Consider the following 144,179-nt stretch of genomic DNA (forward strand, 5'->3'; position numbering starts at 1 on the left):
TGCTTTCTCCCAATTAGTATTCCAAATTCATTTATTTTTGTCATAAATTAATTTTTTTTGCATACCTTGGCACGAGTTTTTCATTCAATACTTGTGAGTAATGTGACAGACTTAACGTTGTGTTGCTTAGCAGTAATAATAATAAAAAAAAAAGTAACTTTGTTAATGAATTGAGATGAATCAAAAATGCCTTATTAATTATTGCTTGCCTAGTAGGCTAAGCTTTGGCTCTTCACCTCACTGGCCCAGAGAACATTTCTTGCCTTTGGCCATGTCGGAGGGGCTCATTAAAACATCTCTTGGGAGCAGATAGAAATTGTTAGTGAAAAGCAATGGTCAGTGCCTCAGCTAGAACCCAGAAGGGAAGGGAATCCCTCATCACTGAGAGCTAACAAGGCTGTATGTATTACACCTGTAATCAAACTGCTCCGAAAATGCCAGGAGACCACTGAGCTCTCTTTGTGATTGGTGAAGTTATCTGAAAATGCTGAATCCAATCCATAATTGATGTGCACACATACAATTACAAGCCTCCAGATATCAGTTAAAATGTTGCAGTTGCAAGCCTTAAGGAGCCTTAAACCTTAACATGCATGGCATAAAATAAGGTGTTTGACATAATAGAAGTGAACCTGCTTTGCTTCCATGCACTGCCAGTTAAATTTTAATTGAATTTGCTACATTTGTTAACAGATGTAATTATAGAAAACCATACTGAAAAACAATGATTTATGGATGGGCTTGGGTATCTTGTAGGTATTTTGTGAATCAGGGCTGGGGTATCTTTGCATGTGCACATTTTGTGAATTAATTTGTGTGTTTAAATAAAGAACTACTTTACTGCTTTGCCTAAGGTAAGTAAAATTTGCTGTGACATGCAATGCGACCTTGGGATATTGAAGTTTGAGAATTTTGCATGTCCTAAGGTGAAAAACTGGTGTCTCTTGAAAACTTGCATTTTTATCTGGCCTCCCTATGATCTCCTAGAATAGTCAGAATTGCAAATTGTTTTTAAAACCTTTACTTGGTTTCCTAGTAAAGTCACCCTCTAGTAGATGAGACACTGAAATGTGAGATGAAAGATGGCTTAAAATGAGCTCCACAGAAGATTTACAAGTCAGTGGCATAATATCCTCCAAAATACTATAAATGCTTACCACAGCTCATTCAGTCAGCCTCAGAATTAGTGCTTTCCTTTATTTGTTTACTTCTTGGTTATTATATGAGCAAGAAACTGTGTTCTCATGTGATGTATAAGCAGATAAGCTTCTAGAGAGGCTGGAGATTGTAATCACTCTGGGGAGAGGGTGGCGGGATAGTGGGGAGGCTGTGTAATGGTAAAACAGGAAAAAAAAGTGGAGAAGAGATGATGTAGAATCATCCAACTATCCACCATAAATATTTTTGGAGTGCACCCATGAGTTTAAGATGGGACAATAATCATTACTGCTCAAGAGGGCTTCCCTATTTTGCAAAGTACTTTGATGTAAAAAAAGATAGATAGATAGGTAGATAGATAGATAGATAGATAGACAGAAAGACAGACCCCTCAATCAATAGCATTGAAAATTAACTACAACACGAAGAACGTGATCTACTGCGCTCTGTCTGGTGATACTATTCATGCTATATCTGACTCTAGGGTGTTCTTAAAAACAGTTACAAAAATAAACTAAAATATATTGGCCATTAATGAACAGGGATCACAGAATGCCTCTTTCCAGTGCATCTGCCAGAGTTTGGAAAACTCTTAGCTATGATGGGGAGGCTTTCCACCGCCCAGCCTTAGGGCACATGCTTCAAGATGTGCCCTAAGTAGGGTGGACAGGCTACCTCTATAGGCTCTGGAAAGAGGCAGCCGTGCAAATTGTCCCACCTATCTCTGAGGGGCAAATTTGTCCTTCAGAGGCAGAGGGAGACCAGTTGGGACTGGAGAAGGCAAAGGCTTAGGAAAGATTAATTCTGTCTAAAGTGACTTCCTTTTTTGTTGTTTTTAAGGTTTTTTTTCTTTTTTTTGTTATTTTTAAGATTTCAGTTGTAATCTTACTAAAGCCCTCATCATTAAAATGTTTTTCTGTCTGGATTTTTGTTTCAACAAGGCTTCATTTCACATTATCTTTAAATTGTACCTTTTTAAGTACTGTAGTGAACTTAACTATAACTAAAAGACTATAGATACCAGACCAAATTCATCCTCCAGAAGGCCCTGGCTATGTTCAGATCACATGAGATGTGAATTTGACCCGTGGACTGTGGTGATGTAAATGGCAAATGGTGAGGAAATGCAGAAAAGCAGATTTTTGCCACCTTTGCCCTGTCTGTATTTCAGGGCTGACAGTGGCTCATCTGTATATTTCAGAACACCTCAAGGCTGCTGTAAGCCCCACTGGCTTGTAGCATCCTCCAAGGTGGTTTTGTGCCACTGAAAGTGTTTCCAGCACATATGGGCTCTGGCCATAGGCCGTGCAGTGGGGTGGAGTAGAAAGAGATCTTTGGCTCTGCTGGACTTGAGGATCCCCTGGCTCCAAGCTAATCCCCCAACCTCCATTAGGGCAGTTTTCCAGGATCTTTGCATCACTGGACTCAGAGCTGTGTTCTGCTTGTAAAGTCTCACCTTTGCCACTGCATGTTAAAAAGATGAAGGGATGTTAATTTGTCACACAATTTGTATTGCCAGCTCATTAAAAGATTTTTGCCATGCCTGCTTTTCACCTTGGCATTTGCAAGGTACTTCTGTCCACTCTCTTTTGATCAAATTTTGCCCAAAGATGACCTTAGCTTTTGAAGTATTGCCAAATATATATATATATATATATATATATATATGTAATACTTGGAGTCATTTAGAAAAGCCTACATCTACTAAGTCTTTTAATCAAATAAGGGATCAGCAATATCAGTAATCAGTGACTACTAGTATGGCAGAGGACAAATAATCAACAAAGTAGCAATCAGTGACACGTGGTAGGAAGGAAACTGACAGATGTCAGTTACTACACTGAACTCAGTGACTGTGGATATCTGTACATGTAATGCATGTGCATGTAACAGGGTACATGCAGCTCTTGTATGTCCAGGTGTAACAATCCTTCTTACATACATAATGATGCGCATACACGGTACAGTTTCCGATCAGAACAAATAGATCCCCAAAGTGACCATTTAAACCGCAAGCAAATGATGCTTCCAGCCTGTGGTCCCTGCTCTGAATACAAGCAGGTGAGGAATGGTGCTAAATGCTTTTGATGTTGCCAGCTCCCATTTGCCACCCAACTTTTTTCTCCTCCAAAACCTCTTAACAAACTTCAAAGGCCTCCTTGCTTCTTGCCTTAATCCAGTGCACTGAGACCTCTAGTTCAAAGAACTTTCCTTAAACCCTCTTCTTAAACTGCAACCAAAACTTTTTCTTTCCTTTCCACAAAGTAGCAATTACAGCTCTGTTGCGTGGCAATTGGGCTTGGGCCGATCAGCTCCTGCTATTAATTAATCTCACAAAGGGGGCTCATTTCCTGGCATTCAAATTGACAAGAGAGCAGAGAACAGAAAGCCCTTTCAAAGCAGTTCCAGTTAACTGAGGGAAGAGGTACCAGAAGAAAGAGCCCCACAGTATTTGAGGTAGAGGGCACATTTGATACTACCTATGCTTGCTACTGATTGAGTGATTTTGTTAAGGAGAGCTCTTTACTAATCTTTTACCTGCAAAAAGCTCAAGAGCAAGTAAATGCAGCACAATTAATGCTAAATTGTGGCAAAGCGGCTTCACAGGCCAGGCTTTCGGTTTCACTCTCCCAGTTCATCTTCTGCAGCATTACACTTACTTAAAACAGAAAGTGTACACTTTACTAACACAGAAAAGCTCTTGGAAGAAGGGGGAGGGGGGCAGAGGAGGTGGGGGGAGATGAAGAGGCAAGAAAGAAGAATAGCAGACAAGAGATTAAAGCTTTTTATTCAGTATCTCTTTCGTATTCAAATTGTGCTAAGGGCTCTGTGAAAGTTAGAAGCAAGCTTGTTCAGGAGGGCTTCTAAAGTGTGTACATGGATTTCATGGGAATAGAAAAGAAGCCACGGACTGGGTAATGAAAGAAAGATAAGATGTCCTATATAAAACAACTCAAGAGTGGTTCAATTACTTCAGCAAACCATCAAGCAAGCTTTGAAGATTTGAGGAAACACTGTTAAAATGTAACAAAAAACTCATGTTGCAGGTTTTGTACCATTACACGTTTGTATACTGTGTGAATTACTTAAACTATATTCCCTCTGTGAACGTTGTTTACCTCTTTGGGGTTTTTATTATTATTTTTCTGGAAGAGCTATGTTTGTCTGGAAGAGTTATGGAAAATGAAACATTCATGTTTGATCTTTATATCTCTGTGAAAGGGAGTGTGCCGTGAAAAAATGGCATCATTGTTTACAAAAATAAGCCTGGGAATTAAAGGTCTGTGGCTGACAGTTTCACATATTTCTCTTTGCAGTTAAAATAGCCCTCCTGACATAGGCTAAATTGTATAAGAAATAACCAACTCCTTTCACCCTGGGAAAGGTCTGAACTGAGGAATATACCCTCTATAAAAATAAAAGTCTGCAGTTTAGAAAAAACCTATTTTAATTGCAGCTCTCTCTTTCTCCCTCTGTCTCCTTCCCCTCCCCAGTTTTCTGTGTCTGAGACTTGACAAGTAACATCAAACATGGCCCAAGAACAAAGCTAACCAACCATGGCCTGCAGCATCCTTCAACCAGAAGTCATCTTTAGTCAAGCTTTGCTATCTAATTTGTAGTGTTTCTGCTTGTACTCTTCAAGCAGAAGTCCTAAAACTCTTGTGGTATAAAGCTCTCCTGGTTTCTGTCTGGTAAGATACAACAAAAGTGTTGGAATGCTTTAATTCTTGTAGCTATCGTCAGCCACCACTGCTCTGGTGCTCTGGCTTCAGAAACCTAGAGCTGAGACCACTACTTTATTCCGCCTGAGTTTATGTTATGTTTTTAATTGTGTTTTGAATAGTGTATCTGTAAAACTCCAGATTTAAAGTGCAACTCAATCCCCTTCTGTGCCAAGCCTGAAACTGTGCTAAATTTCCTTCATAAGTTAATGGGGTATTTTTATTTAGTTGGGTCAAATAGATGGCAATGCTATATCACATCAAGAGGAAGACAAAGGTGTTTCTTGAATCAAAGCAAACAAAAACAGTTTACAGGTCCTTTTCTCACAAGAGAAAAAAGGAATATCACCAGCAAAATTCATCAACTCATGGAGAAAAAACAAGGGAAAAATGAGACCTAGAAAACAAAGAAAATCTGCATTTTCCAGCCCATGACCAAAGAAAGTCTTATAAACTAATTCAAAACCAATATTTTTTTTCAGTGTACTGTCAAAGATCTCATGGATCTCTAAAAACTCAGGGAATTAACTGAGACCTCAGATGGTCATTAAAATATAACACTGCTCTCTTTACTCAGTATTTGACAGTTCTGTTGCCTTCACAGACACTCAGAGAAAGGTTATATACATTGTGTTTTGCCCTTTAGTGATTTAAACTCGTAATGAAGCATGATCAAACCACCTGCAGTAAGCAATTTCATTCATGCACCAACTCTCTGAATGTTTGCTAGCACTGGGATGCAGTGATGTTCGTGCCCCACTGGTTGGATCCTGAGCTTTTCCTCAAAAGACTGGCTGCTGAAGGGACTGTGAAGAGAACTAAGAGAACTGACACATTTGGTAACCCAATAAATAAACGTGAAAACCAGTTTGATACCCAAAGGTAAGCACTAGTCATACCTGGAACATCATTTAAAAGCAGCTTTATTTAAAGAAAAGTTAACACAGAAATCAAAATCATATCCAAGTATTTTCCAAATTTTTTGAATGAACCAAATGATTTTAAGAAAAAAAAGGTTTTATTTGGTTTTTTTTTTAAAAGCACCAAAACCCCCTAAAAACCTATAAGAAAGAAGCATTTCAGTTTAGACATGCCAGAAAAAGATCATATTTTAAATGAACCATAGATCATAAGTTAGGAGTCATGAATTTAACACCATCTACTCTTCTCCATCCCTAAAGGAAGTCCTGTCAGCCACAGGGAGAGAACAGTGAAGAAATTAAGGGAAAGGACAATTTCTATGTTGTAATGAACTTTCTTTTTTCCTTAATTTTTATAATGGTAATTACAATATGCTCATAAATACAGATGCAATTAGGACTGTTCTGTACTTTCTTTGTTCAATTTCTCCTATTCCCAATGAAATTTTCTTTCTTTCCTTCTCTTATGTACAAATATGTTTACGTCTATACTTTATTCTTCAGTAACTTAGGTCCTAGTGGAATTATATCAGTTCATCCTTAATAGAATATCTGTTTTATTGTTCAATTAGTGACAATATCTATCAAACCTATCAGTTTCTTAGATTTCATATACATGGTTTTATATACATTGACAGACATGAATCTTTTCATGGTGTTTTTGGAGTTCTGCTCCATATATTACATTATTCAATCGAGCAACATCTTGAGGGCACTTTCAACGTTGCAGCAAACAAGAAACTGCAGCAAACAAGAAACTACAGCAAACTTTAGGCAAACTAAGACTTCACTTACAGGTGTGTGCCACTTGTTTTGAATATCTTAGTAGCTAATATCTGTCAGTACCTCTATCAGCTCCACTGAAAAAGTGAGAGATAATCTTTAGTTACACTTACAAGAGAATTGAGTGCTCCCCTGGCTTCTATTGTCCTTGTGTACTCTTCTTCATGTCCTACTCCTTCTCTCTCTGCTCTTTACCTGACTAATTTAGATTGTATGCTTGTTGAAGCATCACTTCTGTCATTTTATGGGTTCTGCTTAGCATACATAGATAAGTTCCAACCAACTTGGATTCCTATGTATATACATACAGGTGGCATGTAACTCCAGAATATACCTGCCTGCTTCCAAAGAATTGAAGCATGCAAGTGTTCAGACATCAAAGTTCTTTGGAAACCCAGAAATGTGGCTTTCTTGAGTTCCAGTAAAGTTAATAACAAGTTTTCCCATGACATTTATGTGAGTTAAACTAGGTATCAAAGATAACGGATTTTTAAAAATAAAATACAAAAGCTTATATGGAAAGGACTCCTTGAGTCCTCATGTTTTAGACATGCCAGAAAGCAAAGTAACTCTCAGATTGTCTGAAATTCTTTCTGATTTCTGAAAAAAAACCCATTTTCACAGGAAATAAATAAAAAGCTTCTGATTAACTGACCAACAAAGCAAAGGTCCTTCTCTCTTCCTAAAATGAGCAGTTCTTTATCAGCTTAATAAAATTGTCTGGGGCAATTTTACTGGTTCTGAACTTGATATAAAGACAAATACCATTCTTGAGAGACTATAAAGCATACCTTTAGATCAATAGAGCATAGGAAATCCTCCAGAGATACAGTCTTGTTTATGGTCAGAGAAGCCTTTTTGGGGGTGGAAAGGGAGAGTTTCACAGTGTTCAGGCTCATTAGAGTAAGTATCAGCCTAGAGGAGCCCTAATTTCTTTGAGACTGCAAAAGAGATTCAATTGAAACCTAAGCCCTTTTTCAATTGTGGTGCTGGAATAATAGATTCTATGGCAAGTATCTTGGAGACGATGGAAATGGCTGCTCCTTTTTTTATGCATAGTTCACTGATTAACATCTGCCTGATTGAACCCTTATAAACTTGGAATGGACAGAAATTTTATTGAGTAGGCTTGTTGAAAGGTCTCTGAAATACATGTATGTGATGCCTGTGGGCATATAGATGGGCAAATAAGTGGGATTTCATCAGGCATCCTGCTATCTGAGGACTATACACAGAACTGAGAGTAAAAGCTAGTTAGAGTCATGCTATCAGGTGGAAGGTGTCCCTCCGTTCATTTGTTGTCCCTTGGACTTGGACAGCAAAACTGAGTTCAGAGACTACAGGAGCAATAAACCTGTGACAGTAATGATTGAAGCTTTTCTGAGCTTTTGCAGAGGGCAAATAAAATTTTAAACTTAGAAAGCCTGTATAAGTCCTTTTTGAGACAAGAAGGAGGGAAGAAATGGATACATGAGTGAAAGTTCTTAGAACAATACATTAAAAAAATGTTCTAGTAATTCAACTATAGTTAAAGCTGAGTTATTCTATTTAGTGGTGTAACTACTTGCCATGTTCTGCTTTCCAGCCCCTTGAAAGCAAGCTCACTAGTAGCATAGTATGGGATTCCAGTGTCTTTATTTAAACTGACTGGTGTCTTACAGAATTCCAGAGGATGGTCATACATGAAGGGAGCAACAACTTTTAGTGTAAAAAGAGTTGAACTCTGCTCCCCTCTCCTGTTGAGGCCCCCATGGCTCATGATGTGAACCACTCAGAAAAGCCAAAAGCAGGAAGTACCAGGACTTCACTCAGCAGGATACAGAGTTCTCACTGGGATGCTCAGCAGGGTAAGTGTGTGTGTTTTTGTACTTGCCTGGTCCAAATTCTTCAGTCTGACTAAATAAAAATCTTCAGTTTGGATCAAATTAACCAAACCATGATGTATTAATGAAGATAAAATATACCCATAGAGGTCATCTGGCTCAGGATAGATATCTGAAGAGTGGGAGAGAGAACAGAGATGATGCATACAGAAAAACACACAATGTAGCTAGCTGAATGGGAGGGAAAAGGTGAAGTAACTAAGAGGATCTGACAAATGAGGTTCTGACCTGGCTTGTTTTCTTATTGTCACCCATTGTAAAAATACTGCATCATCACCACAACTGGACTAGAAATTTGGATGGTGATCACTTAATATTGGGAATGTTATCAGTGTGTGGTAACTAGAGAAGCACCTATGTGGGATATAAATGTGATGACATACGAAAGTTCAATAGCCCTTAAAATTTCTCTAATTTCCTTGGTGATGGAGAGGTCTATGCTATTGGTGTATAGTGGAGTATATATACAGCACAAGCAGTGCTGCATATACATGTGCTTCTGTTTACTCCAGTAGTAAGATTCAACACTTTGTTTAACATCACACAATGACTTTTGTCTCTTTTCTACTATTTGAATAGCTTGTATATCTCATTTTTTAAAATCATAACAGCACATGAATATATGTTGAGCATGTGGGAAGGTGGTAGTGACTTTCTTTCAAGGTATAGCTAACATATCCCTCTGAGAAATATTTGTACTGTGACTGTAGAACTAAAGTACTTGTTGGACAGTATATATAACTGATCTTAAAAAAGGGAAGTTCATTACTTAAATCTGAAACAATACGTACACCTGATATCTGGGGGGGATTCTTCACAGATCTGGACTATAAATACTGATTTTCTAGGGAAAAAAAAGATAAAACAGCTAGAGAAGAGGTACTTGTGTTGCAATTATTTACAAAGCCATGGAGAAAAATGCACTGAAAACCACACAACTTTGAAGTTCCCTAGGCAAAAATGTTTTATTGTACATGGTGTAGGCAACTGATGCTGACAACTAAGACTGCTGAGAGTAGAAGTGTTCAATGTTTATAAAGGCACATTTATTGACCCACTAGTAGAAGGGTAGTAAATAAATCAAAGCAGGAACCTACAAGACCCTTAAAATAGGGAAAGCAAATGGTATGAGCCAGAGATTAAAGAGTTTACTCTACCTAATTGCTGTTGTGATGTTTTGCTTCGTTACTGTGCCTATATATTTCTAGGATTTACTGCTAGGATTTTCTCTGGCTGTAAGGTATCAACCTTAGACTGTGCTGTTGGGTGTTTGCCTTACACACCTTGGCTTTACTCATCCCTCTGACCTGAAAGAAGGCAATAAGCTGAGTAGAAGTGATAATACCACTTATCTACATAACTCCATTTAGGAAGAAACATAAGGAATATGGGAGAAGCTGGTGAGGTCTGTGACAATTCAGTGGCAATGTTGTTTAAACATGTACAGTATTAAGAGTTCACTCTAGAAAAGCAAATTGCCTACATAGCTGTTTAGATCTAGGTTACTCTGGTCCGGAGAATCTTTCTAGGTTCAATGATACTCATTGTGTCTGATGACACATATGACACATAAAATTTGATGACACACAATGACACATGCAAGTGGTAGAGTAAATTTACTTGGTTTAGTCCAGTGAGGATGGCAAAGTTGCAGCACACAACAAATGCTCAGGTTGTAGGTGCCTGTACTTACCTTAGTTGGGAAAAATTTGTTCTGGAAAAACATGTATAAACTTCATGATTAGATTTTTCAGTCTCACAGGTATTGTTTGTACACAATGTTCAAGACATTGAAGAGGAAAAAAGTTTGGAGCCAACTGAGTGTGTTTCTAGAACTGCTGAGGAGCCCTCAGCAATTTTTTGTATTTAAAGAATTATAAGTTATCACTAAAAGTAATGCACAAAAAACACCCAAGAACAAAGACAGTCTATGTGAAAACAAGTGTTCCAATGGTTTGCTGTGGAAGACTGCACGATGGACACCAGCATAAAATAATGAAAGGAGTACATGTCATTTAAAACTAACTAGATACAATACTGGAAATAATAAAAAAGTATTCCTAGTTCAGCAATCTATACGTGGTCTCTGAGGTCTCATGCTGGACCACACCAGACACAATCAATTAGTGTGCACTATATTAAACAGACATTGAGAGGAAAATATCTTAGAGAGATATCTTAGAGAGAAAATATCATAGAGAGGTGTATTTTTCTTTGTATTATGCAGTAGAAAATTTTGATAGACTGTCAACAATCTGAAAATTTTTGAAATAAGTGGTGGTTCATAAATTAAAAGCGAACAACTAGTCTGTTAAAAGGTAAATACATCTATCACTTGGTATGGCATTCTATTTAAATTCTAGTTCTCCATAGAGTTCTACATAACCATTCAACTGTTTATTATGTTTAGAATGGTGAAAGGAAATACAGTAGTCTGCAATATACACATTTCTAAGGTACAGCAAGACAACTTCCTCAGAAAGGGGTTACAGCATAACATAAATCAACTTCAAACTCATAAAAGCACTAACTTACAAGTATTTTATTTCCATAGGCACATTTATTAGTATTAAAATTTTACAATACCATAATAACCCTACTGGCTCATCTTAAAGTATTAAAGTGATAGGAACACTATTAATAAATACAGATCTTGCAGCAAGTATTTTCTAAAAAAGTGTGACTTTGAACCCCAGATATTGTACATGAAGAATTTTTAGCTGCAGTTCAGTACTCAATCCCAAGTCACAGACAAAACTACAGCAAACAGGTATTGCTTACACACATAACTTCAGTTTTGCTCACTTCAGTGTTGATGACTAACTATTGTTACCATTTTACCATTTTTCTTCCAGAAAGACATCTTTCAGCAAACCAGAAAATTTGTATGACATTAGTTCTATCCTTGCAAATGTTTATTCTGAAACATACCCTTTCATGTTCTGAAAAAAAATTTTGGTCCTATATTCTTTTCAGCATGTTATTTTAAGCACATGTTTGAGTTAAAAATTTTTATCAGTATTTCAGGCATTGGGTCTTCAATATTGCTAATCATAAAGTCTGTTGTCACAGAAATATCAGATATTATTGGAACTTTAACAAAAATAGCTACATTTTCAGGGTTTCTCAACTACAGAATTAATAGCCTGGAATTTGGCAGCTTTCTTTTACTTTCCCTCTTTACTTTTTTCCATCTTTTTTATTTTGCTGTTAGCAATTCTAGCTGGTTGAATTACATTCAGCTCTATCAAACCTCCATCAAATCCTCTGTAGAACACTCCAGATGTTCTTCACCTTTATGTAACATTCACTTTTCCAGCTGTTCATTATTGGTCTTCCTGACTTCATTTTGACAATAACACATAAAATAAAGGGCACTTCAGGGGGGTTGTTTGATATTAAATTATAGCAGTCATCAACTTAATGTGTTTTGGGATATTTCGATACCATTTGTTTATCTAATACATCACCGTGGGTGGGATTCATCTCACCTAACTTCTAGTCATCTACTCATGCCATGGTCTTCTGGAGACTAATAAACACATTTAGATCATCAATCACTTAACAAAATTCTACTTTGGGAGGAGATGAACCATGCCCAAAAAATTCCTATCCTACTCACTCACTGATTATAAAGGCTAAGGTGATTAACTCACATGCGGATGTCGGATTTGAAAACATCTACATTTCATCTCCGTGTCTTGTGGAGATATAAGAAATTCTAAAGCTCCTGTGTAGATATTTTGGGATTAGCATGTCTGGAGTGTGAAGCAGTGCTGACATAAGGAAGAAAAACAGCAGAACAATCTGAACAGTGGCACGACTCAAAATTTTTGGGGGCATTTATTTGGCTAAAGTAATTTCAAGTGTTTTCTGAAATGCTGACATTTGTTCTTATGGATGTGAAGACCGTCTGTTACATTTGCATGTGGTAGTGCAAATGCACTGCTGCTTGACTGGGGTTTGCCATTTTGAGCGCAAGATGAGAGTAAGCAAGCAAGGATACAGGAGCCTATCTCTTCCTGGCAAGGCCAAGCTCCTCGAGGTAAGAGGCCACCCTTTGTAAAAGTTGGCACAGAAGAGTCCATTCTTCACCGGTCTCCCGAACAACCATCCTTAAGTCACAGAATATCAGCCTTCAGGTCCTTCTTGAAAACCTGTCTGCTCTGCAAATATCTTTCCAGAGGATCTGCTGTAATGATAGCATTCGACGCCTCTGGCCACATCTTAACACTGCTAAAGTCCTCTTGCCACCATCTCCCTCCTTGCTGTAGAAAAGACCTCTCTATTGGAATGGAAATTATGGTGAGGCAACTTCTGAGTGAAAATAAAATGCAAATATATGATACTGTGAGCATTATCTAGTGAGTATACAAATAAGCATCACCATCTGTGATAGTTTTTTCAAATGTGATTTTTAGGATCTGTTTCATTTTTTTGTTTTCAGTGAAGCACAAAAACTGAAAGTTGGAGGGAAATCTGGCCTGAAATATTTGCCATCGGTATATACATTTCTTCTTTATAAACAACATTCACTTATATTTCATTTGAGCACTTTCCTCTTCCCATTCCCTTCGTCAAAGAAAATCAGTTGATTGGAGGGAAAGGATGCCTACCGTGAGAACAAATTGGCATGGCATTTTGCAGATCAATATTTATTTTTCTTATTCAATGCATATTTTATTGTTAATTGGATGTTGGGCTGTTCCTGTTTGGAAATATGCAAATATTTCTGAACTTTTTACAGAGAAATAATAATAAAACCTAATTTAAAAAAATGCATTTCAATATATGTAGAAAAAGAAATCTAGTTTATACTTTGGACAGATGGTCCGATTTGGTGCAGCTGAAAAATAGCACAATTAAAACCTAAATATTGTATGTTTCCACACTGCATGAGTCAGAGGTCAAATGTAGGCATTTATTTTTAATTTTGCCAGAAGATCTTGTCTAGTGCACCATATAGAGCAAAACTAAGGAAGATTAATGCATATTCCTGACTAAGTATGATTGGAACTTTCTGCTGGCATTTATACATAGGTTTAAATTCATTAAAATATAACTATCTAATATTTGTTTTATATGACTGAATTAATTGCATTTGTAAATGTTAACACTCAATGACAGGTCTACACAAATCACCTCATTAAAATACAAGTACACTATGTGCCTGAACTCTTGATTTTAACTCGTTTTCAGATAACATCAACATAACTGCTGATGTTAAAAACATTAACCTATTCAGAAATTTACTTATTATTTCCTGTATATCCTTTGTTACCAATAAAGGAATTACTGAAGAAACAAAGAAATGGCAACAAAAAACTGGCTGGACTTTGAATGACAGCTATCAGCAGTAGAAGAATGTGAAGATATGGTTCAGTAAATGATTCCTCTTGTCCTAATTGAGAAAAGAATGAATACAGCATGCAGAAATATAAAGGTTTACAAGACTGCAAAAGTTATCAGGGAAAAATATGAACATCTTTCTGTTCACTCTTTTATGATCTTTAGACCAAAGAAAGATAATATAAAGCAGGATTTAGTTACTACGACATTTTGGTGGCAGCACTTTTTATGAGATACCATCTTTTCATGCTTGCAGGTGATTCCCGGTTTTCCACTTTACTGTCTTCCTAAGCTGTGTTTCTGTTGCACAGTCTGGCGTGTATAAACTACTCCAAATTTGTTTGTTTCATTGGTTTTCCTCTCCTTTTCCCATCAAAAGCATCAAAAAAATACCAAAATCCCACCTCTCCTTAAATCTCACTGATGTTTCCAACTTTATCACTTTCTGATTATCCTAGAAGTTTTTCAGATGAGAAACTGTGTTTTCTCCAAGTGTGTTAGTCTTTTGTGTAGAAGAAAATAGAGTTGATTCCAAGAGTACGTTCTGTGTTTCCTGAGGCAGGTTTGGTAAAAGTATCAATAAGCCCTCTTTCTCCATGTGAGTGATATTTACCAGTTAGGCAGATGATCACATGCTCTGAATAAACACATATGCCACAGAAGAAAAGCTGGGTATTTAGGTTAGCAAAGGGAGAACAGTAAGACTCAGATTCAAAATTATAAGACAAGCCCTCTTTCTTAAAGAAAATGCCTAGGGAATTATAATGCCCAAGAGGTACATGCAAACAGATTTCCAAATGTTAATTCCTGCTCCAAAGACAACCATTTTTTTATGGTTTTTTATGTCTGCTTGACACTCAAAATACCTAGCTTGAATCTCTAAAAATGCTGAGCTGCTTTGGGGCTTCAGACTTTAAGGTATTGTTATTTCTAACCCTATAGTTGGATTTTACAAGCCAGATACTTTGCATCGTGTCCACTGATAATACTAAACAAATACATTTTAAATTATATGTGTGAAGTGCGATGTAGAGAAAGCAGTTATAGTTCATTATTACTCTCTCACAGCTCTGCTTTAAAGCTAAATAGGTCAGTGTAGACAATGTGCTAATTTAGATTCTACCTACATATCTACCAAACTGCTTAAAATTTGCAGTATGCTTGTTTGTTTTATTTATAAAATTTTCCTGTCTAAGGAAATCTCTTTGATCAGCCGGAAAAATGGAATAAAAGATTCAAAAAAATGATTTGTGGACAAAAAATTTTCAAAGAATCACTGTGTCATTAATTTACATAAAATTTCAAATTCATTTAGAAAAAAATGACAAATCAATGCTGAAAGTATGTGTGGTTAAACTATTCAAAACCCTACTGCAATAGATGCAAAGATCAAAACTGGTGTGCTGCAATTAAAAAAATTCCAGACATATTCTTAATAGGGCAAAGATGCAAAGTTGTCTTCATATACCATTTATGTGAAACTGTAATACCTGGCATTATTATTTATATAATTCTTACACACTCCGACAAGTCTTTTAGATACACTTTTCTTTTGTTTCCGAAGCCAAAAATATGAACTGGCATTTTGCAACGGTCCATGGGGAGCAGACAAAGAGTTTGACGCATGTGATTCTGCAAAACTTCAAACTATATGTCATGCATGATTTCCGTGAAAGATTATGAGTGATAAGTTTTGAAAGCTGAGTGTTCCACACAAATATTGGGAACTCTAGAAATATTTAATAGGTTCCTATTATTTAGAATCACCTCTGAATGTTTTCAAGTGTTGTATATAGAATCCTCAATGTTAAGTCTGTTCAGAAATGTTTGGAGAGGCAACATTAAAAAAAGCCCAACAAACCAAACAAAACATGTAACAAGCCCAAAGGCAGAGCTTGTCAAATGTATATCTGCAGGGGGAAAAAGACCCACATCCATTGCATATTGTAATGTTGGCAGCATATCCCTACTTCCTAACAATTTAATGACCTCAAAAGAAAAATAATTCATTTAGCTTTCCTTTATTGCCATGTGTTAGTTAATGTACAGTATGGCTTTCAGAACAGACTCTTTATAGTAGCTTATTGGTTTTTCCAGATTACAGCCAAAGGGATATATATGAGAGAAATAACCTTTCATGAAGCATTGTGGCATTTTCAGTTAATATTAAGTTAAGAAGGTTAAAAAAGACATACAAAATTTAAAGATATTTTTCTATTTATGCAGAATTATTTTGATCCATTTTGAAGCTGAAACACTTTTTAGTTTATCTCAGTCAGTTAATTCATGCCTATTATGATAATTTTCCCTTCTGAGTACTTATTTACATTTGGACCACTAGGGCACATAAACCAGATTTGTGATTGTTTTCCTTTAAGAGATAGTTTATTACAGCTTTACTGCACATGTTTTCATACTGAATTGACTGTAAGAAATCAAAGAAATCTGAAGAGTTTGGTTTGTTCATAAGAAGTGAAGAGTTGTTGACTGATATCCTAAAAAATAATCTGCATTTTTGGGGCATGTTTTATAATCAACTCTATGGAATAGAGCGATGGCTTCAAGTGGTGACATGTAAGACAAGTCTCATTAGGATCATGAGATTACCTAATATCAAGGATAACTCTTTTTTCTTTTTAAAGCACTGTAGATATGTTAAAGAATCAGTTAATTTCCCCAGAACCTTGTGAGACTACTCTGTATTTCATACCCCATTTTCCTGAAACAAAAGCTGCATCACCAACATTGAAAAGATTGATTTTCAATGTGACAGAGCTATCAAAGAAGGGTTCACTCATTCTCAGCCACTTCTAAAAAAAAATGTGAAAACCTCACACCGTTATCTGGTAACAATATAAGAAGGTGATCCCTGTGTGAGACGAGCATGTAGACAGCTGAGTCCAAGACAAGTTTTTTACTTGCTAGGCCTGTTCTTTAACTGTGCTACCTGTGTGCTGGCCATAACATAGCTGGCCTTCTGGGCATACTTTCTGACTGACAGACCTAACACGTCTCATGACTGTCAATATGGATGTAATGTGTGAAATACAAGATCAGAGAAAGCATGTATTGTGTCTTCCCAAGAATGTTCCAACTTCCAAAAATTTGCAGCTAAAACAACTCCCAGGGCCACAATTGGGTCTATTCAATTGCTAATAATGTCATATCTTTAAATTATCTTTTGTCTTTCACCTGAAAGGATCCTGCTGTACCATGCTAAATTAAAAATCCTGCCACTGGCCGAAGCTGAGGCTGTCAGCAGCACTGGTAGCACCTTTGTGGTAACAAATATACAAAAGATTGAAAACTGCTGCACAGCAGCTGTGAGAGAGGGCTGACACTGTGAGAGAAACAACCCCACAGACACCAAGGTCAGTGAAGAAGGAGAGGGAGGACTCCTTCATGAACTAGAGCTGAGGTTCACTTGCAGCCATAGAGCAGATATCCTGCAGGCTCTGGAGGGCCCCATGCCAGAGCAGACAGATGTGACCTGAGGGAAGATGCAGTCTGTGGAGAGGAGCCCATGCAGGAGCAGTTTTTCTGACAGAACCTGTGACCCGAAGAGAAACCCACATTGCAGCAGTCTGTTCCTGAAGGATTGCACCCTGTGGAGAGGACTCACACTGTAGCAGTTCCTCAGGAAATGCAGCCCACAGGAATGACCCATGTTGGAGAGGTCTGCAAAGGAGTGTCTGCCATGGGAGGGATCCCATGCTGGAGCAGAAGAGCATGAGGAGAAAAGAGCAGCAGACACGAAACATGAACTGATCACGACCCTTCTTCTCCACTCTTCTGCACCACTCAGGGGAATGAGGAGGTAGAAGAGTTGGGAGTGAAGCTGAGCCTGGAAAGAAGGGAGTAAACAAACTCACTGTCCTTATCTTGACCTAGGTGTTTGTGTAGCATTTCCTCTCCTTGTCCTGTCGAGGAGGGGAGTGATTGGCTTGATGAGCACCTGGTTTCTAGTCAAGGTCAATCATGCCATCCCTTTCTTCATTGTCTCCACGTTAAATAACAGATGTTTTCTAGATGGTTCTATAGAAGCGGGGAAAATGAAGAAACTCAGAATAAACTCAATGTTTACAAAACCTTCTGGATACAATATCCAAGTCGCTTATGTGAGACTTAGACTTCATGGAGTTTTACAGAAATAGCAATGTAGTGGAGTGAGGAGGAAATGTTATCTGCGAACTCTTTGAGCTTGAAGATCCTTGGCTCTGGAGCAGGATGACAGAAACTACTACTTATAACTCAAGTAATCATGTATGAAAAATGAAATGTCAGCAGACATTGTTTCTTTCATGCTCACTTGAAAAACAAATGGCAGGATGGGGTTTCTGCCTGGAGTTTAACTCCTGACTTGTGTCTGTCTAGAATGATATGTAGAGCTCTTATGTGATTATTGACCTCCTGCCTCTAGCAAATCACAGATCAAACATTGGATTCATGTTTTAAATGAGTTAGAGATGAAAAGCATGGCATGAAACTTGTGGTGGGATGTAGGAGAAGACTAAACTTTGTGCAGACCCATCGCTCGCTCCCTGGGAGAGAGCCCAACTAACCAAGACACACAAGAGTAATAATCAATGTGTTTCTCCATTGCCCTAAATGTAAAGTATCACAGGGCCAGAGAATGAGAGAATAAGATGAAACTTCTATTCTAGCCTAATAGTGAGTATCCACAGCTGGGAGACTTTTCTTTGAGGGCCTGGTCTTTGTCATAGAAGTGTTAATATATTCTATGGACTAATACAGACAGTAATTGGATGAAAGTAGAAGCAGTCCAATAACCATAAATATCTCTCTTTGAGCTTAAGGACAACCAAAAGAGACTCCTTTTCACTTGTGCTCCAGCTGATGCCAGCAGTCTGTGCTTCAGGGTTTGCCACATTTGCCTTGGGTACCTGAACATATTTCCTGTATCTGGCCCTGATTTGCACACTGTCATATGTGAGAGCTCACTAAGTGAGTGAATCCAGCTAAGTCCTATAAGTATCACAGCAGGCTTTATGCAAGAGGTGCATGGATGAGATAAACCCTACACAAGCTATTTAAAGATGCTTTACAAAGCATTATCATACTGTAGAATTGATCCAGCACTGACAGTAGAAATTATTAAATTTCACAATTGTTCTACTCCTTTGTTGCCAGTTCTTTTTGGGGAGATATTAAGAAGATATTCTCACCTAGAAGAGGTACAGCCTGAAATCTTACTGCAACCATAAATTTATTTTCTACATGGCTGCAATCTTTACTGAGGAAAGCAGCTTAAATCAGTATGTCTTCCTGTAAGTCATGATCAAGCCATACCCTTACTCTGTGAAGAGGCAATCTGTCAGAAAAAAAAAAAAGTGAATAACATATATGAACTTTATTTTCCAAACATTCCTCATATTCTTTAAATGTTCAAACCTAAAATAAACACTGTGGCACCACCTTTCAGTTTGCTACTTCAAGGAACAGCCCTAATTGCAGTGACAAAATACCACATCAGAAAGTATAAGATTTGTTAAGGAAAAAACATAAATTCCCATTTTATTGTCTCTTCTGATAGCAAATCTAATAGAAGTCCTGGAGAAATTCTTAAAGCACCTAAATTTTATGTGTGCTCCAATAGCTTTTCTCTTCCCCCAGGGAGAAAAAACTACCTCAGTAAGAGATAGTTGTGGGTCTTGAGACTTATTGTTAGCCCAAATATAAATCACCTTTTTTTATATGAGACGAGAAATCAAGTTCTAGTCATTTTTATACGTGAAGTTTTGAATTTGATAAGTGCACAAACCAGAGTCCGAGGGTATTTTATAAACTCTTACTTTAATAAGTTGAATAAATTGCTTTATACTTTTAAAACAGTAGAGAATTTTGATGTATCGAATATGTACTCTATCCTTCTTTTTCACTTCATCATTGCTTTCTTTCTTGAGTATTATGGTTTCTGTTGTCTTCAGTACACCAGTATTTGCTGGTGTACTCAAATTAGCAGTATTTTGGTTAAATGTATATTTTCCAATAAGCAAGCTTAATCACCTCACATGTTTATTTTTACATGCAGATCACAAAATACCTGTGATGGGTTTATCTGTACATGGTTTTGCTGGAAAGCTGAACATGAGTCAACAGTGCCCTGGCAGCCAGGAGGGCCAAGCGTGTCCTGGGGGGCATCAGGCACAGCATCGCCAGCCGGGCAAGGGAGGGGATTGTCCTGCTCTGCTCTGCACTGGGGCAGCCTCACCTCGAGTGCTGGGGGCAGCTTTGGGTGCCACAATATAAAAAAGATATAAAGCTGTTAGAGAGTGTCCAAAGGAGGGACACGAAAATGGTGAAGAGGCTGGAAGGGAAGCTTTATGATGAGTGTTTGAGGTCACTTGGCCTGTTCAGCCTGGAGGAGACTGAGGGGAAACCCCGTTGCTGTCTACAACTTCCTCATGAGGGGAAGAGGAGGTGCAGACACTGATTTCTTCTCTCTGGTGACCAGTGACAGGACTCAAGGGAATGGCAGGAAGACTGTGTCAGGGGAGGTTTAGGTTGGATATTAGGAAAAAGTTCTTCACTGGAGGGTGTTTAGGCACTGGAACAGGTTCCCCAGGAAACTGGTCACAGCACCAAGCCTGACAGAGTTCAAGAAGTGTTTGTACAGTGCTCTCAGGCACATGGTGTGACTCTTGGGGATGGTCCTGTGCAGGACCAGGAGTTGGATGCAATTATCCTTGTGGTTCCTTTCCCACTCAGAGTATTCTATGATTCTATGATTATACTCACTTAAATTTTAGGGAACCTGTTGTCATTTAGTAATACAGATTATGCTAAAATAAAGAGGAATCCTTGTCTTCCGTTTGGTTTTGGTTGTTTGAGTTTTCTTTATATTTCCACCTCATTTCCGGAACAGAGGGAGGTATTCTGCACTTTCCTGGGTCCTGAATCTGGATATATTTTGTTTCGATCAAGGTACAGGATATTATCATGGTTATATAATGGTCCCATGGCCATTTCAGATAGTAGCAGAATCAGGCTGCTGTCACTGTGGAGGGAAGTCTGGATCTGACCAGCAGAAGCAGTAGAAGCAACAGACCCAAACTTTCATGGCTCACCAGTCCTTCTCTTCCCCTTCTATGCATATCACTCTTTTTCCTCTTCCTTGCTCCTTCTCATGGCAGAGGCAACTTCACTCCAGCTCCAGACCACCTCTTTATCCTTGTGTTATCACAATTTACCAACACTACCAAAAAAGCTCAGAAGCAACTCTGTCAAACACAGCAATATATTCTATTTATCATGAAATGGACAATGAGCGGAGATGAAGAAGGTACCTTCTCAATGCTGTAGACACAGTGCTGCACCTCCAAAGTAATGCACCCACTCAGCACAGCTCTGTGCTCAGTTTGGGTCCTACAAGGTCTGACAACAGTCAGATGTAGTTGCATCTCTCAAGGTAATTAATCTTTCTGTCAGACAGCACTATTTTGACTCAGCTATACAGGTCTGAGTAACAAACCTTTGTGGCTTACAGTTCTCTGCTGCCATTACATGGTGCAAGGGCAAGTGGCTGACAAGCACCCTTGCATGGTGCATGTCAGAGTGCTTGTAGATGGCACTACAAGGACAAGGTAGGGACAGGGATAATGAGACCCTTGGACTCCCACAAAATTACCTAACCCACAACCATGATCCTCTCCCTTCACAGTGTGCATGGCTTTTAGCTGATGCTACCCGTAACATGAGCCCCTCAAAGGAGGCTGATGAAGGAAAGGCAACCAGACAGAAGAATGACCAAAGAGAAAAAACTGTGGGAAGTTCTCCTTGTCAGGATCCTTTGTGTTTTATTTCTGGAAGAGGTTTGATGGACTTGACAGTCAGCCACAGCCATGGCTGACACTTGAGTACAGCCCTCTGTGTTTGTCTGTGCTTCCAAGGTGTAATCTGACATTCCTGTCTGGGGATGTACAGGTGGAGGTGGGACAAACATGCAGAAAATATGCAGCTCTACATCCCTCTTCTACCAATCTTCCTCTATTTCTCTTGAAGGATAAAAAACAAGTAAAAATAATTAAAAAAGAAAAAAATGTTTGTCTCAAATGACTAAATTATCTGATGTTCCCAAGTGAAGATAAAGTGGCTACCTAAGTGTGATTTACTTCCCCCACGTAGCCAGGGACCTCAGCCCTGACCTGCAAAGACCATCCTCCACAAAAGCAAAAGTATAATTATACTTTCATGCTACTTCGGTCACAGAATCTTTCGGAGGCTGTCACCTGTGCAGACATGTGTTTATTTTGACATTATATTTTTGTGATCTTGTCTGCTGTGTAGTTGGAAAGAAGGAAAAAAAAGTTAAAAAAAATAGAAGAAGTTTCAGTTCAGTTTATTCAACTGCCACAACAAAGTGTCTTGAAAAGCTTATCGTGGCTTAAGGTTTCCTGTGAATACTGTGCTGTCAGTAACCTTGCTTCTACACTTTGAGATATGGAATTATATACATGAATTGTGAACTTAAGGTGTTGCAAACAAGTGATAAACAGTTTAAATGAAGGGAGTAAAGATGGCACACAGATTCTGCTCTTTTCAAATGTGGAAAATATTGCAGCCCAAACTAGATCTGCCAGTCAGTGGCTCTAAGTCACTTGGTAAATCTGCAGCCTAAATATTCTGGCAGCTGGGCCACTTTTGCTGTGACCCTGTCAAATCTTACTATTTATAAATTTGACTGTTAAAATGTACAGGTGCACATTGGGCTTTGGGTCTCTCTTCTGCAATTAAAGACATAAATAAGTAAAGGACTTACAAAAGTTCTTTAGAAGCTACTATATTTATATGTATTTTTCATTTTCAGGTCATTGCAAGATGTAATGAACACCAATTGTCTTTAGCAGTTCTGGAACAACAGGGCAGTCTGATATCAGCTGCAGTAATTCATGTCTGGAGATAGATGATAACAATCTCTGTATAAATAGTGAAACCAACCAATATCAAAACAAATTTTAAATTTTAGTGACTTAGTTATTTTCTTTATACATCAAACTCTTACAGGAAAAGGTTTTGCAAACCTCTTTTCAATCCTTGCTACAAAATATTTCAGACAGTTCTTCATTTGAGCCCAGATACCCACCTAATCACAAACTGAAAAATACTTAATAGATTCACTAGTAGGCTGAGCTGGCCTTTTGCCACTTCAATAAAAAAAAAAATCTCTTTTTAGGAAGAAAATCTCTTCCAGTAGGATTTTTATTAAGATCTCCTAGAACTGGAGAGCACAGTTCACTCTAAAAACTGAGGTGTGATCTGTAAACACTATCTGCTCCAAACTGAGCAGAAGATGTGTGTGTCGTAGGAGCCCATGATGGCTGGGAATTGCTTCCTAGGTGAGGAAACAGCTGCCAAGCAGATGAGTACGATTTAGCAGAAAGAACATTTTAGAAGGTGACTGAATTTAGAGACTTTAATCTGCACACAAACAGCTGAAACACAGGTGAGTTTATGGGCTGAAAGCCATTGTTATTACTTGGCCATACTACAGCTGTTATGATATGTAAAACAATTTTGGCAGCTCCAAATCAGTTCCTAACAGAAAATGTTACATTACAGGAACTACTAGTAATGTTGCTCTGTTGACACCACGCTACTTCTTGGCAGTCTCTTCAGAGAGATGAAAGACGGAAGAGGGAATGTAAATTCAATATGTTGGCTTTCTTTTTATTTATTTATTTTTAATCAAAAGGTGCTTTATCCTCCTGGTCAGTGCTGAGGAAAGCTGCATGGGCATCTGGGAAATTCTGGTGACCTATTTCATAAGCTCACCTCTGAACCAACCATTGACTGAGTTTTTATACTGTCCTCATAGCCATCCTTTGATACACACTCTGTGCCTGCCAAATTAATGAGTATTCTTATTTTTTATACCCATCTTACCTCTGTCTCAACTCTTTATTGTTAACAAGAAACATGACTAATTTTCAGTGATACCTTAGTACACAAAGATTGTAATGACACATATTTTAACTTACAACTTTATGCTGGAATTTCAAAATCGTTGCTTTGCTTGCTATTCTTTCATAGCTCTTGTATTATTTGTACTATTATTGTGAAAGACTGACAATTTTCAGCTGAACATAATTATTAGTTAATGTTCATACACTATGTAAGTGAAAACATTTAGTCCTACAGATTCTTATATAAATAAAGTGTTTTCATCGCTGCAGTAAGTTTTTAAGTTTTAAAATGGGACTTTTTATTACATATGTGTGATTCAATTAGAGACTCATTCTGATAAGAAGGAAGCTGATGGTGGCAAAGGGTAAAGAGTTAAAGTGAAACAAGTTAAAGTGATTTCCCAGAAATCAAAGAAAGAAAATCCCAAACTCTTCAGCTTTGAAGCAAACGGGAAAAAATAGCACACACTACCTAACAATGCTCAAGCAGATTGGATGCACCTGTGAGTGATACTAAGAAAGATGTGTTTCTCTATTGACTAATGCTCTGCACCATGCCTATTCAGAACTGTACCTTCAAACCCACACTTAAACCTGGGACGCCACACTCATGTGTGAGAGAGAGACATTAATGCCATTTTTATATTAGGAACATAGGCTTTGAAACAGATATGCTTTATATGCTATTTGTATTGATGTTAAATTTAGGATAAAATATTTTATTTGTAGCTACAATTAAGTTATTTTCATCATATATTTGCTTAGTACAGTGTTGTTACTCTTAGTAAAAAGCAACAAGGAAGAGTTTCTCTGTATGACAGCCACATTTCTGGCCTTTTTATTTTCTTCCCTCATTTTCCATTTTCCAACTTTTCTACTTCTTCTTGGACTTATATGTCTCCCTTTCATTTCTTTGGCATTTCCCAAAATATTTTCATATTTTCCTAATTCCTAACCACTTACCTAAACATACCTTATTTATATCGTCAATGTAAACATAGTAGAGAGGGTTCATTTTGTCTAAATTCCCATAAGTTGGTGTAAAGAAATTTATAAAAGAGTAGGATTGTCCCTTTCAACTCAGAAAATTCCCATTATAATCAATGGACAGAATCAGGCACTTTTAGGGAATTACAGGTACAGTTCAGTTGCCTGAACATAGGTGCCTGTTGCCAGACTGATTGAAATACTGAGACCTGCATCCTTCTGTAGGCACAACATAGAGCATGAAAAACTATGCCTAGGCATCTGAATTAGCCCAATTCAGTTCATCCCACAGTAAACATCCAAAATGAGACAGGTACATTGTGCCCCAGGTATCCCACCCAAATGCCTGTGCATGAGTTAATTGCCCAGGATACTTTTGCACTCCATTGAAACCTAAGTCAATCCATTCAGAACGCTATGGGGAGCTAGCCAGCTCACCTTCAAGTAGGCATGTACACTTGCTCAGCTAAATCACTCCAGAAACTCTTCAGGATGAATTAACTAGACTGAAGATAACTATAATCTGACTTCAATTTGCTACATTTAGGCATTTGAAATTGCTCATTTGCAATACAGAGGACTAGTCCAGCATTACACTTAACTGAATCCCACGGTTGACTTTAAGTGATTTCAGCCAGGTAAGATAAATCACACCCTGCTCCATCATGACCAGCAATGGAGTCCAGGGAGATGCATGAAAGGTAGGGATATTCACATCTTTCAGAACAATTGATTCAGTCTTCTCCAGACCAGGAGGACAACACTGCATCAATAACATTGGATTCAATAAAGGAATTTGTTTTCAAAATCATAGAATCATGGAAAGGTTCGGGTTGGAAGGGATCTTAAAGATCATTTAGATCCAAACCCCCTCCACCAAAAGCAGTGAGGCTGTGCTGTTTCTTCTGAAATGACAACAAGTTTGACAGTATTGTGACCCAGCCAATGCATCATACACAGGGGCATCAAAGGTCTAGGTGTGACTAACAAGAGGGAGCCTTGTCAACAACTGGCACTGTGATCCCATTTTGTGATTGTCTAGGTCAGTCTGAAGAAGGTGTTGAATCTGTGAAATTTAGATATGGAAAGAAGTTCAAGGGGTTATCTAGTTCACCTTAAAGTGGATCAAGTTTTTCTTGGACATTCCTAATTTGTGTTTGTCTAGCTTGATTTAAAAACCTCTAAAAGGAGACATTAATGAAACTTCATGGGCAGCCTTCTCTAGGACTTTGTCACAATAACAAGCTTTTCCCTAATATCTAGGCTGATATTTTTTTAAAATTAAGCCTTTTTTCTCTAAGTTTTTCCCACAATAAGGAAGAAAGTAACTTTATAACAACCTTTTACGTGGTAGATTATGGCTGTCATGTTCTGCCTCAGTCTCTTTTTTTTCTAGACTAAATTAGTTCTCTCAACCTTTTCTCATAGGTCATGTCTTCTAAACTTTATCTCATTTTTCATGCTCTCCTCTGGGTTTCTCCCATTTATCTTTCTTAAAGTGTGATGTTCAAAAGCGGACACAGAACTCTAGCGTCACCAGGGTAGGCTGGGCAGAGTTGTGTTCTGTATTTTATGTGTGACAACCCTGCTAATCCCCCACAAAATAAGAATATTTGGGGTAAGAAAATTGTGTTATCAATTTACATGTAATTTTCAACTCACTATGAGCCCCGCATTTCTGTCCTACTTCTGCATGGGCAGTCATTCCTCACTTTATAAGTGCACATAAAATTTTAGATTAAAAAGAAAAAAGTCCTTCCAAATCTTCAGACTTCAACTGATTTCAGAAATGAGTGGGCAGACATCCCCACAGGGTGCAAAATTTGCAAGTTTTCATTAAAAAAAAAAAGTTTTTCACTCCTATTTTTCATCATGTAAAATTTTTCAGCATGCTAAACTACTTTCAGACTTATAATTAGTTCTGGAAAGAAAAGATGGGAGAGAATGGGATCATTTGACCACCTTAGGGACAGCAAATTTAAATAATTAATGGAGCATCCATTAAGAGACTAAAAATGGAGTCTTCCACTTCATACTGTTTTTCATTTTTTTGGGTATGGATCAAAATCGCAGCACACTATTCCAGAGCTCATCTGGACATGCAGCTTGCAAGATAAGAGCATTGGCTGATAACAGAGGCAATGAGCCTAATAATAAAAAACTAGGCAAAAAGAACAACAATAGGAGGTAGTAATGGGAAAGACAATATTCTAGATCATCACATTTCATTAAAAAAATCATTGAAATCTGAATATGGAGTGAAACTTCCAGACTTGCCCTTATTTTTCAGAATTCTACATGTCTAACTATTAAAGAACCCTCTTAAGGTTCATTAGATATCCTGTGTGCACCAAAGTCAATGACTTTTTTTTCATTTGACTTGAGGAGAGATAAGATTTTACTTCCTGATCCACAGCCTCAAAGTAGCACGAGGCTTTTTTCTACTGCAGGAACTTTACTAGAATTATAATGGTCACTGACTTTCTGTCATGCTGTCAGTTTCCTAAACCCTGTGAAACCCTCTCTCTTCCCATTCTTCCTCTCTTCTATCTTCTCCCTCTCAGCATCCTTCCTCCTTCTAACAGTTATCTTCTCAGAATGAAAGGACAAGGTCAGGTAGCTTTTGAAAACAAAAGAAAAATGAGTGGAAGGGAAAGTGGGGGTGAGCTGAGGTAGTTATTTTCCTGCATTAACACCACACCCTTAATGTGCAGCATGTAGTCAATAAGTGGATGTTTCAGCTTTGATTTTGAAGCTCCTATCCTCTGAGACATCTAGATCAACTTAAATCAACAAAAGATTGCTTTGAAACAGCAGAAATCTTCTGTCCCAGGATGAAGGAATAAAAAGTCAGGCAGGGACTTTTAAGAGGGAGTGACTTTGTACTGGAATTTTACAGTTATATTGTGGCTTATTTTTCCAGTACTTGAATACTGTGAATTTCTCTCAAGCTGTGGATTTAGCTTGCGTATTTGAAATGCAGAGGACAAAGCTGCAGTGCAGGAGCAAGGACCTTTCCAGGCTTGATTGGTGCAGAACTGGGAGGAGCGGTGGGAAGTGCCACACAGATCAGTTGTCTCTGAGTTACCCCTCTGTGATTTTAACCAGAAGGACCAGTCTCATGCCAGTGCTCCAAAGCTACTTCCACTGCCAGAATTAGCAGGTAGGCTGCCGCTTCTCCTGAATAGTCTGCAACACTAGCAGCTATTAAAAGAAATATGGAAATTAGCAGTTAAAGTCAATGGAGTTGATAGCTCCTACTTACCAAGTTGGTGCCTCAGTGATCAGCTCTAACGAGGAAAAGCTGTACTCAACTCCTTATCAACAGCTTCAGACTTGGCAGAGCTGGATTTTGAAGTGAAACCAAAAATCATGAGAAAAGTGACACATAGTTTAGTGTGACTTTACTTGTACTTTAACCTGAATAGGGCTGAAAATAACTTGATGATTCAGTCATATTGTGGTCCTCTTCTTTCCCAAAGATGCTTTTTCAGTATAAAACACTGACAGGCTAGAGCCTAATACCAAGCTGCATTTAAAAATTGTTTCCTTGTATGTGTGTTTGTGCATGAGGGTTCACATGAATTTATTGTCATTCCATCATTCACAGTGACAGGCATTGTAACTTGCTGTCATGCCATGGCACCTTACAATGATGTGAACTTTAATTTTTTATTAAGATAGTAAGTTACAGTCAGTTAAAGATAAATGCCTTAGCTTAGTCAGAAGTGGAATAAAGGCTGGGATGCCTGCAGTACTAAAAGGTTAGCAGGGTTGATAAGAGCTTTTTGGGATAATTCTCCACTGTCACTGATACAGTTTCACTGGCGGAAGTGCTCTTGTCCTTCCTGTTACTTTATCTAAAGCTAAGTGATATTAAGGATATTATGAATCAAGAAAAAAAATGTTCATTATAAAGCAGAAATTCAACCCAGATTAATGCAGATGTTTCAAATTCAGATATCTAGGTCTGCTCTTTATCTAGGTCTGCGTCTGTCTTTTATAATGTCTTTCTGAATTACTATTGAAGAATAATACATTATAATTACAAATATGCATTATAATTTTAGTGTGGAATGAATTGAGTACATTGCACACTGGAAATGCTTATTTTTCTCTGTTCAGTATAAAAGGGAACCTATGTTGAACCAATTCAGGCTTAAATGTCTAACTTTCAGAAAACTAAATAGATGAGTGCTTTTTTACATGTTTTAATAGAAGAATGCTCATTTTTTTCACCATTTTTTTCCTCTCCATGCCTTGAGCTCTTGGATTCATAGTCCTTTACATTTAACTAAGCAGATGATCTAGGATGGAAAACAGATTCTTAGACCCCAGACACACTCTAAAGGAAAATGTTTTTGTACACAAGAGATTTATTCACTCAATTTTTATTGCAACCCAAATTTTTTTCCTGTTTAAAAGCATCTTGATTTCCCTAAAACCATTGTTCTTTACATTAGAAATACGTTAGAAATAGGGTAAGTAGCTATTTCTTTACAAATGGTCCTCATAAAAAATTCTAAAAAACCCACGTCCCTAACTGAAATGCGAACTCAGCATTACTTAGGACAACAGCACCAGCAGTAAAGGCAAGCATGTGAAGCAGGGGAGGAAAAAAAGGAAAAAAAAAGGAAAAAACAAACCAGTCAAAAAACCAACTCCCTTTGCTATAAATCAACCTCAGATTGAATATGAATCATCAAATTTAATATTACCATGATCAGTATTCATGGAAAAAAAATGATGCCAAATATGCTTTAAGAAAAAAGAAATCTGTTTAAATGGTATTAATGGTAAGGCATACTACAGCAAGGTGAACAACACTGATAATATTAAATTAACCCAAGAGGCTCCCTAATCAGGATCCCTATGCAGAAATCTGCTTGCCAACTGTCGTTCTTTTTCCCATTGGTTTAGTTAAGGGTTGAAGTTCTTCTTGAAGTTTCTTTTTTAATCATTAGATCCCGACCTTACAGTTTTCTCTGACTACTTTCCTTCAGGCTGTCTTTGCTCCTGTCAATTTAGGATTTCCAGGGAATTATTCTTCTTTGAAATGCATATTCCAGGCTTGAAATACTGGCATATGTACACTGTAGAGTAATTGTGGAGGCCAAATGTTTAATTACACATGACAGCTGGAGCTGTAGGAGTCCGAGGCATGCTTGAAAACAACTTATGCCCTATGCAGTCTTAGCGAAAAGGAACAAAATAATATATATTTAGGTTTTGTGCCACATGGTAGCCGCTGTTCTCTCTCTTTTCACAACTGAGGGTGGTTTGCAAGAAGTTCAGCTGCTTTCACTTCTGTGCACCGTCTCTCTGAATATATACTTTTTTTCTCCTTCATACAGTCTAGGCACAAACTTTCAGACCATGCGATCCTGCAAGAAATGTTTTGAATTTTTGCTTCAGTTTTTCCTGGGTGATAGAAAAAAGCTTTTCAGGAGCTTTTCTAACACCATAGATACAATTTCACAAAAGCACATTACTAGAAATGCCAGAGTCAATTATAATTTTAATTATAAAAGATATAAGCAGTATTTGTATTTTACCTTTAGTACATGTGATTTAATCAGAAATTAAACAAAAGAAATTTCCTGATTTCCAAGGCTTCAGAAAATATTTATTTCAACCAGCATAAATATTTTTCACATTTATAGACAGATAGATTTAAAGGCACGTGAAAACACTTATTTAATTCAGCTGTTAGAAATTTTCTGTTCTTAGTAAAACAGAAGTTAAAAGTTATTTCCTATTATCAATATATCTGTTCTCAATGTTCAGCTGTTAATTTGACATGAAAAAATGCCTGTGTTGGTTTAAAACAGTTGGGAGGTCTGACTCAATATTAGACACACCTTCTTCTAGATATGCACACATTTTAAATAATTATTACATTGAATTATTATTGTACTTACTGTGCAAAAGTGTCTAAAATTTGATTTTTAAATTTTGGCAAATAAGATTTTCTTTGTGTATTGTGTGACATAAGCACATCTTCATTAAATTATATTATGAAAGGGATATCCTTTTTATTTATTTATTTTTTTACTCTGTCCTTCCTTTATAGAGGACCAAGGTAAGATTTAATTCAGTTGTGCTGCTGTTAGTGTTTGATGGGAAAATAGCATGTTCATTTCCATGGTGAGAAAAAGGTATCACCAGTGCCCAGTTGAAAAAGATATTTCACTCCTTGCAAGGAGGAGTTAATGAATATCTATAGCATTTAGATGTACAAACAAGCAAACAAAGAACATTACTATATTTTCCCAATGTCTTTTATGTAAGGAGAGTAATGAGATTGAATTGACAAATTAACTTTAAGGGGACATTGTTCAGTGGTGTTTGGAATTAACTGCTGTCTATGGTAGGTTACGAATGAACAATGTTGCAACTGAAGAAGTTAAAATGAAACTCCCACCAGCAAACAATTGAGCACTTGACTTCATTGCCATGAATCAGCAAAGCAACCAAACCTCTCTCAAAAATGTGAAGCAGAATTTTGGTTTTAAACTACTTTATATTTCTTGAACAAAGAAGGCTTTCTTTGAGATGAGCCTGCTTGCTTAAAACGTGAACCATTAAGCATCACATAAATTGTTTTTATTTTTAATGATTTGCTTGTCCCATTCTGAGACATTCTTGTGCCTTTATTCTGAGAATTTGAAACAAAGCAATTTTTTCAAATTGTTTTGAAATTATTTCAGGTTTTCATGGCCTGTGATTATCTCTATGTTTAGAAAATGAGATGGGAGATTTGACTCTTGAATTCCGATCTTGATAAGGAGAAAATTAGAAATACAGCCAACAAAAAGTGTCATCCATTACTTGAAAGCCCCAAAATGAGATATGTAAAAATTGGACTATAAAGCCTAAAAGTCAGCAGTGGGAGGGAGACAGGGAAAGGTACCATGGTAAACAAGAAAAATCATATTGCAAAAATGGCTGCTCCCAAGCCTCTGCAAATGCAGGCACAGAGACATCCATCAGTCAGTAGTTTACACTTAGCAGGCAAAGCCATGGTCAGGCTCACCTGCACCTGCAGATCAGGAGACCTGCATAGGTGAACATACACACTTGCTTACACTCATAAATACCACAGCTTGTAGGGTTTCCAAAACAGCTCAGTGAGCTGAGGTGCATCAAAGGGCACCAAAGTACACTTCAGAACATAATTGTGATGACTGATCTCTTAAAGCTCTATATGAGAAGCACTGCAGACAAGTGATCTTATTCCTTTCTGCACCATTTCTGTAAGTAAACCCTCCACTACTTATGCTGCAGAAACACCCATTTTACTAAGACTGCCCTTGTCTACTTGCTGCAGTGTGACTATTTTATTTTGCTTATGTAGGAGGCCAAGGTACTTGTTGGAGCTGTGTCTCATACAGCTGAAAGATTTCAATCAAGATCAAACAACAGTTTTTGGCATTTTCAGCCTGACATATTAATATAGTAAGCTCACATAACACAGAATGCATGGTGTCAGACCAGAGTCTTTTCTCTCTTCAGGAAACTTGAATTTGAATCTAATTAGTTACAATAAAAAGTAATATTTTTTAGCTAGCTTTTGTGCTCTTTTAAGTTTTTACTTAATGAAGAATAACAACAAGACAGAAGGTTGTACAGTACAGAGAAAAATATCCAAGGCTGAAAACAAGGGAGATGGGAAATTCTGCTTTCAAAGTTTGATAGAGGGAAAAATGCTTATATTGTTAGTGTTGGGAGGGGAAGGGAGGACGTGGCTGCATGTGACTGATGAACACATTTGATCAATTGGGCTGATTTTCAATAGATATTTTATTTCACTGCAGTTTTCCAGACTCCATGAATAATACTTATTCCTTTGTAATACTCTTTTTCCACTTTTCTAAATAATTTGAATGTTATTCTAAGTTTCCTATTTTAAGAATCAAGAGCCACTTACTGATGTAAACAAAGCTCCTTGGGAAATATATGACAACATAAAGACACTGTGAAATGTTTTACTTCTAATAGGTAACATTATCTGGAGTTTGGGAGCGAGCAGCTCTAGACTGGCTTTTAATTCAAACCAGGCATAAGAATGCATGTGTTGACCTATGGGCATTGCCAGACCCAAGTAAGAACAGAGGAAGTGATGACTAGAAAGTGAGCTCAAACACCTGTACAGGTCACTGCTGGTCCATCATGCTTAACTAATTTTCCCCTGCCCTCTGACCTAGTTTTCCACAGTGCCATCGAGATTTATATCTTTCATCCTGAAAACCCTACAGCTGCCTGCAATTTATGAAACAAGCCTTAACTTTGTTATCTGATAAACTGAAGGAACAATTGTTTTATTATTGTATTGACAAATTATCCTATTAACGAGTGGCTACTGCAAAAATCAATTAAAATCTTGGCTGAAATACTTGGATATCACTGGAGAAGATACAAGGGGGAATTAACTACTGAGTCCATTAACTGTTATACTGTACAGTTCATAAATTAGGTGTGACCAGCACAAAATCTGTGATTTGTTTGATAATTAGAACACAAAATTATTGGATGAAATATCATGTGGCATGACATGGATTTAATTTTTTATTTTATAAGGGCTATGCCCATGTGAGTTACTTGTAATGTGTTTGAGATAAATTTCACTAGTTTCTCCTTCTTTCAGTTTCTTGCAGATATTTTCATGCATTTTGGATGGAAATGACAGCCTCTCATCCTTCAGACTCCGTGAGAAAGCAGGAGTGGTATCTTACATAGCCAGGATGATCTGCCTGAGTGTATACTAAACTGGGATCAGTTTGTTACATACTTTCTGCATGAACTGGGCTTAAACAAGCCTGCTTTTTTCAGAGATGTAAATTTCATTTTAAAAGGAGAGCTGGAAGATCAGACCAGTTTCTGAAATAAGGTCATGTGACCATGTGTTACTTAAAAAAATCTGATCTGCAGGCTTGTTGGGTTGTTAACAAGAGAGCTTGCCATTATATTAGAAAGAGTTACTTAAAATATTTTGCAGAGAGCAACACAAGCTTCTTTTGATGCAAGCAAGGACTTGCTGTTATACCCAGGGACAAAGATCCAACACCTTTTATTATAAGAAGAAGTAATACCTTTTTGAAGCTTTCTCAGTTGATAATCACTTCTATAATGTCTTGGGATTTAGTTCTGCCCTCTTGACATCCCTCACAAAGTATAGTTTAAGAAAAAGTAAGTAAAATTTTATGTACTGTATAAAGTATACATTATACTTCAAATAATCTGAAACTACACCTTAAACTGTGCTTTGGGGAAACATAATCAGAAAAGGCAGAACCAGAGAATGAGAGACTTCTAAGGTAAATCTATCCTTTCCTCAAGTATCTTATACTTAATGGAGTTAAATACTTCTAAAACCTTTAAGTGAAATCTCTGGAAATAAAGGTTTTACTTTGACACTGAGCTACTGCACTTGAAGGTAGTGCAAGAAGGCATATATTTGGGTTATTTGGGGGAAAGAGAGAATGGGAGAGATGGAAGAAAATCTCCTCAGGCAAATTTGGATAGCTGAGTTGTTTTTAAAGCTTGTCTCTCTTGGAGGGTAGCGTGTGTGGCAGAAGCTGGGATTTGCTACTCTATATGGAGTGAGAGAGCTAGATGCACACATAAATATATTTATATACATGTGTACATATACACACACGTGTACACACATTTTTCTGTACATATAAATACACATACAGTGGTCTAAAGAAACATACTGAATAAATTTTGTCCTGTTCTCCTATCTCAATTAAACAACAAAGACTGTTTCCTTAGGAAAAAAGGAACAAAGCAGTCCTGGCACTGAAATATCAGAAAATGGAAATGTTGAGAGACTGAAAACAGAAAGAGGAAATTAGAGCTATCGTGCATCAGTGAATCATTATAAGTCTCTCAGCTGCTCTTTGGCAATGGTTGCTGCAGGGAACTCTACATGAACATGTCTCATTCACCACCAACAGCTTATGGGGGCTAACACTACAAAGTAAGCAAGGGAGATGGGTGGGTGGAAAAATCTGCTTACTGACAATGCTCACCGTACAAATGACAAACTCTTCCACCTAGAAATGACAGTAGTCCTTAATGTCACAGGGCCATGGAGTCTGGATAGCTGCAAAGTTTTTTATACTCAGATGTCTGCTAAGATACTATTCACAAGATATTTTACTGTAAACTGTTTTTAGACCTTTTGTGCACTACAGCTCTTCTTATCATCACTTTACAAATGTGATTACAACCAGAAGCTCTAACTAAAACCAAACACCACTGTGCTAGGTGGTATCAAAATGAACATAAGTCTTTTTTTGAAGGTCTTGGAAAATTCTGTAGAGCAGATAGCATTTCTTTGAGGTTAAAATTAATAAGTGTAATTCATTAAAAAGTCAAAGTCTTTCCTTTTTTCTATCAAATGCTTTTCCTAAGAAGACTGTTATTTGAAAACTCATATATAAAATCTGTGCTAGATTTTAGTGATCTTTTCAGGCAAATATAATCTGCAATGGCATGGAAAATTGGCACAAAAATGTGTCCTGAAAATGAAGGAATGAAAGAAACTTCCAAAGCTAATACAGGGTAAGAAACTTTTGAGCCTGGAGAACAACACGGACAGAAAGTCAGCTAACATAAATCATGGTAGCTGCAGTCAGTTGCAATAATCCTCTGCATAAGGTCCTGTAGTTTGACCTCAGGAGCTTAGCAAAATCTCCTGACCGAACTAGTGCAATGCAACTACTACTAAATATACATATTTCATTGTGGTGGTGAGCCATACAAATTATAAAGAGCTGGTGTTCTTTTATAAAGTATAAAAAATATTGTCATTTCAGAGGATTTTGTATGTTTGAAGAAATCTGGTATGAGCATTGTAGTATTGCTTCTGTAGTTGATCAAGTGCTTGCCTCCCAGCATCATTTCCTCTTTTTTTAATGTACTTTTTAAGAATTTGTGAGAAAGTGGAAGTTCTTTTTGACAGAGTGAAGTGGAAGCTGTATACCTCTTTTTCTGTGAGGATATAGTTGTCAATGACTGGTAGCAGTAATAATGAATAGTTGAAATTGTAGAGAGCATTTTTTTTCACTACTGACATGTCTGAAGTAATTTGGAATATGCACAAGCACCCCAGTAAAGAATTGATTGGATGGTCACACTCAGTTGCAGTCAACAGCTCTGTGTCCAAGTGGACACCAGTGATGAATGACATTCCTCAGGGATCAGTATGGGGACCAAAACTGTTTAACATCTTTGTCAGCAACATGGACATTGGGACTGAGTGCACCTTCAGCAAACTGGGCAATTATTCAAGCTGCGTGGTGCTGTTTGTCATGCTGGAGGGAAGGGATGCCATACAGATGTGGGGTGGGCCCCTATAAACCTCGTGAAGTTCAACAAGGCCAAGTGCAAGGGCCTGCACCTGGGTTGGGACAATCCCAAACAAAATACAGGCTGGGTGAAGAATGGATTGAGAGCAGCCCTAAGGAGAAACTTGGGAGTGGTGGTTGATAAGAAGCTTGACAAGGCCTGGAAATGTGCAGCCCAGAAAGCCAGCTGTGTCCTGGGCTGCATCCAAAGCAGTGTGGCCATCAGGGTGAGGGAGGTGATCTTCTCCCTCTACTCTGCTCTCATGAGAACCCACCTGGAGCACTGTGTCCAGCTCTGGGGCTTCCAACATGTGGATATGCTCCAGGAAGTCCAGAGGAGAATTGAGAAGATGTTCAGAAGGCTGGAGCATTCCTACCATGAAGACAGGTGGAGAGACTTAGGGTTGTTCATTTTGGAGAGCAGAAGGCTCTGGAGAGACCTTACAGAAACATTTCAGTGCCTAAAGGGGACTTACAGGAAAGCTGGAGAAGAACTTTTTAAAAGGGCATGTAATGATAGGACATGGGGTAATGTCCTATCTGACATTTAAACTGAAAGAGTATAGATTTGGATTAGTTGTAAGAAAGAAATTCTTTACTATAAGGATCCTGAAACACTGGAACAGGCTGCCCAGAGAAGTTGTGGATGCTCCATCACTGAAAGTCTTCAAGCCAGGCTGGATGGGGTTTAGAGCAGCCTGATCCAGTGAAAGGTGTCCCTTGTCCATGGCAAGGGGTTTGGAACGAGATGATCTTTAAGGTCCCTTCCAACCCAAACCGTACTATGGTTCTGTGATTCTGTGATTCTACACTTAGCTCTCTGACTGGAATTGCCTGGCTAAGCACTTTTCATAATATCTTTGGTGGAAAATGAACATTTTATTGTACTGATCCCTATGCTTATTCTAAATGTGTTCCTCCATGGCTCTCCTCGTGCTGTCAGGAGTGTCCTTTATCACATGGATGCTAGAGAACATTTTATCCTTCATTACGATGCATCTAGGTTTTCACTGTTGGAGCCTGATCTAACCTTTGCTTTTGAGCCCTAATGAAAATAATCTTCTTTCATGTCTTTAACCAAACAGTAGTGTGGTGTTGTCATTGTCTAGAACAAAAGAAAGAACAAGGGATCTGTAACAGAGCAGAACAGGCAATAATAATTAAAAACAACTTATGTATACACTTGCAAATGCATGAAATGATTCCGCTTTATCTACTGTTTCATACTAGACATTTCACATTAGTATCCAGGCAACAGAAAGTTAATTCAAGAAAAACTTTACAGATCTCAAGATTCCTCCACCGTGCTCATAAGCAGATGGACTAGAAGTGTGTCATTCATTGTTTTGCACAAGCTACTTAATGCTTATCATTCTCCTTTCTCTGTTTCCAAAAGGTATTTCCCCCAGTCAGAGACCGAAAAAATATTTGGAAACCTAATGTGTTCCCAACACATGATTTAGTGAAGAGGATGACTTGAAAATCCCTCCTAGATGTTAGTGGAGGATGAAATCCACCCTGTGATTGTAACTACAGAGAGGCTTTTGTACTAGCTTTACACTGAAAAATACAGGTACAGAAGTACATTTGTGGATGCAACTAGGAAGAAATTAGTTAAGTTTTGGCCTCACACCTTCTGAAAGCATGTGGAAATATATCAAGAGAAATTCAAGTTAACCATAAAAAAAAAAATCAAGACAAATACTAATGTACTGGAAAATGAATTTATACCTTTAATTAAACATTTTTGCAGGCTTCCTCAGTTTAGGCATATTATTTATAAGTTTCTTCTTTGTGCCCAGTGTATGCTTGAAGAATCACCTATGCCTGTATATTGGTCTCTAGATGTATTTCAAGTCAGATGACTTTGTCCAATACATAGATCCAACTACAATTTGTGGTTCTGGTCACTGGGGAGAATGGTGGCATGTGCAGATATAATTTCATATTTGCCATAAAACAGTAACAAGAAACAGCATAAATGCTTGTCTCCTTGCATTGTGTCCCTTTGCCATGTGGAAATGACTGTTGGCTAAGTCTGTTTGAGCAGTGTTGTCTCCAGAAATATACATACATGCTACAAAACTTTTAGGCCTTGTGTTTCACTTCTTCTCATGGATATTTCTTCTTTTTTGTTTCCTGCTGACTCTCTTTTTAATCACTTTGCTAGTATTTTTATAGCATGGATGTATCTGTATTTGCTGACCTTTTACTGCATCAATCATTTTATATATACAATTGTGAATTACATATGGCATTGTACAATGCATATTTAATTTTCCTATAGGCACCATCAGCACCATAAGTGAAATTTACATTTCACAGCTGAAATTGCCATTCCCTACATACAACCAATCTGATAAAATATCAGAACAATTATATACTCTGTCCACAGAAAGAAATTCTGTGCATTTTCTACAGCTTTGGATAACGATGAGTTCAGGAACGCATAAGCAGTAAAACACACATATTTTTCATAATGTTTCCCCCTGTAACTCCAGAAAATTAAGGGTGATAACAAAAATGGGCAAACTTTTGGAATTCCTTTGAGTTGTGATGATGGTATAACTAAACCTACTGCCCCTTTGGTGGGAGCTCCTTATGTGGCTCTACTCAGCCCAGACTTCTTTGACCTCTGTATTTGGAATTTTTCAGATAATATCACCTGGCATCCATACTACTTCGGCATGCCAAAGAGTATCACTCTTATCTTATTCAATCAGTCTGTCTGTCATACTTTGCATTTATATAACATCTTTGTCCAGCAAATGCACCTTGCTTTGCAAACTTTAATTAAGTTAGGTATCTACCATCCTAAGGAAGCAGGGGAATATGATCTCTTTTTTGTACAGAGGACGAAACTGTGAGAAATTATGAGTGGGAGTCATCTTGCCTAACTTTAGACAACTAAAAGACAAATGCTTAAGCTTTGGAAAATCACCCTAGGCTCTCCTTAAAGCTGTAGGAAATAATTCAACCAGCATCTTTCATACACTGATTTTAGGATGAGACTAGTTATCCTATGAAGGTTTTTTTTGAGGCAAGGGATGAAGTCTAGATGCCTCACTGCGTACTTCAAAATCTAAGCTAGAGAAGATGACGCCTATCCAAAATGACCTGTCCAAAGTCAGTGAAGAATACATGTGCACTGCTCAAATCAAACAAAGTTCTGAGAATATCATGCTTGAGCTTTGATTTTGGCAAAGAAGGGAGACTGAAAGATTTAGAAGGAATATTTTTATAGTTGAGGCCATGGCCTTTCTGCTATAACAAGAAAAATCTAAAAGGGCTCTGTTTCTAATCATGGAGAAAATTTTTTTTTACAATTGGTGAAATTCTTTTGAGAGGAAAAGTTCAAAAATTCAAAAAATTTTACTTGAAAATGTTAAATATTATTTTTGATTTTTCTGCTTTTCTGAACAACAAAACCATGTTCTATTCCCCCTCCCTCTTTTCTTATTTCTTATGTACTTTTGTCTTTTTCAATTTCCTATCCTTACCTTTCTTTCATTGACACACAGTCCAAAAGTGAAAATATGAATGAAAAATAATAGAAAGACACAAAGGGAAAAAAAGTAAAAAAAGCAAGAAAAGTCTTTTTAAAAGTGACTTTGTAATTAAAGTTCATATGTTGTTCTACACTGGTTTGTTTTCTCCCCTTGCTTTAACTCTTATTCCTGCTTTGCTTTCCTTGGAGATATTAACCCCTACTAGATATTGCCTTGAAAATTGCTTCCAAAGTTCCCATTCATTGCAGACTTGCTACAATGTCTCTGGAAGGAAGCCCACAGCCCTTTTGCCTCCCTTTTCTATACACTAACATGGGACTGAAAGAAAGGTTCATTCAACCTCCTCCTGTTTGTGTCAGTGTGATTGTCCTTCAAGTACAGCTTCTTCTAGGGTCATCCAAGGAGGAAAATGCCCCCTTTTAGTTATAAACTGTGAAAGCTTATAACTAATAGCTAATTTTCATGATGATGCAGGGCTCTTCCATTGTTTTTGCCTAAACATTTACCAGAGCTACCAGATTAAGCATGGCAGGACTGCCTTCAGAGCTTCCAAAGAATCTTTAGTATAAAAAAAAAAATTAAATTGAGATAGATGCCCAATGAGAAACAGGAGAGGCTGATACACTGTTTGGGGAAGGGAGGAAAACCTTTAGGAATTTTTGATGAAGGACAGAAAGAATTTTCCTGCCTTTCAGCTCTTACCCGAGTGTGGCAGTGTTCAACTTAGAGAATATGTGTGTTGTAGCTTTTAATCATAACAGAATAAATTAATTTTATATAATTCAAATAAATACAACATAAAAATTATGTTTTTAAAAAGAATGAGAAAAATTAGGGATACAAGGTACCTCACGGTGCATTTTAAATTTTTCAACTGCAGTTCAGTGGGAGGGGAGGACACAGGCAGGTCACCTTCTGCCCCCAGCCCCCGGTTTGAATTAATTTATGTCACTGGCAGAAAATCCAATACTAGGATGGTCTGGACATAGCAGAACACTGCCTTTTTTTCAGACATGCTTTCTCTTCAACCTAACCAAATTGCTCCTAGTCATCTCCCTACAGATTCTAGGATGCAAATGGAATTGATGCCATGTATAGCCTTGAACAGCAAAGGCTCATCTGGGCAGCAAGGGCCCTCTCAATCACCATGTTCCTTGAGTAGAAGATTATTTCCTCAGGTAACCCTTTCTAGGTGCTCTTGGAGTGCTTTTCCAAAGTACCTTGATACTAAAGAAATAAAATTACCCCTGGGAAGACCAGATTTTTTTCCAAATATGAATTCAAAGAACTCAACATGAACTCCTTTCCTTTTTCACTTTGAGAAAATTCAGTAATATTTAGCTTTTTGGTAAATATTAGCTTTTAAAAAATGGAAAGCGTCTGTCTGTCTTTCTCAAGTAAAGAAAATGCAGGAGAAATAATTGCTGAATGTGCATTGTAACTGCATACAATATAATATCATACACTGCAGTCATTACAATTTAAGGAAAATGTTTTTTATTATTATTTTAAATAGTTTTTATTCATGAAATGTTTACAATATATGAAACAAATAATTATGACTAACACATTGTCTAATAAAGATGAAAAGGATGAAAATCCCTATGAATTTTTAATCAGAAAATAAAGAACATTAACAATCCTTAATTATATCATCAAATATTTAAAATTACCTTCTATAATAAATTCTACTTGTATTTAATATATTTATTTTTTAGATATCTGTAACATTTTTATGAGTAGGTACATAAAATATCATCAGCTGTTACAAGAGACATCTTGAATTAATGTATCCAACATCTTGATCAAAATTTCCATTTTGTTTATTTTTAAGATAAATCAACTTTTGTACACTATATAAAAATATTTTTCTCAGTGTAGCTGGATACATAATTAATACTGTTACTACTACAAAAATTAAATTGTACTTGTCAGGCAAAAACACCATGTAGGTCCACTTTTTCAGATCCCTTTTATGCAAAATGCTTGCATAGTTTCCATGTTTCTAATTAATAGAATATTTTTCTGATTTTAATGTTTATTTTCCATGCAATGATCCTCCTGTCACCTACCACTGCTGAGTCTTCTGCTAAAACAGGTAGAAACCAGAACGCCCCTACTGACCTTCAAACCTATTCCATTAACTCATTCTAAGACAAACTACCTATTTAGTTTCAGTTATTCCAAAATGAATTGTTCAATCTTTTATGAAAATCAGGTTCCCTTAAGGTCAAAAAAAAAAAAAAGGGTATATAATTGGTACGAATTTTGGTCACTTTGTAACTTAAAGGTGGTTTTACTACATTGGATTGGAGAGTTTAGTACCACACTGGATGAATTTCTTTAATCTCTGTAGCATGATATCCTGGGAACATGAAAAATTGCACCACTGCCTTATTTCTTGTCTAGGTATAATATTGAGTTCTCTTCATGATCTTTTGTGTCAAAAAGAAAGTCTAGCATTGGACAGATGGCAGTGACTCGACTTTTCAGGCTACTGCATCTGTAAACATCTCACGATCTTCTACAGTGGCCTCTCTTATTTGTTGGAGATGTCAGAATAAACATCACACTAGACAGCTAAGGATGAAATCTCCCTTTACTACCACTGAATAATACAATGTTGTGGTTATACCGTTCTCATCTCCCAACAGGCAAATGTTACTATCTATGTAATGTTATTTTTTTCATTAAAATGTAACTTTGCAAGTATGGTAAAGTTATTCTTGGTGCAGCGCCTTCTTTGCTCTATTTATATATTTCAAATGTATTTATTTTAAAATAACTTCATCTTTCTAACTATATTTAAGCTAAAAATAAAGATGAGAATTTTCTGAAATTGGGCTGGCACCGGGGTTTAGTGTGATAACACCTTATCGCTGAGAACTGGGTCAGAACACAGCTTAAATTATACAACTTCAATTGCTTTTTAGGCAGTCATTTTGTTGATCTTGCGCTGGTGTCACATAGAAGTCTCAGGCACAAATAAGGATCCTAAGGAAGAGGGACAGTTTCTGCCCCACACCAGCTGTTTAAAATACCCTGCAGGGTTGCATAATCGATAGCAGTTTGGCTCTGCTGTGTGTGTGCCCCAGCACAACTTCTAAATGGGTTAATGAGGGCAGGCTCCTTCAGAACAGGTACCTTGTCTGACAGACTTGCATGAGAAATAGGAGCTCTGTCTAATCAACACTGTGTCTAGTTTTAGGCAATGCTATTACTCTCTGACTTTCATAAGCATCCCTGATAATTTATTAATTAAAAAATGGAAAACATACAATTTGTGAAATTTAGAAAAAAGAAGTATATTAAAATATTGCTCCAGGCATGTTTTGCTGCATGTAAATCTGATTTGTTGACATCCCATATAACATACCAAACCAAGGTATGTCAGCCCAATACTTTGCTATCTTCCAGCATAATTAACTTCCAGTGATGTGTGTGTATCCAAACAAGAAGCAGAAAATGATCAGAAGGGATGAACTTGTCTGAGTGTATTCAGAGAGTATACAGGAAAAACCATGAGCAATAACCTTATGCTTCCCTAGTACCAAAAGTTCATCAAGATTAGTAACTTTAGCAGAGCTTAATTAACAGCTAGGGAAAATGTAACCTGGGATGAGGGGAAGGCAAACTGATTAACAGAAACTTTTTGTTTCTTAATTATGCTTTGTATTAAATCCTTCTTACCTACTGACGGGCAAACTGAATGAAGTTTAGCATTCACATTGAGTTCAGATAAGTTTCAGGCATTCAGAAGCTTATTCCAAAACTGCCTTAACATTCCTACTCAGGCAAGACAGCAAACTTTGTAGAAGAAAATTTTATTTCCTGTAATTTTTTGTGTGGTTGGACAATTGAAGTACAGCTTTTTTCATCTCTTTTTGTGAGCCTTCTTCTATCTGATTTAGATTCCAAGAGCAAAGATGAAAAATTATAAAAACGGACAAAAAGCCATTTGAGATGTAAAAATGAGGGTGTTTCAATTGAAATTGGGGTAAATACTCACTAAAGATTTGAAGTCAGTTAGCTTATTTAAACTCTTTGAGGCTGTTATTCAGAGCTGACCTTCTGGCTTCCTTCACCCCTGGGTGTGTTGGCAGCACATGGCAAAATGCAGCCAAACACATGGAGATAGCAGGCGCTCAGCTTAGCACTTACTAACCATGGCTGAAAGAAGCAGCCAGGCAGAGTGACTCGTCTGTGGTGAATAAATGGAGAGGGTGATACTGCTTCTCCACAACTGGACCAAGATCTGAACCAGCACTAGGTCACTGCAGCTTTGTTTCAGGAAACATTAATTTGCTGGAGCATCCCCAGGTGATACTGGACAATGCAGTGACAACACCATCAGCAAGAGTGGCAGTTGCTGCTCCTTTTCCTGGCATCACAAGTCTAGTGAAATACTTGGAAAAGGATCTGTAAGGAAGGCATGCTCGCCCCCTTCTTCCTCAAGTTTTATCAGGGGAGGTTTAGATTGGGTATTAGAAATCATATCTTCATTGAAAGGGTTGTCAAACACTGGAACAGGCTTCCCAAGGAAGTGGTGGAGTCACCATGCCTGGGACCTTTTAAGGTCGTCATTAGACCAGTAGCTGAGGTGCTTAGGGAACATGGCTTAGTGGTGGGTTAACAGCTGTACTTGAGGTCTTAGAAGTCTTTTCCAACCTAAATTATTTTCTAAATCTATGATTCCATGATTCCATTCTGCTTAGTTGTGTATCTTATAGCTTTGTTTGATAGTAACTTTGCAATCCATCCTGCTTATACATATGTGCACTTCAACAAAGAAGTATCTCCAATCATGTGAGAAAAAAAGGGATACATTTGCGACTTTACCTCTCTCCCCCTTACCATGAATATCTCACAAAACAAAATATCTGCCAAAAAACTGCTCCAGTCCTTCCAGGTATGATGCACTATGACCTTATTCCTGCAAAAACCAAACTTTTCTGTGGAGGAGTGTCATGACACATTTTATTACCTTTCCTAAAGTCAGTCCCAGCTGCCTTCTCTAAGTAGACCCAAATGACAATAGAGAACAAAAACAGCTCAAGGCTGAAGCTAATTCACATTCAGCAGGTTTGAATAACTAATAACTACATGAAAAACATGAAAACAGTCATAATAAAGAAAAACAACCGGGCTTGTTCCTAGTCTGGTTTTGGAAAGGAGAAACCCTAAATTCACTGTGTTAATGCAGGGGATTGAAATTTGCTCATTTCAACAGTGAAAAGAGGTGTGGTGGTGATTCTGTGACAGCATTCTCTCTGGTTACATCTGGTCAATGCAGACAACCTGCATCTACTTTCCTCTTATACACTGAAATCTGACAATCATGTACAGATTAGAAAAGAATCTGATACTGTGGCTGTAGCGGTGCAACTGGCTGCAGCTACTCTTTGTCATGAGGAGAACTCAGACAAGCAGCTGTGGTGGTCAGCAACCCAAGTTTACCATGTAACAGTCATGGTGAGAACCCGTGATTCCCTTGTTTTGTCTTTTGCATGTTTTCCCCGATTGGTTAATATTTTGTCTTCCTGTTTTATGTATAAAGTTATGTATATTCATTTTCCTTCTTTAATATGTATTAGTTCTAGAAAGTTCCTTGTTCCTCGACGCCCCATTGGATCCTTCCCTGAGTCCCTCCTATGTGTTGGTCTCATTGGTTCCCTTCCTGTCAATCCCACCTGCTTGTCTCTATCCCATTGGCTGAGAGCCCTTTCCCCACCTATTCTGTACCCACTATAAGATCTCTGGACCCTCCCACCAATTGGCTTCACGGGAATAAATCTGTGTGGAGCAGATACGGAGAGTCCCCTCTCTTTACTTCTTTGCCTTCGCCTGCATGCCTGCTGAACAGTGACAGGAAGATACAGCCCCTTTTGGGGTGAGGAGCTCTACCCCTTTTTCACTGTGTGTTGGGCACTGAGGGCCACCTTCCAGAGGGGCTTCAGCGTTGACCTCCGGGCGTCTTTGTGTCGGCACGCGAGGGGTAAAACCCCCTTCTGCCAGCTCCCAGTGGTTGCAAACCTCTCCATATGGCTATGGGTTTGTTTTCATTAGATGATTATTTTTAAAGGGAAATAGCTCAAATTTTCTAAAAAGTCTGTTTGCTTGTTTGTTGTTTTAAAATTAGGACGATATTTTTTAGAGGAAAAAAGGTACCTTTAAATATACTCAATAGCTTATCTAACTAAGGTAACCAAATAGGTTTTCCATCCAAATAACCAAACTACTGTCTGGGAGCTGTAGCTTCCTAGGAGAGCAATGGAAGCTGTCTTTGCTGTATCAACTTAATTAAATGTCGGCAATGCTTTCACAAAATCAGGACCAGGATGGCAGCAGAGGCAGGCAGAGAATTCTGGATTAAAAACAGTCTCCACAGTTAATTAATGGGATCTGCCAAAAGCACTGAGCACTTAGCCTCTTGTTGCAGTAGAGCTGTAGCTTCTGTGAATGAAGGACTAAGCAAAATAAGGGACTAACTAAACCAACATTTAAAACGTGTGAAAAGTGTATTAATTATATTTAAGAAAACCCTAGCACAGTTCAGAACCCTGCCTGATGCCATTGTAGGTCTCTGAATAGAATGATCAAGGTCTCAGTTATTAACTTACTTCTGCTGGGGCGCTTTTAACCCAGGAAGACGTATTTTAGGATGCCTTGTAAATTCCCTGGTGAGTCTGAAGGTGGGTATAGAAGGGAGAGACTCCCTATTAGAATTGCTACAACTTTCCTTTTCATGCCTCTCAGCCTAGAGGAAGAAGGAGCAGTTCAAAAAACTCTTCTCTGACTATTTTATTTCAGCACGTTTGTGACCGAGATAAGATCATTATCTAGCAGCTTGGAGTGAAGTTGAAGCTATAGAGTTGTTTTTATAAGAAAAAATAGTTATAATTTAATGTAATCTATGTTTGTGAAATAACTGTGATGTATTTCTCAGACTCTGAGCCAAAAGGCAGAAAGGGCACTTTCAAGCAAATTATTCAACAGGTCAGATAAAATGGCTATTTTAAATTGCACTGCTTTAGGAGTGGCACTGCTACAGAAGGAACTTTAGTGTACTGAGAAGTGCTCATTTTGAGAGTAATTAAAAAGCTTGCTTAGGGTAGTCATGCACTTTCTATCAAGCAAAGTTTTTAAATCAACATTGAATATTTTTTCTTGAAGGCAGGTTCTAGGTCAAGCAATAATGCCCTTGGTGCCAAGAGTCTCTGGTAAGGATGATGAAAAAAATGATGTAGTCTCTTTGGGTTTTGCCTTAAAATTCCCAAATAGATCAGGAGACAATGACAACTGAAGCTGAAAACTTCAGCTAAGAGTCCCACAGGTAAAATTTAGACCCTTTTAGACCCCTTTAGCCTAAAACCAGAAAATACCATACTATCTGTATACTGAATGTAACCTTGACTGTGTAGATCTCACCATTGTGTCAATAAAGCAAAGCTGTTTTTCACCTTGCAAAACACTCTCCTCTTGTCAAGAAGCGGGGAGAAGCACAAAATGGATAAGCCAGCAGACCAGGCTAGATTCCAGAAAGCTCATGATAGGTGTAACTGTGACCATGTCTGCATTAATTTTCTCACAGCTCTCCGTATGATCTTGTGAGTCTCTCTGCATGAGAGGCTTTGTGGCATCCTTGACTGTGCCTCACGAGAACCCTGTCAGTGTGACCTAGTACATGATCTCTATAATGCAGAACAAAAAGAGAGAGAATGAGTATTTGGGCAAAAATATTATCTTCCATGTCCTTCAGATGTTGGAACTTTTATAGTCTGATTTGATGGTGTATTTGTGATTTACATGTGCTATAGAAGTGATGTGAGATTGCCCCAAACCCTAAATGCACCAAACTCAGGATTTAAAGACTGTTGCTTTTCTTTTCTTTTGTTCTTTTTCTGCAGGACTTTTTTTGCCCCCCAGGAGAGGAAAACATGGGTCTTGAGCATGAAAGCTAATGTATTCTTAATTTTAGTGGACATTTTTTGTTTTGGGTTAGTATCCTACTCCATATATACCACAATTGCAAGCTCTCATGCTCAGACCTGGTGCTGAAGCACTAAAGTTTTGAGTCTTTTGTTTGGGATTTCCCTTCCAGGAGTGAAGGGCTGCAAGTACTTAGTGCCCCCTGCTGTCTTCTGGTCTCATATATTGATTTTCTTTACTTTGTGACCTTAGGGTCTGCTTTGACCTTTTACCCTTTCATATGGGAACTTCTCTGCAGAAAGGGTTGTGACGGGAATGTGATTAGAAGGCAAGGCCAGTCACTCATTTTCTGGTTAAAGCTTCCTTTTTGGTGACTTGCAGCTATATCTTGACTCTATTGGTTTGGATATATGAACATTGGAAGTGATGGTGAATGTCCATAGGCAGATACTTGGATTACTGCTGGTTATTAATTTTTCCTCTGAAATGATTGTGAGTCAGAAGTATTGCTTTTGACTTTTACAGTCATGAATGTGAATGTTATCTGGCACCCCTCATTTCAGGTAGTAGTGATCTAAAGTACGGTAGGTGAGGTCCAGATGATGCCTGGTACAGGTTTTTTACTTGCTTGTACAGATTAAAGAGCAGCACTATGGAACATCTATTTAAAAGAGGAGCTTGCATGAATATATAAGCAAATGCTGCACTGTGCCAAGCCACACCCACCTCTCAGACACTGTCAAATAGTTTGGAGGGGACTGTTGGTTTTGGTTTTTTTGAGAAACAACATGTTTGTCTTTCCACATAAATCACCTGCAGAGAAATTAAGAAAAAGGAAGAAAAGGAAAAAGCATCTCTTAAACAAAGCAGCGTAAGCCCTATATTAGGCGTCAGACTGGCTAATTGCTGCTGAAGTATTTCCCTGTGATATATATATTTTGAGCAACCACCAGAAATATGAGGACTTAATAAGTAACGAGAAGAGAATTTATACAAAAAACAGACATAACAAGGCAAAGTTAATTCATCACAACTTTCACATAAGCCTTTGTTGGGCAGTTGGCCAGGCCCATCACATTATCTGTTTGACTCAGTGAGTCACTCCAGCTAATAGAATTTTGCCCCGTGTTTGTTGTTGCCATGGCAATGCAATATTATCAGGCATGTCATGTTCACAGATCAGTAGCAGCGGCGCTGCTGCAGACACACAACAGCTTTCAGCCTTTGACCATAAACAGGAATTCACTCCACAGTCAGTCTGTCAAAAAGGAAGTCGGCTGTGGTGAAGAAGCACTAGTTCCAGTACTACTAGCCTTTTCCTTTTTCCTTTGTGAGCGCGTTGCCATTATCATTAAAATAACCTTGAGTCGTCATGAATTCATTCATTCACAAACATTGTCAAAGAAGGTGCAATAGTTCAAGAGAATCCAGAGGGTCAAAGAGAGGACTAGTTTTAAATCTGTGCCTATTGAACCTGGAAATGACATAGTCTGTTAGATATAATCTTATTCTTACCATAGCAAATCAAGCTGTGTTGACTGGCACCAATGTCCAAGTCAATTCAGCACCATGAAAGGTTACTAGGAGTAAAGAGGTCATATCCTTTGTGGTATTGCTTTGAGAAATAAACTTAGGCATGTGTGGGAATATTTTACAAAGAATAGCTTTTTCAGCAAAAGTGAAAAACAAATCCTGTCAGGAATCTATAGAGATTGCAGGTATTTTCTGACATAGCCATATTTAGTGTTTAAACCAAAGATATAATTGCTAAGCTTTTTCAATATTTTAAATGTTTAATTGAGTCATAAATATTCCACCAGATATTTTAATTGCTTTCCAAAACAAAAAGGTTAAATATCTTTTTGAAATGCATTTTGAAGCTGAGAATGTACTCTGTCTTGGGGTTTATACGGATTTTCATTTTCTTTCTAACAGACATATCAAGTAATAATACAGAATACATGGGAAAGTGTACATAGATGGTCTGAATTTGACTTGTTTGGTAGATTATGTGAGATTTACCCCCCAACATAACTTCTTTGATATCAGCTGAGTTGTTCTGATTTACCCTGCTTTGAAAGGAGAATTAAGATTCTTGGATTTAAAGTACAGGAGAGAATTTTTGAAAGGACATACTGTTTTTTAATGCCTCTGTTGAATGGAAAGACCTGTTTAAACATTTGTTGTCACATATGTCCCAAAATGTTGTTGACAAGCTATACTGGCATTGAGAGACCCTACACAAAGTTTAGGAATGCATTTGAAAATTATTATGAGCAATAAGCGGATGATTATGCTTTTCCTTCTGTGGCTTTAGACTGGTATAACTCTACATGTGATTTTAAAGCAGTTGCTGCTGAAATGTTAGGGGAAGTTGCTCCATTCTGGTAAGTACTGTTCCTCTTTACTGCAGCACTGATTCTTATGTGACGCAGCTGAGACCACCAAAGTGCTCACATTTACACTGGTGTAAACAAAAACAGTGTTTGGTGCCTAGTACTTAAAGTTGAATTTTGGGACCAGTCTTAGGCTGTGGTTGACAAATATAGAGCAGAAGTCCTGAGATGTAAAGCTTTTGCTCACAAGCCCTTTTCTGCTGAACAGAATGTTTCCGCTTAATGGAATGGATTTATACTTGCATTCACTGGCATGAATCTCCCTGTGTTCACACCATGGCACAGATCCTGCAGCCTGGATTTTCTTACAGTCATAAAATAGACTGTCTCTCCCATGTTGTCCAGAGAAACACTAAAATGACCAAGAGAAGTACCAGTACTGGAGATCATTAATGGCCATGCAATTAAATTAACCCTCCTCTTGAGCTCGAGACTTGAAATTGTTTCTGATAATCAGAAAGGAGTTATGGTAGAATTAAACATTTGCTCTCAACTCCTGACATGAAGGGGCAGGCATAGCTTGATGAAGTCCCAAAGATTTGAAATAAAGTGAGCTTTTAACTGAATTCCATTTGCTTTAATAGCATTAATCTTGTTTTACTCCAGTGAAGTAAAGATCAGAATGAAGTGCAAAGAGGAGATGATCTCCCCTAGTTTTGGGGAGGAATGAACAGGAAGACTTTTGAAATCATGAAATGGGACATGACCTCTGTTCATCTGCATAGGTGTTTTTCAGTCGGCCTGAAGCATACCCATATAAGGCAGAAGGAAGGCAAGGGAGGAGTAAGATATATGTATATTTATATTTTGTATAGTCATAAGAGTGATAATGTTAGACATATGTTGGCTAAAAGCTATCTCAGTGAAATTGATGCAGCTCCTCTGCGTGACCATCCTTTGATCAAGTCCAGAACAACAATTGTCAGTCTGGCTTGAAAGGGCTCTGAATGTCTCATGCAGACTCTGTACTAAGTAGAATAGAGTGTTAAACAGTGAAATGTCATCCAATTCAATAGCATTAATTAAACAGGTGCAGTTTTAGTGTGCTGAGAAGGAACGAAATACACAGTCTGCTCTAGTAGAAATCACAGAATAAACTAGTTATGGTTTGGATCATTACATCTTAGAGTAATGGCTGTTCTGTTTATCCCAAGGGTCAGCAGATTTCTGCCATTCAGTGGCAATCTGCAAATGCATTATAACTAATCATGTCAAACTGGCAAAGGAAAATAAGTCATTGACATTTTAAAAATGTAGTTTTAACACGTAACTTTTTTAAAGACTGTGTGATCTAGTTGTGAATAAAAAATTCCACTCTGTTTGCTAGTTTTCTTCTGTTGCAATGAAATACACATTTTCATGGAACTTGGCTCTACTGTAAACACCTTCAATTTTATTTCTTATATCTGCATGTCACTTTGTATTATTAATTCCATATTTTCAAAGAAAAATAATTTTTTTCCCCTTTTTTTCCCTTTGTCTCCAACAGAAAAGAGTCTTTCTGAAAAAGTAAGTCTAGAAGTTCCACAAAGGGGGTGCATCCATTTCATGAAGGAAATTCTTGTTACACATTGTGAATAAGGACTTAGTGAAAAATATATGTGATATCTTATGGGTATTAGAATTTGCAATTGTATCATCTAGGTAGTGTGATGTATATTAAACATAATCATGACTTTGTGCTTTTATTGCTAGGCAGATCTGGTGGAGCTTTTATGTACATGCAGGCACTGAAAAATCATCAGTCAAAATTCAAAGTCATCTGCAATGGTTCATAAGTTTGTCATGATTATGACAAAAGATGTTGACTCCGAGGAAAGGAAAATATTCAGCAAGCACTGAGTCTTTATGTAGATCTACTTATACATCATGACTCCTATCCAGCACCTCTCCTTCCCTTTAGTCTTATCTTGAAAGAGAAGTTTCTTGGAATTCCCTCAAAAATAGGAATTGTAAAACATTTAGTTTTGGATGCAGCAAATGAAGTTTTTCAAATATCTTGTGGTAACAAAAGAGAAATGAGCTGAAAAAGTGGCTTTACAGAAAATGATAATTTGGGGTTTGCGGCTAATCTCAATATTATAATTTTGTATACTTTTTTGGAAACATTTGAATATGAAGAGACTTCTAGAACTGAAAGGAAACAAAATATTATCTCTTTAAAGGCTTTTCCATGAGACTTGGTGCTTTATGCATTTGAATCCTTACAGTAAGGTCATCTCTTTATAAGAAACTTAAATTTATGTAGGTAAAGAAAACTTCTCAAGACGCTTCCAAGAAATGCAGAAAAATTCAGATCCAATTACCTTAAAAGGCAAAACAATGTGTATTGAGTACCCAGCTAAGTACAAAAAGTCACCTCTTTGTCTTAAGTAAAATAATGATACACTTATCTGATTAACTGTTACTTGGAAACATTTTCATGTATGTCTTTTGTCAGAGATCAGTAAGAAAGTATCCTGAAAGGTATAAGAGGTGGAACCTTAGGTTAAGCTCCTACTTCATAAGTCTAATTATGCTGAGTTATTCAGATGTTTAGCATATGGTATGACAGAAAAAGATATATTTGTGATCTAGACTTCAAGGATCTTGACTGAAGTCAAAATGGTTATCATACCAAGTGAAATCAGCCTTATTGAAAACTATGGCAAAGTTCCCATTGACTCTTGTGATCCCACAGTTTTCAGCTGTGCATTTTAACCTTTGGAACTATGGTAGTGCCAAGCCCACATCTAATCATGCATGTGGAGTTCCTTATTTTTCTAGACTTGGTGTTCTTATGTTAAGAATAAACACCGCAAACCCCCAGGAAATGACAGCGGCAAATAGTAGGGGAAGGAAAGCATGGAAAATGATTGGAAACAAAGGATTTGAGAGAGAACAAACAATCCAAAATCTTTGGCAAAAAGATGCGTGAGAAGACAATAAAGAAAAGGAGAGGTGTCGTGAAAACAGGAAAGAGAAGATTGAACCCTGGAAGAAGGAAGGGACTCCAACTAACCCTTGCAAGCAGGCAGGGAAGGATAGGAGGTAGTTGAGCATTCAGTTCTCATGTTGTGTGTAGGCTGAGCATTTAAAAATTGTACCACTTCAGCAGGTAAAGCTATTGCAAAATTATAGTAAAGTTTATGTTCAACAGTTCTGAGTGCTTTTTAACATTCACAGGGGCACATCTAAACAAATCATCGCACTTTTAATGAAAATCACTGTGATGGCGAACTGTGCTTTGTTTCAAATGTTCTTGTTAGTTTCTCAATCAATGTACAAGACAGTATTTTCAAGTGCATTAAAATGATGCTGCTTACCACTGTTATGATAATGATGACTCTGTAAGGTCTAACAAACATTTATCCAGTTTATCTAAATTGGTCATTACAGTGACATTTCTAAAAACATTTGTAGCAATTTTATTAATAGGGCCTCGTATTGTATGCCATCTCTTTCAGACTTTCCTTTAAGCCTAAACTGGGGCCCAGCTATTGCTCAAATTGACCTGAGGTACGCTTTTTTAATGGTTACTAGAGTGTGTTGTTATTGAACAGTTCAGCCTCATTTTATACCAGAATTTCACAAGAAGATGCAGTTAATTCTATAGAAATAATGAACTGCAAGGTTCACAGGACATGTAGTACTCAATTTTGATGGCAGCACAGAAGACTTCATACTAATCAACCAAATAATTAGTCCTTTCACTTTATTGGCACTGAATTGAAAGCAAGAGAGATATTCGGTATCAGACACGAGGAACTAGAAGTGGAAGGAAATAGACATATGGACAACATCTTTGTAAAGCATAGCATCTTCATCTCCACAAAGAACTGTTGTCTTAACCCATGCATCTTGTGATTAATTTATCTGCACTTGAGGAATATGTTGGGGAAATGAGGTATGAGGTCTAACAGAATGATCCATTTTTAACAGAATTTCTTTTTTACCTCAATTGCTCTGTTTTATAGTATCTTTCTTTCCAACGTCTATAGAAAACAGTCTATTAGAAAAAGAAACAAAACTGTATTTACAATGTCATCAAGTATTATATCAGTTAAGTCAACACAATTATGGTTATAACATGGTGAACTGCCAGAGAAAAGCAGTCTACTTATTTACTACTAAATTTGTTGATTCAGTGAATGCTGAAGCTGTTCATTAATTGTTCAGGATAATATTTGTTGTGTACTCTGGAATATGACTGAGAGAGGGGAAAGACAGGAAAGAAATAACAAAGCTGAACATAACTGCTTCTCCAAAACATTTTAATCCTAAATAATATTTCACTGGAAACCAGGTACATATGAAAGTTGTGTTCTTTACATGATTTGCCTACACAGAAATGATTCTTCATAATTTTATCTGCAGTCAAATGTTCTTCTATATATTTTATTATTCCTTCTATACCTTACCTTTCAAAACCTCTATGGTTCATCTATCAATAATAATTCTGAATTTCCCAACCCCTGTTCCATAACTGTCTTACTCGAAAAGAATCACCAACTTTTTCCAAAGTTCTTTTCATTCTCCAAAACAAATGGATTAAGGTTTAGAGAGACATAGGCAGTAGGTGTTCTGTCTGTCCTTGACTTTGATTTCATGTGGGTTGTTCCACGATTACCTGTCCTGATCTGAGTCAGCACTCCCCTATCACATGCACTTTTCCATTGTAGCTCTAGACCGTTTTCCAGACCCTCATTTTAGCCCAAGAGTGAAAGCAGGGCTGCAGTCTGAGGTGGGTGAGCATACTGCTGCACTGTTTCACCAATGCCTCCTGATATTCAGAGGTAGCAGTTTATCATGCTCTGTCTGATCTGAGTCACTGTCTTCAGGCAAAAGTAGTACCCTCAAGTACAGCCTGAATCCCCAGCAGCTTAGTCTAGGCTGGTACTCTGGCCAAGAAATCAAAGACCATGCATTCCTTTCCTAATCCTACAAGTTGGCTGGTCCCCTTACCAAAGAGGCCTTTAGAACAATACTTACACACCAAGGTGATTTTGTCTTTTTTGAAACCTTCATAAATTCTCTGACCTTTTTCTATTTTGTAAAATATCCCTGAGTGTAGTTTACTGTACATTGATTTTAATAAGCATTCTCTACAGACCAATATGTATAATGTTGGAAATGGTATAATACAATTTTCCCCCACTGAAATGCTACAGAAAATTGCGCATTTTATACTGACATGTGCCACATCAATAATACAGTTTTTATATCTTATTTGTAGCTATTGATCTCAACAACATAATGAAAAATTGATTGCAATGAAGTGCACTACTTCTTAAGTGTAAATTTCAATGTCAAATTATTTTTATCTATGCTTCCCAATTATAGATGAAGCTTATACATTTATATATGTTTGCTTTTACAAAACTCTGGATCAGTAAATTAGATATGACAAGAATCTACTGGGTCAATAGAAACCTTGTTGCTCTCACTAAAATATGATTCCAAAATTAAATACACTAGTTCCCTTTCTTCATTATAAAAAGAATTAAAGTTTCTGTATGTGGTATCACCTTCTGGGGCAATTTAGCAATTTGAAATAGGGTCCTAAATCCTAAGGGGATATGGGCACACACAGTATTTTATTGTGTGAGAAAATACTGAAATTCACACACTCAGTCTGGAACCTACGTGGCAAAGTAAAAAAGGAACAACATATTCTTTTGTTATCTCTTGAGACCTTATTATTTTTGAAGAAAATGTTTGTGTTTGGGAAAACCTGATATTATTAGAACTGACAAAAAGTGTGAATGGCTTCCATACTGTGGGCAAAGGGAAGGCACTGGTTTCTATTTCCTGCACTATAAAGACAGCGTAACTATTTCTGAACCTCCTTCCTACCCTTTTGGGAAGACTGGGAAATTCAGACCATTCTTCTACTGGGTTACAAGCAGAGGTTATCTCCAGAGAAAGACCCCTTACTCATTCTGTGTTCTGGGGTCTGGGGCACTTAGCGCAAAATTACCTTTGCTTGTAGAACTGCTTAGAAAAATAGCAAGACCACTGCTGATTTAATTAAAAACACTGCATATTTCATAATCAACAAAAGAATTAGGTGTCCATCTAAGCTAGTCTGCCTGGTTTTTTCTGCTCAGTGAATAGGCGTGGTAACTTCTGAGATAGTAAAACTCATCTCTTCCTAAGGTGATGAGATTGAATTACTTTTCAAAGTGTCTGTCTCTTTGAACTGATGATACAGGCAGCAGAGAGGATTAGTCCAGACTACAGGCCTTTAGGGCCTGTGGTTGGAGAGGATGGATCTTACCATAAGGGCCATGTAGTGGCAAGCACATGTTGGCTTGCAATGATGCCATAGCGTTTTTCAACCACGATAACATAATCAATAAGTTCAGTTATCTTACTGTCATAAAGGTCATATTGGAAACATCATATTGGAAATGTTTGTAGGACTTCAGGTGCAAAAAGGAGATGAGTGGTTTTGAGTGGTTTTTTGGATACCATTGAATAGTTCCCCAGTTCTTCAGTTTCTCAGTACAGAAAGAAAAGTGTCTTCCCAAGATGGCTGCAGATGTAATACTGAGTGTGGAATGAAGACAGCAGATAATTTATAGCAATCTACCTTTTTTAGCACTGCCAGTAAAAGGAATTTGCCCAATACCCGGAGATCATCTCAGTCATAATCTAGTGTTCAAGATCTTTTTTTTTTATGTCCCTAGGAAACAAACTCCTCTCCCTTCTTCCTTATTTGTTTCTCTTACAGGGGATTTGCCTTTCTCAGGACAGGATAGTTGGTTACCTTTGTTATGACCAGTTGCTGTAAAGGGAGGAGTAAAAAGCCATTTCACATGCCATGGTACAAAGAAAATCCATTTTCTCATTTATTTGTGCTTTGTATGTCTCCAAATAAAATGTTTGACAGTTAGGACATCAACAGTACTGCTCTCCTATAAAGAATGTTTCGTTTTCATAAAGGTTGAATTCATGCTAAAGTCTGTTTTATAGTGGTAGTATTTATAAGGTCTCCTCCTGTTCAGCTGCCTATGTTCATGACATTTGTTGACATTTGATCCTATCCATCTTTCAAATTCGGTTTATATCTGTCACAGGTTCAAAATTGATTGGAAATCAAGTTGAAAATATGACTTGAGCATGGTGGCTATTGTTTGCAGGAAGGGCCTACATAAATATCTGGTCTGAGATGATGAGAGCTATTTTCCCCCTTCACTGCACAAGCCAAATTTTGTTACAAGCTGACACTGATGAAGTGACCACGCTCTCCCATGCTAGACCAGTATTCACTTTGACCCTGGCCTCAGGCAGGCAGCTGGTCCACAACTGTAGGATCTGCTGACAAAGAAAATGTCAAGCACTATTTAAATAAAGGCTGGATTTTATTGTTTCCCTGAATTTGTTTGAGAATGGAGTTTTACAACTTTGCAAATTCACTTCAGAACATACTGAAGAAAATGTCCTGAGAATTTGCATATTTCATGACTGATTTTTAAACACTGCCCACATAGGAACTTAAAAGCTATGCACATCTTTAAAGAGAAGATGATACTCTTACAAATTAGATAATTATTGTTATTATAGTTACGGACTAGCAATCAATGAAGGCTTCAGTGTGAGCTGGACTACATGAAGGATACAGCAGCATACCCATGTAGAAAGAGAACTTTTTCATGCTACTTAGAGTCCTGTTCTTCTTCATCTAATTCCAGGACATGAATAGGCTCTGTGCACCTAAAAATCTTCCCAAGAAGTTAGTCTGAGCTGCCATCACCACCCACAAATATATCAGCCAATAGGGAAAACTCAAAATAAATCACAATAATCATATAGTGAAAGCCAAGATAATTTTCACATGACTCTTTGAAACCTAAGTGTGTCATACTGAGACCAGGCTGAACAGTATTTTCATCACCCTAATTAACTTACTGATATTTCAAAGCAAAGAGCATGTCAACACAGCTGTATGAGGGATGAGCACACATGAGTAGTTGAAAGAACTATAAATATTAAAACCAAATAAACTGAGGTGGAAACTGGAAAGCTCCAGAAAGAGGCCGAAGAAAACCTCCTAAACTTAACTGGGGAGGTGTCTTTTGTAATACTGCTCCATTGTCAGAAGGAGGCCTAGAAATTATCTAAAGCAAAATAAAAACAAGCCATCAAATAGTGAAATAACTGTTGAGATAACAGACATGATAAAATCATGTTTGCAAGAAGGTAATTATTTAAATGGATGTTCCCCAATACAGGAAGTTTTAAAAGAGCCATTTTATTTAATTACTTATTATTTATTATTTAATGCAATTTACTTGCAGACTGAATCTTTCAAGAGAGCTGGCATTGGTGTCCTGCATTGCTTGACCAACTGAGATCAACCAAAGCCCAGCCACAAGGCCAACAACTGCAGCATCCAGATCCTCTGAAAAGACTGTTGCCCATGTAAGGTAAAAAGAAATAAGGAAAGACATATCCAAACCCTGTTAAATTCACGGTAAACACTGTCAAAGAGAAAAAACCTGCTAATTTATGCTTCTGGGAGAAGGTCTCATTTTAACTCCCTTAACATTTTTCTAACATAAAAATATTGATAGTATGATACATGTCTCCTCACACTTCCTATTGTATGCCAAAAGCTAGTGACACAAAATGACCCACTAGAAGGGGTACAAAAGGTGTTGCCTTGCACATCATCAGACTACTTAGAGTTTGAGTTCAGTTCTCAATGAACATAGAAAAAATATACAGACAATTACTCTATTTCATCCACAGAAAAATATATTTGGCATACCCTGTCAGACACCAAAGAATTCAATTCCCTGTTCCCAGATCCTTAATGAAAAAAAAGACATAATTCCTACTAGAAAAAATCAAAGCTTTGTTGTTTTTTTTATTTCATGGATAACTGGGAATAGTACTGAGAAGTCTACAAACATTTTTTTAGCCTTCAAGAAATAACTGGGACAAGTTCACCAGAGAGGTTTTGGAGTCTCCTTCGCTGGAGATATTCAAAAGCTGTCTGGACACAACCCTATGCAACATGCTCCAGGGGACCCTGGTTGAGCAGAAAGGCTGGACTAGATTATCTCCAGTGGTCTCTTCCAGCCTTACCAGTTCTGTGATTGTGTGATTTTGTGTAATTAGAGTACTCTCGGTGTCCAATGGAGCAAGAAAGAGAAGGAATAACTATTTTGTTAACTGTGATCTTGAGTTGGACATTTCAATTAGTTGCTTTTTCATTCTTTCCATGAATCCTTTTCAGTCCCTAAGGAGCATATTTACAACAATAAATTAAAAAATCAGTTAGAGGGAGTGCACCAGCTAGCAGTGGCGAGTGACAACTAGACCAGCATTTTGCACATTTAGGCAGACTGTACATTGCTCATATATTGGTTTATTGCACCATTTTACACAGATAACCACAGGGACTTGCTGATATATTTTGAATGTAGCCATGCTTCATTCTGCTTTCATAATAGAAGCAGTTAATCCATCCATGAAGTGATATAGCTCAAGCAGAAGCTGTGGCATAGGAGGACCGAGAAAATTATGTTGTGATGACTGAAGAAACAGAATGATTCTTTACCCAACTAGGGTATCCAGTAGTTACAGCAGAGTTGGTCTACACCAAATGTCTATAGCAACCTGTACAGCCAAGGGATGGAAAGCCTTAAAAATCATCCTATTTGTCACAAAGGGCTTCTTGATAGGTATTTGAGACTAGACACCTCATTATACCTATGCTTTAAGAAGCTGGACTCAGGCTTTAATAAAGGATGTTAATAGCCTTGATTTGAGATATGAATGATACTTCTAGGCTGGAAAATGGAAGTAAAATGTTATTTTTCACTGGCCTTACCTTTAACATTCACCGATGTGATCTATACAGCATGAATAGAGTTCTGCTAGTTCTCTGCTGCTTCAATAGTACCAAGGAAACCTTTTGGCATCGTTTCCCACTGACTTATTAAACCATTCAGCAATTCTTTTGTCTTTCCACATCAACATAAGTAGCAGGATAAGGGAAATACAGCAAGTTTCCAGTTTTAGGTTGTACATATAGGACTTGGTGAAAATTATTTCTGTTCTCTCTTGCTTCAATACATTCTTTAGAAGAGGGACTGTGTTGCTTTGTGGGACTGCGTGCAACTGTAGAAGGAAGCATTCAGTGATTTTATAATTGTGTATCTGACCTAACTTGACTTAATTTAACTTGAAGAAGTAGGAAGTCACATAATGACCTTCTATCCTTATCCATAATTTGTTAAACAGGATTAAAAAGAGTCTTCTTGCTTCACAGCATGCTACAAAAACTAATTCATATTTCACAGAACTTTTAGCTGAACTTCCTACTTTTACTTCTAGAATTTCAGATCTCTCTTCACTTGTCCATTAACTGTCTTGCTGCCATACATTTTGATGAAGCAAATGCCATGCAAGTAAAAGAAAATGGACATTTATTAAGGTGGTCTGGAAACATGACCAAGTATGTATCGTGAAAACACCTGTGAGTCTCTGAAGCCTCGTGCAACTCAAAAACACTTTTTCCTCCCTTTGGGAATTCTCTTTAGCACCATTTTGTTTAGTCTGTAGAAGTTCAAGTTTCATCAAAGTAGTATTTATTTGTATAAAACTGTATACCAGATGTCTGCAACCACGAAGCCTATAAAGTATTTTGTTGCCAATGTGACCCTGATGGTTTCAACAATTATAAACTGAAGCAGGTCTGTTTACACAAGGCTTTAGTGTTAAACTATATGCAAACATAACTATGTGGACTCAGAGTCTCTAAGACAGACACATCGAGTTTCACAAATATTCCAGCAAATGAAATCTTGGAACTTGTAATCTACTAAGTATAGCACAAAGAACATGAAAATCACGATGCAGTAGTACTTAGCACTTATATATAGCACTTTACATCTTCAAAGTACTGTGCTAACAATATCTAATTAATCCTCCTCAACTAATTAATCCTTTCCAGATCAGGAAGCTGAGACACATTAATTACAATTATTATTTATGTACTTATATAGCACCATAGGTGTGCATGCCACTTTGCAGACTTATAGACCAGTCCCTCACTATTATAAGCAGCTAAAATTTGTCTTTAATACCAATAGGAGAAACTTTGCGGCATGCAATATTTGGAGGGAAGACTTTCCCTGGAAAAATTTACAGCCGTGTACCAGATTCTACCATCAGATTTTTGCATAAGAAAACATGGTAAAAGACAGCTGGATGTAAGGAGCTATGTTGACATTTTGGTTTTGGTGCCTTTTAAAGATTGTTTTTAATGAAAAAAATATTGTCATGTGGGAATTTGTTTTCAAAGGGTTCAGAACATGTCCAAGCCTCTCAACTCATGAATTATCAACAGCATCAACCATTACCAATGGTATGTATGATGTTGGTAGACTTTTATGTTGTGTGTCTTATCTGTTATGAAGGATGGAGAAAATCCTGAAATAATGAATGGATCCATTTTGTGGATAAAATATCTAAATGCTTATATTTGCAATTCCTTTTTAGAAGATAGTCTCAATTGTCTCAGATTTTGGGTTATTGTACTGAAGGCCTAGTTTTATTCATAGTGGATAATTTCCCAGTGCAGTACAAAACAGAGTTTATAAAACAGATTATTAATCATGATGTTAAAAATTACTTAATCTCTAGCACTAGTTCTTTAGCAGAAGTAAGTCTAAAATTAATGCTACCCTGGTTTCCAGCCCTTAGATGAAGGAATGTTATGGGGAAAATAGAGAATATTTTAATAATGATCAGAGTGTGACCTATATCCCAATTCAGCTTCTATCTTATCCAGACAGTCCTTTTTAATAGCAGGACACCACTCCAAGAAATTCAAGGCCTTTGTAAGAAGTAAGCTCTAGTAACAAAAACTTACTCAGGGAAAAATAATTGTTAGCAGCTTGCAAGCTGGTTCAAATCTGAGCAGATTGCTTCTTGTGGAGCAATAGGTTGTTCCATTAAATGTAGAGCAACATAGGACAATCTCCCTTCAATGTATTATGGATGGTCTAGAAATATCTTCAAAAACAGACAGAAAAATACATGTAATGGAAAGTGGTTTTCAGTCTGAATATGTGTGCTTTTTTCATATCCTATGATATTTGCTGCATTTTAATCTCAGACTTCAAGTCTGTATTTGATGTTGTTCTATGAAATTCTTCATATCAAGTGGATGGAATAAATCTTCTCTTTTAGAATTTCCTAGACTGAGGGCCTTAGAAAGTATATGTCTCATTCCTCAGAGAATAAGTTGTAGCAAAAAACCAAAACTGGAAAAACTTTGGATTTTTATGTTTTTGTATTGAATATTCACTATTCTAAAATATTCACTGCAGTTCTTCTGACAACAATTCAGAAGCCACACATTTTGAATATAGATAAATGAGATTCAACTTTTGAGCCAGTTTGCTTAGCTGTGACTAGGTATACGGCTTCTATGTTATAGCTCTTGACCAGAAGTGAAGAACACATTTTGTCAGGTTTTTTCCCCACAGTTGAAGCTATAAAGCTTATTTAGGTAAGGAGAACGTAATTTCCTGAATTGGCATTTGTCCAGTACATGTGGTTTAACCTCCTTCTAATGAAGATTTGTTTATTTAAAGTAGCAGGCCACAATCAAAGACCGAGTGTATTTTCAGAGGAGTTGAGGAAGTGAACACAGGGAGCAACAGTAAAGAATTCTAATCAGAAATAAAACACCTAAAAGTGTATTGAAACAGTGTTCTGCAGTGCTTCAATTAATCCCAGGCTGTTTTACCTCATGCAACTGGTGCTTACAAGACAAATAATATGACCTGACGCCAACCAGTCTCATGTTTTCATTAGGATAAGCCATTATTATAGAGTGCTTCAGATGTATTGAGTGATGGTGAACTTTCTGCTCTCATGGTGTTGTGGTGCAGCTCTTAGTCTTCCCATGGGCTCAGGCACCCAGGATTAAGCCTTGCTTTAGGTTTGTGTGGAATCTCCACCAGACAAGTGATGCCGAATGAGTAGCAGTTTACTGAGGCTGGGAGTAAGTGTTGCTACTTCCTTTCTATCTTCCTTTCTGTGTCACTGGCTAGTTAAGTCAGAATGCCTTAAGTATTTGAGTGTAATTGGCAGCTTAGAGCTGGACTGAAGTTGACCTCTTCTCTAGGCTTCTAAAGGACCCAGTTTGGGGAGAAACAACTCAATGCCTGTGTTTTTACAACTACTACTTTAAACCCTAATGTTTCAACAGCCTCAGGTGAACCCTACCTTCCTCTGGCTTTTCATGGACCTAATTCAAAGCTCAGGGATGCTTTTACTTTCATGAACTTTCTGAATGACTGAAAAAGCCAATGCTAAGGAATGCACAAATGCTCCATCCCCACTTCTCTGTCCCCAGGAGCTGAACATACAAATAAGTTTCATCATTGCGAATGAAAGTCCTTATTATTTCCTTGAGTGTACATGTATTACTGCTATTGCATGCCATTACTGATGGTATTCGAATGTAGAATTCTCACCAGTCCTCATCATTGATCAGATTAATCTAGCTCTGAACTAATTATTGCTTTTTTATTTGCATCTTCTGAAAGCAACCGCCTAACACAAGATGAATTTCTCTGCAAAAATCTGAACAACCTGAAAGACAGACACAAAAGCAAATGTTGAATATAGATCAGTGCAGGAACTGAGAGACAGCTTCACCATAGTCACTGATTATCCAGATACCTATCATGAATTTGGAGCAGTGTATCTAATAAAATGTGGAAATGGAAGAATTATACGGAGCATGACTGGAATTTGTAGGGGTCTGGAGGCCAAAGGAGTGTGCAGAAACAGGTATTGCCCTGGCATTAAGGCCAGCAACTGAAGGATGGATGCAGAAGACTGGGAGATGGAAAGTACAAGTGACCAATTTAGAATTGCAAAGAAGAGAAAAGCCACTACTGATTTGTATAATTAAAGGGGACATGGGGAACCATCAGAGAAGGAAGAAGTTCCTAACCATGTGTTTAGAGTTATGTAAGATTGATGGAATGAAAAGAAAAAGGCACATAAAGACAGGTCAGCTATAACTTATTCTTTAGACCAGCAGGAGACCCCAACAAGCACGTTCTTACATTTCATGGCAAAATACCTGAGAGTGGACCTCTCTTGCCACAAGTCAAATGTCTGAATGAAGGCAATGCATTCATTTCAAAGGGGGATTTTATATCAATGACAAAGGAGAAAGAAAAGGAATTTCTGAGGATTGGATCTATTTTCTGAGGATCTGCTTGTTTTTTTCAGCTGTCAGTCACGAGCTATATATGAGAATTTTAAGAATATATGGGCAAGATGACTCTCTGAAGATGTCAAATGGAAGCTGGGGTTTAAGTGGTTGCTTTCTGCTTCCTTTTCCTCTCCTCTCTCTTCATTTCCATTCTTCCCTTTCTCCCCCTTCCTCCCTCTTCCCTTCTTGTCTTCCTTGTTTTCTTTCTCTTCCTCTCACTATAGGTTCACACCGTAGAGTTTTTGAACAGCATGGCAACACATCAAGAGCAGGAAGCTCAGAGACAGTGCTCAGGTCATTCTCCCAACCTGCTCCATGAAACCAGCTAGTTCCTGTGCACTGCTGGCTGATTGTAGCTGATTCTTTGTTGATAAAGAAGGGTCAACATATACAATCAGATTTGTGCTATTCCTTCCCATGATGAAAAGGAAGAGGTTCCATCTTCCCTCATTTGAAATCTTTGCTGAAGTACACAGTCAGCAAACCTCCCTACTAAGTGCCTCTACAATTATTACAGGTTTGCAGATTTTTTTCTTTCCTCACTCACCTCTGCCACCCTTGATAAAAACAGAAACTGTGGATTTCTATCAAAGCTCATGAAGGAATGTAGCTGAAAGGAAGAATCTTTCTCTGCATAATTCCAATATTGATGAATTAAGGCCTAAAATGCCTTTTTGTATTTCAAAAAACACTCAGAGTCCATGCTTAAAATTGAGATTAGCTCCGTCAAGAAGCAGTAAATTCAGCAATAAGATTTAATCTCTGTGACACTCAAAAGACAAGATTCAATTATATTCTGTGATCTTAATTGAATTACAAAACCCCCCTCAAAAGTAATGACATTATTTTAAATTTTCCCCAAGCCCGGTTTACTTGGATTGAAAAGAATTAAATAAGCCATGGTTTGAGAAAAATATGTTTGTTTTTGCTGCCTAATAATTCACAGCTTTGAGGAGAAGCTAATATCCTTTAAGTAAAAGACTAATATCTATCTGTGGAAGTGCTTTTTTTGACCCATCTGGTTTGTCAGAAAAGTCTCCTACCTCTGATATTTATACAATATCATGCAAATGTCAAAATCTGAATGTCATCTTCAAAGACCCTTTTATGTCAGGCAACCCCTTTATAGGGAAAAAATAAACAATTTTATGTATGCATGCTTGATGCCAGTCCAATTAATAAAAGCCTTTTTTGCTATGCTTGGCTACAAGCAAGTTTCTCTTTTGAAAATGAACAGAGGGAGAATGAGATAAAAGGTCTGTATTGTTTCCTTGCAAATTTTACAGTTTCATTTTTAATTTGTGTTTGGATGTGAGGATCTTGGTGCAGATGGTGTGATAGTCCACAGTATGTTCTGAGAACCTGAAATGATAACAAAGATATGCAAATTGAGAGGGTGCTTTGGATGAAAGCCAGGATATCCAATTTCACAATAGCTGAAAACAAATTGATGTGCCCAGCAAACTACACAGAGTAGCACTAGGAAATGTAACAGTGCCAAAACAAATTATATTAATGACCTGAGCAGTTTGTTGAACTCTATTGGCTAGCTTAATGTTGGTTACATTTGTCTGCGTTGGCACTTCATTTACTGCACAAAACAACTTTTGTAAATGAAAAAATAAAAAAACCCAACAACAAAAAAGCACTTAATGAAAAATCAATCTTGGTAATTGCAAAATAAAGTTATACAGGAATTATTTTTGCATCTGAGAAATGTCCACCATGGTTCATGTGAAACAAATTGAAAAAAGTAGATACTCTTGAAATTCAGAAATAAGATTTGAAATTATTTCTATGAGGAAACACAAATCTCATCCTATTTAATGTTTCAGTCTAGATCAACATTACATTTAATATTAGCAAAACAAATTATAACATTTATATTGTTTGATAGCAAAACATAAAGGAGTTGCCTTCAAAGATAATATATCGGTGTAAAGCCACTGTCTGAAGTAATTCTGAAACAGTAACATGATTCACATTATTGCCAATGTTAAAATGAGAACCTGAGCCCTTGGCTGTCATTTCTGTCTTCCCCTCCTCTCTCCTTTAAATGAAAGATTCCTGTCTCCAAGTGAATCACATTAAACAGACTTTAAAAAATTGTTCTTCCCCTAAACTATGCTTAAATAGATGAGAAAAAAATTCTGCCATGAATAGCTGTAGATTGACTGTCCCTTAACAGTTCATATATTTTTACGTGAATATCTTTCTTCCATTTAGAATAGAAAGTCAAAGACACTTTCAGTTTTCATAAAATCATACATTCACAATGCAGTGAATTGAATGCACCTTTCATATATTTCAGTACTCCATATTGAGTAACATATTTGAACTACTCAGATCTATAATCTGAATCTTTCTAAAGCCTAATTTTGAACTCTGTTCTAAAGAGAAGAAAAAATTTTATTTGCAAATACCATAACTAAGTTGGGCCTACTAGTGGATAAAGTAAACTGAGTTTTGCTGTGCTGCCCCTTCAGTCAATAGGCTGCCTCCCCAGCTGGCGTAAGAATACTAGAGTTTCAGTAGGGAGATACTAGTCTAAGGCACTCAGACTCCAGTGAACTGCATATTTTGCTTTAACTTCCAGAAATACCAATGATCCTTTGTCCATCTAAAAAAGTAAGAACATTTTATAAGATATTAAATAAAAATAAAAATAGTGGTAGATGCACATCCCATCTCCCCCACTTTGTGTACAACTGTAAGTTAGAGTTGTTGTAAATTAGTGTCATATATTAAAATGAGAAACTCTTAATTATTGCTTGTAACTGTATTTTAATCTCTGACAAGAATGAAAACAAATACTGTCAGGGAATTCATCGACTGTTCAGTATGAAGACAATGTGCCTCAACTTTTAAATGCCTCCTATTGCAGATACACTTAGATTTGTCCTACTGCCACAAAACTGTTCTTACAAAAAGCACTTGGAGTTGTATTTTGCACTTTTGTTGACTTTAGCCTTCCCTGTAATGAAAAAGTAGGTAGTTCAAGATAATGTCAGTTTTTGCAATTGCATAGATAAGCATAAAAAAGATCTGCAAAAAAACAAACCTGTAAACAAAGACCCCCAATCTTCCACCCCCTCAAAAAAAAAAAAGTCCCAACGCCCCAAGACCCTTTGCTGCAAGTTTTTTTCTCTCATATTTTGTTTCTTCTTCAGAGATCTTGACCTTGAATCCAGAAGGATCCTTCTCCACAAATGAATTTGCCCTGGCTATCAGATAGCAATGTCTCACTAACTCCTGCACCACCAGTCCTGCACTGGTCCTGAGTCTAGAGGTGCTTCCCATGGGTGATTTGCCATGGGAGAAAATTGATGGGGAGTTATAGTAATTTGAAGGGGATTGAGGTGGATTGGGTAAACAGAACAGAGAAAAAGGGAGAAGAGCAAGTAATTTTCTCTCTCTTGGTCCCAAGGGACTTAGAAAATGTAGCCCAGATGTACAGCTCCTAGATCAACACTTTCGGGGAGTCTGTGGTTGAAGTTGATAGTTACAGGTTGAATGCCTCTTTTTACATGAATAAACAACACGCTTAAAAGGCTTCATGACCTCCCCCTCAGAAAACAAACCCCATCCCTTTGACAGGGTAGCAATCACATATGTCTTCAAAAAAACATGGGAACGACCCACACCATTCCTTAAGCCTTCTCCTCTGCTTGTGATAACAGGAGGAGGTGATCTGGCTCTGTGGTTTTTACCTCATCCAGCATTCAGAATGATTCATTGAGTGAACACGGAAGATTTAAAAGGTAGGATAAAGGTTTCTTTACTTGCTGGTATGCACTGCATGAAAATGTGAAAGTTTCCTCAGCTGGTTGGATGGAGGGAGATAACACAAGTCAGCCTGGGAAGTCCCTATAGGCTCACACGACTGATCTGGAGAGATGAAAGATAAATTAAGGTCTGTGGTTTTTTTGAAAACCACCTCAAGAAAAATGCCCATACTCTATTTAGAATTTTTTTGCTTTTTTAAGGCTCATGTCTCCATTTATTTTGCTTTTCCCCTTATCACACCTGAGTGTGATAGCCTGTTGAGAGCCTGGATTCTCCTGAATGTATCTGTGCAAAAGAAGACATGGAATAAAGGGAATAGAGAGGTAAGAGACTTGTGGAGTTTATAAGCTTTGATGTTTTTCACCACTTTTTATATGAATTGTGGGTTTTAGTTAAGAAAGTCCCAAAGTGTAAATTCACTCCTTGCTTACAAAAGTAGTTGGGTTACCTGGCAGTGGCACCAATGCAGTGAGTTCCACATGCTGCTCCAGGATCGGTTTGGTAAAGTGAGGCTGCACTGAAGCTGTAAGCACTGCCTGGAGGGCAGGTCTGCGAGACCTCCCTGTGCAGCAGGTTACATCTAAGTGCTACTGGGACCTGCCCTTGTTGCAGAAGGTGCACATCAACGGGCAGGTCCCACCACAGCTAGTGGAGAAATGTCTGCTCCCCACCTCAGGCATGAAATGAGGTCAGAGAGTGACAACCCCAGCTGAGACAGTCCTTGCTCTGCAGCGGTGGGTTGCAAAACGTAGACTTTCAGTGGAAAACTGGGATCAGCTCCTTCTTGCATGAAATGTGTAATGTCTCTTTTTAGCCGTGTGCTCTCAAGCTTGAGGTGCTTGTTCCAAACACTCTCATCTCCCACTGACTTCATTCCTCTGCGTTACTCCCACACTCCCCTCAGTAGGTGTGCAGTGCTGTGCCATTTATATGTTGCATACAATGTGTCTGAGAGAAGTTTAGCTTTTCTAATTAGGCACCGTGCTATTTTAAAAACCTTTTTTTCATAGCAAGTTGAAGGTGTAAGTGCAAATTTGACACACATTTGTCAAAGGAAATAATAATAATAATAATAAAATCCTCACAAAGCAATTAATAGCTTTTATTAACTGATGTATCTATGTAAAAGCAAAGTATAGGTTTTAGATGAGCCTCAAAAATGACCCTTGGTAAAGAGCTTGCTAAAAGGAATACCTTCGAGCTGTCCATCAGTTGCACAGACGCACACAAATCCTGAGCAACGAGGCAATGTACTCTCTGTCTTCATGCATAATACATACAAAATAGGTGAAGTGGTATGTAAAGTGAATTTTAATTGGTTATAATTGTCATTTCATTTAGTAAAGTATTGTCTGGAGACCAGGATATCAATTAGCACTCTATGGACTCTGTTACTTATGAAAATATGCATATATAGAGATGATGTGCTCTAGCAGCAGATATACTTTAATTAAGAAAGTGGTACAGTAAATTAAAGACCTTTAAAGTATTAATTAATTGGTGTATAGATCAGTTCTGAGTTTCAACTTGGTAAAGTTAGATAACTGTATCTGATTTAAATGAGATAAGGAATAAATGTGCATTCTGTGTTGTTACTAGCTTTTTAAAGGTGTTTGTTGCCACAACCACGTTAGCTTAAAGATGAAATAAATGTACCACTTCCCTATACAGCACCTAAGTTTTATCATAAACTGGAGATGCTTAAAGTTATCATTTTTTCATACTAAAACATCAACATGAAGTGTTTTGTCAGGAGTCTTTATCCTGCTCTTTGTGTATATGTCCTTCATATCCCTTGGTATTAATAAACATCCCAGCATTAATAAGCTAAAGAGAAGTGACTGATGTATTCCACAATATTATTAAATTGTTGGTAACCAAGGCAGGTATGTTGGTTAGGATTTTTTACCTTCTTCTACTTTTCCATGGGGGATGAAGAGGGACCTGTCCCTTTTTAACCACTTGCTCTGAATGACTTTTATACCCAGTATAAGTGAGAAAAGAGGATGAATGTCACCTCTCTTCCCTTTCTCCTCCTGTCGATGCATACTCCTTCTTTTGATTGACAGCTACTAATAACCTTCCTGCCCTAAGTGCCATGGAGACACTTTATTAGGACAAACAGCCAAGGAAATCTAGGAATGAAGCCAAGCCTGCAGTGAGTTATTATCGGGCTTGTATTTATCTCAGCTTTGTAATTTTTTTCAGTGATATGCAAATCCTGAAATAGATCTTCTTCTGTTGAAGGACAGGTCCCTCTGTTAATTGATCCACTGAGATTCAGCTTAACCTCTTTTAGCTATCAGCCAGGGAAACACGCTACATAAAAGAGTCTCAGTGCTGTATACAGTTCACATAAATTCACTGTGCATTCTACAAGGAAAACTTGCACACAGAAAAAGCATTTTTAGTTCCTGAACATATTTTACATATCAGTGTTATCTGCATAACAGATCAAACTGATTTGTTTATTTGTTTATTAGATATGTATGAGGGTACATACTCATAATCAAATGCGATTTTAGATGGAGCTTACTTTCTTTCTGGAATGATACACCACAAACATGTATTGTAAAAACACATTAAATGAAATTCAGACATAATGAAAATGCATTTGTTCAAAATCACCATTAAAAAAAGAAAAGCTACATTACAGAAACACTTTATTACTGAGCAATTTGACTGTTTGGGAATTAGCAACACAGGTGCATCTCCCACATGCCTTAAGATTCTGCAAATATTTTTTGTTTGTGTGTGGAGATTTGCAGCAAAGAGGTAACATTGATTCAAATAGGTTTTTAATAGCATATTAATAACAGCAGCAGGATAGATTTACTTCTGTTTTGTCTTTCTATAGGGATAGGTTCATTTAGTAAGCAATCTATTTGAGTAAACAATCTATTTGACAGAGAACAGAACTGGTAACAATGGAAAATATCCATGGATACACCAATAGTAATAATCATTACAATCACAGTAATATCAAAGAGTCCAGAATGAAAAGGGATCAGCACTAGAAGTGGCATTATTTTTAGATTTACATAGCATATCTTGTCCATATGATGAAGATCTTCATCAAGCCCTAGCATAGTGGCGTCAGTACAAGTGCGGCTATTGCTGAGACAGGAAAGATAGCCCAAGAGGGGGCAAATTGGGAGCTGAGTTCAAACTCTGCTGAAGAGTGAACAGGCGTCAATAATGCTCACACAGTGTGGACCAGCTTTCATTCTGACACCTCATCTAAACCATGAAAACATGAAGTACACGGGAAATCTATTACCAAAACCTTCCTGGTTTCTCAACCTGAGAGACAGAACGATGTGCAGTAATGAGGTGTGAGGCATGAAAGCCTGTGCTCTAATCCCAGTTCTGCCCGCCAAATTATGTTATGGCCTTGAGCAAGTCATTTCACCTCTACTACTTTAAAATGAGGATGATAAGCCTTACAAGGCTCCGTCTATGATTCTAACTCAGTACGTGTTTGTAAAATGCTTTCAATATGAGAAATACATATGCAGGTATGAATAATTTTTGTGAGTAAAACAATACTACCTGGAGTGAGGAGCTCCTGAAGAGGCAGCATTATTAATGTTGGCAAGGATGCAAGAGAATCTGAACTTCAACTTAAAACTTAGATTAGAACACAGACCTCTCCTAACATTGAAAATTATAAATTCCATAGACAAATTTCATGCCTCGTTCTTATGTCTCCAGTAAGGTAATGGTAGAACCTGGACAGGAATTCTTTTACATGTTTGGGAGCTGAGATCTAGAACTAATGTGCAACTACAGCACTTTTGGACAGGTTTGATTCCTGCTAATTTTAGTCACATTATGACCCATGTTTATAGCCGATGTATTTAGGGCTGACAATCATGAAAATCAAAATTGAACTTCTAAATTACTGGGTTGTTTTGTGGGTTTCAGATGCAATGTATCTTTGAACTTTAACATGCTGTTGAAAATCTAGCTTTTCTGAATGAGGTGATTTAGAGATGGATTTTATAAGTTGAGATAGCTTGTACTCAAGTCCTTTATTCTTTCCATCTGTCCTCAAAGAATTTTCCATCAATTATTGTGTAGAAGTCAATTCACCAGGCAAACCTTTGGTTTTCAAAGCTCATTGCATGTTGCTCGTATATCTCATGGTGCCTTGGCAGTCCTAGATAAAATGTCTGTGTTACATTAAACATGGCACTACAGCTTGAGAGATTTTAACAATAATGGATTGTGCAGATGACTACCAAACTGACATTGCAGGAGTTTATTCCTTTGTATTTTTCTGGCTGAGGTCATTCCTGAGTAATGAAGATGTGAAATAAACTTATTGCTCAGCCCTCTTCAGATTTCTTCCTCTTTTTCTTCTCTGCAATTTCACTCTTCCATTTCCTGTCTGGTCGTTTGCATGCTGGTGTGTTAATAGCTTGAAGGAAACGTCTAGCAAATTACATCACTCGAGGGGCTAGGGCTCTGCAGAGGAGTAAATGCATCAATAGGAGATTTATATAGATTTTTTTTAAAAGTGTAGAGGGGGGTATTTCAGTAAAATTTTTGTGTGACATTAATCACTAAGTATAAAGATTTAAGAGATTTTATCTTCAAGAAAAAACAGGAGTCTTGAAAGGAGATTTTCAATCTACTGGTTTTAACAGAAAAATTAAATCTAGAGAAGAGAGCACAGAATTTCTGTGAAGAAGTGTGTTTTGAAAACAAACTTTTCTTTCTGTGACTTCTGTTTTGTTTGAGTGAAATTTTACCAGCTGAAATTAGCAATGTTTTTGTGCCTAAACCCAGAAATTTCACAGAATTTTTTGGAAGCAATTCTTTTTCAAGCATGAGATGACAGTAAAAGGCAAGCATCTCACATTCCAAAGAATTTATAATGTAACTGGAGGGTTCTGTACAGATACATGAGGACAAGTGAATAAGAAAAAGGGTATACAACTGGAAAGTCGGCAGCTTAGTATACAAAGACATTATAGTCTATGTACTAAAACAGCACTAAAAGGGTAATGTAGGAACGTATACTTTGTTATATTAGACACTAGAAAAACAAGGAATTAATTAGTAGACTTTACAAACCTGATTCTCTGGGAAAGGTGATTTTTGTATGGAATCCTTGTGAGAGTGAGTAGGGCTTATTCCTGTATTTCTCTTTTTAGTATTTGATTTGTTGTAAACTAAGCCACATAACATGTGATAGTTTTAAAGGACAGAGAGTAATTTTCTCCTTCCTTCCCTCCCTCTCCATTTTGTATATAAAATGACCTTCTCTATATACACATATATATGCATTTATTTGTATATAAACACACATATTTGTGCAGATTATATTTACTAGCTTATTGCCAATATCAAATGGGAAACATATTCGGTCTTTAATAATACAGTGAGGTTTTCTTGAAAACAATTGGCAAGGCTCTCCTTACTTCTCTGGGATCACAATTAAGCCAGTGGTAAGTGTTTTGGGAACAGCTTCTTAAGTAGTGAATAAATGAAAGAATATTATGACAAAACAGTGCTGTCTTTAGAAACCTACTAATAAATAAGACATCCTAATTTTGATTAATCAGGTCAGTTAGAAGCTATAAGTATAACAACTTTTAGGAGAGATTAACATCTGAAAATCCCTTTTTCTGGAAATGATAAGCCTCACTAATTTTACATTTATTTTAGTTGACACATAGACAGCCGGGCAGGGATCCATCATAACACCATCTGAACAGGCCTGTGAGGGTAGTTTTATTGGTATTGGTTTCAAACCTAAGGCAGTGCTAAAAGGTAGCACAATTTAATCCAACCAATGCAAAACATAGTGGGATTTTTTATTGATACTGCCTTTTAGTTTTTATCTACTCACAATAATCTGAGAACAAAGAAACTGACAAAAAAATAAAGGCCCTTTTAAAACCTGGGACATCAGAATAAGGCTAGTCAGTTTTCCTTAGTGGACAAAGTGAAAGAGAATGTTCTATTCCTTAAAGTGTGAGGAAGTAAAGGTTTCTCAAAGTCAGGGCAATACAGCAGGTGACAGAGAGCACATAGCCTACAGGCACGTCTACAGGCCATTCACGTTTTCCTCACACATGCTGTTAAAAGGATGTTTTGTCCTGAGGCAAAGTTACACTGAAAGAGTTAAAAACCACTTTAGAACATCATGTGTCATGTCACAGTGCTTCAGAAAAACTGCTGAAGTGTTGCAATGCATATAATTCTTTTTCTTCATTTCGTTTATTTTACCTAAGAAATTGTGCTTAAGCCTGAGCCAATGCTTGGTCAATCCTCAGCACATTTTTGTTGTATTTTATTTTTTAGTATTATTTTCTTTTAGCACTTATATCAACAAACTGTAGACTAAGCCAAATAAATTTAGTATCCCAAGCTGAAAAACATTGAAAATATTAAAATTGCCCCCCAGGTTAGGAATAACTTTGGCCAGTTATCTAGCAGTTGAAGGTTGGCATAGGTCCATGAAACCAACAGTACTACACTGATTTACTTCATTAGAGATGCTGTCAAAAGTTATTTGGGGGGTAAAGAAAGAAAAAACTAAACCTAAAAAATAAGCACATAAGGCAAAATGAAAATGACCAGCACTTTCACAAAATTTATAACATATAAAAAGACAGATTCTCATGATTTGAAACAGCAGGGAAATTACAAACATTAACGTTCAAGCTGCTATAACCGATGACAGTGCTAAAAAAAGAAAGTGAACAAAAAATCTTGTTTATATCAGGATAGTATGACCCCAGACCTTTCTCTGCCCTTTGAGAGCATCTCTGTATGAGCAGCTAGTCAGGAGTCCAGCTGAAAGACTTGTGAGGAAACAGGCTACTGTTATAGACCATTTCTCACAAATAGGCAGAAACAAGTTTTGGATCTAAAATACAATAGAATCTGTCAGAGGGGAAACTAAAAAAAAAAAAAAAACATTTAGTCTCTGCACATGCATTTTACAATCTCATGCAAGCTGGCAAAGAAAAAAGGAGTGTTCTAACTGTCTGAGTCTGGGAGCAGGCTTAGGGGGAGTTGCTCTTGCAAGAAAAAGGCAGCACTGAGTGCCGTCACTGTTCACCATCTGAGAACAGAGGAAATCAGGTTGCAAGAGGACAGGCTGTGTAGGAAAGGCTATCTGAAGTGACTGCTCTTGTTTAGACCTGACCCCGAAGAAATTAGGACTCTTTCCAGGCTGAGTGGTCCCTGACCCTAAAGATTTTTTTTGAGGTAGTCCAGAGCTTGTAGATATGTATAGAATGCACTATCACACCTACTTAGCCAAATCATAGTGGTCAAGCTGAACCCTTCTGGGCAAAGAGCCTATGGCTTTTGCCACTCAGAGCTTTCAGCCCGGAGAGGAGAAAGGAGGAACATCCACCCTTATCTATGTGGCCTTTGGAGTCATGGAATCGTTCAGGGTAGAAGAGGCTTATAAGACCTTTGAGCTGAACTGTAAACGTAACAGTGTATGGGAGTTGCATTCACCAGAGGTTATTCAATATTTCCTCTTTAGTCTTTGTGCACAGGTCCTCTAGTTGCCTATGTACAGACAGAAAATGAGCACAAGGATCTTTGAAAATATTTGAAGGTGGTCTAACTTAGACAAATATTGTTATCTTTGCTGACACCACCAACATAGTTAATGTCAGCTCTAAAAGCCCTATTTAATGTGAACATCTGGCAACATTATGCAGATGTTAACTGGAGTGAAACCATCATGCACGTTCTGTATAAATGGCTACCTTTTCACCTAGTAACAGCATTTGACTCTTAATAGTGTGTGTGCTTTCGAGCTGACCCTTATCTCAGAACTTTTTCCCAAATATTAACAATCCCTTTGGCTTGTACAGTTCCCAAGAGTATCTCTTTTGTATGGTATATAGCTTGTTTAGTTTAAGATTTTGCACTCTACACAGCAACCATAAATTGCTTTCTCATCTGCTGCTGAACCCATCTTGTTCGTCTCAGTGGCCAGAAACAACATAAACTGAAATACAAGTATGTTTCTACAGAAAAGTAAGAATCCCTCTGGCTAATCTGACATGTTCCATGCTGGATCTTCCTAGATATCATGTACTGAAACTGTCAGAAATTACAGTTATGGACCAAATATATACAGCTTCTCCTATGCTGGACCGCTTATCAAGCCATGATTACTGTTTTGACTTGGATGAGTAATAGAAAAGAGGAAGGGTTGTTGGGTTTTGTTACAAATAACATACCTGTCAGTGAAGTGAAAGGCATGCCACATCCAAAAATGTAATGTATGACATGCTTTTCACTTCACCAGGAGGGATAGAGGAACAAATAAACTACATGTTCCAAATGTCTCATCTTCCACTCACAATTTGTCTAAGCAATTTCCTTGCTATTGTTTTCCACAAAGTGCTTCAATCAACAAAGAAATTGTGTTTTAGTCTATTTAAAAAATGCAATGTGTTGACTGATATGCAGTTCTCACCTTTGAAAAATACAAGTGAGTAAAAGCCAATATAAACAAATGCACCTCTTCTTGTTAATGGTCTACAATGAAGTCCAACCCTAAAGCTGAGCACTGCAAATCTACATGAGGAACCTGGAGTTTTAGGAAGATTGAAGCATGGTTGGACATTGCAGACACTGCAGGCAGCAGGAAAAAAATCTCTGAGTCCTCTGATAAGAAAGCTGTGTTGTCTCAAGGGCTGCTACATATATGGACAGTTTCTTCATGACTCACCATCTCCCTTTCATTTCCACCTTCCTTAATGCAGTTTCCATTGTTTTCTTTTAACTGCTGCTATAGGTCTATGAAAAACAATTTGGTTAACTTCAGTACCTTAGGTGTGTTACTAACTTCCGCAAAATATTCTGTACAATTGTGTTCATAATTGAATAACCTAGATTTTACTTGAGGTGACCAGAAACAGATGGTTTGTTTTTAAATCCTTCCTGAAATACAAATGCTACTGTGGACAGAGAGCTATGATTCAGAAGCTGCAGAAACCCAGTTCTGATCCCTGGTTTGTCTGCTCTTTTTGGTAACTGTCTTGCTGTTTGCTGGAGCATATTAATTCTGAAAGTGATATAGTGCTTTCCAGTCAAAGGAAGTTAGAAAATGATCCGGAAATGTAGTAGCTCAATAATACCTCCATAATAAATGTTTCACACTGGATTCCATTATAAGTGTCATATTCAGTCTTACGGCTTTGCACAGGAACAAATTTCATGATTACTGCCAGGGTACAAGGAGAAAATTTTCTGGCAAACATGCAAGCCATTTATCACAGCATACTCAAGGTATGGAGGACTAAAAAACTGTGACACAACTCTGGGTTGCTAATTATTAGAAAAGGTTTAAAAGCAAGGAAAGAAAAAAAACCGATTTCGAAAAAAATATATTTTTTAGAAGTATTGTCCTTATAGGTAGCTTTTCCTAGATAATTACTTTGATCATCCATTTTTTTTATAGGGGAATTTATTTAACTGAACACTATAAAAGTTCAATGTGGGGTCTTTAATCTTTAAGCACATTAAAAAGAACTAGAAATCCAAGATAGGCAATTAATCTAATCCCAAGGCAGACATCTACAACAGGTCAGATGACTCACCACACCCATCTCTAATCTGGGTAGCCAGATCAATTCAACAGGGATTTCTGCCCCAAGGGAGTACCAGGTGAGAGCGTTTGGTGTATACAGCTATGGAGAGCCCCCATGTCCATGGGGGCTTTCCTCACCACAGTACAAATCAGCCTACATTATAAGTAATAACCAGTACATTTTTCTCCCTTCATCACCCTACAATTTCTATGCACTTGCACTTCAAATGTCTAATCATCATTTATGGTCAAACATCCTCAGAGCAACAGGTACCAGGAGAACCTTGTACATGGCAGGGAACTCCCAACAGGCAGCCAAAAAAGACAAAGGGGCACATATGAGGTATGAGAAATCTGTTACCTTGGGAGCAGTCAGTACTAGAAAGTTTGAAGTTACCAGATCTGTGTCATTTATTCCCTTTCTCACACCCCCAGGCTAGGAAATAACTAGTAGTGTTGGCAACACTCCTGTAAACTGCTGGCTGACTAGTGATGATTTAAGTGTTTAAGCATCAGTTTCTGCTTAATGAGTGTCCAGTTACTCTAGTTGCACCTGGTAACTATGTAAAAACACCTGTATTCAGCCAGAGTGAATTAAATCTTCCTGATTTAGACAAGTACGTCTTAGGCATTTCAGGTAGGATTCATATGCCCATCTGTAGACACCTAGAGTGTACGCAGACTCAGTGTGTAGCAGCTTTACCCTCCTTCATCTATAAGTGGAGGGAGAGAGATAAAGAGATTTTTAGTGCTTGATTTGTTATCCTAGAAAACTACCTTGATATGGGATAAATTGCTTTCGTGTCATTGACAGTAAAAAGGACTTGGATGCTCACTTCAGCTGGTGCCTGCAGCTGGCCACAAATCAGAGGCCAGTGTCAGAGAGTAGAATCCCACCCCAGAAATGCTGATGACCTCTCAAAACTCTTAGGAAGACAAAGGATTCCCACAGAAAATAATATTGCCCCCTGGAGCTGTTTTCTCATTTAAAATGAAGCACCATGTACCGAAAAAATTTTTTTTACCCTACTGTGCACAAACCTGATAATTTTCATTAAAATATAACCCTGATCAAGGTTATTATTAACCTGTGTAACACATGTAAGTAGTGGTCAAAAAAGTTAGCTTAACCTAATCACCTCAAGTCTCAGAAGGATCTATTAGTCATTGCATTTTTTCATAATTCTCAGTTTTTATGCTTTCCTCATTTTTACTATTTTTACATTTTATTTTGTCATTGTCTTGTTTGCATTTTCTCCCTTCCATGCAACAGTCATTTGAAAGCTGATACCTGTGGGTTTGAATAGCACCTCTTAATATAAGTTATATGAATAAGATGTGCTGCATGATTTGTCAGTGTACCTTACTCAATAATTGACCTCCCATAGATTGTCAGTTATTCATGGCCCTTTGCCTTAAAAAGGGTCCTAAACAGCCAGTCACAATTTAAAACCATATTTTTCTGCCTTAAACACATCTATTCACAGCACCTTTCACTAGTTATTGGCCATTTTCTTTCTCAGAATTAAGGATTATAGAAGCTTGTGCAATGAGAACTTTGTTCTTCATAACTCATCCTCTTGCTTATGCAATGAAGCATTATAATGTGCAGGTAGTTGTTTCAAAGGACTTATGACTTCACTTGCTGTATAAAGGGGAGGACAAAGACAAGAGGAAGGAAAACATTTACAACACAATGAGAAGGTAAATCAACTTACATTTGCTGCAAATAGGTTGATGGAAAATACCAGTAATGTTCCTTTCCAGCTGTGAAGATGAAGTGCTTCTACTGGTCCTTTTTAAATTATAATACAGTACTTTATGTGGTCTTTTTGCTTAGGTTGGAGAGCGCAGACTTTGCATACATCTTTCCTTATCTTTGGACAACTGTTAGAAGTTGAAAAAAACACCAGGGTAGGGAATGGACTTCATGAGAATTCCTCCTAGAGCTGTGGAGGGCTCCACCACTAGAAACTTTGTTTGGAGGTTGAAAACTGTGCAGACCATCTGCTAACGTACCTGGAGTTATGCATATCATTGTTTTGCATCCTATTTTCCTAATGGAAGAGAGTGGAAACAGTACCAACATTCTATGGGCATATCCAGGATGGCAAAGGAGGTGTGAAGCAATAGACTACATTCGGGGAATCATCCTTGTCCAGTCAAAAATAGTGTTGGTTTTTCCATCAGAACATTTTTGATATCTCCCAGCTAAAAAAAGGCATGAGAAATTGCAGTGCACATTGATATGTTCTGGAGTTAACACTCAGTGTGCTTATTAATTTCATCCCACTTACTCCCTTGTGTTTATGGGCTTTTTCATCCTGGGCTTTAGTAGAGCTCTTTGAGATCTGCAAAAGGAAAGGAGCAAGAATTGCTAATTATTATTGTTACTATGGAAGATTGCAATAGGCTTTAGCAATTTTTGGATCAAGACTTGAATTACTGAGTATACTTTAAAGGTTTTTTTTCACTCTCTCTCAATTTAGAAGTATATGCATGCATACATAAACAACTCCACAAAGACAAAGGTATGAACTAAAGCCTGAGCAAAACTAGCAACTTCTCTTGTTGTGTGTGTCTCATATCCTTGGCTTTTTTTGTTTAAATGACCCTTGTGTGGTAGGATAAGAAAGAATAATATATGATTAATTTCTATTCTGAAGCCTTGTTTGAAAGGTGCTTTATTTGCATTAGCATTCATAATTACTTAATGACAAATCAGATATGGTTCATTGCTAGTAAGTGTAGAAACATGTTGTCTGAAGGATGTAGTTTAATTAGTATACTCCTAAAAACATGTCCCTCATGACCATTGGATGTAATCATTATTTTATGTATTTAACTGTGAAATTTATGTTTACTCAGCAGGCTAGAAACCATCCTTTTTTTTTTTTCCAAAGCCATTTAATGCAATACATTTAGACTTTAAAGAAACCCAGAAAATTTCCCCAGCAGCAGGTACCAAATAAACAACAACAACAAAAAAATTAAAACAACTATTATTGCAATGAAGCTGATATATTTTTTTTAAAAAATATAACCCACATAATATTGCATCCATAAAACATATCAGGAGGAATAAATATGCAGAGAAGCTCATTTTAATTCCTCAGTTAATAACTTAGATGGAAGAGATGCACAGTCTCCTAGATCAATGAGACAATTTGGGCATTCTTTTATTGTTGATTAGTGAACGTGAAAATGACCTCATTTCAAGGGCATCAAGCGATTTCTTTTTCTCTGCACTGGTATAACACAAACGAATACTGTGAAGACTTTTTCTACCTAGACTGCTATAGATGCACCTTTCCTCTGTGACACACAAACAGTGACATCAATCAAAAATCATCAGGACTTTGTGAAGAGGTCTCTAAAAGTTACATAGATTCTTTAACAATAATCTAATTTTTCTTTAAAATTCACCCTGGAAAAGACCTTGTTCATTGAACATTTCCAGTGAGCTACTGGAAAGCAGTTAGGGAGTCAGGTGTTACTCAAGCTGGAATCAGTCTCACTTTCACCTGCAAAGAGGCTACTGTTAAAAGAGAGAATAATTTTCTTTCACTCCCCTGCAATGCATATTTCTAGAATATTCATATTTTTGGTATAATTTGTATAATTTAAGGATTTTAGCATACAACTATTCATAGTTTAAAATACTATCCAATACAATTTCTACTTTATTATTTCTACTCTGATTATTCATTGACTTGAGGCTAGGACTGGTGACAGAGATAGGTGCCTTTTGCCCCTGTAAGTACCAGACTGTTAGGTTTTAAAGTCCTTTACCTTTACTAGGGTTTGCCTGTATGACTAGGCACAGACACTGTAACAGGGTTGGAGGTGTCTCTGTGCTTCTGCTACCCCAGCTTTGCAACTGCAGCGCTCATAGTATCTGACTGTGAGTGCAGTGCCTGCAGTAATCTTCACATTGTTAGTATCACTTGCCTAGGAAAAGCATGGGTGCTAGGCAGGGATGAGAAGCAAGCGCCTTCTGCCTGAACATCCCCCACAGCTGGAATAACTGTGCGCCCCTTGACAAGTTACGGGATATGAAAAGAGGAGAAACATGGCTCCTCTCTTTTGCAGATTGTCACTGGGTCCGTGGCTGCACTTATTTTTACATTAATTTTTTACATTAAAAAGCAAGTAATAAATGGGCCCATTAAGCTTGGGTGGCAGTGAAGAACACAGAAAACTTTTGAAGCAATAATATTGTAAACATGACAGGATGTTTTAGTAGTTCCTTGGTCCATGGTGACCTGCTTTCTCTAGGGTTTGCTGGAGGATGCGGAATGCTTTTCTTCCCCATTCTCCAAGCAGGCCCTGCACCCATCTGTGTCTCCCAGAGGATATAGATGTTCCCCCAGAGGGTATAGAGGTTCTCCCAGACTACTCAGTAGTTCAGACCAAGGCAGAAATGCATGTGTTTTCTAATGCCAGCAAACAACAAATATGATAAATGAAATATAAATGAAAACTAATGTAAGGATTCCCTCAAAATCACTCCAACTGAAAAATGTAAAACACAGTCATAATCCAAAATAAAAGGTGGTCTGTTATTTTGTTTTCCTTTTTAATGTTCAGGAAATGTGTCCTTCTGCTTTGCTTTTTACAATATGTACCTGAAGTATCATGTAGCAAAATAGGGCATCTTAAACAAAATCTCCACAAAGAAAATTCTGTTGGGAATGACACTGGGGCATTTTCTGAAGGACACTTCTTTTTATGAAGAAAACAGAATTTCAAATGCAAGAAAGAGCATTTCCCTAACTGAAAAACAGATTGAATAGCTGAAGCAGGGGTGTGTGGATGAAGACTGTAGCTAGGAATGTACAGAGAGCCTGTTGAAGGGGTGGAGGGCAGGTGGTACAGATTGGCAAGATTGTTGGATGTGGGCTGGTAGAAATGTGTATTGGGACTAGTCATGAAGGAGACAAGAAGTGTTGCTCACACCAGAAAAACTTTTTGAGGTACAGGATGAATATCATGAAGATTCAGAGAAATATTTTGCCATAAAACTTCGTGCTTTTATCTCAGCACTCAGGACATTTTCATATTCATTCATTCCTCCTTTCTTTTTTCTTTTAGCTTACTAAAATAAAACCAAAAAAGTAAGCTTTAACAAGTCCTCTTTTTTTCAGGAGAAAAATTAGGAGAAAAAATAGAAGTGTGTTGAAAGGCACTTAACCTTGTGTCTTTCTTTGTGTTCCTACATGTTTTGTTTTTCTTTAGTTCTGAAGTAGAGGAGTAGGGTTCATCCCACACAACAGGAAATGTACATTGAAACTTATATGAGTCTGTATGTCATATGAGTTCAACAAGTCCAAATCCTTAATGACAAAGCATCAGCTGCCTTGCCATGGAAAATTGCCTGTTGTTGGAACTGCAGGTTGCTTTTCGTTATTTAAAGAAGAAAACATTTTGTTTTCGAACTTCTCATATGTCACTAACAATAAGGGAAATATTTTAAAGACAACAACCAAAATAAAATTAACACAATAACACAGCTTTATGCCACTCAGGGTTTCATAGCAAAGAACAGTGAAAGACGTATTTTTAACAAATAAAAATTCAGAACTCAGTATTAATACCATGTTATCTGTTCAGAATTATATGATTGTATTGAAGAAAACAAACTAGCTTAGATCAAGGACTGTATTTAATACTATATTGAATATGAAATAGAAAATTTCTAAGACAAATTACCAGACAATGAAGGCATTACATCCATTGCAAAGTTTTTATCAATATTGATGGATACTGAATACCCTGTCAAATTAACCCAAAGCTGTCATATGACTGATAACATTTGCAAAAGAAACTAATGTAATTATAGTCAGTCTTTCTTTTATTTAATGAAAACTTCAAATCCTCCATAATCTATCAATAGGATATTCTGTTTAGCTTCATCAGAGGTGCCTGTTCTAAAGATGAACTCCCTGAAACTGAAAATCATCCACAAATTTCACAGATTTTGTCCTCTGTCAACACTGAAAGATAGCAAGGCTATCTGTTGTACAAAACAGATGTGGTTGCCAGCCATGGTCCTGCCACTGGCATGTAATGAGATGAGCTTCAGGAACATAAAGGAATTGTATTTTTTCTACTACTGCTGAAGACAATCAGCATACACCAATGCAAAAACCATGCAAAAGAAGAGATTTGGAGTTGTAGGTTACACGAAAATTCTGTGCAGTCTCACCTTGGCTGGTGGCCAATAGCAGATCCAACAGGAAAATTTCACAAATGAGACTTCTGCTCCTAAATCTCCATACATGCAGCAACTTGTGTTTTGGGCATCTCCTGACAGAGATTACATTTTCAGCCTGTATTTAATGGCTCCTCACAGCCTTTTCCACCATTAAATTAAATTCCATTTGTATCCCTATGATGTTAATACCTGTAACACAAGTTGCATGACACACTGCCTGTTCATTGTTCTGACCAACCCAGGCAACATGTCCACTCATTCATGTTGTTTCCTGTCCATCATTAATTCCAACAAGGTAATTATCTGTAGAGTTTTGTGGGACCCAGATGGGATCCAGTGCCTTTTAGGATTGTTGTTCTTTCAGATCAGGGATTTAGGTGCAAAATATGAAGGGAAGGCCTTGTATAGTTGTACAGCTCCTAGTGCAATGATAGTAAGTAGCATGAACAGCCTCTGGCAGTGATTTCACTCTCCTTTGGTTTGCAAGAGCTTGTATCCCTTACCAACTTGTTCTACCTAGTTCCACTGCAGATGCTATTTTATTAACATAATTGCTTTATCTTTCTTGAAATTTTCCAAGCAGCCCTCAATTATTATTCAATAATAACATACAGTGGTCAGTTCAACAGGCTAATTATAAGATGCAATGCCATAAAAAGTTTTTCATTTTATCACTTCTACATTTGTTGCCTTTTCCTTTCACCCAATGCCCTCTGTGTCTTACTGTAGAACAGAGTAGTGAGGACTACCCACTGTTTTCTCTGTACCACTCATTATTATATATGTCATCTCCTATTCTTTTTGCTTCACACTAAATAATCTTTTCAATTTCTTTTCATATGAATACTCCCTCTCCAACTAATATGTATTTTCTGCCCTTTTTCAGACCTTTCTTCTTCTACTGTATCATTCTGAAATGTGACTGAAACCCGGTAGAGTATTCAACATGAGTATGAAACCTCCATTTATAGAATGACATTATAATAATTCCTGTATTAGTCTCCATCCCCTTCTTAATATAGCCTAACATCTGAGAACCTTATCAAAAAGTGAAATGTGAAGCAATTAAATCTACAATATGTAAATCTGAACCTGACAGGCCTATAAGAAAGATATCCTTTATGTGTAAAAAATAAAACTCACTCTGAATTAAGGGAACAAACAAAAGATGATGCATGGGGAGTGTTAAAGAGGATTAATAACAAGAAATGGCTGTAAGACCTTCATCACAAAATCCATGAGCTAAATTCTGCTCCCCATTACAACCTCAATGGATACTATGAACATTAGTAACCTGCAATTATGTTGTATAAAGGCTGCTGAGTCGCATTGTAATTAACATCCTTTAGGGTGACCACAGTAATTTTAAATGTTATCATTGAATATACAAATGAAAGTGGAAGGTGTTGAATATTCTATAGCAAAGTTGAAGCGGATGTCAGTTTTATATATATTTCTTTTTCATATCACATTGTGATAAGCAGGCCCCCACAGAAGGATTTTTCCCTTGCAGAAGTGCAGTGAACCACAACTTGAAAATTATCCAAAATTTTTTTTCAGTCTTGTCCAGATTTATTAAATAATATCAGCTTTAGATTTTGAAATTAAGATGGTGATAAATACTGTTATAATTGCAGAAGTAACCCCTACTTACACTGTTGAAGTGGGACACTTCATCCCTAAGGAAAGCCTCAAGGCTGATGTAAAACTACATCTTCTAGTGCTGCCTGTTGGCAGGGGTTACCAGAAGACTCATTGCAGTGGGTTTAAAGAAGAGAGATTGTAGTCCGCCTATACTACCTTTCCTCCTTACAGGGATTCATGATTCTGGACGAAATTCCTGCTGATGATTTGGGGACAGCAGTTTCCCTTTGCAGTTATCAAATATTTAAAGCAAAACCTGTGAAAGCACATTGTGAGAGTAAGAAGTGCATCACAAGTTACTTACATGGTTGCAGTTCCAAGCTCTGTCTAACTGTTTCAGTGGCTGAAAATAAGAAAAGCAACTAAAAACTGCAGTAAATTAGGAATTTTAATACAGGTATGAGGTTTAGCTCAAATGTACTTCAGCCAGTAACATTTATAGTCTTCAGAAGGGCCCAGATATCTATGAATATCTGACTTTTGGTGCTGATATTAAGACTGTTTAGAGAGCCAGAGAAGATTGTTTGAATTTATATAAGGCTTTTTCAGCCTTATGAGCTCTGTAGTGTTCCTACAAGCACATCAGAAATAATAATAAAAAAAAATCTCCTAAAAGGAAAAATGCACGTCTGGTAGACTAATGCTGCCTAAAACACAAAAATCTTCACAATTTTGCCTACAGTAATCTGAAGAGCTGCAGATTAATTTTCACTCTTTTTTTTTTACATTGTTATTTGGTCTTTCTGTCTCTCTTCTGCTTATCTGTACTTTTCTCTTCTTGTTTCTCTCATGAGAACTTTGGTCTGTGGATCTGTGGTCTTTTTTGGAGACCATTTCTGTGCAGTGGTGAATAACCTGCTCCTCAGCTCACTGCTCTGCAGTACTGAGGGTTTTTGCTGCTCCATGAACAGCTTGAACCTCAGCTCTTACACCTCAGTGAAGTTTGTAAAACGAATTTGGGTTGTCCTATAAACATTCCTTTACTTCTTGTTAGCTCTTGATTTCGTCCTTTTACACTTACATGGAAAAGAAAATAATTCCTTCAGTATATAAACATAGAAGCTGTTTCACTGCTTGACAGAGCAAAGCAGTGCTGCTCAACAAATGAAGAAGTGAATATTTTATCTAATGGAAACATGACAGTGAATTCTTCCAGTAGACAAAGTATAGTTTTTAAGGTATTCTTTTTAGGCATTGGACTTTGGCATTGGTACTGTCTAAAAATTCCAAACTTGTAAGAAGTTCCATAGGACTTATAAACTCTTCAGGCTGTCAAAATGGTCTCTTTTCAACAATTTTCCCGAATATGAAAGCTACTTGGGCAGACTAAAGATTAAATTTTTTTCCCAGATGGAGATGAAATAAACCTTTTATCTGAAAAATCCTTAAATATGTGCTCAGCTTAAACATGTGAGTAGGTAATTTGAAGCAGGATGTGTCATATGTAACTGTAGTGAAAGACTGGAGTTCTAGACTGTAGATAACTCTGCTTCTGCCTTTTTCAGGTAATAGAAATAAATTCTAAATTCATGCCATATCATTTGTTACCATTAAGAAAAAAATAAAAATGGGAGAATTCCTAAGTAAAAATAAAGGAAGGTTCCTTACATATAGCCTTTGAGTAAAACTGCTGACGTTTTAGATTGATAACTCTTTAAATTAATGATACATTTAAATAAATACCTAAATTGCAATGGAATTTCATGTTACATCTACATTAATATTACCAAATGAATTAGTCATGATTAATGCTATAAAGAATATCAAATGAATTAATAATGATTGGCCCCTTATTGCAAAATGGGCAACACTTTATAATAAGTGGCAAATCATTCTTACTTCCTTTGGTATTTCTTGCAATAATTTTAATCATGATGAATCCTTTTGGTATTCAGGCATATATAATGCAAGATTCCATAGGAATTCCATTGTAATTGAACATAATCTTACTAAAAGTATTCATTTTTAAGCCTGCCACTATATTTGGGGCCAGATCCAGGGTGAATTTAGGTGCTTTGAGGTTTTTCCATCTGGCACAATATAGCTGTCATGGGATGTCCCTCAGAGTCATGGATACTGGTGAAGAAGTGGGTAGGTGAGTAAGTCTCATGAGTGACTGAGGCAGTGTGTTCATGATAAATGCCTTCTACCAAATCAAGCTTCTGATTAAAAATCACATTGTTATGGTACCTTTAAAGGTATCAGTTTTTTAAAATATATTTATAAATTAATAATTAATACTAATTTATTTCAGTCTTAAGATCATATCTAATAAGTGTTAACCGTCTTGTAATGCCAATTCTTATGTGAGGGAATTCTGTTTCCTGGGATCCCTCATCTTCCCATAGAAAATCTCTGCTATGAGTTGATTTTTACGAATATTTGATCTGTGGTCGTGAACCTGTGGTGAGTGGGCACATCACAAGGCCAGCAAAACAATGCTGGAGTGGACTTAAAGGAGAGGAGGACTTGGTAAACTTAAAGAATGTTTTATTTTTGGTAACAGAAGGGGAAAGAAGAAGGTGTGAGCAAAACTAGAGGTGACTGTATTCTAGACATGCCCTAAGTCTGCACGTATGCACAAATGGACCCACAAACATTACACTCTCTAGAGAAAATTTTTCTAGTAGAGATGTTTGTGGTGCTTTTAAAAAATACAAATAAAGCAAGGAAACTCTCAGATCAACATGTACATTGTGCTGCCATGTAGGAAAAGCCAAGAATGTTTTCTTGGTGGATAGTTTGGTTTATTTTGAGGCTGTAGGCAGTCAACACAGGCAATGTTTAGAGCTGGGAGTCTTTCCCTGGTCTGCATGCACTAGTGTGGTAACAGGCTCCAGCCTAACAAACAGCAGAGCACAGATTTCCCTTCACATAACATAAAACTTACCAGTTAAACATCTTTGCTTGTTTGTTTGCACTGCACTTCTTTTTTTTTTTTTTTTTTTTTTGTTTAAAAATGTCATTTAGGTACTTTCAAATACACATAATTTCTGAGTTCATAAGAAAAAGTGTTGTTGTCAGATAGTCCCCATCTGAGTACAGCAGAATATTGCCTCCGTGGTGATGCCTCCCAAATGGTGTATCAGAGAAAATGCCTCTTCCATCATGGGAAACGTCTTTATTTCTGTATCTCCTGAGTTTAGACTTATTTGGTTAATTAACCTTGTTCCCATATGAGGTGGGTTGACCTTGGCTGGATGCCAGGTGTCCACCAAGCCGCTCCATCACTCTCCTTTGCAGCTGAACAGGGAAGAGAAAATAAGATGGAAAGGACTTATAGGTTGAGATAAGGCAGTTTACTAAAGGAAAAGTGAAAGTTTGCATGTGTACAAGCAAAGAGAAAAAATTAGGTTTATTGTTTACTTCCCATGGCAAGCAATGTTCAGCCACTTCCTGGGAAGCAGAGTTTCAGCAGGTGTAGTGATTGCTCTGGAAAGCAAACATTGTCAATAACAATGACCCCCTCTTCCTTCTCCTTTCCTTAGCTTTTATATCAGATGTCATAAGGTACAGAATATCCCTTTGTTTAATTTGGGTCAGCTGGCAATGTTGTGTCCCCTCCCAGGACCTTGCCCACCCCCAGCAGGTTCATGGGGGGAATATCAGAGAGACAGTGCTGATACTGTGACAGTTCTCCTCAGAAATAACCAAAACACTGATGTGTTATCAACACCTTTCCAGCTACCAGTGTAACGCACAGCACTGTGAGGGCTGCTAAGGGGAAAATGAACTCCAGCCAGACCCAATACACCTTCACAGCTTCTATCTTTCACAATGGCATCTTAAAATGCATTTCTTGAGCAGCTTTACAACTTCTTGCTGCTGGACTGCTTTTGTTCCAGTTTGGCTCTGCACAGGCTGAAATCTGCATTAAGATCAGCATTCTTAGCAGACCGATTTCAGATGTCCTATATGTCTAAGAAGGCCATATTGCTGGCTTTGGTTTCCTCCCATTTACTTTGGGAAGTTGGATGAAACCACAAATAACTTCGATCCTTATTTTACTACTCAAGACCCCCATCCAAACATCTGGGGTTCTTTTCTGGATGTAGGAATGGAATGCATTAGAGATAAAAGCTGAAGCTAAAGTGAATCCCTCAAATATAACAGCAGATGAGATGGAGTCTTTTGAGATTTTCTTAACCAGCAAACCTATAATTTCCTTAGAGGAATTTTGATCTCTGCTTTTCCCAAGGGACAAACTGCCTACAAACTCTGTCATAACATCTTTGAGTTGAAGGCTTAATAGGTTTTGCAGGTAAGTCAATAGTTTTTTTCTTAAAATACTTAAGAAACAAAAGAAAGGGGAGGGGAGGAAAGAGGAGAGAAGTGGATGCAAGGCAAGGCAAGGCAAAGCAAAGCAAGGGAAATAAAGGCAAGGGACCACCAGTGCAAACCACCCTTTTTTTTTTTGACACTGATACTGTAATCGGGTTTGCATTCATTGTGGGAATTTTTGTTACTGGGATTCAAGAACTGACGCTTCATAAAATTATATTTTCCACCCCAAAAATTTATGTTAAACTCTGAAAGATATGCATGACATCATGATGCTACCAAACTTAGTCATTATATATAGATTTCCTGGCAAGTATATAAAAAACAGATATAAATGCTCCCAAATTCTGTGTTACCTATATGAAGGTAATAAAATGCTCCTTTATTTTTTAAGCTTTTGGTTTTTCATCCACAAGGCTAAAAATCAGAGGTAAGTACAGATCAACCGCCAGGTGTATGACTTTTTACCCACGTTTTATGCATACAATAATAATCACTTAACATGAATAAAAATTACATTAGTTCCTATACAAATGACATTTCCTAAAGACAGATTATTTTTAAACAGATTCCTAATAAAAACATGTGCACCTGCAAGCTTAAAGGACCACTGTAAGCTATCAGCATGTAAAGCATCACCTACAAACAGTCTGTTTAAAACAGGACTGCATTTAACACCTGTAATATATTTAATTTTGTATTTTAGCAGTTCTGTTTGTTTTCTGTCAGTAGCATGTAGCTTTTTTTTCTTCAATTGACTATTTCCATATTATATATATAGACCACCACTAAATATTCATACGTGTTAGCTTAGGTTGATCCAGCCTAGCAGGAAAAGTCAGTCAAACCAATTATTCGATAGCTGAAGTAAACAATTTCTATTAAAAAATCAAGATAGGAGATGATGAGATACAGACAAACACACAAGTTTGGCTGGCATTTCCAAATCAGGTTAAACTCTTTCATTCTTATAACCAAGGTATTTCTACCTTTCCTCAGCACTGATGAAGTTTAACCTTCTGCCGTAATGGTATCTGCTCGTCCAGTTCTTATTGGAATAAGATAGAGGTATTTGTGTAAAATGCGTTAACCCATTTCAGATTTTTACTTTAAGATTAAAGAAATTACTCAGACTGCTACATAATCATTTTAAGGAACATTTCTTTGCCTTCTTAGTCAAAACAAAATAGCAAGATAAAACATAAAACCCACTAATTGTATGTTCGTGTTGTGCCTTAATAGATATCATGGCTCTTTTCAAGAACTTTGGGAGGTTAATTTTTTAAACACTTTAGATGAAAACTCAGTATTTCTTAAACCAAGAAGACTAGTTTGTTGATAATATTTAAACTAGGATTGTGTCTGTTTCTTTACAATATAGGCCAAGAAATTTTAAACTTTCTTCAATTTACCACAATCTTTCAATAAATTGTAAAATACAGATGTTTTTCCTGCCACTGTGTAGTACTTATTTTGATATATTTTTTCTGCCTAGATTGTTATATTTAATATGAAAAGGGTTTTGTTTGCTTTTATTTTTTTAAAGTTGAACATTACAGAAAGTTTCTTTCTTCCACCCTAATTTTTTAGAATCCAATTGAAGGCTAAAAACTGAGGATTTATTCCTCTGCATAACTTAAGCAAAAATGTGTCCTGCTTCAATGGAACATAGGTGATCTGACGGGGCAGCAGAATAATTTATCATGAAGATTTTAGAAAGGAAATTCTTAAAGGGAATATACCCAGAAACTCTGAAAATGTTAATAAAAGGTTCTTCACTCTAAACCACTGGTGACATTTGCGGGCAAAACCTTTTGAGTTTTGATCTGCCAAGGTCAGGAAATACAGACTCACTTCCACATATTTCTCACATATCTGGAAGGAGAGTCTAAGAAATTAAAATGCTCTTGTAGATATATCCTTTTCTATTCATTCTTATTGCAATTCTTATGACAAAAAAAATCTTTATTAGTAATTAACTTTACCTGGGTCTGTGAAACCAACTGGTTATATCTTGCTATTGTTCTGTAGTCTGAAAAGCCTTTCCATCTGTGTGCATTTATATTTATTGTCCAACAGTGATTGGGGCCATTCATTTAGAGAAGTATCTTTATCACTTTGACAAAAAGGTGATAACCTTGCCTTATTCTGGCCCAGGTATTTATTAATGACTCCCAGATACCATTTTCCAGTTCTATGCACTGCAGTATTTTAATATGATGGTACAAATGGGATAATACAAACGTCCTCGAACCATTCTTACGTCTCCCAGTGATAGTGATGACAATGCCCACAATGCTCTGTTATATTGTTCTTGATTGCTGCTCCAGCCAGCCTGCTTCATTTGGAGGCACTTTTGCAGCCTTTCAGGGTCTCTGGACTCCTTCAGTCAAGCTGTGTTTCCTGCTGGAGGGGATGCATTGCCACACAGCCTAAACCTTTCCAATACCCATCCTGCACAGGATTTGTCTGCAGGAGATTCACCCCTGTCTTCATAGATCCTTATGTGAGTGACCCAGGTTGGCACAGCCTGGTGGCATCCAAAAAGTTCCAAACTTAGACAATATCATCTACAGCAGCCCGAGTTCAAGGAAGGATAGTTGAGAAATTAGGAGCTTCAGATGCTTCAGTTAAAGGCATAAAAAGTTGCCACCAAGTGGGCAGTGGTCCTTTCCACAGTGCTGGTTATCTAGCCTACCTAAAGGGCTGTGATCTTAAGATGGGAATTCATGCATATCTTCCCTAGTTATGAGTTAAAATTATACTTTGCTGCACTCTTCTCCGATCTGAAAGAACAAATTTCCTGAATGCTTGTTTTGATGGGAATCTTGAATCTGTTAAAAATGTTGATGCTGCTTTTCTCCCTGAGATTTTTTCCTTTAAAATATCTGGTGCTAGCTTAAGAATACAGATGTGAGGAGTTAGCTTTCCTTAGCTGGCAGGAAGCTGTATCTGCGCTTAGTTAGTATTTTCTTTTCAATCATACTTTATATACATTTCTTTGAAGACAGACTGGCACTTTGGTCATAGAACTCTATCACTGAAGTCAGCCTCTTTGCCTTAGAAGGCACCATCATGATATTAAACTTTGACAATAATGGGTATAAATATTAAAAGCAAAAAGAAAAATGAAAGAAAAATGAAGAGAGATCTGAAGATGCAAACTGTACTAATACTGTTGCTTTCTCTAAGTTTATGTGATGGTTTCTTGGGGTAGGAATCACTTGCACATTCTACTGACATATCCTTACGGATAGTGTATGAAATTACTGAGGTATTTTTGAAAATTAAAAGAATTTAAAATATTCCCTCAATAAGATTGTATTTTCAATTCTTTATTGTTGTGCTAGTGTCAGGGGAAAACCCACAATATGTGATTTCTTTTCAGTATCAGCCAAACCTTATTTTCCTTTTTTTTTTTTATTTTCATGAATTAAATCAAAGAAAGATTTAAAAATGCTGGAGAGTATGTTGATGAGAATCTTACTGCCCTTAATGCATTAAGAAGTTAATGTCTTCTTACAAATAAAGGATCATAATAGGCCAATTAGGCTTGATAATAAGACTGAAATCTTTTGTAAAGCTTCCTTATATACTGTACCTATACCCCTGTTCAAGATGTAACTCAGATTCACATAAAGATGTGTAATCTAGAAAGCTTGTAAGAAGTTTGAAATTTCTTGCTTCTCATAGCAATTACTAAAAATGAAAGAAGTGAATTTATGTTCTTGTGGGATGGTATCAATCAATATGAGCTAATTCCTGGAACACACCATTACAGAATGTACTACAATAGTACAAGATAAAATGCAATGAAATAACAGTTATTTTATGGATATACACCATTACAGAATGCACTACAATAGTACAAGATAAAATGCAATGAAATAACTGTTATTTTATTGATATATGATCTAAAGTTTTTTATTCTGGGTTTCCACTCCAGTTTCAGACACCGAAATATATTGTCTAAATGTATTTTTCACATTGATCCTACATATCTAAGCTACAATTACAGTCACTGGAAATATGTAGTTTGACTTAGCAATCCACACATATACATCCGGCAACATCATGTTTTCCTTGTACAGCCTGTCTGTGAGTAGAAATAGACTTTTTCCAATTTGACAAATAGTTCTAAAATTATGTTTAACTGGAATCTCTTTGACGTCAAGTCCATTTTAAGGATATGTACTGTTTTTCACTTGGATGTTTTTCAAGTTTTGCTTCTATATTAGCAGAAGAGCCTCAGTATGAGGAAAGATGTTTCTTTGCTGAATATTTTGTCTACCTTAAGGTAAATGCAAAATTTTGAATTACATTTCTTATTCATCTGATATGCTCATAGTGCGGAAGTTAAAAAGGCACATGTAAAGCACAAATAGAGTTCTTTATGGGAAGAGGTAGTCAGTGAATCCCTCTTGGCAAAATTTTGAGAGTCAAAACACTTAGATAATTTTAAACACCTGCGAACTAGGCAGAAGCTATGATGTCACATCTCTCCCTATTCTATGACAAAAATACTGTCTTTTGACAGCCTGTTAGCATCAGCGGAGATGATCAGAATCATATGAGCTCTAGTGTAAAAAACAGCGTCAAGACATTTATTTTCTGTCCCAGTGGTGTACTTTCATATGAACTCTGTCTCCCTTATATTTATTCATCTCTTTGGGCCACTGAAATTGAATACTGAATACCCAAGTCAGGTCTCTTTGTGCACCAGGAAGGTCAGACAACTTGATTACACCAGCTATAATCAAAGTGTATTCATTTTTTTCATATCGGCTCACCATTTCTGTGAGAACTGAACTTTGCCAGAAACAGCAGGATGGATGAACAAATCTTTGGAAAAGAGTAGTGCAGCACTGGGTATTTGCAGCATTTGAGGAAAAAAAATAATCTCTATTACTTAAAAAAAAAAAAAAAAATTGAAAAGATTAAAGTGCATGTGGATATGTTTATTAACTATAAAATAAATGAATTTTTACCCTATGCAGAAACAAAGTGAGAAAGCTAGTGCAGAGACAGGTCATCATGTGTGAAAAAAAGTTAAAGCTCATACCAAGCAAAGCTGAGCTTTCTTGTCGGTTTTCATTCAGCTGCGCTCATCTATAAAAGAGCTATTAAAAACATCCATTAGCTGTTAATTTAGAATACTTCAGACAGTGATCCCTAAACCTTCATTGATATCTTTCCAACAACCTCCTAATCTCTGAAAATTGTTGGCAAGAGCTTCACTGAATCAGCCAATCATCAATCCTGGCTTTCATTATTTGAGTTAACACAGATGCACGACCTGCAAACACTTAGAAGAAATACAGATCTTCCTTTTTCTTGAAAGGCTTACTTACAAGCAGAATTTGATTTCATGAATGGAACTGCTTCTCTTATCCACGTAATCTCAAATTAATGTCAGAAAACCAGCATATAACAGCAGTAAAATCAGAAACCATCTATGTGCAGTTTAGAAAGATAAACTCAGGAATTATTTCTAAAACACTGCTAAAATCTTTAATTTGCCTCTACTCTGGATATTGCTACTCACAAAAGAAAGCAAAAAACCAAACAAAAACCAAAACCAAACTAAAAAACCTCTCTGACAAACTAAGTAAAATTTTTATTTATTGTGACGTTAATTACCATTTTTTCCAGTTCAGAAAAGTTCTGTATCCTACATGCACAGAGCTCAGTACAAAATTTAAAATGCACCCTCCTTCTTTTTTCTTTCCTGTGGGTTTTACAATTTTTGCAGCAAAAAGCTATGCTATAATACGATTAAACAAACAGAAAAAGGAATGATGTGATATTTTACTTTCTCTAAGGTAATAGATGAAAAATACACTGTGATGACAAATCAACATCTACTGAGTTGCTAATGATGTAAACAAGGTTGGGATGGAGCTGGATATTTAACTTTCTTTTTGAATTTAGAAACCTTGTAAATGGATAATTCAAGTAATTGAAAGACAAAAATCAACTACTAGCATCCTTTGTGATTTTTTTCTGCTACTGTCTCATTTTTATATAATATTTGTAATATACATTTGTAATATGTATTGCAATTTGCATTGATCACTATTGGTAAAAGAGTGGATTGGAAAATATTTTACCACCAATTGGAGGAACATTAGTAAGAGAGAGGTTTTAAGGAATATTAACATTAAGAGAGCGTCATTTAATTACTTTCAGTTATCAAATATAAAATTGCCCCCATTTTTAAAGGATAAGTCCATCCTTATACACCCTGGAAACTGGAATTTCTTCCAACTTTTGCTTCTGGGAGATAGACTCTGTAGTACTATTTATAAATTGTTCTTAGTACAAACCACAGAGTGCTCTAAACGATGTCATTTACCATCCAGTCTACTGTCATGCCTGTTTCTCTCTATTTTTCTATTTGCTACATTACTAATCTGCAAATGTATTATCTGTACTTCCTCTGCTTGATCTTCTTTTGGGACAATGTAGAGGTAGTTTTCTAAATTGGACTAAGGAGGACTTTTTCACTGTCATTTCCTAGACAGACCAACATCTTTCCATGGATTCAACTGGGAATACAGACATTGGCTTTAAAATGGGTTACCTATTGACAGGGGCATAATGTTTCAAATATTTTTGGGGGTCTACTTAAATTAGGTACAAACATTGACTTTGTTTAATCTGGGCCATATCTTTTTTATGTTAATAATGGGTAATACATTAGCATTGCAATTCATGCATCAATCTGAGCATTTATTAGTTTAAAATGTTTCCTTATACCCTAATAGCTATTTCTTATTTAAAAGGACATGTTTTCCTTCATAAATTCTAGCTATCTGCAAAGAAAATTTTAGCACAAAATCCCATCTGGTGGAGGATAATTTGCTAGTTGCCTCAAGAGCCCACCTTCCCTCATATGAGGTAATTTTTTTTGATACAACATTTGTATGGGTATTGCAGGTACTAAAGTGGTTGTCTTTGTAACCAGTACTGCTGCCTTTTGCTTCAGCAAACAGCCCCCAATACACTCTCAATTTGATTAGTTTTGGAATCTTAGAACTTCTGAATACAGAAAAGTATGGAAAAAGTGGAAAAAGTAGACTTCTCTTGCTAATTCAAAATATTAAAATTGGGAGAAAGCAAAATATTTAGAAGAGCATTTAAAAATATGTGGGAAACTATGAATTCAGAGACAGAATTCTAATTAACAAATGAGAAATCTTTCCAAGAGACTCAACCATGACTTAGATTTTAAGATGAAAGTTCAAAGAGGTTTTATTTGCTTTGAAAAAATGACGTACATTCATGCAGAATTTCATCTTTCACATTATAATGTAGGAACACCGTATCTTGAACCTGAGAGGCTTTAAAAAAAAAAAAAGATCAACTTGGAATGCTGTTTTAAGCTCAGCAACTTTGGAAAGACAGAAGCACAAGCACACATTTATATTTGAAAATAGTTTTGGACTTCAATCAGCATGGACTTTTTTCATTGCATTACAAAACTAAGCATAGTTGTTGGTGTCCTCCAAGCTAAATTTACAGAGCCAAGTATGAGAAATTCATGCAGAGCTATAAATATTAATCTGAATTATACACAGAGGATGTCCACTAACACAGATTCAACAAACTAATGTGAATTTATTGCTTGTTTTTGTAGTCAACTGTACTAATGTAATTACTTATTGTTCTAAGTAAGAAGATATGCAATAATTTTAAATAATCCATGTATTATCTCCCTACTTTTCACTACCAAGTGGGTATTAAAAAATGCTACATCTTGGTAAGATAAAATGGAATTTCTTTGCTCTCTCCCAATTTAACTTTTGTTTGTTTGTTTTCTTTTAGAATAGCAGTTTAAAACACAAAGAACAGACACATACTATTGAGGTTTGAATGCACATGAATATGTTGGAGCTGCGTTCAGGGCATTCTTTTTACGGCATTCACCATATTCCCCAGCCTTAAAATTAAAATATTTCCCAGAGGTAACTGCAGATTAATTTATTAAGCAGACATTAAAGTGTAACATGATTCCCTGTTTCTATTTGCACTCTTGCTCTGGCTTCCAGCCTATCAGAGGTAGAGGATCTCATTTTTCTTAAATCCTATTGATATAGGGTACCAAGTTAGTTGATTTTCCCTAGAAATCTGCACATGGAAGATGAACAAACTCATTCTTAGACACAGGGGAATCCCTCTAGACCAGGAGCAGCTGAGTTCACTTGGTCTGTTAACCTGGAGGAGACTGAGGGGAGACCTAATCGCAGTCTACAGCTCCTCATGGGGGGCAGCGCAGGGGCAGGCACTGATCTCTTCTCTGTGGAGACCAGTGACAGGACCCAAGAGAATGGCCTGAAACAGTGTCAGGGGAGGCTTAGGTTAAGCATTAGGAAAAGATCTTCACCCAGAGGGTGGCTGGGACTGGAACAGGATCCCCAGGGAAGTGGTCACGGAACCAAGCCTGAGTTCAAGAAACATTTGGACAACGCTCTCAGGCACATGGTGTGACTCTTAGGACTGCCCTGTGCAGGGCCAGAAGTTAAACTTGATAATCCTTGTGGGTCCCTTTCATCTCAGGATATTCCATGGTTCTATGATTCTCATTACATGCTTTTAGGATAAATTGCAAGCCTTAAATTCATGAAGTCAAATAAAAAAGAAAGTAGTAATAGTACAATGAAAAAACCTCACCACTGAACATTGCAATGGCACTGAATAATGGCTACTAGGCAGCACCTTAATATTGTCTGAGATGAACGGACGAATAAAAAAAAAAGAAAGAAAAAGTCTTTGGAATACAACTGGTGCAATCCGAGACAGTTTGGTATTTCTTGTATGCACATAATTATGTATTACTTTGGATTGTCTTCTTACCCTTTCTTCATAACCTACCTTGCATTTTATATATCCAAATATGGGTGATCAGGAAGCTAAAAATGGCACTGAACATCTTCGAAACATCATGAAATCTATGGCCTTTAATATCAGATAAAAAATAATATGGAAATTACAAGATAGTTAGGTGCAAGATGTAATTGTTTGAAATCCAAATGTGTTAGTAACATATATTTTATGCTCAGTTCTGTGCCTGATTTGTGGGTGCAGTTACTGTGACACTGGTGATAACACCTTTTTCCTGAAATCATATTTTGTTTCTATTACTTAGTAAGATTTGGAAACAGGTCATGATCTTCCATGAGATATGAAATCATGGCAAATTTATATAGATTTGACAGTGTGACCTTTTTTTTTAGATTCTAATGTGTGTCTAATTGAAAAATCAGATCCAATGTGCATTTTTTTATATCTCATATGCATAAAAATGCATAAATACATGCATGTGTTTTAATCAAGACTTTTATTTAAAGTTGACTCAATAATAGAGAAATGCAATAATAGATAATGTCTTATTATTTACTTCTTTAACTGGAATGGAGAAAGTTCTAACTTAGGAAAGCAGTTTGTTTCCTTGTCTCTCATTTTTCCTTCACAGTATGTTATGCCAAGTGAAAACCATCTTCTACATAAATCTGTTTCTCCAAGATATATGGATATAAAATCTCAGAGGATATAAAATCTCTTGGGTCTCATCTTCAGATGGCACAATCCTGATGAAATCAAAAAAACTATAGCAAATTATGTCTGTAAAAGATCTGGTTCAATTGCACCTGAAGATAAAAAGGAAGAAGTGGTTTAAAATATTACACAGACATTCACAGATACATACAGGAATTGCAAAGCAGTTGCTCCAGGTCTTATTAAAATGGCATTAAACACTTAATGCTGCAGAAATCTTTCTGACAGATCACCTTTCCAGGCCTTGACAGCCCCCATGTGCTCAGTGAAACTCCTTGACGAAATATGGGCTGTAGAGACTGTAGTTCATATGCTGCAGTTATCAGTGTGACATAACAACATGGACTGACATGCTATGGAATTTAACTTCTAATGATTCCTTTATCAGTATCAGTATTTACTGAACTTTTATATTTGATTTCTAAGCCATACAATATTACTGCCTTCTACCTTTTTCTGCTTCTTTGTTCCTTTCATTTTCTCATCCAAATTGCCAGTTACTCCATAACTGCCACAACCTATTAATTGACGTTAACCTCGGGTGATCCCTTGATGTTTGTCATACTAAAAATGTTCAGATCATAATTGCCCTAAGTTTAATAAGGGATACCAAGGTGGAGACAGGCAAGTAGAGGCTACATTAATTTTCTTGGAGTGATAAGAGGTAAAAACCACTTTCTCTTCAATTGAAGGCATGATCTGAATCTCTACAGAACATTACATTATTTTATGATTTGTTCTTAAAACCAATACCAGGTGAGTTCAGCATCCACATGTATCACCCTCTAACATGCGATAAAGTGATAGAAAAAAATAAAAATAAAAATCAGCATGAAGAATACTTGAGATGAACACAAGCAACAAAGATCAAATACAGAGACAGATGGACAGGAGAAAATAAACTTAATTATTAGAGGAAAAAAAAGGGGAATGATGTTCTTTGGCTCAGCTCCTTATGCTCCTTAAGCATATACAAAAATTTATCTATATTAACAAGCACACTTGAACTTGTGACTTCAATAGAACCTAAGCTTGGGTTTCACTCCAGCAGCATCCTGACCATAAAGAAGCCTTACATTGTCAGGTTCTCCACAAAGCACAGCTGTCCATAAGCCAAACACTGTCTGGGATGACCTCTGCCTCCAGAACAAAGTTGCTCTGGCCTCTGTATATGTGTGTTTCACTGCAGCAGACAGTGAGTGAGACCTGGGGCATGCTTCAGTACTGGAGTCAAGAGGTCTCAGATGATGAAGGAAGAACTAAAGCATCTGTATTACCAGAGTTTATGTGAAACCAGAGAGAAAGAATATCTTTGCATTCGGAACCTGCTGACTGCATGAAGGGGACTGTTGTGTCCTTTGGCACAGCAGTATAGGGCTGTAAACTGCTAAAGGTTGTGACTTTTGAAAGTGAAACACTGTTCAGAAAATAATTTCATGGAATTACATGGCTATCTTAGGAAAGGCAAGGTTCAGCCAGTGTGGTTAAGCTTGTCTGACAAATGAATGTGTAATCAACTGCAGAAGATACAGGTGATGTCGTGAAGGAGAGAAAATGAGCTGTGGTAGAGTGGTAGAGTGCCCTCAAGGTAGAGTGCCCTGAAAAAGAAAAAAAATCAGAGTCAGAAAGGATGGCAGTATTCAGCTCACATGAGTTATGTTTGAGAAAAAGGCAAGACCAGCTATTAGAAAAATCATCAACATTATCCTATTCATTGTTTACAAGGTTGAACTTGCAAAGAAGGCTTGGATCTCCAAACTTGAAAAGATGCTAGGAGCTGGTTTGCATTGCCAGGAGCTCAGCCTGCATTGTGTTAGGTTGTGGGAGAATTGGGTGCTGTTCTTATCCTTCAGAGCTGGAAGGGAACCTGGTGGGAAGAAAGGGACAGTGAAGAAAAATAACACTTAGGAAATCCACAAGTGTAAAATCAGCTGGGATTTGCTCTTTCTGATACATATCACAAAGGAGCCAGCAGTTTTCTCCAAAGATGCTGTATGTCCAGAATGACACAGTTTCATGCTCCCAAAGTGGAACTCTTGAGGGATACCCACACCACTGGCACTGGCCATGGCTGGGAATCAGAGACCTTAGGAGTACCCAAACGTGCAGATGCTGAGAGTCAGGAAGTCAGTGCTTTCATGCAAAAAAGGCACCTAGGAAAAAATTGAAGCACCAACTTAATATACTGTGGCAATGACTGGGTGGCAAAAGGGACCAATCCCTGCAAACAGTTGAAATGTTGAGGAAAAAAGATATCAGCAAGAGATGAAAACAAGTTGCTGGGATCAGTGGACCCCAAAGCCTGCATATGCAAAGAAATAAGGTTTATGTAAAGTGTAATTCCAAATGTATTACATTGTACAATTTATTTTTTTAGTAAATAGATCCTGGAAAGAGAATCCCAGTTCAACTCAGTTCACATGAATTTCTCCTCTGTATCTCTGACATAGTAAAAGCTAAGGTTGTGTTAGGAATCGAAAGCTCCTTGAAAACTTTTTTTTACCACTGGCATACTAAGCTTTAAATGCCTCTAAAAATGTTGAAAGAAGACAGCAAAATGAAGACAAAAACTGGGTTTTCATTTTGCTTGTTCTGCATCTGCTTTTAATTTATGATTAGAGTATTAAAGATATGTAATTTTTCAGACTTCTATTCTAAAGCTTATTTAATATAAGAATTGACGTGAGTAGATCACTTCCATCCTCCTGTTGTTCCTCCAAGGACCATTCACTTTGTTCCATCAAAAGAAGTTGCACAGATTGCCTTCCAGATTTTTAAAGCAGCATTTTTTGTAATAGTTACATGATTTCTCTTATACTCTTCCCAACAGAGAGATATATTATTTTAGAAATACCTATTGCAACTTTCAAAATTATTTTCAGCAACTCTGTGAAAGTACTGAATTTAATTTAATCAGTTTCAATTTATTAATCAGGTCTGAAAAAAGCTGTTGTTACAAACCAGGCAGCAGCAGCTAACTATCCTAGCAGTCTCTGCTGTCTGTTGTTGCATAGAATGAAGATGCAATTAATAATGAGCCTGACTTCAGGAGAACAGATATTCACCTAAGCTGGGAGGATAGAATCACAGCTTCAGTGATTTAAATATATGTACTGTAATGTCACAAGGACACTGAGTAGGAAGATTGCTTCTGTTGGGATCACAGCTGTTTTTCTTGGAATAGTATTTTTAAATTGTGGCCCACCAGAAGAAACATCCTACAAACGTTCTCAGTCTCTGCCCCAAGCCGCACAAGAAAAGGATGCGTAGGATGCATTATCTGTTGGTACCTCAGGCATTCTGAAAGGAAACTTCTGACGTGGGAAAGACTGACCCTCATCCCCCTCTTTACTCACAGGCTCTTCCTCTAGCCTCTGGCAGTTTTTTCCCAAGATTTCCATCCTGAGTACCTCCTTTAAAATTTGGTGCTGCAATTCTGAAACTTGCAAAGTAGACCTTGAAGTGGAATAAAACTAACCTTTACTCCCTCCACAAGTGGGTGGTCACCAGGCTAATGATATTTGGCTCATTTAAAAGTTCATTAAAAGTGAAAGATTACCAGCTAAATAAATTTCCATTCCTCCTTATCTAGAAGAATATGGCTTTACACAGATTTTAGAGCATTTGAAAAAACTTCATTTAGGACTTGCACTAGAAATAGTCACAGACCTGGAAAAGGGTAGGGGAATGGATGTGCAAAGAGGGAAAAAGTAGCTGCACGACCTGCTTCTGCAGCACTTGGTCTGTCAGAATGACTTCTTGGGGCAATGGGGCACTGGGAGGGCTGGAGCCTCTGTTTCGGTACTGGTGATGCTGCGTCACATGGGGCATGTGAGGAGTGCACACAACTGATGTGGCACCCAGGGCTGGTCACTTACAGAGGGGCTGGATGGTGTAATATCCAATACTCTTTTTGAACAGCTCAAGCAGACATACAGATTTTCCTGATGTATTTTTGTCTACCACAACTACCAAAGTGCAGAGCTGATAACTCTCTGACCCTGTACCATACTACATTCGACTCTAAATCACAAAGGCAAGCTCAAAACTGGTTCTTTCACACGCTGGCAAATGAGTAAATACAGAGTAAATTGCAACTACAGGAAGTAAGGATATTTTTGTATCATTCTGGAACAATTCAAAGACAAATATAAAAGGAGGCATATATGGCTCTTGTAACCATGTGTTAATGATGAAATACAACATCAAGAATTTTAATTTTACTGAAATTACAGTTGTCAAAATAATTGCATTAGTTAATTTAAAATTCTTCATTGGAGAATGGCCCAGGCTATATCTCTGTTGCTTGAAATGTTTTATTGTGTAATCACTGCGCTTTTTTTGATGAGCAATTTCTTTAATGTTATGCTATATATATGTATGGCAAAACTGTGAGTGATCTTTGTTTTTATACTGTACTGTGTTTTGCATATAAAATACATTATGCATATTCTCTCTCCCTGTCTCCAACTCCTACCTTCATACAGCAGAGAATGGAGATCCAGTGTTCCCTAGTGTCTGTGATTGCTTTTTGGTTTGTTCAAACCTTTGAACTTCTTTGTTTCCCAAACTATCCACCTGTAAAATAACTGTAACAATCTCAAACATGCAGCTACTTCAGATGCCTGGACTGAGGACTGACACAGTGCATTAGGTACAACAGCCCCCACCTCCTCCCTTTGCTTCTGCTCTTTTCCTCTGTTACACTGGCAGCTTGGAGACTAAGCAGGAATTATTTCTTGCAGGGGAATAATCTGTCCTGGACTGCTTAAATTAACTTTATGCAGAAAATGGCCATGCTACATCACAGCCAGGCCCATAATGTCTTGACAGAAAAGGATGATAAGTAGTCCCTTTTCTCTGATGGCATCTTTCCCTATCTCTGGATGCTCATCTTCTGTGTCTGCCTGCCTGCTTTATTCACACCAAATGGTAGATTCACTTTCACTGAGCTTCCTCAGAAAATACACTGACTTACTCTTTTCAAAATACACAATTTATTGGTTTGTGTGTCCAAGGATGATCTGGATGATGTTGGCAATGGTTTTGCATTCCAGTAAGCTCAAGGATGGTGAAAACAGATACAGTAGAGGTAATGGCTAATCAGGAAATGCTGTTTTGCTGCTCTGCAATCAGCTTGTTCGATGCCAGACGTCATTTGAGGATGAGGACATGGAGCTGACATAGCATGGTTCAGAAGAAAATCCATGGTTTAGAATATTTTTTCTGGTGTAGTTTCTTCCTCTGATTAACACAGCAGACCATTGCTACTCTGTTTGGCTGTGTGTTGCAGATCAGGTGGAGCAGAAATTATAACCTACAATGGGAGGTGTAGGGAATGACAGAGAGGCAGATACAGACACAAAAAAGGATAAAGTTCTGTCTGGGAAATCACACATAACCTGAAATTGTGTGTTAAGTAGTGGACCTGATGGTGTTGTGCTGCAAACTGTGATGCCATGTGGATTTGCACTAACTTACATCCTCTGAAGATTTAATCCCCAGACTATCAAACTGTTCACGCTGGAATGCCAGTATTAAACTAACCTTGGACAGCTACAAAACCTGCATTAACAAAACAGCCCACAGAAACCTGGAGGGCAAAGTAGTACAGCAATTCTCAGCAGCACACTATGATGTACACAGTCTGAGTGTGCTGGAAATAGTTAATTGATAAATAAAGCTACTAAATACTGCCTGTGCATTTAGACAGTGCATTGAAGAGTTTCTCATTGTGCAGGGGAAATAGGTACACTTCCAGCCACCCTGATTCACCCTTGGACATTTCATGACTATGTCTTATCGCTCAGTTGAGCATAAATTCATAGATTTTACGGTTAAGGGAGCTTGAGATGGGCTGCTATATTTTCAGCACTTAGTTCTGCCACTTCTTATTGGACCATCTGCTGTCACCTTAAAGAGACAAGTGTATATTATAAAGGTAAACATACAAATCATCCCAGTATTTGATATTAAAAAAAAGAGAAACCTTTAAAAGTATTGATCCAAATGTGTCAATAATGTTACAGAGATAACTCCTGAAAAAAGAAAATAACATAAATATGCTCTGTACAGATTCAAACAGGATATTTTCATTGCAAAAAATGTTTGCTGTTTACAGAGCTTTAAAATTTATTTATTTCAATGAAAATGTGAGATTCTTTCTATTTCCAGTAGAATAATTTTAAAAGGTAGGAAAAGAGAGAAAATGATAAGTTTATCACAATTATTTTAGAATTGAATGGTATTATCTAACACTATGATTAAAAGTCAATCTTTCAGGGTCTGAGTGCATCTGAAAACAGATGAAGACACTGTAACATTAATCTGTGTTCACACAAAAGAGATTTATATACACAAATATATGTGCACACTTGTAGGCAGGCTTAATACATGCCATAGTTTCAAATTCTAGAGAGATGCACATGACATTTATTGTTAGGGGAAGGATCATTGAACTTTGAAGCAAAACTCAATCTTGTCACTGTTTATATACATATTGCTACATAAGACTCTGACAGTGCTATGAAACAATAATTATTGTCTGTAAGGCCTACGGCATGAGTAAATCTTCTGACACACTCCCTTCTGTATTTTCCATCATTAACACCTTGACCTCTTACACACACACACACACACACACACGTACATGTATGCACAAATATATATATTTATCTGTTTTTTTCCCATAGAAAATACACTTAACTGTAAGATGGGTACACTGAGTCTGCTTCTTTCATAGATGCCCAATTCAATGGACACCTAGTATAAGATATGTGATTGGCAGATGACAGAACTGGTGGAAAAATAATTGTAAATAATAGAAATAAAATAAATAATGCTAAAATAAATAAATGTAAAAACTATATTTGTACATAGCATGCTGTAATTCAGCAAATGTATTTGAAATTAATTCCCTTTTATTGTCTAGACCAATACCATTGTGATTAGTACTGATTAAAATGGAAACATTTATAAACAAAATACACTAAAGTTTCTCAAATTAATTTCCCCACCCCCTAAACATTTAAAAAATAATCCACAAAAGAGTTTGAGCATCTTGTTTCTTTTGAGGCAGTGTAATCATACATATTTTTATTCATATCTGATACTACAAAAGCTGCAGAAAGATTCTATTGTTAGTATGTACCATATTATTGGTATTAACACACTCTAAATATGTGGAAATCTCATTCCAGCGGGGTTTTCTGTTTAATTTGTTCCCCTGTGATAATTACAGTTTTTGTCTGAGATGAGAGTCTTTTTTGTTAAGCTCCAGTGCTTCTGTGCAGTCCAACTGTTATGCTGAGAAGTAAATGAAAAAGCCTGTGCTCGAAAGCAACGGAAATAGGCCTCAGTACATTCATTTTCAGGTCTCAGCTCTGTGCAGAACAAAAAGACACAGTGTGATTTTGAAAGATTATGTCCTATTGCTGTGTCAGAAATTATGGGAATTTTCCATTGAAATATAGGAGTCCCTCCAAAGAGTTAATTTTATTTTATTAGTTTATTTGGCTCCCTTATTTATTATTTGTTTGTATTAGGAACAGTTTAAGCAACAAATACATACGTATATACATACACATGCATGCACACTTAGGTATATTTATATATTAGAATGTATGTAAATTTGTATGTATTGCTCTTTACCCTAGTTTCATTTTACCAAGGTAACATGAAGTAGGGTGGTAAGTATTAAGATTACCAACACTAATCAAAAATTTTCCCATGGACGAAGGTCAAAATCAGTACTGTCCAGGGGGGTAAAACCTTTCAAAACAGTCAGAGAAATATTCTCTGCATTCTAGGTTCCCACAATCAATAATCAATGCACTGGTTTCCTCAAGTATGATCCATTTCAGTGAGTGAAAAAATGGTGCAGAGCAACATTGTCACCTAGACGACATCTGTCATCTCATTCTGCTTCTAACACATAAACCAACATCAGATATACAAAGGTTATGCTCCTCCCATTTTCTTCTTTCATACAGGTACATGGATACCAACACACACAAAGAGTGATGGAATGGAGAAATATCCTTAGTGACCATGCTAATGGCAGGAAGGTAGGAAGAACCACAGCACACTGCAAGAAAGGCTGAGAATTCAAAATGACCTTGACAGATTTGCAAAATGGTCTGGAAAAGAATACAGGGTGGGAGTATGAAATTCAAGAAGGACAAGTGCAAGTCACTACGTAAAAGATAAATGTTCAATAAATACAGGATAGAGTGTAGCTGATCAGACAGAAATTTTTATTAGAAATTGGTAGCTATATGGGTCATCCCTACTGCAGGCTTGATGTGTTATGAGCATCAAATTCCTGAAGAAAAAATAAAATTTATTCTGTGATGCAAATGCAAGAGAAAATATACATAATATTTAAAACAAAACAATTCTTTCTATTTTCTTCGTGTTTGTGAAGGCATTAATAAAAGTTCCTGAATGTCACACTTCAGAACTGACATGTATCTTTTTTGACAAGAATGATCAGACGCCTGCAAAGACCTTTTAGTTCATCTAAAGATGCTAAAGAAGGGAATTACGATTTGTTTTTCCAAGAACAAGGGAAAAGCCTGTTACTCATATTCCTGCTCAGTCTGAAAAGAAGGTCTGGACTCAAAATCCAACAAGAAAGATTCTGCTTAAGGATCAGAATTTTTTGTAGGCAAATTGTTTTGGTTCATGGAGAGACAGTTTTGTGGATCCAGGTACTCATGGAAGGACACGGTCAACAAGAAGACTTGAACACCCTCCAGCCCCACTTTCATGACATTTGCACAGAACAGAGTCTGCTCCAATGTCTTATTTCACTGCCTTTATTTCAAATATCCACTACATGTCTCTCCCCTTATTCCTTTTTTTTTAAACAGGGGGTGTGTCCCTTCCTTTTTCCATGACACTGATTCTATCTTGCTCTCTTGCTTTTCTTCTCTGTCCATTTATTTGCCCCACTCTAAGACATCCAGTCTTTCTGTGTTTCTTCAGTCACAGCACATCTCTTTCCCTTCTCTCTTAGCTCCTTTCTGTCTCCTCTCCCTTTAACTCTCTCCTGCCTTGTCCTCTCCTGTCTTTCAAGAGGGAGGAAAAGCCTCGAGCTAGAGACTCCCAAAGTCAGTTATTCCTCTTCTGGGATTTCAGAGATGGAATGCAAGGGGTCAGACCTGCTGGTCTTCCCAGTTCTTGGGTTGCAAGGTGGACAAGTGGCATCAGTCACAGAGCAGCAGGATCTGCTGTGGAGGGAAACGCAAAGAGGAGCCCACTGAGCCCCAGATGTTGCTGTGGACAGCCTCTTTCTGCCCCAGCATGGGGGTGGTAGCTTAACCATGGATTATTTTTTATTGGAGAATCTAGACAACACTTATTTTCACTCCTGCTGGATTTCATCCCCTTTACTACCTCAGGGCAAAGAACTTGGTTTCAACCTTCAGCCTCTCAGGAGTTTTTGGGGATAACCTTTCTTTTTTGGCAGGTTGAGGGGGAAGATTTTTCTTCTCTTCTCTAGTTTATTAATTCCTCCTAGTCTTGATTTAGTCTAGAGTGTGTTTTTGCAAGCTCCTGAGATGGTCTCTTCCCCTGGGACAAAGCACGGGTCCTGCTGATCAGACTACAGGAAAGCCCTATCTTAGCATATTTGATTCTTCTTTTCCTGTTTCATAATTGATATTGGTTTTACAGTAGTTTATACAAAAACTCCCAGATCTGTTTGAGCATGTATTTGGCTCCAAACAGCCAGCATTTCCTCAGCAGGCATACAGGACTGGATGTCGTAGCCCTTCCTCTCATCTCTCCACTGAGACTCTGTGAGAACGCCCTGACTGCACTGCTGCTCCCCTATCCCTTCTCACAAGGGCTTTTGCTTGCCAGTTGGTGCCAGGAACTGGTTTAACTGGTCCTGAAAGATTAATCCACTCTGGAAGTGTGTTAACAACATGGTGTTCTCCTTACTGCAGCGTGTCCTCTCTGCACAGTCACTTGGATGTTGCAAGCTGGGAATCCTGACACCAAGAAAATCAAAGACCATGCATGTATGTAGTCTCTTTGCTGCTCAGAGTATGTGTGTTATGATGTCCACTCACCAATTAGCAAGGAGCATTCAGGGGGTAAAGCTGCCAAACAACAGTGAAGGTTCAGTAGGTCCCTTACTAGCTGCTATAGAAAATATCATCTCCATCGTGGGAGCTCCCCTCTCTGTGCTTGTACTGCCACGTTGGTGCCAGGACCTTAGTCCCAAAAACCTGCCAAAGAAACTGGCAAAACGTTTCCCACTGCTGGCCCTGTCCTCGGGCCCTGTGCTGCAGACAGGCTGGAGCAGCCCTGCAGGGTGGCAGGGCTAGCCCCTCAGACCTGCCAGCTGCCAGCACAGCCTGACAGGCAAACAAACAAACAGAAATCCCAAAATAAATAAGAGCATTTGAACCACCCACACCAATAAAAGAGGCCTGAAGGGTTTTAGGAAATATATTTGTCACTCAAAAAAAGAAAGAAAAAAGCAGACAGCAACAAAAACTAGGCATAGCAGATTCACCACATCACAGCACCAGCCCATTTTAAACAGACTGTGGTTACCTTGGTTATGTAGTGGGTACCCTTTGTGAAAACCAAATAAACAAACAACACACACTCCAGTAATGCAGGAGCTGCTCTCAGACTGCATATTGGCTCTGAGCCACATCTCCCGCAGTAAGGGGAGTGTGGAAATGCACAGCCTTGGCAGCAGCTTCCAGTGCCTCAGGCTCTCACAGTTTATTTTATTTATTTATAGGATTTTCTATGGCACTCGTCACCCTCATATCTAAGCATCTTAGAGGTATTAGCAGACTTACCCTCACAACCCCTCTTTGTGATACAAAAGTTATTATCCCCACTTTATAGATACTGAACTAATAGGTCACTAACTTGCTCAGATTCAGAAGGCGAATCTGGCAGAATTTGGGACTGGACAAGCCCCTGAGTTCCATTCCTGAACTTTAACCACAGAAATTTCCCTCCAGGGGCATTAATGAGATTGAAGAAATACAGAAAGCAGACTGTCATGGATATATTTGACTCCTGATTTTTTTTTTTTTTCGGTGTTGGGTCTAGCAGCTGTTAAGTACATAGAAAAAAAGGTAAAATTCTATTTTCACTTTTCTTCATTGCTGAGATCTAAATGGGGTTATCAATACAGCACACCTTTTTCATTAGTGTTTCTAATAAAAGCAACTGATATACTTTAGACTTGCATGCAGCCAAAGTCTAACACGTTTTTGGCATGACAGTAATCCTAAATTAGTTGCTCTATGTTTATTTTTATTTTTTGATTCTGTTTGTGGTTAATTTTTCTAATTTGAGGACAATCTGGTGCTGCTCTCAAGTAAGATTCTTTTTTCATTCCATTTTTTCCCAAACTCCTCTCAGTCGATGATTTCAAGAATTAAACTGCCTGTCATGCAGCTATTTTGGTGTTCAAACTGGCCACTGCTATAAAGAGTTGTGCCTCTCGCTCTCCATCACTGTACAGAGAAGCAGCAGATACTTGTGTGTGTCAAGAAACCAGGAGGATCCCATGTCACTGCAAATGAACCATGAATTTCCAGGGTTCAAAGGACAACGAGAAAGACAGGATGAGTCATGTGACTTTTGTGTTGCACCCTGATAAATGGCAGGTCAAGGAGGGTTGTGTTTAATAGTATATTCCTCAATGAAATGTCACTTTTTCCTCAATGTGTCCTCTGTGTGAGCTAATTAAAATCATGTTTTACTGCAATGTCAGCACATGAAGTTGCTGACTTTCTTGTTGTCTTCTACATAGTACAAAATGAATGTTGTCATTTGATAAATTCAGGATCTTAAAGGTTCTGTCCGATGGGGTCTAATGTATGCCGCTCTATATATGTTTAATGCTTTCAAACTGCCTCTCTTCCTTTGTTCAAGTCACAGCATTCATAACCTGTACATAATGTTATCTCCTGGCATACTTAAGCCTCACCCTCCTCAAAATTAACAGAATTTTTAAAAACATCTCAAGCAAATATTGGCATTGTTTCCCTTCCAGACTGTTTTAAATTAGTTTTTAAACCATGTGTCCAAAAGCCACACTCATATGCTTCCAATGAGAATTGGCTGTACAGGTGCAATTTTCTTACAGGTTACTTTTATATTGATATCACGGTGTGTTTGTTATGTTCATTTGGAAATAAACTCTACCACCTTACACCACATCTATAATAAGCAGTAGTTAAAGAGTATGATTATAGAAAGCATGATATTAATTTCTCTAACCAATAGCAATTGCAGGATTAGCACCAGGATTCTTCTTTATAAAGCTCTTGGAAACTGCTGTATGGAAATATGAATGAGAAAAATAAATAACCTGCTATTGCATTAACTTTCACTTTTACTATTTCTATCCTTGTATCCTGTAAAATTCCTTTTAACAAAAGCAGTCAGTATCTCTGTATGTTTTGCAGTAAATGACAAAGAGCAAAGTTTCCAGCTTTGGCCTGGAGCTGTATTACCTTGTGCTGTGATCCACACACTTCTCGTAAGTTAGTTTGGGACTGAGTCATTTCTTCAGTGAGAATTGTCCACATATTAATTTATGGATAGGTGCTACAGCAGTGAGTGGTGGAAGTTGAAGCCACTGCTCAGTACAAGGTGTACTTTCACCCTCTTCCCCGCCCCCATGCTCATCCAGCTCGCTTCCCTAGCAGAAGCTGTGCTATGCTGACTTCTGGCTGAGATACAAAACACAGATCTCAAAGAAATTCTCTCACCTCCTAAAGACCTTATCCGAAGCCCATTAAAGCTGATGAGAGCCTTACCATTGACTTCAGAAGGCCTCAGATCCAGTCCCCCCAGGGAAAAGATGTTAACACTTGTGCGTCCTTAAACCAGCCAGGAGAACTTCTTGAAATCAATATCTCTCTATCAATATTGGTACCTAAAACCCCTAAAACACAACAGAGACACTTCATGTGAGTCCTGCCAGCTGCAGGGGGAAAAAAAAATAATTAGAAAACAAGCCCTTGGGAGACACCATTACCTGAAATAAGCAGCTGAGTCTGAGCAGTGACCACAACAGCTACAAAACTGTATCCTAACCTTTCTGTGTTTGTACTCACTCAGCTTTGCTTTACTGTACTCCCAGCTCCACACTGAATGCACTAAATGACTCACATTACACACACTGCAACAAAGGCAGTTATACCCCAATCTTCATTAAGGTCTTAATGCAGCAAGGTACTTAAGCACATGCCTAACTTTAAGTACAAGGGAAGTCTAATTAACTTCAATGGGACTGCTTGCTTGCTTTAAGCCAGGCATGTGCTTAAGTACCTTGCTGAAACTGAGGCGAAGACTCCAGGTGCTACCATTTATACAAGTGTCATTAAACACAGAGTTAGTGTACTTAGATACACAAGTTTCCTAACCCCTAAAACCACACCATTAAATTATAGCACTTACTAGAAAACAGCAAAGGTGAGCATGTTGATGAAGTATCACACACATCAATACACATACATAAGCATTAAAGAGATCAAAAATACAATATCCCATGCACATTTTCAGCACTCCACATGTGGTTTGTACATGCGTACCTGTCTCTTCAGATTTCCAGTTTCTATAGCCAGAGACTGCAGACTTATGAAAGGCCTGAGAAAAAGACCCTGATCTGAAAATAATACCATTTGTGACTTAGGTATAAAAGAACAAGGAACTGAAACTGGAAATGGTTAGTATCTCAGGGGCAAAGCAAAAACTGTTTAGGTTCCTTAGCAGTCCTTTTTTGTACTTTCAAGCATTTATGTTATTTTTCAGCTGTCTGAATTTCTTGTATTTTCAGTGCCCATTTAATTGTCATCAGATAGACGTTAAGCCACTTACTTGCTGTGTGACTGCAGGCAAGTTGCTTGACCTTCTTTTTAGTCCTCTTATCTGGGTTTATAATCCAGCACAAATGGGAGCTCACTAAAATCTAGAAGCTGTGTGTGTGCTGAGCAGAAGAAGTTGGCTAGTCTGCTGGTTAGTTCATCGACAATTTTGTCAGGGTCAGGAAAAATTTACTGGGAAAGGACAACTTGTCTCAGACCAGGAGGTTTTAATTCTGCCCATTCCCCATGACATTTTTTTGAGCTGTGTTTCTTCATTAGTGGTTAGACTCCATGATCTTAGAGGTGTTTTCAAACCTAAATGAGTCTATAATTTGTTAATTCTATAATTAAGAGTTGGAGCAGAAACCCATGAACTGCATATTTGGAGCTGCACAGGGGTTCCTACTTAGAAACCTAGGATCTCAAAAAATTAGGTCTCCTTTCTCCATTCTCAGTGCAGCTCACAGCTTGACTAAGGGACTGGCATCATTTCCCTGTGAGTATGTGGTTAAGAACCCAAAACTATGCACAGATTGTGGATTATTCTTGGATATCTCTATTTGGTAAACACAATTGTTAAATAAAGTTTGCCTCATGCTCAGGACAATATGGAGTGACTCTCTCAGACTGAACATGAAGGATTTAGCCCACAGGGAATAGTGCACCTGAAGGAGATCAGGGAAATTTGGTCTTTAGGATGAGGGGAGAGAGATAATAGACAAAGCTAATTGGTGTGACTCCCATTTTATATATGACGGTTAAATACTATGGTGATGAGTATAGAACTGAGTTTTTCTCCTTTCAATTGATTATCTGATTTTTTTGCTGAGGTCAGTAGCAAGTGTCTCTGACCTCATTGTTTGCTGAAGCAACTGTATTGTCACCAGCACTGGAGTGGAACATTGCTAACTGAATGGATTAAGAAAAGTGCTCATAAAAATGCTGAAATGCACTCAGTCTTTGGTAACCAAGATCATTACTATATAAAAGGAGATACTGAAAAGAGCATTACACTGGACAATTGCTTCAAATAATCATTTGTTAAATATCAATTTACCCACCTGTTATTCTACCTACTGCTCAGTGTTGAACTGTTGGATGCTCTAAAAAAATCTTCAAACACTTGAAATTAAGATTTATTTGAGGAAAAATGACAGGGAAAGCATTTCTAGAGGGTATTTCACTGCAAAGAAAGCTATGTATTTACAAAGTTATGCAATTACTCAAACAGTATTCAAGTATGCTTTGAAAACTGTTAAAAGAGAAGAGGAGAAAAACCTGCTGTCTTAGTTCTTTTCAAACAGAAAAGTGCTTTGCTTGATTTTATAAGCAACATGCTGTTCTGTTGTCAGCCTTTCTGCATCTGTTATATCATGGGTCTTGACAACATCATGGGCCAATGTCCCTTGTGATTGAAGTAAAGTATTAAATTTTAGTATCCAGAACAAGGTGATATTTCAAAGGCCAGACCACTATTGAGCTTGCAGGTGATAAGTCTCAAATTCTGAAATTCTGCATTTTATAGAGAAGCACAACTGCTGACTTCAAAAATAAGTTTATAAGAAATTGCCAAGCACAAATAAACAAAGTTCCCAATGCTCTGGACCTGATTAGAGCCAGAGGGTTCCAGGGCAGAGTGCAAATTACTTTTCTTGAGCTTCTCTGTGGCTTCTTCACTTTACAGAATGCGAAACACCTGCTGGTAGTGGTGTTAGAGAAGATTACACTAAAATCAGGCCTCAGCCTTACTTGAGGTCACAGAATAAAATTCCTGTAACTGAAATCTATTTTGCACCAGTAATAAAGCCTCAACAGCACAGCTGAAATAATTGTATAATGCCATTGTAAAACAGGGTAGAGAAGAAATATGAGAAACTCCACCTGGATTCCATCTCTGGGGCACCCAACATAAGAAGGAGCTGCTGGACTGAGACACGAGGAGGCCAGTAAGATGATCAGAGGGCTGGAGAACCTCTCCTGTTCAGCCTGGAGAAGACCAGGCTTCAGGGAGAGCTTACAGCATCTTCCAGTACCTAAAGGGGACTAGAAGAGAGCTGGGGAGGTTCTTTTTGAAGGTTACATAGTGATAGGACAAAAAACAATGGCTGTAAACTAAAAGAGAGGAGGTTTAGGTACAAGGAAGAAATTCTTTGCAGTGAGGATGGTGAGACACTGGAACAGGTTGCCCAGAGGAAGTGTGTGTCCCCCATTCCTGGCAGCGTTCAAGGCCAGGTTGCATGGCACTCTGAGTAATCCGGTCCAGTGGAAGGTGTCCCTGCCCATGGCATGAAGCTTGGAACTAGGCCATCTTTAAGGTCCCTTCCAACCCAAACCATTGTATGAATCTGTGATTCTATGAAGTTTGATGATTTCCTGAGGAATATTCTGCTTGAGTAGATTATGTGAGTGCAAACACCTCTCGGTGTCATTAGGACAGAATTGTCCCATTTTCAGGCTGTAAACTGTGAATGCAAACACATTAACCTTAGGAATCATTAAGTTGCAGATATTGGTCTTTCCTGCAGGGAATCACCAAACTAAGAAGTGTCATACCTGTCCCTTAGAATGGATGTACGTTTGATCTGAATGGTGAAGTCTGCATTTTTTTCCCCAAAAGTATGGAACTGGCTAGTGCTGTCAGGAGAAATAATGTGAATTGCAAAAGGTGGATACGAAAGGTAGGTGTTTGGGTAAGCAGCCAACACAAAACGCTGTGGTGTTCACTTCAGCTATGGAATAAACCAAAATCCTCTATTCTACAATAAGGATTTATAATAAGAAAGAGAGCACCTAAAATAAGCTTTCACACTTGGTCCTCAGAAAGGGTGATAGAGCCCTTGACTGACATCACAGTAAAATCACAGGTAAACACCATTTCCTTTCCTAAGCAAGATTCATGACATCAGGGTCATTCTGTTCTATGTCACCCACTATCGGACAGCAATTACCTTCTCATGAACCATTTCATTCATTCCATCTTCCATCCAACGGCTCCCATAAAAATTCTGTTTCTATGATGAAGATAGAGGGGGCTGTAAAAGACAAGAGAACATAGAAAGAGAAAAACAACTTGACACTGAAAATTAAGGAGGTAAATAATTTAACAATGAATTTCTGCAGAACTGAGCTGAAGTCAGAAAAAAGCCAACCTTTTACAGAGTAAAGCCAACCTTTTTGTCTGCTCTTACTACAACTAATGAAACATTAACTATAATACATAACCATTGGTGATCATATTTCATTTGATAATCCATTAGGGCCTCACATAGTTCTCTGCTTTTTCATATAAAGCATAATACTTTAAGGGGAGGGAAGCTGGCAGACAGAGGCGGAAGAGGATTTGTACTCACACTGTGTGCTGGCACAATAATGTTCTTCCTGCTGAACTAATGGCTCTTCATAGGGTTTAGGTCAAAGAGTTTAATGGAGCTTAGCTCGGGATGTCTCAGTAACTTCTTAGATTCTAAAACTAAACTACTTTAGACTTAAAATACAAATGATGATAGTCCTAATAAGAAGACACATTCCCAACTAGACTTGAGAGTGAAATATATGACAAGAATGCTAAAACAGATGATATCTTTCTACCAACTAATGCTGAAAAAGATGTCGGTTCCTTACCACAGATGAATTCACTATCTTCCTGCAGTTCTCCAAGGCAGAGGAGAAGGAGAGGATGTTTGCACTGAGAATGTTTGTAACATTTTGTTTAGCCCCTGCAATTGAAATACATATATATATTTTAAAAAATACTGAGCTCTCATATCTGCATATATTTTGCTCTTTTTGTTATGCGGCAGCATGTGGAGAGAATGCAAGGATCCCCTCACCACATTGTAGTCCAAGATGCAACATAAAATACCTTATTTCTATGTCAGCCACAAATGTGACGTTGAAAAAAGTAAGAGGTCTCTATTAAGCAGTTTCATTTTTTCAGACTTTCCACTGTTACCTTTTTCTACCTCTCAAAAAGTTTCTCCTCATGACATAGAACTGATATTACAGACAAATCTACTTGACCGTCCAGATTTCTTTAGCAACATAAATCTTCTTCTTCCTCCTGATTTTACTGAACACTGGAGTCTCCTTATATATGTCCTACAATTGTACTTGAATCCACTAAAAATTCCCTATTAAAGATATATTGTTGTTCCCAAACAGAAATATCCTGCATTTTCTTTCAATAGAAAGAAAAATTTATTTCATCTGAAATTGGGAAGGAACGAAGAAAACTTGTAATTCTCTTTCACAAAATTGATTGGGTTTTGGTGGTTTTTTTTTCACCTGGGTTGGCAATATCTGTCCTGACAGATCTGTGTAGTCTCCTTGGTCAATAGATATAGATATGAAGAAGAATAGATATGAAGGATAAGGAGAGCAGCTGCCCTGACTTCAGAGAAGAGAAAGAAGTCTGTAACATACCTTACCAATTATATGTTATAGCATTTGTGCAGGAATGAAAATGCAAAAAAAATTATTCTAGACAGCTTTTGAAAATTCAGAGTGTAAGCAGGGAAAAGAAAGAGTCAGATTTTCATACTACTGGACTTTTTTTAGGCAGTTGCATCTTGGTAAAGAAGCCTAAAGTAAGGTTAAGGCCTTATCATGTTCCTCCACTAGTAGCTATCACTTTGTGCAGAGGAAGTGCCATTGCAGTTGTGCTGTCTGGTTTGATGGAGACTAGTCAGAGCTCCAAGAGGCTGAGGTTGAAGCAATGTCCAGCAATGTGCAGCAATGCTGCAGAAGTTTGATACAGCCCTTCCACTGCTGGATGCCTCCAAAGAAGCACTGAAGAACGACTGAGCTAGGTAAAGGGAGCCCACAAGTGCTCTGATCTAAGGAAAAACTGCCTTTGCAGCCTCTTCCGTGCAACACCACTGTTTAAATAGAACACACTAGTTTAGTGATTCCTGTTACTTCTCTGAGGATAGTTACTTCTCTTCTCCTTTCTATACTGCCTCATGTGTAGAAGATCACTGCCTGACAGGTAAAAAGAGGGTCATTTTGCCATTTTACAATGTTGAGAATGAGCTGCGAGAATGTGCTGGCCACCAATCCGTGTATAGGAGGCACTGAAGGCCTGTGTGGAAAGAGGAGACACTGATAGCTGGGGTAATTATTAGCTGGAGCCCCTAATATCTAGCTAGTGCTTGTATGCTAAATTGTAAGCACAGGCTTGAGGTAGATTTTCAGGAACTCTTGAACAGGAGTGAGAGATTTTCCACTTTTTCTCTACAGGTATATGCTCAGCTTCAGGGGTGTCTTGTGCCAGCTTTCATACACAGTCACCTAAGATCCCGCCAGCCCTTTTGTTTCTCTTGAACGTCCTCAAACAGCAACAGGGGGACTTGGAGACTGTAACATCCTTGTGAACTGCTGTGAGTAGAGAGAGAGAGCCTGATTCCCTTCTTCTTTAAAGGGTGTAAATTGGGAATGTAGTCTTTCAACTGCATCTTGAATGAAACTGCCTCATCAGCCTCATAAATCCAAGGAGAGAATTGGGTGCAAAAGGATAAACAGAAGGAAAGAGACGAGGGAAGATGGGGAAGCCCATCCTTCCAGTTCCTGCCTTAACTCCTTTCTGCGGCTAGGAACAGTTGATGAGCAGTTGATCTGCATTTTCTAAAAGGGAATTATCCACCGAGTTGGATACCAGGGTTCATTTAGTATACATAAAACCTAGAGTGAAGTTTATGCATGTAACCTTTAGAGTAAAAAAAACCTCTTTCTCTCTCTTTGAAAATGCTGTTGTTTTGAAGGACCTCAAAAGTATGCTAGGTACATTACAGACATATTAGACTGCTGTGAGTCACATCTAAAGCAATATTTATGGCTTTGGATTTTGTTTTACTTTGTTTGGTTTTGATTTTATCTACCAGTCTATGTAGGACACAAAAGGTCTCCATAGCAGCATGATGTAAGGATACCTTGATCTTCTTGAATTAAATATTTGCTTTCAGGTTTCACTTTCAGTTGTCCATTGTGCAGGGAATCTGAAGCCCAATTTTGTGTGTGATGAGAAAACTGAGTAATTTTAATGATACAATATAGGTAGGTTCTATTCCTCCTCTAATGCTTTGGTTGTAAGTTATTGTCAATTTTGATAGTGTTTTCTACCACTGCTCAATTAATAGAAACAGTTCTTTAAGAATACTTAAGTTTGCCATATTTTGCTTTAGTTTAACACCTGTGTTTGTTGGGGACTTTTTCATTCCCTAGGGGAAAGAAAAAAACACATTAAAAGAGGTAAAAACCTCCTTAACTATACAGAATTTTGTACTGAGTCATCATGGTTGAGATTTCTGAAGAAAGCAACATTTTGCGGTATTGGAAATTACCATAGCTCTTGTAAACAGGTGATAAAAGTGTCTGTCTCGGTGGTTATCAGGTTGTTCATGTGCATAATTACTTCTTACAATGCACTAACCCTCTATGACCTGACAAAATTGGTAAGGATGTTGCATTTAATTTATATTTTCAAGAATATATTTGAAGATGGGTTTTATGTGTGTGTGTGTGTGTGTGTGTGTGTGTGTAAATCTACCATATAGATGCAGCACTGAGATTTCCTTACCTGAAAGCTAGAAAGAAATAAAGAAGAAAATGGTTGCTAATAGACAATAGGGACAAAAATAGGAGGGCAAAATAATAGCAAAATAAAAAGAAAAAAAAGATATAGGGATTGGATGCTGGGAGAAAGTACTGAGCTACCTATAATACCTCCAGAAAATAGAAGAAAATATCAAGAAAGTCCATGATGCAGAAATCCATTAAAAAGTGAAAAGAATCAATTTCATTTATCAAATTAAATAAATGAAAAAAAAAACCAATGCCAGACCTAACACAGATGTTTTGCAGTATAGTGGGAAAATGAAGACATTTTCAAGCAGCAAGGCTTGCAAGTCATCGTCTTGAAATGCTTAGATCAGGTGGCACTCTCTGTTAGAAAAGTAAGCTCTGTAATGATATTGATTGCTTCCAAGGCCATATTAGAGATGAAGACAAGTCCCAGGAGACAGGTTGTTGTCACCTTGACCTTGGGTCGGAGCTGGACCACTGACCCCCGACACTCAGGACTTCTGCATTGCATCGTGATATCTTTCATGCCTACAGACAAAGTCAACAGGGGACATGTGTCGATGTGGCCCTTGCCAAATCAGAATTGACTGGCCTGTAGGAAGCTGGAGAGCAGCGGGAAATGTGGGTTAAAGTATGTCAATAATGTTTCACAAGAACAATTTCTCCCAAGAATTGTAGCTGTTGGAATGTTTTGACATTTATTCGGTAGAGAAATGTAGCATGTTTTGTGAAGCACTTCAAGAGAGCTGCTGCTAACTGCCGTGGTGTATTGATCTTCCTGTTAAATTGCATGGGCACACTTGGGAGATCATTGAGATTCAGGCAACAGGACAGAAAGGATCGGCTGCACCCGATGGTCACTAATGGTAATTGGTTTCGATCCTTGCACTTGAAGAAGCCGTGATTTACTTGGTTCACAGATGAATTGTAGACACTAAATATTTTGAAAAGAAAATATACCGTGATTTCTTTTTCTCATGTCATTTACAAATTATTGCCTCCACTTCGAATGTTTCATATAAAGTATAGAAATCCACATGACTCAATGTAAGAACATGCTAAGCAAAATTTCAAGGAATTCCCCATTATCTGTAAAGCTTGTATTAGTGCAGAGCAAAAGAACTTTCTGATCCTAGTATAAATGAGTTAATTAAAAAATTATAAAAAAATTTAGCAGGATCTTAAGATTCCATCAACACTCTTAAGCCTCCCTATCATCACAATAGATCTTTTTTACACTATGCACATTCTTCTCTCTATCCCATTTGGTGGTGTATCATCACAGTCTTAACATAATGAATGTTAAAAAGAAGTGTATTGAAGGCAACTACAAAAGTAGAACAATGTAGGTAGGTATGGCTGGCAATGTGATATTGCAGTAGATTATACTGGGATAAAGGATCTGATGTGAAAATTGGATACTAACATTAATATCAGAGTAAATTATTGCTACAATACAGGAGCTGATATAAAAATTGGAGTATACTTCCAAAAATGAATGTGATGATAATGCTGCCAAAATTCATGCCACACATGATTTTCAAAGCTGATTTTAAAGGGCTTCTGTAGCTTTCTGCTTTATACAAGATACTTTGCTAAGTATATGTACATAATTACATGAAAGCAAAAACATTCACTAAATGAAGGCTGCTTTAATACAAAGAAATTCATCTATACTAAGATTCTGGGAAGGAACCAGTTCTGTACTTCTTTTAATCTGTTTCAAGTACATGTGTCCTTTATGATACATACTACATTCCTACGGGTTTTTAAACGACAAAAGGGTTTTCAGGTTTTGTTTTGTGGTTTTTTTCCCTTCAATGGAGAGGTCAGCAGTTTCTACAAACAGCTTAGTTTCATGCATAAACTTGCATAAAATATCCATAAAATCTATATAGCACCTTGACAAATAGAAAATAGCACAATATAAGGTAAAAACCTATATTGTTTCTTTGTTAACTGAGATCAAAATTATGCTTATCTGTATACTTTTGGTTAAAATGACTGTAAATAAATTCCAAATTCAATTACAGCTAAATCATGCATTGTAGAATTTGTATCATCCAGAACTAAAATAGATAAAATAGAGAAAAATGAATGTCTGAATGCTACTGAAGGTTCAGTATAACAGCAATATGGCATTTTCAATTGCTGTACAAGTCTCAAATTTCTGAAATATTTACAAACCTTAGATAATGACAACCTCAGGAGAAAATCAAGAAAACAGACGGTATACAGGAGATAGCCTGAGGCAACCAGTGATGAGGTCAGATCTATACAGTATGTGTGCTTTACATGAAAAACGCTCTACTAAAAAGTCTTTGCGTACTGCGTAGAGCTTTGGGATGTAGCAGGTATTCACTAGGGGAAGGTAAGGATTATTTACTAGGATCAGTAACATGGAATTCAATATTAAAACCGACAAAGGTTATCATCTATTACACATTAAATTCACCACAGTTGTTTGACAACTCTCATAGCAACAGATTCCATCCTTAACAATTCAAAGCAATCTTTCAGATTAAAGTTCATGTGATCACTTTAAAGAACTATTCATTGTTAATCAAGCAATATTGCTTCGGGCATCATGTTTGTCTTTCACTTCAGGCTATTTGGTTGATTGCAGAAAATGCTGAGTTTCTCTGTGTGTGTGTGTGCAGAGCTTTGTGCCTGCTAGGTGGAAGTGACAGGTGAGGCAGTGGGGAAAGGGGGATATGGGAACTGATTGAATAGACTCTGCAACAGTGATAAATAAAGTCCCACTGGCTGACTGTTTTGGTGGGTAGGATGAGAAGTATATTCTGCCTTAATAATTGCACAATTTAATTTTTCAGGATATTAACCAATGATGGTGTCTTTGAAATACAAAATATTTCTTTAGAACACCTAATTCTACATGTATAAATAATATATACACATTCATATGTGCTTCTAACATTGCCCACATCTTGATCATGCAGTACTTTACATATTTTCTAGTCAGAGCTGTTACTCAAAGAAAGGTACTTCTCAGAGGGATTAAGAAAACCCAATTCCAAAATTTCACGGCATAGAAACCCTTTTTTTTTCTCCCCAGTTGTTCAGCATCTGCTCCAGCCATGTCTTATTCTTGATCTAACTATACTCCAAAGGTCTAACAGATGCAATACCCACAACAATAACATTATAGAGAGGAAAGACTGAAGATGCTGAGACTGTTACATGCTCTGACATCACTGTTGGAGACCCCAGAATATTTACTCAAGTGACCTAACACCTGTGACAGTGTTCAGCATCCTCAAAAAGTTTGTCCATTTGAGGAAAGCTTTCATTCTACAATGCTGCCCTAACATCTAACCAGGTGCTGGATCCAAGATCAAGGTGGGAAACTGCTTGCTATCAGTCAGTGCAAGTGGCCCATCATAGGTTTGTGCAGATAACAGTAGTAACCACTGCCATCAGCACTGAAGGCAACACAAGTGCTAGAACAAATCCTCTATCGATGTCCATTAAGAGTCCTGCTTGCAGGTCACAACATGACCCTTAAATAGGAATGAAAGATAAATAAGTCATACTGCAGCCTTGTAAACACTGGAAGTGGCTGTCTCATCAAGATCTCTTCAAGAAACAAGGTTGAAACCCTACGGCAGTGTCTGAAGTAACTTGTATTTCTTGACTTAAAGAAATTCTGCATTCAGAAACCATCTTTAACAATAATTTTTTCATTAGAAAATGTCAATTTGTTTGAAGTGGAACTGCGTGTAGGAAAAAAGTTGTTTTGAACAACTTTCTGATTCAAAAGTCTTAGACACAAAGACTTTTTAAGTGGTCAAATATCCCATTTAGACATTTTTAATAAAAAGTTCCAAATTTGGCTCCTGTTCAAAATAATCTTCCATTAGACACTGTGCTGAATAAGAACTGTTTATAACCAACTAAACCCTAAAAAAATGCTGTGAAATTACTGGCATTATACTTGGTATTTTACCCAACCACATTTTTCCCCACAGTTCATCACTTTGCATAAGTTGCTCAATCCTGAGAGAAACCAGCCATTGGAAATTCGTACTGTTGGGTTAATACTGTGTTACTCAGCTATCCCTACCATGATGGTTTCCAGGAGAAAAGATTTCATTAGGAAAGCCCTCATATTTTTATTTTGGAAGGTTACTCACAAAATCATCTTTTTCTTCTGTCCTTCTCAACATTTTTAGTTGTAGTTTCTGAGATCTGAGAAAGGGTGATCTTATTTCAGAATTAAGTGAAACATCAAAAATGAATACTAAGCAAAACTTTTTGAATCTTTGCCATCTGCTCAAAGTGTGCAAAATAGATATCTGCCTCATAATCTTCCAGAGTGTTTACTCCTAGTTAAAGATATTCTTACAGTGAGAACTCTTTAAACATGAGAAAATTAAATAATAACAATTCATTACTACTAAAGCATCATGATGTATACTTATTTTACTCTTTCCTCCTTTAGACTAGGCAAAATAAACAAGGAAGCTGCTGACCTTGCCCTCTAGAAATGTTTTCTAATTGTCAAAATCATTCTAGAAGAATTAAGTTTTGTTATTTTGTTGTTGGTTGGGTTTTTTTTGGTGGTTTTTTTGTTTTTTTTTTTTTTTTTGGTATTTTTTTTCAATAGGATGGTGTTTTATTTTAATGATGCTTTGAAATTCTTTTTTAGCCAAAAAGAAATCCTGTTAACTGTGGAAGAAAATTCAAATCCTGATGATAATATCCTTGACAAGTCTATGCTTCTCCGGAGTAAATGAGATTTTACTGTGTTTTCTTTCATTTTCTCTTTTCATATTTCAGAAGAATGAAAAATAGTTTCTAATGAATCACTGATCCTTCTTTTTCCCCCCTTGTTATATTATTACCCTTACTAAGAAATATTCCCATAAATGTATATCTTCTTTTTCATATCTTCCTAGGAAAGAAAAAAGCATTTTACAAAGATTTCTACGGTCATCTTTTCAGTTTGAATTACTGCCTGTTTTCACAATATGCAGATTAATTCATGACATTTGGATTTTATTCTTTAAGCTTCTTTAAAGTGCACCTATTTATTTCATATGTGTGTATGTGTTCTAGCACAAACTCTATCTAAAATAAATAAATACACATCAATAAAGCTAAAAGTAGAAAGATGCTTTGTATCAAAGACCTCAGCACGGAGTGGCAGTAGTGCAGTAGGTATGACAGAAGGATAGCAACAAAGGAGAAACTCATGGCTCTAGTTAACAAAAACATGCAGTTGTACACGTGCGAGTGCATAAGTCAAATATCATAAATACCTTTCACGTTCTTTTGGGAAATGCAGGTCATTTAATAGCTCAACTGGGTACAATGCTCACACCCTCAGGAGCCCCAGGCAAAAGCTTCCAAATAAGTGAGCAATATTCAGTCTGCTAGAGGAGTGAGGCTTTTCTGGTCAATGTTTTTGGATTTAGCTGAAGAAAATGTTGCCAGTCAAGAAGTAATGAGATGTATCTGTAATTAGAGATCTCAGAATCGTAAACTGAGGCTGTTTAAAGCTTAGATGAACAAAAATAAAGACAGAGAAGGTAGCTCAGTATGCAAGGAATTTCTGTATTTGTAATTTTTTGGGTTTTTTTGAAGAGAGTGCAGAGGAAGTCTCAGTAAGGGTTTATTACAAATATTACCCTTGTGGGTTGTGTCTTCATGGATAATTTTGTCTATAATACTACAGAAGGGAAGGAGACAAGAAACAAATACGGGTAAGAAGGATCTTCTAATACTTCCAACCTAGCTGCAGGCACAGGGAGTACTCGCTATTCTCTTAACTTATGAGCATGGATAAAACATTGCTGTTTTACAGGCAATGATGAAGGACATGTTCTCTTGTGACCATTGTCAGGCTTGTGGTAACAACAAAGACACCACTGTCATAATGTTGTCACACAGAGCTCCTAAAGATGTGCATTAAAACTCCTAAAAGGAGTGTGCAGGGTGTGTGAGCTCCTTCTCATTCTCTAGCAGAGAGAGATACAATGACTATAGGATACAGTATATTGTATACTGTGAAAAAACTATACCATTTTCTCCAGGCTCCTAGACTCAAAATCTCCCCTTGTGGTGATAGATTGCTCTGCATGCTCTGTATGTTTCCATTAATTACTTCCTGCAAGATCTGGACAGATAGATTGCTCACTACAAAACATGGAATGAAAATGTGACTTCCCAACAGAATGGCTTAAAATAGTTATTCTAAATTGTCATGTCCAAAGCACTCCCTTTCAAGGGAAAAGAGATTTCTAGAGCAAAGGACAAGGGGAAACCCATACAACCTTTTTTTCTAACTCCCATCATTAATACTGCTATGCAGAGAATTTTATGGTTTTGGGTTTTTTTAACTGTAAGCTTCCTGATAAGACTAAGGTATGTGAAGATGGCAGATGAGCTCTGACAGTGTCTTCAAAATTCATATATTTGATATTGTTAATGCTATTCCTAGATGCTTTCAGTACTACTGATTTCATAAGTTCTATTCTCTTTATTCATTATGGGCAATTCTTGCTTCAATTTTATCTTCTGTTGAATATTTTGTTCTTATTTTTAACAGTACACATGTGCCTAGAGGAAAGAAAGAGTATAAGGGGTTTTGACGGATTTCTTGAGATGAATAGTCACCCTTCATGATACATTGTTACCTTTTGTGAAGAATTTAGCCTAAAGTTGATGCAATTTACTTTCCTAGGCTCTGAAAAGGAACACTCCAACAATACTGTTTAATTAATAATGGGGTTATGGATAAGGAATTCATATTTAGCTTCATTTTAAGGATGTTAATATTTGAAAGACTTTAGAATAATTTTCTTACTAGATTGTCAAAATGTGGCCTTTAATCTATGACTATTCCCTAAAATGGTACCACTAACATGGGAAAAAAAACCCAGCTGAAAAAACATTAATATTTATGAGCAATCTATTGGGCAAACACTACAGGAAATTGGTATCACTGAATATATTTGTACCATACACGTGACCCAGCCTTTCCCCACCCCTAGTTAGTCAGAGAACAAGAAAAACTTCTGAATTCAGTTTTTATTGTGTCTATTTACAGTATTTATATCTTGCTCAGTCTTAAGACAACATAGAAGGCAGTTCCCCTAATGGAAAATTTATGTGCAATTTTTGGAAGCAGGAGAGTTTGTATGAATTTCTGAAGCAATAGTGATTTTAGTGGAAGCAGACCTCTGCAGGAAACATTTGAAAATTCTGCCCTGATGCTCTTGGATAGGAATAGGTAAATAAATACCGTCTGCTTGCACAAATATCTCCAAAGAAAATGTAATTTATCTATTGCTCTGACTTGGATTAACTCATGATATTGGTGGAAAGATGACAGAGCTAATAATATTGTATTTTTATATATAAACACATAGAAGAAAAATGGATGATAAAAGAGAATTCAGTTCAAAGGAAAAGACATGCTGACTTTGATGTTTCCCACAGGTGCAGATCCATTTACCACAACGGGCCTTTCTGAAGGGTTTCTGTATTACTTAGACTTCCAGCATCAGGATATTTTTTCAGTAGAAACCATACAGATTGGAGTACTGAATCTTGATATTGTTTTAATATCTATTTAGCAAGAACAGGATTCTCTGATCAATTGATATAGCTAGTGATCCTTTTATCCATGTCTATCTGGGACAAGTTCAGCAATTTTAAGGGGTGTAACTTATCCATAAATTGTTCATGTGAGGATCAGAGAAGAAGAAGCTCAAGTTCATATACACACACATATATAAAAATATTTATATATGATTATACACATATATGTCAGAATACACATACTTGTTCACATATCAGTGGATCAGAAGGGGGCTACTCAGAAAATGATTGGTAAGGAAGAGGTATGAAAGTGCACATTTAAACTTCCATTATCTCTCAGACACATACACATCTGCATCCCTTGTATCAAAGAATCTTTAGGCATCTAAGTACATGTGTTACCCCATAAACCCCATATCTCATGGACTAACAGCATGAATGTACTTTTAGGCTTTCCCTGAGTGCTCACACAGTGGAAAACAGCTTCTAGGCTGCAGGTAACCTGTCCCACTTGGGACAATAAGGAAAAACCTGTAGCTTGTGACTGTCCTGGAGGGTATATACACATGGAGTCTGGAAAGATCTCAGAGCTGTGAAGATCCCTGTCTGAAGTTCCTGTCTCCAAAAGCAAATGCCTCACCAGGCAGTGTGGCCTGATCCATGTTCCACTACTCATGTTCTCCATGTGCTCCATCCCTCATCTACAGGAACCCTTGCTACAAATTGGAAGAGTTTCTCAACAAGGAGGCTGGGAACCATCTTTGTAGGAGGGGGAGGAGACTATTCCAGGAGACATGCGCAAGGGAGCCAGTTCATGACAGTGAGCTGAAACATGACCCTATGGATGAAAGAAGGACATGACAAATATAAAAAAGAATGCTTTTCTCATGTCCTTGAGGATATGATGGTGATAACCTGATGTGGTTGCAGAGCTGAAGGTTTTCTCTCAGTGCAGAGCACCAACTCTTCATGGACTTCCATCATTCTCTTCCACATCTTGAGCTTGGGAAGATGTGCACTTTGCCTGGGAATTGTGCCCAATATGTAGGAAGCTATCTGACACCTAAGCTTCTTTTTGTGGCAGAGCTATTTGCACCACCAGTTGCTCTGAAATTTTGGGATAAAGCCTCTTCTGTGCAGAAAGGTTTACCTTTTTGGATATTTACACCTACAGGTTTTAATCAAGTTGCTGAGGAATGTCCTGTGTACATATGCAACAGTGACTGAGCGCTTTCAGAACTGAACGTTTTCTCATCTTTGTTGACATTTTCACCCCATTTAGACCTTTTGTCTTGTGCAGCCACACCTCAGTTGTGGTTCTGTGCAGTCCCTATTGCTGCAGAAAGGACTTACAGCTGTCTCTGAGTCACCCAAAACCAGTCCTCTGTGTTCTTCTGTTTGATTAACTGGTGAAGGAAGTTGTACTACCTAAAGGCTTCTGAACATTTCTGCTCTTCTTTATACCCCTCCAGCCTCACAAGTGTCAGCAATCACAGCATGCTTATCCACAGCTTGCAAATCTTTCACACAGATGCAGTGTGTTGGGCTTAAGGGATGTTTTTCTGGAGCAGATGAAATGCACATGCTGAAATGTGTTTTTTAAGGGTGATGCAAGGTTTTGGGGATCAGAGGGTTTGTGAGGTGATGCATGAAATGCAGTGTGGACATAGGCTGCTGCTCAGGTACCTAAAATGCCTAATTGCTTTTATTGGAACAGCTTTAATGAAAACTCAAAAAATTGAATTTTGAATTTAATTTTTGAAAACAATTTTTTATTCTTTTAAAAATATTTAAATCTCCTTGGAAAATTATCATTTCAAACCAATCACTTTTATGTTTAGCCCTTGGAGAACGAACTTAGCTTGAATTGGCTCTGCTACCCTCTCTAAGCCTGGGTCTTTACCCCTTATATGGCAGTAAGATAGTGGTTAGTTAATGTATGGCGAAATGTCAGACAATGCATGTGTATATCCATAAGCAGAGACAGAACTGTTAAAAGGGAAAAAGAATAATGAACAATAAATGAAAGCCCAGAGCACTAAATTCTGCACTTTTACTTACAATAATTAATGTATTACCTCAGAGATAGATTAACTGTTCCATTAGACCCCGCATATACTTGGGTGTCATTATCATCAGCGTAAAAGAAAAAGTCTGGCCTGAAAGACTATTTTTTTGTTTAAACAAATGAACAAAAAAAGCATATCCATATCACAGTGTTGCACATGGAAACAAACACAAGTGTATCTGTTACCTCTCTCTTTTTTTTAATATGTATTTTCTCTGCTCATTCCTCTTTCACACACTTTTTGAAACAGAGACTGTTTTTGCCTTTCATTCAACTCAGCTTTTAGAGGAGATTTCAGAAGTAAATGGAAATGTAGTGTATTAAAAACAAAGTCTAGTTATAGGAAAGATAAAACGTAAGTACTGCTTGCCAAAATTGTTGTGAAGAATTAAGTGTGTAAATGTATTCCACTACTTGCATATGTATGATTTCTTAATATGGCAATACCTAGCCATTGATACTGGAGTGTCAACCACTGTAGTAAATAAAAAAAAAAAAAAAAAGGAGTAGAGCAGCAACAACCCTTTAATAACTTCTCAAATACAACAATAGCAACAATAAAAAGGAAGAAATTACATTTCTATTTCTTTTCTCCACAGCAGAGATAGCTGGCAGTAGCTCAGGCTGAGCAAAGGACTGTCTTCCATTTGGACATATAATCCCGTATTCCCTGTCAAGAACAAGGTAAATATCTAGTCATATATTATTGGTGTCACTATATCCCAATATAGCTAAAATATTGTCAGTGTACTAGATATTTAATTAATATAGAACCACATTTTTGTGCTATTCCATGGTGTCAGTCCAAATGAAATTCACAAAATCAATGTAAAATTTGAAACAGCAAGCCTAGTGAAAATATGGGTCAGATTTAACACATCTGGGAACAGGGAATATCAGAAAGTAAATAAACTACTGTATGAAGTGAATCCCATTAGTGGGGATAATGTTTGGGAAACTTTGTGGAAGCACTGAGTTTAGAACTTATTTATTGAGACTTTAGGAGCCAAAGGACACAAAACTTAGATTTGCGATATACTTGGATATGAAGAAATCTTCAATCAATCAGAACACAAACATGAACTGAATTGTAAACACCTTTCTTTGAATACTTCAGCTCGCTGATTTATTTTCTGTTTTGTACCTGCAAGTCACTAATCTAGGCCCTGAACCCTCCTAACAGATGGGAGTTTGCAACTGACACTGCTTTCCTTTCCCTCATTTCTCTGATCACAGAGACAGCTTTCCAGTGACACCATCAGCCAGTCAGCAAAAGATTTTGGTAGCGAGCCTGGATCTGGATGTTTTTACTTTTAACCAGCACTACATTATTCTCAAGAAGGTCCTACAGTCTTGGTGGGAGAAAATGTTGCACAATGACAACTCATTAGAATGGAGCATTTGCTGGCATTGCCCAGTTGTCAAAATCACCAGAAACTTGTAGCAAATATGATGAGTGTATTTTTGTTCCTCAAAAGGGGAAGAAAAAGGACTGCTCATATTTATGACTTTCTGCAGTCTCAAGCAAGATACTTCATAAAAAATGAATATCCTTAATATGCGAGATGGTGAGAAAAGAGACTGATCTTTGAATTTTTGAAATTCAGATAAAAACCAATTTATACATCCAGAACCAGTATACTATGTAGTACAGTTTTTCCTCTCTCAAATATAAGGGCAACTTAATTCATGAAATATCCACTATTCTAAAGTATTCCAAGTTAGTGAATCAGCTACTTATCAGTGGAGCCTGAATAAAAAGTGACAAGATTAGTTGACATCACAAGACATTATCTGCAAACTGTAGAGAATGTAGTTCTTAACGATATGTGTCATTAACTTTTGTCAGTCATCTCTTCTACTGCCACCTTTATTATGGAATCATAGTCTCATAAAACAAACATTCTATCCCAGTTCTAGCAATTATAGCCTCTTAATAAGGAATTCCTATAACATTCTACTATAAAACTGCAATAGAATATCCTGGCTCCAAACTTTACTCAATATAATCATAACTACTTTTTGTTTATAACTTGCTGCTGTGTGTTCCTGAAATACTTGGCTTTGGGTGGTGATAGTTATGTGACTGCACTGTATATAGTTCAAGGCCTTAGAATACTGATGGTACTGAGTTACCCAGGAAGAAAATAGGAAGAGATAATACTGTTATGTTTGTTGCCTAATATAGCACAGGCATATTTATTACATTAATTAACTTTGCAGAGTTTAATAGAATTTTATTTGGAAAGTTACACTTTTTTCTACTTTCAGAGCTATAACAGTATTTACGTTTGCAGATTAGAAAACAAGAACAGTTTGTCTGGATTTGATTCAAGTCTTTATAATCCTGTTATACATGTTTTTCTCCCCTGCGTTCATAAAAAGCTGCAAGTTGATAAACATCACTTACTTGGCACAGATCAGCCATTTTCCAGGCCATATACCTGAGAAAAGTACAATCCACAAGCCAAGTGCAGCAGGTATTTTAGTTCATAAAATGGAATATGTGTCTCCAACCTCCTCTAATCAAAACCGAACAACATCCCTTGCTATGTGTATTGGGTTTAATACCATATGGTAGCTGATTGGGAAAGTGGTAAACTTCTGGAAGTTCATCAGCACAACCCCTAAGCAGCTCTGGTCAGCTCCATGGGATGAAACAGGGGAGCTCTGCTGTAGTACTCCCAGCACTTCATCTACTTGATACCCTCAAACTTTGAATGTTTGTGCTGGGAACACAGAAGGCATGAAAAGATTATCTATAAGATGCTGGTGGCTTATTTTCTTCATGGAACAAGTTGCCCAGCCATGTCTTTTTTCTTTTGATGCTTGTTGACAAAAACTAATACACAAAGCAGACAGAGGTATCTCTATTTCTGGCACTCTCAGCACAAGCATGATGAAAGGGTGTTTAAGAGGCATCTAAGACAGTTATTTTAAACAACAGAACTACAAGTGGACATTTCTGTGCCTGTCATGTTACCTAGGGCTTTAAACTAACTTGAAATATCAATTTCCATGTACTGAAGAGAAACTGAGAGTGTCCATTATGCCAGCTTTCAGAAAAAAATGGGGTTTTAAAATTAAAATACATTGCAAATACTATAAGCTCTCTTTTCACTTCTTCCACAAATTACTCACTCAGACATATAATGAATTGGATGGAAACTACTCATGTATGATGTTCTATAGGGAATATATTGTCCAGTAGGATTTATCAGCTGATGGCATAGTGTGTAACGTCATATCTTAGATAATGTACCACTGGCTAAAATTTCTGATGCTGAGCACTTACATGCCTTACTGTGTCCTTCTCCACTGCTCACTTGAAGAGCTAGTGTGGCAAAGATTTACTGAATACCTAGATTCTGTGTGCTCAGTAGGAAATGCTTTTCTATCCCCTGCTCCAAGCCTCCAAACTAATTTGCGAGTGTGAATCACTCCTGATCTACTGTTTCTCAGATTTCTGGACAGTGTAAAATATCAGTCTCAAAGCATCTGCATCTCTAAACTCTAAATACCAAACTTTTCTTAATTAACTTTCATTACCTCACTGCTTAAATTGATACTGAAAGAGGGAATATAAAAGCTAGGGAACTGTTCATAACATAAATCAACATACTTTCTGTACTGAACACCTTCTGTTAAAGCTCACATTCTGTACTTAGAGACTTAAGCATTTTTAGTCTTCTTTCAGGACAAATTTCATGAAAATAGATAGAGTGACATTTAAACTTCTAAAATCATTAATCTACATTTTAACCAGTTGAAGTTTCACTTCTCTTCTGTTTGTCTTCTCTTTTAGTTTCAGTTCTCAAGGTCATATTCATCGGTTTCCAAAGGCTTGGCTTTTTGTGCAGCAAGTTAGATGAAGAGCTAAATGATTATTTTGTAGTAAGAAGATGAAAGTTAGATGCACCTTGACATATCACTCAGGGTATAATTCAGCAGTGAATTCATATCATCAGGATATATCTACTTTAGAAACTAAACAGTTAACCTAATCATCTCTTTTTATTGCTAATTTAGAAAAGCTTTTTTTCCTAAGTACACTCTCACTTTTCTGAATTCACTGCATGTGACCTGCATCTTTTGTCCCTTGCACCATTACCAGCAGCTAATCCCTCTTATTTATTGATAATTGGACAAAACTGAACAACATGCCAAGTCCTGAAAACTGAACACCACTAAGACCTCTATTCAGGTTTTCCCCCAAAACCACATTAGTTTCCAAGTTCACTTCCTTTGTGGAATATCAATGGGAAAAGAGTTTGCAATTCTCTCATGGGTTAGGAATTCCACTAATTCTAACCTGCACATTGCATAACTGTGTGAGATGTAGGAATACGATGTACTGGGGCTCAAAAATGAACACAGGAATGGGAAAGTGAGAACTCATTTAATGTTTTGTTAATCAGTTTGGAACTTGCCATGTTTCCTTGAAAATAAATGTTCATTGTTAGAGTCATATTGGTCAATAGGTAAGTGGTGATTAAGCAATCAGTATTTGTGAAATGTGGCCCAGTTCTTAAAGTTTGAATCACATTTTTCATCATTATTGTTTTTGTCAAACACAACCTGAATTACTAATGCTTTGTCAAACAATCATCACAACATATTCAAGGTAATGTCGAACTCCTTACAACCATGTGTCACTGGCAAGCATGTTTCTCTACAGGTTTGTGTAGGTCAATTGCTTGGTGCACAGTACATGGGTAGACACTCGGTAGAAAAACATAAAAACAAACAAAACCTTTTGAAAAAAGTCGGAGTTATCATCAGTTTTCAAGCCTCCTAAATAAGAACTCCCCATGGGAAAGATTGCAATTTAGAAGCAGTAGCAACAGCGAGCCGTGCTGAACTTCCCCCTTCAGAAAAATTTTCTTTTATGCTTTTCTTGATTTGCCCCATCTCTGTACAGCCTTTCAAATACCCAGCTATACTGATCTAAAGACTAAAGATGAAGCCATAAGCCTCCCCTTGCAGAAACCAGGGAAGAGAATAGAATTCCTGTGTGGCATTTGACAAGACTGTCTGTGTGTGAAGTCCCACACTGCAGTACCCAAGCAATTTGGGAGTGGGTTATCTTTGGAGCAGGAGGTACTGCATATGGGCTTATTAGTCCTGTCTGTCAGGGCTATGCTACTTTAATGTGGTTTTATGGCTTCTGCGTCACATGCTTGTATCCTCACTATACAGACACGGCAGCTTGCTCCGAGCACGCCAGAGTACGTCCAACACAGCCTTTCATTGTGAAGTGCAGACATATTCCAAGAATCTCTGCTTGCCATTACTCAATTTGGGAAATGGATATGAGTAATTTTTCTGTAGTGAGGCTGGCTTTTAGCTAGGGAATTTAGGAAGCAGCATCACACAGTGATCATTCAGAAGCAGATGAAAAGAATCTTCTCCATCACCATTTTTTTTCCTCTGTCAGCTTCCCTGGCAGGAAATCATGTCTCATTTTTAAAAAATAGATTTTTTTTAAAGAAAAAGTGACTGTTCCTAAACATACAGTCTTGTATGAAGGGGCAGAAAGAAACATTATTTACACATGGTGTGAAATGGAGTAATTTATGTGTTTTAATCTTGCAAATAATTTCAATCATATATTCAGAGCATATCACCATTGTCTGTCAACTTTAATTTCAGAAATTGGAAAGTATAATGGCTTTTCTTTTCATTTACAGGGGGGATAAATTGTGTTGTTAGGGTTTATTTAAGGAGAAGCTGGAGTGTCTCTGTAACACAGCATGCATATCTGCAAAAGCCAAGAATGGGCCCTTGCCCTCTAGCTCTGAGAGGAGAGATGTTGCCAACAAAGATAAAAAAAAAAAGCAGTAATAATCTCACAGGGCAAAAGACACAAATATGATCAAATCCTTGACTTATTTTATATTGACAGGCTTACAGATACCAGTATGGAGTTTCATTAATTTACATAAGCAGAAATAGTAATTCACATTCCTCTCAATGAAGTCAATGGTAAAAGAGAGAACTATCATATACCTAAGAGGAAAACTAAATTCAAAACTATGTCACAGTGAACTTAATAACTTTCTTTTTTTTACAGTGTGATTTTTTTTTCAAATATGTTCAGCAAATATGTGTTTAAGTTTGCAGAAAAATCAAAAGCTTAGAAGCAAAAGCTATTGCTGGAGTAAGAGCGTGCAAAGAGTAATTATATCATACTCCCAAGTCAAATAAACTGCATGATAATTATCTCTAATTTTAAAATGGAATTTTGTTCCAACCTTGCAGAACTTGGCCCTTACCCTGACATGAAATATGAGAATTAAAGTAAGTAGTTCTTGCAACAGGAAAAATTACACTGGTAGATATTCATCTTCCTATTTCTTTAACCTCTTGAGCTGCCATTGCATCTTGTCAATAGGAAGGGAAGAAAAGGTAGAAGGAAGATGTCACTATGTGGCTTTGGAGAGTGGCCTCCCCAGACTACCTCCCCAGACTACCTCTAATCTGGTACCTAAAAGCACTGAAAAGATCCAGTTTCTGTGAAAAGGCTAAGAGCCATTTTAACAATGATACATTTAAATTAATAATAAATAAATACATGAGACATCATGATCCTATTTGTGGGTGCATTGGTAATGTGTGTAGAGAGCATGAGCATGGGATTTTGTTTGAAACAGTAAAATAAAACATTGTTGACATGTGCTGTGTTGTCCATGGGGGAGTACTTTCTACCACAGCTAGAAGGGAATAAGTAACCCCTATTCAGTGGTTAATATCCTTACATGTACAGTGTTCGCCAGTGATGAGCCAGGATCTTACTTTCAAATAAAGAAAATGGTTAGTGGTAGAAATTTTTCTGGTATTGTTAACATCAGCCAGAACAGATTTGCAGGCTTAGTCACATTCAGAAAGAATCCTATGTTGTACAGTTAAAAAAATAATGCTGTTTTCTGCCTTGTTTGACTGAAGAATGCTGCTCTCAGAGCAATCCCTGTGTATCTAGGAGATATGCAGAATAACAGTGTGTTGTATAAACTCAGAAATTAGGTATATAAAGTGTCATTGACCAAACACTAGCCACTCTGGAGGGCTACAGTATAGTAAACTGATTTGGCATGATACCAACTGCCAAAATTTGAACTAAAGCTTCTCAAACCCTATATCTTAAATATAGGTTTCTAAATCCATAATTGGCCAGACAGGCAATTTTCATATTATGTAGGTTCAAACACCTAATTTTAGTCCCCAGCATAGACAATGAGTCTTCCTATAGTCCATGGAGAAACCTGACAGTCTGAGTTAGGAGCGTGGCAATGTCCAGTAATGGTTGGCTTTGGTTTAGCAAGAGTTTAAAACTTCGGTACGTTGAATAAGCCACCTTAAATGCACCACTGTGAAAAATCTCCCTTGCACCTAGGTAAGTTCATCAGGAGAAGATGAATACTCACAACCCTTGGTCAGGAACAGAAGGGATCAGTTCTAACACAGGAGAAGTAAGAGAAAAAAATGAAGCACTAAAATAGTTGACCACTCCCTAAACATACATGCCTTTGCTTTTATAAGGATTGTAATTGTACTAGGTTTCTTGGTGCAGTTTCTTATATCCATGAGAAGAAGTCACTGACACTGACAAATTCAAGAATTTTTTTCTTTTCTCAGATGCAAAGTTTAGGTAATGGGAAAATACTGTGGTGCAACTACCAAAAATGTTTTTCATCCTGACAATGGAAAGACAAAAGGTTCATTAATCACGTAACATTTATCATCAATTCAATCAATTCCTGACAGAGAATGAAGGTGGACTGTTTGATATTTAAAGGCACTGTATGCTCAGGGGATATTGAATTATCCAAAGATCACTTCTAAGGAAAAAAACAGAAAAAAGCCCGGAAAATAACATACCTTTTATGGAGACGGAAAGCTTCGTGTATGTAGCTCCTAGATGTAACTTACCTTTAACCTTGAGTGTCTCTTTCCTTTCCCACTAGCCATGAAGTCAAGAAAAATGAGCAAAAAAATCCAAACTAGGGTCACAGCAGCTAACAGAGAAGGAAACCAAAAATTACTTTAAATTCAGAGTTTAAAGAGTTAAAGAAGTAATACTATTTAAACAGGGTTGCAGAACTCCTATTAAAAATGGCAGTACTATAAATGTTCTAGTATTGTCAGGAATGTTCTGTTGGATGACACTATACTGTGATTTGTACACACAGCGGACCAGAGCTGATGGGTGAATGAAATGATCCATAACCCTCACTGACACATTTAGAGCAGTTCAGCTGCACACAGAGAACAGTCCATCATTTGCACCCTTCTGTGAAAGCTGGCTTTACCAAGTGTTTCAATGAAATATGTGCAACTTCCCATTTAAATTAGTACCACATGAACCATGAAGAGCACCACAGGTATCTGTTGTAGTACCAGCCTAATGCAAAAGTGGCCTGTCTTGTAATGCTCTAACAGGAAAGACATACAACCATTCATCTGTAACATATTAAAACCAGAAGAAATAAATTACTCTATAGATGAAGAATTATTGCTTGTGAAGAAAATGTGCAAAGGTAGTTCTAAAAAGCAGCTTTTACTAAAAAATTATTGCAACAGCATTTGAATTCCTAATGCATATTAAACCTAGTTCGCATAATCATAAATCATCATTTTTAAATCAAGAAAATCTGCTTGAAACTTTTTAAAGGTTTATTTTACTAGTTCAGAACTATTTTAGCATTACCACTGAGGGAAGCACAGTAGGAGTAACTATAAGGGTGAAATATAAAACTTAACCATTTGCCAAGAAAAATCTCTTTAGTCCTGAGTTTTTCAAATTTACCAGTAAGAGCTGCATAAGTAACTAAAAATTTCTTGTGAACATACAGGTGACTAAAAAGAATTGAATTCCTATGGGTGGATTTGCTCTCCCATGCAATAGCTTTTCTTAAATTGTCTCATGTATTCACGCCAGTTAGGAAGAAGATTTAGAAAAAGCAATGAATTTGCCCAAATGCTGCTAAGTGTTTATATTAAATTAATTTTAATGGGAAAATTAATCTCCAAAAGCTCATTCTAAGCAATGTACCTAATGCTTGATAAATCCTGAGCTGAACAAAAACTAGTGTTCAGGGTAGTGGATACTTAGTATTTTCAGAGTGGTGTGCAGGAGCTGATGTACACATATCTTTTGCTTTTGGATTAGCAAACAGTACCAGTATGAATAAAGAAGCATCTCTATACCTGCCCACCAGGCTAGGTACATGTTGCTCACTGATATTTCCAAATATAAAAACAGGGACAAATGGGGTTAGTATCCTCCAGTCAAAATTTTCAAAAGTGTGCCTTGAATATCAGCTATGGGATGCTAAGTAGCCTCTGGGAAATCAGTGCTGCTCCAGCTGCATCTGGTTAGAAAAGTTCTGTCATTTCTAAAAATGAGACCTTTGTCTTCATTTCTAGAACTGCCTAGAAAGAGGCAATCAGGTCCAGCCTTTCAATAAATCAGGATATTTTGTACTGGTATCTGGCCTGTATACAGTAGCAATGTACTTCACATTAATGAATAATCTTATATTCAAATATTCATATCGTGACTTTTAAAACCAAATAGATACTCTGCTTTATTAAGCTGATATTAATTTCTAACTGAGAAAATGTTGTACTGGGATGCTTGATCTGAAACACATTTTGCAAAGCCACCTTTGTCCTAAACTGATGGAGGCATTGCTTCTCACTTGTAGTTGTCCACAACTGAAAGTACAAGTCACTCCTTTGACTTCGGGCACCAGGTGAAGAACAGCAAATGATCAGATACTGGAGCTGCACATCCATTTAGGGAAAAAGTGATTTAGGGGGATGCAAGGAGTGAGCACATAGAAGAATCAAAAAACCTAAATCAGTCCTATGTAACAAGTAGACTGCTTGTGCTAAATGCTACTGTAAGTTCCCACCTATTTAATGAATTCATTTCCCCCAAGAATGTCAGGCATTACCAGTGAAACTCAGATGACAGCAGAAGTAAGATTGCCTCCTGCAATTTTCCTCAAGCCTTGTTCACTGCCCTTTTGCTCATGTCTCTGTGGTCCCTCAGATGCCAAAGTAAAGTGAAATAAAAAGGAATTTTGCAAAACTTCCACTTTTAGGCTGTGTACAGTCAATTAAATAGAATACTATCATAAGATATTCAAACAGCACAAGTCTGGAACTGCTGCAATTTTGTGAATGATATCTAAATAATCTTGATGATTGAGAGTCATTTATATCACTAATCTCGCTTTAGCAGATACAAAATACAACTCCATGTGTCATGAATTCTCTATGGTATTTCTGTCTTTGCTTAACATAACAGCATTTCAAATACTAACATGTTTACAGTAGTTGTTTTTAGCCTCAGTTGTTGTTTGATTACTATGTGAGCTCATATCTGTATTTGATCTAAATGGTCTAAATGACTGCAGTGGTGAGTTGACCCAGCCAGCAGAGAAGTCCCCATACAGTTGCTCTTTCACTTTCCCCCAGCAGGGTGGGGGTGGGAATTGGAAGGCAAAGCCAAGAAAAACTTGTGGATTGAGATAAAGACAGCTTAATTAGCAAAACTATAACACTGAAGTGATACCACCATTGTTTTATCACAAAAAAGCACCCCCAAACACAGCACCATATAGGTCACCCTGAAGAAAAAATAATCTATCCCAACTAGACTTGTTACAATGATTTTTGTTACAGTAATTATCTAAGAAATCTCCCAAACGAAATTTCCTTTGCACTAACTGGAAATTTTCACATCAAAATTTCAGAATAAAACCCTTGTATTTCAGATAAAGAAATGCAATGCATGTTGCTTTCTGTATTTCTTTCTCTTTTGTTTAGGACAATAATAATGAGATATATAAGTTTTATAATTAAAATTTAACATCAGTATGATCACAGAATCAAAAAATAGCTGAGTTTGGAAGGCACCTCTGGAGATCATCTAGTCCAAGATCCCTGCTCAGGCATGTTGCTCAGGGCTATGCTCAGTTTGGTTTAGAATATTTCCAAGGATGAAGACTACAACTTTGCTGAGAATTCTGTTTTAGTCTTTGATCACTCTCAAAGTAAAAAAAAGCTTTCCCTTATGTTTCGATGGAATTTCCTAAATTACAGTTTGTCCACGTCAGCCCTCATCCTGTTACTGAGCACCACTGAGAAAATCCTGGCTCCATCGTCTTTACTCCTCCTTCAGGTATTTAAATACGTGTATAAAATCCCTCTAAACCATCTCTGCTCCAAGCTGAACAGTCCCAGCTCTCAGGGAGAGATTCTCCAGTTCCTTAATTATCTTCATGGCACTTTGCTGGAGAGGCTATGGCATGTCCATGCCTCTCTTGTAGTTCAAAGCCCAGACCCAGACCCAGCACTCCAGATGTGCCTCACCAGGGCTGAGAAGAGGGAGTCTCTTCCAGCCTTCAGATGATACTTTTCCAGCCCATGAGGCAGCTGGCCTTCTTTGCCACAAGGGCACACACTGCTGGGTTTTGTGTTTCTGTAGAGCTGCTTTCCAGAGAGTGAGCCCCCAGCATATACCGATGCCTGGGGTTACTCCTCCCCAGAAGTGAGACTGGTTATTTTCCTTTGCTGAACTTCAGCAGATTCCTGTCAGCCCATTTCTCCAGCCTTTTGAGGTCCTTCTGAATGGCAGCACAGCCATCTGGTATATGAAGCACTCCTCTCAGTTTCGTATCATCAGCAAATTTGCTGAGGGTGCACTGTTGCCCATCACCCTGGTCATTAATTAAGACGTTAGTGCCCTAGGGGTTCATATACCTGGCTCAGCCCCTTTACTGCCTGGCTGAAATGGTCATCCTGTGCTCAGCTGGTGCCAGATGGTTCAAAAAAATACACATACACACACGCCCAACTCACAGGTAGTAAATATGAAATTATTTGATCCCCATACAATATCTAATTGCTGACAGTCTGATATTGTCCAAAACCCTAGAGTAGGAATTTAAATTAATGCAATTTATTTTACATTAAGCTACTAGAATCAGACCTTCCTGCTATCCTATAAATACATAATTTATCTGTAAATCAGTGATGTCTAATCACAAATTACATATAGGTGAAGACAAATTCTAAATAAATGTGGGGTTTTTTCTTAAGAATGGGGATCTTTTGTTTTTATTTTCTGGGGTTTTTTGTCTTTCCTTTTTTTTTTTTAAATTTATCTCTATAATAATTACAGCTGTCTGTAACCACACTGTGGCAATTAGATGCATGCTCTCTCCAAAGTGCTTAGGATTGGACTGAACTGACACCTTCCTTATGGTATGGACAGTATCATCATCCTCTTTTGGGATTGGAGCAACGGTCTTTTCACCCCATGCCATAACTTCCCCACACCATTATGCATCACCAAGGAGATGAAAAAGTCTGGAACATGAGGTAACTAAGAGGAAAAGCGAGAAAGAGACATTTCCTTCCCTTATTTTGAGGGATGCTTCCAGATTACGCAACACTAGAGTTCACTGGTTGTATTTTCATGTGCCATCAGCCTGAATTGTGCTCAGTTTGGGTCAAACTCAAGTCTCTGAAAAAGTCTTCTTAAAGTATTAGAACCTGAAAGAATAGTGAATTACTACATTGAACTTAAAACTAAATTAGTATGTTCTTTTGAAAACTAAATTAATATGTTCCTTGACATACACTTACTGTGTATTATGGAAACAGAGTAACACATCATTACAAATTGCAATCTACATTCAAATAAACTAAAGTGGATTTGGGGTATTTTTTTTCCAAATTGCCTGTTGAATTCTCAATTATATGTTACATAGAGGTGAAGAGGAATTATTGATACACCTTTCTAATTGTTTAGAAAAATGTCAGTTTAATATATTCTTATAATTTCTTTCTTCTGCACACAATTTTAATGACTTTCTATGTTTTCTACACTGTTAACTATGTTTCTACACTGTCCCATTAGCTGGGACTTGCCACAAGATATGTGCCCATCTGTAGTCCAGTAAGCAAATCACAAGTCTGGTCTTGTACATGAGTTGCTTGTATCACAATCAAAAGCTGTTCAAGAATTGGTTTTCATTCTTATTAACCTGCAAGCTATTTTGGACTGATGATGGCTACACTGCTGAATATTCTTTGGTTTGGAGTTAAGTCCATCTAATTATTTTTAAAAGGGGTCCTAACAGGACTCTCACAGGAAACATTGCTGGAAGACATTACATATTTTTCACTTGGCCAGATCAGAGCACATTTTTATATCAATGAAGTCTGTTCAAAAGGCACAATGCCATAATGATAATTCACTACAAACAAAATAAACAAGATGTAAGATTGGAGATCAAATATTGGCAGCTAAGTGGCAAGTTTGCAAAGGATGAGTGAGCTTTCCCTGGGCTCTTCTATTTTTCAGTATGCCAAAACAAACAGACAAATACACATAAACTGCATGCAAGGGGTCCTTTTTTTTTTAAATTTTTATTATTAAATGTTTTAAAATACACATGAGGTTAGTAAGTTAAGCATTGTGGCTGTATGTATAAAAGTCAAATATGAGTGAATGTGTTATTAGATAATTAGCATTAAATTAGTAATAGATAGCTTATCTGTGGTTTAAGCAGTAAATAATATTGATAAAACAGGGAAAATCCTTAACTTTCCAGAACTTAGTCAACTTGCACTTTCATGTTCAAATAGTTTTCCTAAATATAAATTTTCAGTGGAATAAAATATGCACTTGGTTGCCTAATTGTTATCATCTTAGAGTTACTACCTAAAGCAAATCCATGAACCCCTTTTTAAAAATCCCTGCCTTCCTACACTGACTATAAAGTGAGGCAAAGATGCCACTTCGTATCTACACTGAAAATTTTGAACTTCAAGCAAAAGGATCACAGCTATAGTCATTTTTTTGGGAAAGATATGAACAACAGAAAAATAGGAGGAAACAAAAGCAGATTAAGAGAAAAGAAGATCAGTATTTAGGTTTATGATAAATTAATGTGAGGGGAAATAGAATTAAAAGATTATTTGCCAAGGGTGGAAAAGGTTATAAAAAAAATATCAGAAGAAAAAAGAAACAAACAGCACAGGTGAGATTCAATTTGCCTGTGTCTATTCACAGTCATCATTATGTGCCCTAGGAATCTTAAGCATCCACTGCAGTCAGTGGAGAGCTGGTCAATACCATCAGCAGGACTTAAAGAGCTTTTAGTTCCTTGTACCAGATATCTTGTTTCATTCAGCTGAACTGCTTTATGACTCCAATGCTTAAGTCAAACAGGAACCAATCTCAGTCACCTAAACGTGAGTACTATTTGATATGCTCTTGCAAATCCTTTCTGGCATAGAATCATAGATTTTTTTAAGGTTGGAAAAGATCATTGAGTCGTACTATTAACCCAGAACTGCCAAGTTCACCACTTAACTATGTCCCCACATAGGCGACATAGAGAGCCACATCCACATGTGTTTAAAATACCTTGAGGGATGTTTATTTGACCACTTCACTAGGCAGCCAGTTCCAGTGCTTGACAACTCCTTCTGTGAAGAAATTTCTCCTAATGTCCCACCTGAAGCTCTCCTGGCACAGCTTGAGGCTGCGTCCTCTTGTCCTGTCGGTGGTTGCCTGGGACAAAAGGGCAACCCCCACCTGGCTACAGCCTCCTTTTAGGCAATTATAGACAGCAGTAAAGGCTGCCCTGAGCCTCCTTTTCTCCAGGCCAAACAAACCCAGATCTCTCAGCTATTCCTCATAACACTTGTGCTCCAGACCCTTCACCAACTCTGTTGCCCTTCTCTGGACTTGCTTCAGAGAGTTTTTCTTGTAGTAAGGGCCCAGAAGGGAGCAGCAGAAGAGCATCAGTTTTCATATAACTGTATTATATACCTGGGTTTCTAATCATGTCTACCATGTAAATACTTTGG

The sequence above is a fragment of the Corvus cornix genome, chromosome 1, assembly GCF_000738735.6.
Source record: "Corvus cornix cornix isolate S_Up_H32 chromosome 1, ASM73873v5, whole genome shotgun sequence".
Taxonomy (NCBI): Eukaryota; Metazoa; Chordata; class Aves; order Passeriformes; family Corvidae; genus Corvus; species Corvus cornix.